At 38.0% G+C, this 115670-nt stretch overlaps 4 protein-coding genes across 6 annotated transcripts; 1 reads left to right on the top strand and 3 right to left on the bottom strand.

Moving 5' to 3' along the window:
- Window positions 1–22492: 22492 nt before the first annotated feature.
- Window positions 22493–81245, top strand: LOC134756197 (cell adhesion molecule Dscam2-like). The gene is made up of 36 exons (XM_063693026.1): window positions 22493–22667; window positions 34896–34968; window positions 40035–40236; window positions 50613–50755; window positions 51414–51596; window positions 53201–53341; window positions 53786–53903; window positions 53987–54200; window positions 54323–54545; window positions 58625–58778; window positions 59446–59597; window positions 60327–60417; window positions 63724–63899; window positions 64205–64486; window positions 64572–64691; window positions 64774–64977; window positions 65053–65200; window positions 65653–65810; window positions 66103–66423; window positions 66512–66582; window positions 66683–66800; window positions 66916–67065; window positions 67355–67504; window positions 67742–67912; window positions 68095–68218; window positions 68543–68724; window positions 69020–69187; window positions 69641–69841; window positions 70047–70253; window positions 70375–70565; window positions 72577–72685; window positions 72858–73142; window positions 73470–73655; window positions 78878–79000; window positions 79743–79872; window positions 80967–81245. The coding sequence occupies exons 1-36, from the start codon at window positions 22647–22649 to the stop codon at window positions 81031–81033; spliced, it is 5757 nt and encodes a 1918-aa protein (XP_063549096.1). The 5' UTR covers window positions 22493–22646; the 3' UTR covers window positions 81034–81245.
- Window positions 81246–90118: 8873 nt separating this feature from the next.
- Window positions 90119–94848, bottom strand: LOC134755709 (odorant receptor 94b-like). 3 transcript variants are annotated; one of them, XM_063692253.1, is made up of 9 exons: window positions 94639–94846; window positions 92606–92831; window positions 92123–92252; window positions 91722–92049; window positions 91304–91426; window positions 91107–91206; window positions 90882–90986; window positions 90492–90665; window positions 90119–90223 (listed from the first exon to the last, which is right to left on the bottom strand). In XM_063692253.1, exons 1-9 carry the CDS (start codon window positions 94641–94643, stop codon window positions 90170–90172), a joined length of 1245 nt encoding a protein of 414 aa, XP_063548323.1. In that variant the 5' UTR covers window positions 94644–94846; the 3' UTR covers window positions 90119–90169. The 3 variants fall into 3 exon arrangements, with proteins under 3 accessions (XP_063548323.1, XP_063548325.1, XP_063548324.1); XM_063692254.1 differs by having other exon boundaries at window positions 90138–90223; window positions 92651–92831; window positions 94639–94848; XM_063692255.1 differs by lacking the exon at window positions 90492–90665 and having other exon boundaries at window positions 90132–90223; window positions 94639–94847.
- An 8170-nt stretch (window positions 94849–103018) lies between these two features.
- Window positions 103019–106370, bottom strand: LOC134756264 (protein rolling stone-like). The gene is made up of 4 exons (XM_063693089.1): window positions 105777–106370; window positions 104450–104563; window positions 103863–104055; window positions 103019–103226 (listed from the first exon to the last, which is right to left on the bottom strand). The coding sequence occupies exons 1-4, from the start codon at window positions 106045–106047 to the stop codon at window positions 103031–103033; spliced, it is 774 nt and encodes a 257-aa protein (XP_063549159.1). The 5' UTR covers window positions 106048–106370; the 3' UTR covers window positions 103019–103030.
- Window positions 106371–106796: 426 nt separating this feature from the next.
- On the bottom strand, window positions 106797–113666 carry LOC134755710 (protein rolling stone-like). Its single transcript, XM_063692256.1, has 4 exons — window positions 113106–113666; window positions 109837–109947; window positions 108320–108512; window positions 106797–107892 (listed from the first exon to the last, which is right to left on the bottom strand). The coding sequence occupies exons 1-4, from the start codon at window positions 113398–113400 to the stop codon at window positions 107676–107678; spliced, it is 816 nt and encodes a 271-aa protein (XP_063548326.1). The 5' UTR covers window positions 113401–113666; the 3' UTR covers window positions 106797–107675.
- Between the last annotated feature and the right edge of the window lie 2004 nt (window positions 113667–115670).

The raw sequence follows: 115670 nt of genomic DNA on the forward strand, positions 1-115670 counted from the left end.
ATTTATGTGTCCAGCGGTGGCTGCCTTTTATTGCGCGCTATAATACCGCATACTGAGCAGCCGGCTGCACCTCACTGAATATTTAGATGCATCTGGTTCTAACCGTTACTCATTGCGACGTGCCCAATCTTGTGCAAGCTTGCCGGTGAGAAATATTTTCCTTATTATAAACGTAAGGGTGTCTTGTAATTTAAAGTAACTAGCAGATAATAGGTAAGTAATTAGGACTAAACATAAAAAAAATACGCACTTTGTTCTGTCCTTAAGGTAAATGAGTTTAGAATACTAAATCAAAGTTTTATATGTCCTAATAAAAGTATAGTGTGCCGATCCGAAGATCCGAAGTTTTATGTAGTCGGTACAAGGCTGAAGAATAGGTATTGCCTGCCAAATAAGTATCCTATACATGATATGTAAATAGATACTTTTTTACGCTACTTGTACTTGTACTATACTACACATCATTTACTTTTTACATCCGTCTAGGTAAGGTTCTTACGTAACATCGTGGCCAATTTTACGGGCGGTGACCACTGAAATAGGGGGACAGGAGGGCGGGAGGAGAGGCATAGCCCAGGATGACTTATCTTTGGCCTTAATTAATTAACGTGAGATCTTTTGTTTGCTACTAATTAATCGAGTGTCTCTAGGGGCATACCTACATTCATTACTTTGTCCTTTTTACAAACTTCTGTGAAAATTACACAAAAGATAAGAAAATTTAATGTACCACATAAGTTCGGCTCATTCTCATGACGCAGAGTATCGTGAGGGATTGTTTTAATTTGGTCTGTCATTAAATCAACACTGAATTTTAAGACAGTTTTTTTCTCGATTTTGGCCACCGTAGCCTATGGTCACTTAAAAAATGCCATTCCTCTATTTCTGTATCACTGAAAACGCACAAACAATGTTTTATTGTTTAACAATTAGATATTGAAGTCTGGAAGCTGGTTTGAAACACAATTTCTTAGTTAATGCACCTGGTAACGTAATATCATTTCCAATTTAGACGGGTTTAACGGCACCATTACCCCCGAAATGTAATTCAATACGGTTCGGGCAGTGCAATCACTGCCTTTGAACTGGCATGGCCGGCAACCATCCGTGTTTACGTTTGTACGACAATCAGGTCGTGTATGCGCATTGCACAATGAACGCGCGAACTCGGGTGAATCTAATCGTCGGATAAGCCAGTATCTCATGAGCCGTAACAACTATGTAATGGGTACAGAACTATCTAAGAGCGTGCTTATATGAGTTTGCCGTCAGGCTTCGATTCGCTGGTTCTCGGTAAGCGGTTGGAATTTTGCAAATGCATCCTCCATGATATCGAACCGAATAGCTCGGTTTTACCTGTACCTGTCCGGTTCTAATAACCTGTCCCTATTGCTCCCATTTCAACGTAGCAGTAGTGCTCGATATAAGTGCGTGCTGTGCCAGTTGTTCTCTTGAAATAACCTAGTAAGTAGGTACTTCACAGTTCAGTATAATTTTTTACACAAAAAGTCTTACCGTATTTCATTACTTTGTATTTTGTAATGTTTACTCTTTACCGTGTTTTACCTACGGCATATTCAAATCAAAAGTACGAGTGAAAAGTCTCTTTGCAAACACAATGCGATGGCCGCCTGGAGCGTACACCGCATCGTCTAATTACGAGACGCTCCCAGCGTAATGAACCAATCACATGCTGTCGTGGCCGTACAATTATTCATAACAATTATGCACATTGAATTATATCTGTCTTAACGTACTTAGGTAAACAGCGAGTAAAAAACACTATGCCTGTGAACAGAGTCTAGTAAATAAAAAATACTGACAGTCCCCACACAACGCCGCGCGAATTGTCAATGTTGTAAATGACATTTATTTTAACATTTTAGTTATTTGCGTATGAAAACTGCCACCCTACTGCTATTTATAATTTCAAAAAGTAAAAGTGGACTTGAGATGTCGATTTAATACATTTATTTTTTAGTTAAGCTTATAGTGTAACATAGTAGGCAATATTATGACTAAATAAACTTATTATAAGTCGACATCCAGGCCACGCAGCCAACTGATCGCGTCAGGTGTCGGATTGGTATATAGGTCCTCAGGGTAGCCTTGGAAACGTCTCTTTGAGCATCGTTCAACAATGTGCTGGGTACCTAGTTTGTTCTTCAAGGCCGCTGTCGCACAAGGGACTCTCGTTCCATCCCCATTTGTGTCGCATATAATTGCACCTGCCATGACCTGTTCGGATACTATTGAGGCGGCAGTAGTATTTCCTCTGCAGTGAGAAGCCCGTCGGCTTCCGAGTAGGATGTTAGGTACTTTTGTGATGACCAGTCGTCGCCTCCGCCTATTCTTCCTTCCAAGCTTGCTCCAGCCCTCAGTTTTTTCCTGCCTCGCTTGTAGGGCGGCGCCATTTGAGCCGCTGTGGCGGTGAGTTTATGAATTCTTGGTGGACAGGTAGACCGGAACGAACAAATATTTTTTCGACTTCCCTCGAGAGCGCGTGTTTCCTGTGTAAGTGAGGCAGAGCTATGTGGCTAAGCACTGATCACCAGTGAGTCGGCGTAGATTTTATTGTACCGGAAACACATCTCATTGCGTCGTTTAGTCTCGTGTCCACTTTTACAACGTGCGCACTTTCACACCATACAGGCGCGCAGTAGATACATCGTACAAGGTACACATCGGCATCCCACCCCACCCCACCCCATGAAGTGCCACTGAGTTTGTGCAATATGTTGTTGCGTGCTGTGGCTAGCTTAGGGACCTTTTTGTAAAGTGCTCCTTGTAAGTCAGAGATCTGTCCAAAGTGACACCGAGGTATTTTGGGTGAGGGTTATATTTGGGGCTTGAACTTTGAAGTTTAACAGTGGGTTGGTAGTAGGCATGTTTATTATGAAGATGGAAGCACACAACCTTCTGTTTTACCAACTTGGTATGAGCCTCCATAATATAAAGAAACTCGACATGGTTTTCAGGTCCGACGTCAGGACTTCCTCCGCTTCCTCAAATCTCCGACTTCTAGCGACCAGTGCGATATCATCAGCATATATAAACTTTCTAGCTTTCTATCGAGCAAGTCGTGATTAGTATAGATTGAAAAGAAGAGGTGCGAGTACTAATCCCTGTGGCAGGCCGTTGTTAAGTTTCCTACGCTTGCTTTTGGCATCTGCCAGATAAACCTCAAATTGTCTCTCGCTCAACAAGTCAACATACAAGCTCGCTACAAGGGCTGCTATCTCTTTGCTTGGTACAACTGAAAGGAGTTTGAAGATGAGTCCATGTTTCCACACTGTATCGTAGGCGACTTAAGGTCGATAAAAACCGCAATGGATTTAAGTTGTTTCTAGAACCCATCTTCGATGTGCATAGTAAGAGCTAGCACTTGATCGGCTCAGCCACGTCCTTGTCGAAACCCTGCCTGCTCTTGAGGAGTCGCAGCTACGATGAGTGGGGTAACTCGTGTGAGCAGTAGCCGTTCCAGTAACTTGTACGCGCAGCTCAGAAGAGCGATCGGGCAATAGTTTTAGGTATATGTTGACTGTTGGGGAAACTAGGCAAGATCATATCATCAATTATCATCATGTAATACAAGTACGCGGTTATTTAATGGTTCTAATTAAGGCACGGCGGCGTCTGGGACTATGACTGCTATCAGCTATCGGCCATCAGCGGGGTTGAGTTATGGGTGTGTGAATTATTAGCGCGTTATCCGACACCGCGGGCGACAGCGGTGCGCTGCCGGTCGCGCCGCGGGTGCCAAGCGAAGGAGATTACATTTTATCTTAGACGGGTTTTCGAAGTTTTTTAACTTGCCTTGTTTATCGCTTTTTACAGTATTTCATCAAAAGGGTAATTTAATTAAATAATTAATGTATGATTTTAAATCCCTCATTTCTTTCAGACATAGGTACTATATAAAGAAAATAAGAATTTTAAAATTGGTAACTTGACTTTTGCTGTTACGAATTACAAATTATAGACATTTTGGATTACAGTTTATCACAATTGACAAAATCCGAACCTTTGGAGTTTGTTGGGATTAAACCAAGATTATTTTAAAATAAATTCAAAATAAATTCCAAAGAAAGATAAGGGCTTAAGACACGAGATTATTTCACATGACTGATCATGTTGGCATATTTCCGACATGCCGCCGCGTCCTGCTCATTGTTCCCTGATCCCTGACGGAATTATTTACCTATTTGTGTGGAGTAAGCGAGGGAGTGACGAGTGGCGGACCGGAAACGATCCGCAGATCAACTTAAGCCGGGCTACAATGGCGGTTTGTTTATTGCGCAACTAAGGCATAAGACACACGAAGTCGTTAGAGGCCGAGCTCCGCGGCGGATCTGCAAGTAACGATTTATATGACAGTGTACCAAATGCGTACTGCTATTTGCGACAATTTATATATCGATGCACAGAGCTACGGGCACGTACCTACGCAGATTTTGTGACTTTTAAACAATCAATAATAGGCCAATTCGAACGTGCACCTGACATCTAACCGATAATTGAATAATATTGGAATGTACAGGTAATAATGCGAGCAAAACACCCGCTTGAATGTCAGCTGCACGTTCGAATTGGCCTGTAAAGGATTTACCAAAAAGTCACAGACCGCGGTGTAATGCGGCTCCGTGTTTTCTGTGGCTAATCTCGGGTCCACCGCAACAGTTCGTGTACAATTACTGTCATAAATACGTATACACTTTTCTCCTTCCCACATTGGAATAAAGTGCAAATTTGCACACTTATTTATGCCCGTGATTGTAAGCGGCAAGGCTTTGTATATTCTTACGGCCTTTCTCATTTATACAGCGTTGCGCAAGAAACCCTTACCTATACTTTACTTCCTTAACCTCGTATCTCCCTTTGCCGCCATTATAGAAACGACTTTATGCTATAGAGTTATGATAGTATATAATAAGGGAACTCGCTAGACCACGACGTTGACAACATAATTGCATGTTTAGAGCCTCAATTCACTCGAGTTTAATCATCTTAAGTTCGGCTTGAGCCATGTTATACAAGGTCTCTATTGTCTTGAGACACGATGGGATCCGTTCAGTCCGGTGGGTAGCCCTTGAATAAATCATCTTAAAGCAAATAACATATGGGCGTATAAATTATGCACGTATTACGTATTTATAATAAAAATACATTATACCAGAAACTGTAACTTTCTTTCTAATCTTTTTCTTTTTTATAAGAAAGGATCTAAAACTTGGTAAATAGTTACAAAGTTGACAAACATGAGCGTGTTTACCGTTCGAGCTGCCAAACTCATTCTTACTACTTACAACTTTATAAAACCCGCTTACCTTTTTCGTAAAGCACTTTGTCTCAGTTGCGAGCTATATCCTCGTGTATCTTTTGGTTAGGTTTCTGACAGCAGTACGTAATAAGAAAGTCTATGGCATGAGATAAAGTGTGCATCTGATACATATCTATTTAAGTATAAACTTTCAACAAAAAGGCTGAATCTAATTTAGTGAAAACCGGACGGACGGGTAGGTATCTGTTTGATTTTCATCATTGTTAATGATCTATTTATTTATTTTTTATACGAAATTTTCAAATACCGATTACTTGCCGTTGCTGTTGCCGATACATTTTATACAATAGAAAAAATTACCAAAGCCTTCAGGAGCCAGGGCTGGGATCGAACCAGCAACCAGCCTCTTCTGCATTCGTGGCAGATACTGTAACCACTAGGCCAACCGGATCACAGGGGTATTGGTAGAAATTTTTGGAGTATATGCAATCTTTGAAAAGCTAGGCGCCTTTGATCAAACTTTTAAGGGCGAGCATTGCGTGCTTGCTTCTTTTATCTTTTTTTCGTTTATTTGAGCGTCCCACTGCTGGGCAAATACCTCTCCCCTGGTTCTCCAAATCTTCTGATTTCGTGCTTCTTCTCTCGCTCTGGGATTCTTAGTACTCCTGGCTCTAGGGACACTATCCCCAGCACCGCCGAGCACTCGGGATCGAATCAGGGATTTGTTCATTCATGTAGAAGTTCAAACCATAATCCCACCACGCTGGTCTTTACGCAGGTTGGTGGAAATGGTGGGGTCGCCAGTTATGCCTCGTTCGCTGATTGGCAGGATGCACCACTGGTCAGGAGAGGTTGGCTTGGGTTCCGTGCGATGTTGTATGACCCCTTACACCCTCGTGCTTGCACCTAAAAATAAATATGTATAAAAATTTCGCTTCTTTAAAATTTGTAGCTTAAAATTATATTGGAAGCGCGTAAAATTTTGTAAAAATGGTCGTCTTAGTAGCCCGTATAATTCCGGATAATGTAAAACGACTATCTTAGGTTGGCCCCGGGGCGATGTGCTAGATAAGTTTAGTTAATAACAGCCCAGGTACAAGAAAGTCTATCCAGGGCCGGTACGGGGCGACAGTAAATAAAAAGGTCCACGTCGTAATCACAACTTTTCTCATTTCCTAGCGGGCAAAGCCTGGGGTCATTAGATAGCTCAGCTGACTGATAGCTGACTCACTCACTCCATGAATGATCGACGAAGGCTGCATATTCGACACCAGTCTAAAATGCCATTTAGTGACCCAGAAATGCTCAACTCTTAAGCCTTTTTAATTTGCTGTTCAATACCAATAGGCTACCTTGTCTACAGCAGCAGAAATATCTCAAGAAAATATATTCAAATATAATTTAACGTCGAAACAGCGACTGTAAAAAGATTTGGTGATTTATTTAAATTCAAGTCGTGCAAAGCTTTGCTTTATCGAATTAACTACCCGGGATGTTTTCTGACAAAATCAGTAATGTCGCAGGCTTGAATTTTTATCGAAATAATTTGAATGGAATATCGGTTTAAAGAGCGGATCGCTTCGTTCAGTCGCGAGGCCAATTATTCGCTGATATTACCTTTCATAGCCTTTGTTTCCGCTGTACTCGCTGTGATTCGTTTGATTGCTTCAATTGACATTTCAGTATAAATTATAAAGTAACAGTTTAAAAATCCATCATATGATATGAAAATTTCATTATTAATTTCAATTATCCTTACCTATAATTTATTGAAAGTAAGAAATAGTTTACTATTTATTTCAAATTGCTTAATCCAATCGTAACAACAGAGTATGAATTTGACCTGGATTTATTATTGATATGATCTGTTACTGTCACTACCAAACGTGACATTTCATCAGCTAGAAACGTTTCGAAACAAATCTAGATTAAATTTATAATTTGTTCATATCCATAACAAATCTAGATTAAATTTATAATTTGTTATTACAATCAGAATACGCCTCTAGGTGAATTTTCTGCCTTAATTCACGTCAGTAGTAACGGGTGCACACGACCAATACGTTTCCAATCTTAAACGTAACATTCTCATTCTCGATGTTGATCTACAGACGTTGATGTCGCCATTATTTTCAAAGCCCTGAATGTTTCTTAATTTTTGTGATATCACTGCCGCGGCACGTATACCATCTGTGACGTGATACTTTGATGATTTGATGCCTAAGTGCCATAAGGTTAATACGAAAGCGACTAAAATTATAAAATCTACTACAAACAATCGCAACTGTCGCAAGAGTACAACAGGGCTTCATTATAAGACAATATTCAAAGCCTGCTATTGTTGTCGAATGAAACGTTTGAAAGTCGAAAGAAATTGTATAAAATTCTAACATGAAAACATTTTCGGGTTAAGATTATAAAAACGATCGACATAACATTTTTAACCTCCCGCATTCCTAATAAATTGGCAAAAAATGGTACCTACCTCAAAAAATAAACAGTTATATTTTTATACAATAAACGTTTTTTTTTTCACTGCGTGATTTTTAAGTGGGTCATTATATATAGAAACTTTCATTACGACCCATGTATATATATTTTTTAATGCTAGATTACAATATGTACAAAGAAGATATATATGTATAAATAAGAGCGAGTAAACGTTTTACATACAAAACTTCTGCTCGCTCGTTTTCATTGTATTACAATTCTTAGCAAAAAAAAACGAGTACCATAGATACACGAGTAACTATGTTTTTTAAATATTCATGCCAAATTTCGTGTTAATTCAGCATGTCCTATTAAAATACGAGCGTAACTTCGATTGTATGGGAGCGGCTTTTAGGTGGGTTCGTGAGCCTCTTAATGTTGGAAGATGGAAAGTCATCGTTTTTGCTCTAAATTTTTAATTTATATTAAATTCTTCCTGAATACGGCCGTAGGCGGAATTCGCGCTGCGAATCCCTCGCATGTTTTGTTTTACATTGCATTTTGTTTTATTGCGCGTCGCGCTCCTTTTGTTTTACATTTTGCATTACACCGTTGCGCCGTATGCCGGTTACGCTTTGCACTATTATAGTGCGCTAGTAATGGACACCGCGAAACTGTTTCGCCTGGGGACATGTTCAACGGAATTCCGTGAAACGGAAACTTTGTTGCGACAACGGAGGACATTTACGTTGCATGGTGACCTGCGCTAGCGAATGTAAAAGGAAACGATTGAAGTAGTGTTTTCGAGTTATGTCATCAATGTTTCATTATCAATTATTGTTAATGAAACATTGATGACATAACTCGAAAATTCAATTAATGGATGGCTCTGGATATCTTACCTGAATTTGGCTTACTTGAAATAGTTGAAATATTATTTGTTTTCAACTTTTTAGTTTTCTGTACCGTTCGGTAATCTGTTTTGGTGTCTAGCTAATAAGTTGCACAGTTATTAGTTGCACTGTTTGTTGCCTCACTAATAAGCTAATTTCTATAAATACTCGTAATGTGTTAATCGATTCGTATTTACAGCCAGGGATACACAGACTAGGTACATTATTAATTATCTTAATAAAGAAGTAAAAAAATCCCTCGTCATGTTCAATCTCTTGTAACATTTTAATGGTTCTAGCTCATTTTCTATTTCAGCTAAGCCAAGTTAGGTCAAGAACTATTGTAGCATTGTTAATCTCTGTTTGTAACAAAAACGGTAATATGCGAGTTCTGCTTCTTGCGTTAATAGCCTTATTGCCGCATAATGAGGCCAACTCTGCTTTAACGAATTAATATAGTTTTTAATCTTTTTTTGACACGACCTTGAGTAGAAGACCTAATTTTCATATTTAACAACTTTGTACGGTTTTTTATCTTTCTTTGATACGACCTTGAATACCGCTCTGATTGATGCATGCGAAATGAAGTAAAAGTCGTGCGTGAGATGCGCGCCAATCACCAAAAAGATCGTCAGGGTTGTATCAAAACCATAAGAAGTTGTTTAATTTGAATTGGACTCCTGGAGACCAATTGTCATTTTATTATCATTCGCGCTTGCTTTTCAACCGCACTTGTTCATACATGTATATGATAACAACATGACATTATTTTGACATCAAAATATAAGTTCGAATTGGCGTCCTGACATATTCCACCAATAAGTACGAGCGAAATGCCTTATGAGACGACTCCTGATTTGAGCCGAGAGCGTGACTAACGTTAATTGATGCTCACGGTCTAGGTCGTATCAAAACAAGATAAAAAGCATATCAAGATGTACAGAACAGAACCGGCATCAAGGCCCTTAATACTCTGACGATTCGCTAATTGAGCCACGGAAAGCCGCTATTAAAAATGGCTGCAACAGATTTAAGTTGCTTTATGACTTTGGAACAGAATATTATATTATCGTAGATAGAGTTAGACCAAGATAAGTCTTCAACGATTTTGATAGCACACGCAGTTTTTTTTTAACCGTCAAACTTCTATAGATTTATGACGTATAAATAACACTTGCACGTCGTGTGCTATCAAAATCGTTACAGTCTTATCTTGGTCTAACTCTATCCTATCATACTTTAATATAATGAGCATCCGCTCAAGAAGGCGTATTTATTTCTTACCTGCTTGTGTAATGATAAAAAGTGGTTAAAATAATGCATCTTCATTCATACTCCATTATTACTTATTATTGGTACAAGCATGGTATTGGTATGGAGAATATCATAATCAATAACAGATTAATTTAAAAATATATATATAAAAAAATTTAATTCCGCTCTCGTACATTTTTCGGCTACTCATACTTTGACGATGAAACGGAATGTTTTATAGTGTCATTCCGTTTTACGAAACTACACAGCGCCATAATAGTTATTATCGCATATATTATGTTATTGTCAACTCCTTTATTCACTATGAAGTTGTAAAATCAGTGACTATATTTTAAAATCCTGAAGTTTCTCTTGGCGAGTCTGTATACATTCTAATTATAAAAAGTTGTTGTTTTTTTTAATGTGTATAAAACACATTTATTTCATTTTCTATTAAATGTCTTTAAGCCGTAGTCTTGCTAACTCATCATAGTACTTATTTTAATACCTAAAAATACCAAACTCTAAATTAGCCATATATAGAAACGGGCCCCATTTTAGTATGTATCCAAGTAGTAAACAAAATACCCAATGAGATCAAATTGGAACCGAATGACAAACTGTTTTACAAAAAATTCAAAATAAACTCATACAAAAATGCACTTACTCACTATAAGAGAAATTAACTATCAAAACATTGACATTGAATTTAACATTGTAATTATCTATACCTCATTCATATACGAAACTTGTGCTTTGTCTTTAATTATATATTAATCCAACTATTATACATAATAGCATGCATGGCCTGTGATGTAAGTTAATAATAAGCTAGATACAAGACAATTTGGGTGTTCTTTTTTTATTTTTTATGTATTCACTTTAAATATTAATACAACTTTTGCCAGCATGCCACTATTGTAAACCTCTAGGCTGGCTTTTTAAAGTCTAAATGTGTATGGCTCTATAAATAATAATGTAACACCATTGTATACCACATTTAATGGCAAATAAATATATTTCTATTTCTATTTCTATAGGGTTTATGTAATAGTTGGCGAGATCGCGCGGTCTGATCCGCGTTTGCTTAATACTATTAGGTATATAATTATTATACTATTATATATGTATATATAATTTAATCTACTGTAATAACATCTTATGTACATGACTTTACAAATAAACATCTTATTTTATCTCATCTTATCTTATATCTTACCTTCATTCACTCCTGGGTTGATCGACGAAATAAGTAAATAGTATGTTTTACACTGAAAAGAATAACGTATGCGGAAAACGTAAAATAAAATGCTAAGCATTTAGATTCCTCCGTGCTCTGTGGTAATAAGAAGTTCGTAGCAGTGTCTACGCCGTAACGGGTCTACGCCGTAGCAATTGTACGGGTAATGCACCGGGGAACAATGCTCTTTCATCCCGTAACCAAATTAGTTCATCGAAAGTTGCCTTGAATTTCGAAGATTAGCTACAGTCGTAGCATTAAAGTTTGAATATATGATTGAGGCGCTTGCGGCGTGACAGTGGCAAAGTTGTGAGCTTCTGAATAGAATTAGTTGCACCGTGCTGCGCGCTTTGAGCAAGTAAAAGGCCTGAGGTGAAAGCGGTAGCGCACTACTTTGCACAAAAAAAACATATCATCTCAGTATAAAGTGGAAAAAATTATACCCCACGAAATAGTAGGTTTAATTTGATAATACAAGCTGTTTTCAATATTAATATAAGGGAAATAATCGTACAAATATAAAAAAAAAACAAGGTTTTATAATATTGAAAACTAATATTGTACGTTTCACTTTTATTTTAAATTTTAACAGATTAATTATCGCTCTCGCTTAAGACTCAACTACTCAAGTAGTCGACTACAAGAACTCTGAACACAAGAGGCGTGTGGTAGCATCATGTCACGCTACTTCGCGAACACACTGGCCCGGTACACACAATTAAACTTTTGCTTAACTTCGAACACGTCCATTTAAAGTTGAGATCACTCGATAAGTAGTTTTAAAGCCAGATAGGTGTGACTAAATTTTCATAACCACTGCGCCTAGGAATAAGACAAGCTCGCAAAGAAAAAGTGTTAGGCTTATTAACTTTCATATTGCAGCAATCGCTCCCTCTTTTGACTCTACTACTTATTTACCCAAATTGCCTTGTATCTAGCTTATTATTAACTTACATTACAGGCCATGCATGCTATTATGTATAATATTTGGATTAATTTATAATTAATAATTGATCAGAGCACAAGTTTCTTATATGAATGAGGTATAGATAATCGCAATAGCCAAACAAGCGTTCAACACTAAAAAACATTTTACTAAATAAATAAATTCATTTATTTCAGATACGTGATCCATAATTACACAATCGACAATTAATTAAGAAAATTAGAAAAAAACATTGAAAATACATTAAAATTAAAATCAATAAAAATTAAATTAAAAATTTAAACTAATAACATAAAACCTACATATAAATCCTACATCTGGAGCATTGCATTACACGCCTGCGAAACGTGGACACTAACACAAAGAAAAAGAGAAAGATTGGAAAGCATCGAAATGTGATGTTGGCGGAGAATGGAAGTAGTTGGACAGAAAAAAATATCAAATGTTACGATTCTAGATAGGATTAAAGAGAAAAGAAATATAAAATAGAAGAGGAGTACTAATTGGACATCTGCTACGACATGACCTGCTCCTGAACATCATAGAATTAAAAATAAAGGGGAAGAGAAGCAGAGGAAGACCGAAAAAAGAATATTTCATCCAAATAAAAAAAAGGTTCAGGTCGTGTCATACCAGAATGGCCATTGACATAACTAAGAAATATAGATTGTCTTTAAATATTCCATACAATCTGCACTGGTTTACATTACCATGTATAATATTAAATAGTTTTAAAGATTTAATATACGTAGGTGCACAAAGTTAAAGTTTAATTGTGTGTGCCAGGGCATGTAGTATCTTTTTCTCGAAGGAGCGCGACAAGGTGGAGCTGCCATTTGACGGTTATATCACGAGCTCACGAGATCGTCTTCATCAGTAATCTACTATGCAAAATAAAATATTACCTAGTAATCAATTATACAATTTATTAACGGATAGGTACGAGTATTTAGGTAGAGAACACAAAGGGGAAACATAAATAATACGGTTTTCACCTCGTATAGGCTTTGACATTCAGCATTATATAAAGACGTAAGACTCAGCGCTTCAGCGGACTGCAATAATGCTTAGGCATTAAATTGAGCTTACTGTAGAGAACTATCGCAATCGTTTGGCAAGTTCAACGTTTCCACAAACCATTATATGACAGCTCTCACATCATTCACAGTTGCTAAGAACTCCAAGATTAATTTGTACTGGTTTGTCTAAGTGTTGAAGTAGGTATATGAACAGAGTCAGCCACCAAACCGACCAAACCCGCGGGCGCCGACCCCGCGCTTTATTTCGTCCATTAACATAATGGAGTACCGGCATAGAGCATAGAGCAAACAACACAGCGCCCTGAATGGGGATGGATTCAATTAGAAGAAGTGCGACTGGCTGAATGCGAGGCGCGTGAATAGTGCCACCAGTCTTTTATTCTGACATTGCTAGTACGAGTCGAGTCGTGTCGTAAGACCGTCTTTGTCCTTTAAGTGCATATTATACGATATGAGTGATTTAGAACGGTTCTTGCATGACGTTGAACTAATTAGAATCATAATAGAATTATGTCAAATTAGAAATATATATAGTTACTCATGAAATTAAACTTTATGATTTAAATAGCATAAAATTTAAAACCCTATTACGGGGTTGAATGTTTATAGTCAATCGCTGTCTGAGGTTCTCAAATTGTTTTTCTTACTTTCTAAGATTGTGTCTTGCTGCGAATGTCAAGTTCTTATTCAAATGGTTCCCGTTACAAACTTTCAACCCCTCTTTAGCCGCTTTAGGTGAAGAACTTTTAAAAACGCTAAAATAACTTTTCTTGTGTTGTAATACCCACCCTTCCCACGAAGTCAAGTCACTTCATCAGAAAAAAAATCTTTCCCGGTACAAATTTTCAACCCCATATTCAGCACTTCAGGGGATGAACTTTCAAAAACTGAAATCACATTTCTTTTATTTTAGTAAATTGTATTTTTACAAAGTTTCAAGTTCCTAGCTTAAAATAAAACTTTCACCCCATATAAACTTTCATCTCCTTTTTAACACCCTTAGAGGTTAATTCCTCAAAATCGCTTCTTATTTCTTGTACAGATTGTAGATGTAATTTGGTGTGCAAACTTCAACTTTCTAACTTTTGCAGTTTCGGCTCTGCGTTAATGGATCAGACGCATTTATAGGTATATATTTTTTATATATATATTTATTTTTATATTTTTATATAATTTATTTATATTTATATTTATTTAATGTGTTTTTGTTGGCCTGCATTTTATAAGAGTTAAAAAGGCAGTTAATAGTGCTTGAATGCAATAATCGAGGACATTTAGAACTAACTTCGGCAATATTGCAGGTGGCGACAATAGAGCCTGAGCAAGTTCCGCGAAACTGCAGAACGCATATTGCAATTGGTTGCCCAAAGGGCAAGTCATCCAATGTAACCTGACCTTTTAATCCGTGATAACTGAACGTAATCAGAAAACTGGTTATAGTGGTTCCCCTGAGTTTGTCTCGCCTTTTAAAGCCAGTGAAATAACCTATATTGCCGAATTCAGTCGCGCACGAGGGCCACTTACAGGAAAATCGAGCCATTGTACGGTCTTCGATTTGAATTAACAGCGAAAACTTTATCGAAGTCACACTATGGATGAAGCTAAATGAATATCTTTGTCTTGTTTTGTCATTCCAAACTTTGGGTACTGATTAGTTTGCTCATCAACATAAATTTACAACTACATATAACCTTCATGGTGAAGTAAACAAATTATACTAAAAAATATAATAAGAAAAGTAATTGTGTTGTAATTTCAGAGTTTTCTGAGATGTCAAACTTCAGTCAGTATGCCAGCACAATAATTTAACATTAACCAATGCATAATTTTAGGCATAACCTGCAATAAATGTAAGTACAATTCAATAGATCTCTGATCTAAGTACTTTCCCTATACCCAGTTTTAACTGTCAATATAAAATATAAATCTAATTAAAAAAAATCTTACCAGATCTACTTTAGATCTATAGACTGCAATGATCTTAGGTTGAAGCTCTGTCTGCATCTATACAGAGAGATTGAAAAAATGTTTTACGCAGCAACATTAATTTTAACAATAGACTTTACTTGAGACATCTACAAATTATTACGTCTGGAAGCTACGATGAACGGCGCCGTAGCAATTAAGTGTCTTCATAGAAATACATTTCGCTTTAATTTGTGTCTTTTCATTCATCTGTCTCAGACAGCCCACGGGGCAATCTTGTGTCTCCCGGCGTCCAACCGCAGTTTTACTCACAGCTGATTCTGAATACTTTTGCGATTTCATAAGTTTACACTTAAAACTCTTTGTTCGTAACAGAGTGTTTAGTCTCTTTTTTACACGCATGAATACCAAACGAACTTATAATACTGTGGTTTGACAGATGTTTGTGAGCATAAAGCTATAAAACTCCAATGAACATTATAACTAATGTTATAAATATAATATATAAATTATAAACTGTCTGACTATCCACCCGGTGAACTTTGTCACTTTTTCTTTGGTGTATGATATCTATTTCAGTTTATAAAAGTAGGTTTACCTAATAAATACATTCCTAGGATATAATACTTTATTTTGGTTCGCGCAAAATCAAAACTTTTAAAAATAAACCTTATACAGGTGATATTTTCTACAACAATGTAGTCCGCCGCAGTACTGCTGTGTAGCATGCAGTCGGTAGCAATTCTGCACCACAATACTGCCAAAGTAACGCTGGTAACAAGTTTTCGGGGATCGACTATAATATAAATACCCATGGGTAAGAAAATTTTACCCAGAACGGAAATAATACTCAAACATTTAGTCCTTATTTGCCAAACCCCCGATAAGAAACATAATTAAAAAAAAACTAGAAGTGCCTACGTGAATCTAATTAAGTGCGAGAATAGGGGCATCACGAAAGCTAGTTCATTAGAGAAGTGATGGCTCGACAAAACGCGTCGATGCAAGCGCATCCTGAAGCTAGCGATTAATTAGGACGGAAGATCGCCGACGGCGCACAAACGTGAAAGATATTGAGCTGTGGAATTCACAATATTTACAACACGCTGTATAGGAAGAATCTAGAAAATGAAATTATGGAATGCGGTGGATACGAAAAATAAATGGATGTGAGATTCTAGGTAATTGAAGGAGAAAAGTGTAACTGTAAGTATGATTTAATAAAAACACTCAATAAAGTTGTTTCTTTGATTTTAAGGAATGCGTCCTACTTTTAAGTATAATTCGCAGACCAAGCGCAAAGTGTGATAGCAAATGAATGATTAATTATTCATAGTTTTATTTCATGAGTAACTATCGCGGTAACCGAAGACAATATGATTAATTATTTCTTAGTATTTTCGTAATATCATCATAACGGCAACTTTTATTTAAAAAAAAAGATCCTTGATGTTTCTCCGAACGGATATCATAATAACAAATAGAATGAAAGAAATTTCAACTATAGATTTATACTCAGATGTATACACGTAAATACATTTACATATTGTTTTGCATCTACGCCCCGAAGAACAATATAATTTCAATTTTCTGTGCTATGACAGCGAATCATGATATTTTCATTAAATATTTGTTTTCTGTCGCAAGCAAATGTTTAACTAGTTACGAAAATGACGTGTATGAGTATTATGGAAATTCAAACCATAAACACTATTTTCCGAGTTTTTCGGCAACACGACAGCAACTCGCGACTGAGACTTTTCGTAAGCCTCCGCGTAATGAAGTCATGACCTGGGTATTACGTCACAGCAGACCCGTACCCAGCAGGACCACTCTTACCTTTCCCTAACCCATTTATATCCTTTATAGCTTTTATACCTTTGCTCTTGTATAAGTACGTTGACTTAATGTACCTGCCCGTGTAGTCTCAAATTTTATTTTATAGGATAATACATCTCATAGAATTGACGTATAAAATACAGGGGTTCTTTAAAATTACCGTTACAATTTACTCCGTTAAGTAGGTACATATTTTAATAATAATATTTTAATAATAATTTTACCTATATCGTTTCCAAAAGCTTTATACAGTGTGTAAATTCAATACGGGCGAATCTTTAAACGGTGGTTAGCATAGGACCTAAGAGATATTTTGCTTAGAAATACAATGAAAATATTAACCATGCAAAATAATTCAGCTCGCAATGCAAAGCAACACACAAGTTACCGAGAGAACAAGCATTGACAGTTACTATAAAAAGCTCGTATCTCTTTATATTTTCAAAAAAATATAACGGGGTCATAATTAAGTATAACTTAAAAAAAAACCTAATTAATGATTACACGGATAAATTATGTCCGGTTTAATTTAACGCCCGTATTGGATTTACTCTCTAGAACAGTTTACAATTATCTACCTTGAAGCAATGAAATAATTTATTTGTCTGGCCTCAACCTGGTGTTAAAATTATACTGAGATATTTAATTATTTATTATGCTTTAATGAAACGAATAAAACTGAATCTATCACAATATAAGTGATGCAGTCAAAAAATAATTATTAATAACCCACCCTGAAAGCTCAAAAGTCCCCATTAAACAATTGAATTGAATGAAAGTATTCATTATAAATGTAGAAACGGTTTTTTTTTTCAGCGCACTGGACGGCGGCGTCATATCATCTCGGTGCAGTTTCATTTTCTTTTCATCTGCGTCTTCGCCCCCCTCAGCCTCTGTGGGATTCGCGACTCTCTCGTCTCAATAACCAAGCGCTTCAAGTACCTACAGGTTGCATAATGAAGTGTTTAAAGTATCATCGCTACGTTCGTTGCGGGTCCTATTATTGCTATTCAATGCTTGACTAGAAGCAGCGAATATGAAATCGAAAATAGTCGAGACGGGACTGTTATCACTCGACCCATTCTGATTATGATTAGCAAAGAGCCAGTAGCTTACCCATAATTTCCAGTAACATAAAAGAAGATGGTACGTTACTGTGATTCTCAGAAATTATTGCGAAATTATAAATTCTTTTCTGTGATCAAACGAATCATCCCGTTTCGCAGGAACTCCTTTAGAAGATATATCTGTACTTTGTTAAAACAATCAAAGTAAAACAGGTTCAAACGCCCAAAATGAAACATTGTATGATTTCCCGTTGTATTCTGTCTTCTGAAAATTGATAATATCTACATTAAAAACACTTCCAGCCCAAATAATAAAGCTTCAAGTTAAGATTATACCCGTAAATTAAATTTTAAACGAAGAGTTTTTTCAAAATGAAAATCTTCCCTCGCATCGTGTTTTGCTGTCAGAGAAAAAGCGAACGAGTAAGTGAATTGAAATTGAATGTGTTTTACTGCAGCGGTAAGCGAAACAGTAGATAAAGTTACGACCTCAGTTATTGCGGAGTTTCGGCCTTGTTTTTGCCTAAGCTTTATGGCAGTGAAGTGAGTTGTCCACCTGGCTTTAACTTGTTAAAGGAACTAAATATTATCTAAGTATGCATTGTCTAAGAGACGCTGTCATCAAAAAACGTTTCTCAACTTGCGTCGATTTTAAACAAACTAACTTTAAAAAACTACCGCGGTTAGGCTTCGCAAGCAGATTTGTAATCCGTCAAATGGTGTAAACTTTAGCCGGTACCAAAGAATAAGACAAAAAAAACATCCAGCAGTAACGGGTAGAAACAAAACAACGATAAATCCACGAAATGGGACAGTTCAGACTTAAAGACTCAATTAACCATGGTTTGGATTGCTAAACTTTGTGAATACCTACCTAAGGGGGAAAATGATTCTGGATCTACCGTTCCCAACAAATGATTATATTAGACAACGAAAATTATATATGTAGTAGTACTAATATAGCCTATTCAATGCTAACGGTCGTAATGTTTTAAATTAACCGATAATAATATTATGTAATAACTTAAGTAGTTGTTTAAAGAAATAAAAATACCTATGCTATTTAATAGTAGTTTATTAAACACGGGTGGAAAGTAAACCATATAACCTGAGATATTTTAGTTCGAGGGTATAAGGAATGATATCATGCAACTCAGTTTGCATCCTGGCAAAGGCCTCTTCTAAATTCTTCTAGTGAGTCCTCACTCAAATATTAAATACGTTGTATAATTGTTTTAAATAATGCAATGAAATTGACATTTAATTTCGATAATACTTGGTCTGAAAATGCGGAAGCTAAAATGAGGGCTTTAAACTGAATAATATGGCATATATGGCTGCTAGCTTTCTACCCTAGGCAATTCAATTTTCCACCCGGCTATCAGCCTATGAAAGGTGAACTTTCCGAATAGATGAAAATACATTTTTTCACCTTCACATCTATACTCTGATTTGTAATTAGATTCCAAAAAACTAACCTCACTTTTTCTCTTTTCCGTATGTTTTAAGAAACTAAACAAAGCTAAAAGGATACATCTATATTTATTTTAAATGCTAGAGTATGCAAGAGGGAAATTTGAGTTTACTTCTTTACATATTTTCCATTATTACGAAAGAAAAAGTATCTGAGTGAGGTTAGTTTTTTGGAATCTAATTACAAATCAGAGTTTAATGATGTTATTCATAAACGCGCTACAAGCCTCAATTAACTATTAATAAGTTTTCTTAATCTGTAATTTTGACTTATGTAACTATGTGTAAGAAAGGGATAAAACATAAATTAACTAATTGAGGCTCATAAAGTTTTATGGATAAGGGGTAAGTATCTGAAATATATACATCTATGTTTGCACTCATATAGGTAGGTAGGTATAATTTATCATTGTTCGTGGTCGTAGCGAGTTCTCGACATGTCGACGACAGCAGCCGCGTGTCATCTGTCGTGTCGTCACGACTGTCACGACGAGCTCGAGCACTTTAATTACCGCCTCGAGTCGAAATCGAGATTTACCTCTTGTTGATCCATTCCGTTTGTTGTTTGTCGCTTGTGAAATTTTCGGAGATTAAAACGATCTTTACGTATTCATTAACTAAATTAAAACGTATTTTGCTTCACTTCAACGGTCCCTTTTTGCTAGGTTTTACCCTTTTTGGCAATTGCGTAACAAATTTCGAAGTAATTTAAGTTTAAGCTTAACTTTTAATTAATTTAATTATAATGTATACGTTTACGCATTGGTACGCAGTGTTTGGTAAATATCTGCGAAAAAGCACATATAGGTACCTTAATGCATGACAAAATATAGGTGGAATATGTTTGTTTATCTCCTTAAATTCTGTTGCGAGGCAATAGGATAGAATAGAATAGAATAAGATTTTATTCGTATTATTCGTGCTGTTTTTATAGGTAGATACAATGAAAGTAGACTACGGAAAAAGTTCTGAATTGAAATTTAACTAATGTTTTCGCTCACAAAGCTTCCCTTTCGGGTACCCAGTGGTGCCGCTGTCATGACCATTCCAACTTTTCGCAAACCGTTTGCAATTAGTTTCAACATTCCAAGTTTCAGCACAAATAAATGCCCCAATCTGAATTGAAATTTATAACCTACGTTTAGGTACATAGGTACCAATATGAAAAAAAAGTTCATTTTTTAAGTAGGTAACTAATGCCAATTGAATTCAGTTTTCATCGTAAAATTAAGTTGCTTTCTGCTCGTGGCTGTCCTTTTACAATTTTAGATATTATACATCTATATTCCACTCTAGGACTGTTTGCCAATCGCTCTACTTCACTCATCGTAGCATAATTTCCCATTGGAATTGCAACATCGAAACAAATACCGATAGGAAAATACACTTCTAAACGTAGACGCTGATAATCTGCAATGTTCTGTCGATCTGCTGCAGAAAGATCAACAAAGAGATGATATTCCAATCAGACCGAAGCAGGTGAACTATTATAAGTACGCTCTCCTTTTATGAGTAATTCTTACTGATCTCGAGGTCACAGTTAGACTGGTTTTAGTTGTTTGAAGTGACCAATAGAAACCGTGACAAGCGCATTAGGAATACGTGACAAGCGCACCAATCAGCAGAGACCCGGACACGGACAAAGGTTTTAATCAGAGACGAGTTTAGCGCAAGAATCTTCGCAAGTGTGCCCATGCCTAGCACTATTACAGATTGGATTAGATGCCCCTGACTTGGTGACTATTACTAAGACTCAGGTGTCCGTCTGTCTGACAGTTTGTCCGTCTGTCTGTCACCAGGCTGTATCTCATGAACTGTGATAGCTACTTAGACCGTTGAAAATTTCACAGATGATGATTTGACGAGTATTTCTTTTGCCGCTATAACAACAAATACTAAAAAGTACGAAACCCTCGGTGGGCGAGTATGACTCACACTTGTCCGCTTTTTTAAATGTTTAGCACATTCATTTATTTATAAATGTTTTTACACTAAGTTAACATTTAAGCAATAAAAAAAGTGTGTGTGTGTGTGTAATTTTTACGCGCGATTGAAGTAAAACTTCTTTGACGATGACGTTTATCGCTATGTTGGCACTTTGACGTGTGTCCTAATGTGCGTGTGTCACTACTAAACGTTACTTCCGTCAGAAAAAAAAATGAGTTACCCTCTAGTCGCGCCAAAAGAAGTTTTAATACTTATCAAAAATACGATAAAAACATATTTCTACAATTATTTTACAAATTCAGTCCAAGAAAAATAGACTTGAAGAAACTGTCATAGGAGCCACTTCGACGCGAGAGAAATAACTTGGAACTCACATTGGTGTAAGAACGAGTATTAAAATAATATAATTCAAATTTAGGTGGGTAACGAATTGAAAAACCGATTGCTAAAGTAAGGGCGCTTACCACGAATAAATTTGTACATTGAACCGCCGTTTCCATTGTTTTTCGACCTTACTTCATCGAAGGATAAAAATGCTACTTATTTTAAAACCGTTTTCAAAAATACCTATAGAAAAACCACTTTTAAAGTATCCTGCCGTAGGAAAAACTTGTCATTAATCAAACATCAATAAATAAATATTTGGAGACAAACAAATCAACCTAGCCCCAAACTAAGAAAAGCTTGTAATATGGGTACTAGGCGACGAATAATTCCGACAAATATTTCTAATATTGAATCCATCCGAATGGGACAGCCGTCGTAGTTGTAAAACTGGTAGAACACAACCGAATGCCGAATATTACAAAGACTATACTGCTACCTATACTATACCTATACTATTGACAAGTGTATAAAGTTTTCTCAATTCACTTGACATAGGGTCGGTTGCACCAAACTGTTTGTCATCGTTAAAGAGTTCGCTAAATTTTATTGTATGGAAAGTCGAGATGAAAAACCGAGGCGTCCCGGGTGACGTTGATCAGCCTGTCTAGAGCGGATGGTGCAAGGTTTACTGGCGCTAGGTTTTTCAAATTGGTGTTACTTTCTCGCCAGCAGTAGATATTTTTTGACATCGCGTAGTGTTCGAGCAAAAGATTAGGGTTCTAACTGTTGGAGATTCATAACGTCTAAGGGTCCTTCTCGTTTGCACGGGTGGTGCTCGATCCGTCCCGCAGGTGTCATTCGGCGCTGGGCGGCGCGCGCGGCCAGTCACGCGCCTCACCACAAATCGTCGCGATGAGGCCCTCGGTGCGATCGTTCTTACTTCTTACGTAGTTGTGTGATGGTTGTGCTTTCGGACTTTGTATATGGGATTTTTATCGATAAATGTAAGTATTTTGAAATAAATGATTATTTAAAACTCGTATGATTTATGCGTTAAACACCACTTTCAATTTTTGTTACATACTTGCTGAAAGTTTTCGTAATTTACTTTGAAAGATGTTTGATGATGATGAGATATTTAAGTTCCAATTTAATTTTAATTTTATTGTCCGCATGACAATTTGAAATTGCTTTTATAAAGCGGTAGATGTCGTTGTAACATTTATGTAACGATTCTACGATAGTTTTAAGTATATCTGTGTTTTAGCGATTATTACTTTAAACGAATGATTATAGTATATTATAAAATAAATTATATTGTCAGGTACGATATATGCTGGTCATTAATTTTTTTATGTAATTCTTACTTGCCTCCATTTTGTTTTTCACAATTTAAAAAAATCGAACTCAAATTATTGGCATTGAAAATATAAATAATGACCATTTTAATGGTTGGTGAAATAATAAATCATTATTTAGGAGAAACAGTGGTATTTTCTGAAGACCAAATTATTTTGACAATCATGATGGGAATTTATTATAATTGTGCCTCATGTAATGCTCATTTAATTTTTTTTACCTTTTTAGGTATCTCATTTAAAAATGATCAATTTATTATAACCTATCTTTAAAGGCGCACAGATTACCAGTCCGCCTGCATGATATCGTCCGGCGGACTGGTAATCAGTGGGCCCCTTTAATCCAATTGTCTGATATGACGCGATGCGTTTCTCGATTGTTACGTAAAGATTTTCGCTACAAGACAAATCTGAAATCATTTTTATGCTAATCAAATAATATAATTATAATTTGGGAGAAATAAATGTAGTATAAATTTTATATCTTTATGTTGTCAAAACAAGTAAAGACTGCCTGTGAGATTATCATATGTAACTACACTGCACACTTACACTTACGTATGGGTGGCGGAATATTAAATGCAGTTTTTTTTCCTATGTTTTCCTTAAAATTACATTCAGCAAAGCGTTGTTCTGTATAACTTTTCGGATCCCTTCATGTGCTTCCTGGGACCATTAGTGGTCTTAGGGGTACCGGTTAAAGAACCACTGCTTTAATATTTTATCATGATTGGATGTGTTCACAAACGTAGACCCTTCGATCCCATTCTTAAGGTGAGTATGCACTTTTGCAGCTCGCTGTACAATATCGAATATGGCCCTGGCTATTTTATATGACGTTAATTATAACTTTCGCGTTTTGAACACATATTAAATCACATTTACAACCAAATATAATTTATTCTATCGCGAATTTATTTTGTTACCTTTATTAAAATTTACCGACGTTTCGACACAGGTTTCACAGGACGTTAATTACTTTACTAACGATAATTTATAAGATAGTTTCTCAGGTCCGAGCAGCAACATAGTTGCCTCCTTATTAACAATATTTCCAACTTTTCCTCTCAGCCGCTTCGTTTCTGAGAACAATAAACCTTTGATTATCTTCATGGGAAGTTGTTCCATGTTAATGGACTTTAAAACTGGATATTTTTAAAACTATTATAAAATAAACCTTTAATAGCTTATTACCATGATGTTTCTATGGTTCCATATGTTTATGCGCAACGAATATCGTTATTTAATACAAAAATAGATGCTCATCGTAATTCGCCCTTTAAACACTATCATTGAATTGAAATAACAGAAAAATACGCTAAAATGCCTGCCCGTTAATTTAGGCCATATGTCCTTAAATGATACAAGGTGACAGTTGTACACAATAGGATCACACCTGGGGTCGTAGCACGGTACGCTTATCACCAATGCCTGTCACGTTCTAACAAGTATGTGAGTGCGAAAGTGACGGCCTTAGTGATGGGGAACCATGCTGCGCGGGCTGATTTTGGTATTTGGGCATTTCTATTTAAAGTTGTACCCCCAACTTGCATTTTAGATTTTGGAATTTTTATATTATTTCCACTCAGAATCACGAGCTCCTTCGATCCTAATACAAGAAAAAAAGTATCCCAAAAATTGCATACAAATTTTGTTGTCCGTTTTTTTACGGTTAGAAGGTTGTATTGAAAACCGTAACCAAACGGACCAAAAATTTTGGGGACAGGTTTTTTCTCAGTAAAATGGAAAAATATCGTTTAACTATTTTGACGTCTTTTTATTGCAAAACAGTTTCTAAAAATCAGTAACTGTTACTTATGAAAGCAAAAGAATATAAATGAACGTATATGATTTATAAATGTTACATATTTGCCGTGTCTTCTCTCTCAATAGTGTTTTTTAATAAAAAGACACGTCAAGATTGTCTACCTTTTTTCTAATGCTAAAAAAACGAGGTATAGAAATAATATAAAAAATTCAAATTCCCAGTAAATTATAACATATTATCTTAATCGTATTTCAGAATACTTAGAACCAAGATTTTTAGTATAGATTATGTATAGATTTGTTAAGAAACTCTTTCCATCCTCGACAAAATCATAACTATAACGAATATTAAGGCAATATTTCAATACTTAAAAATACGAAAGTACAATATAGTGGATCTAATTTACCAAGAGTAAGGTACCCTTGTCGGCGTGAGTGTGACAGGCGGAACTTGTGCGGAACCGGGTGCGGGAGGAGACACCACTACAAGTTTATAATTGTTCTCACACTGTAGTTCAAATATGGTTACGTGAAGTGGTAAAGAATGGGTCACCAAACAAATACTCAATTAAAAACAAATTTTGATTCGTTTTTATTGAAATTGAAGTGTAGTATTTGTTTGTGTAAATGATCCTGAAAGTAAGTTTGACTGTAAAAAAAACTGAATGCCATTATTATTAAATCTAAAATCGAAGCCATGGTTCCTAAGAACAGATTTCGCTTTCCCTCATAGTTTCGGACTTCTCCCTACTGACCCATTTGGATTGATCATCCTGTATATAATATACAAATACTTAAATACATAGAAAAACACCCCTGACTCAGGAACAAATATCTGTGTTTATCACACAAATAAATGCCCTTACCAGGATTCGAACCCAGGACCACTACCCATTAGGCCAGACTGGTCGTCCAAATATTTTAGGACAATCTTACTCAACTCGACACTTACTTATAACTTATAACATTAACATATAATACTCGTATCTATAACAAATCCAAATCAATTTCATAACCTGTTATAACAATCAAAATAAGCCTCCAGAATCTACTTAATAATCAGTTTAGCGCTCGCATTTTTACCTTTACCTTATAAAAGCATAAAGGGAGGTCCTACTACAATTTTGTAAACGTTAACACTTTAGTTTGTTCTCTATACATATATCCATGCAAATTTCACCGATTTAGATTAAGGAAAATTGGACATATCTTTATTTACTACGAATAGAACAAAGGAAAGCGGAACCACACTAGTGCTACGAGTTGCTACAACCCTCGTAGCTTTGTAGCGCTCAGAGTCCTAATGTTGCTACGTTGTTAGAATCGCAATTCTGTACAAAAGATGTATTGCGGTTTTAAAAATATTTTACAACCGTAAAATCAATCTCAGTCTTCGAATTATAATTTTCTTTACTTAATCATCAAGAGCGTACTTTTCGTGTAGCTAGGATTGAAACAAAATATTCTAAATATATATTTTGAACCACATTCGTTATGTTTCGTTCATTAAGAGCGTAGGTACTCACATATTAAATGCCGGAAACGCGCTTCCAACCATTCTTTTGTTGCGGGTGTCCATGGGCAACGGTAATTAGGCCATTCGTCTGATCGTTTGCCCCCTATAAAAAAACATACAAACTTTATATTTGGTACTGACTTCCTTTCCCTTAATATCCCCCCGTCAAATTCAAATTGATCACGTAACTAGTAACTGTTAACGCCAGTGATTCAGCACGAATGTTTGTGGGTACCTCCTATTAAATGATTAGGTAATCATAAATTTTGCACTCACATTTACAACAAACTTACTGAAACAATTTTGGCAGATTTCGCATTATAAGTTTGATGTAACTTTATATTACTTAGTATATCACCCTACACACGCCAGGCAATGTGTGCTGTGGGTAGTAAACTATGGTCTACCGCTTTAATTGGTTAGCAGGCAAAGTAGTTGCGCAGTTGTTTTTTAGCTAAAGGTACGCTAAGGTTATCTATCCATCTATCTATCTACCATAGTTTTGGGACAAACTAGTTTACATATTTAATTTTTATATACTCCACAAACTAAAAATCTGACGTACGCTGCCGAGGCTTCAGATTAGTTTAGATAATTATAATAACTTCTTACAAACTGCCTCAGTTGTATAAGTAATAAACCTATAATATATATCATCATTTGTAGCTATTGAGTGCGGGCTTGTACTACTATAAGCCACGACGCATATAACACAAACCAGCGACACAGAAATCTAATTTGAAAGTCACTCGCGGCGGCAACTAATGTAGGTACCTACCTATGTTCTGTCTATTTCAAATTACGAAAATACAAAACAGGTACCGTGAACCGGGGTAAATAGGGATGACTGGGGTGAATAGGGACAAAACATTAAATGTGATTTTCCTGACAATTTCGGGAAAATCACATTTAATGGCCAGCCATACCTATTCACCCCGGTTGACGGTATTGTTTATTGTTATTTTGTTGCCAATTTATTGACTCCGTACTTTGTAAACAGCTCGATCACGCTACTAGGGGTAGGTACGCTACTAGGCAAGTGATAATCGTTTATAGAATACGCCATTGAACGAAAGTGTAAATGCATGGAAATGATAACATATTTTTTCCTGGCATAACTACACTACGTTTATAACCGGTGTGAAGTTAGCAGCCGCCAATAATCCGGCCAAATTAAGGAGTTAAATTTTATTCTTAACAAATCGGCCAAGAAAGCTGTGATATTGCTTTGAATGCTTATATTTCGCTGATTAGGATCAGTCAGACGAGAGATTTTAAGATAACATAAATATAACACAAATACTGCACTACAAAAATCAGTAAACAAACAATACAACTTACAAATCGAAAAATAAAAATGTTAATATGATTTACGTGCGTTAAAACTTTCATTTGTATCCCCAACACAGTACGCTTGGTCAATAATCCCAAAGCTACAATGTTTAATTGAATTATTTTTATATACATATATACCTAAATATTTTAGGTATACATTATATACTACTCGTATTCATTGTTATTAGCCAACAATGAATACACGACACAATTAGTATTAAGGTTACCGTAGGACTGTCGATTTCTGCAAGATTGCCTCAAAATATTTGTTCATTCTTTTCTTTGCGGGGTTGTGTAATGCATCGCAACCATAATGTGATCTGTAGTGTAATATATTTTTATAATATGTATGCTAGTTTTAAGGTATTTGTTTATAGGCCATTAGTTGCCTGAAATAAAAAATTTCATTTCATTTTTCCTTTTATAACATACGTCCAATGAGTACAGGTAGTAACATCGTAAGTTTAGGCTAGTTTGAATTATTCATTCGTTCCATTCGCCTCAAATTGCGAGACGAAGGAACGTGGCACGGTACATACCATACGTCAAGGAGCTTAGTATGAGAGAAATCTAATTTGGGTGTCGCCCGCGTCAGCCACTAATGTGCGTCCTGTCTAATTCACAGCAACAATTATGTGATAAAGGATAAGCTACTATAAACTGGTGAGACATGAAAATTCCTCAATCCAATCTCAATTTAATCCTAGCTTGTAAACTCATAATAATGTAGTATCCTAGCCTTGCTTGCTACGTTATCCACATAACTGACATTAGCACTAATCCAGAGGCCTTCAAAGTTACATTGTGACATCAAAATTATATCTAACTGATAGCAGCACTGGCCCCTAGTTCAACTGAATTAAAAAGAGTAATGGAACAGATGGATTTAATCTTTACACAATTTGGACTCAAAATTAACACTAATAAAACTAAAACACTTATTGCTTCAAAATTTCACCCGGTTAAGGAACAAATTGACATCAGAGGGACACACATAGAACAAGTAAACAAATTTAGATATTTAGGCAGCTTAATTACACAAGACTCCAGATATACAGGGGAAATAGTATCAAGGATAGCAATGGCGAAAACAGCTTTCAACGCCAAAAAACATTTGCTTCAGGCTAGGATCTCTAAGAGTACAAAAAAACGCCTAATTAAGATATACATCTGGAGCATCGCTTTGTATGGGTGTGAGACGTGGACAATGCGGCAGAAAGATAGGAAGCGATTAGAGGCTTTTGAGATGTGGTTGTGGAGAAGAATGGAGAGAATAAGTTGACGGAGAAAAAAACGAACGAGGAAGTGCTTCGAATTGTGGGAGAGAAGAGAAACCTGCTGAGAACTATAAAAAATAGACGAGGTAGAATGATAGGTCACTTGATAAGACACGACACTTTCTTTAACACTACCTATATATTAGACGGCAAGATAGAAGCGAGAAGAGGCCGCGGAAAACCACGAGCAAGCTACACACAACAACTGAAAGCGAAAGCAAATGTCGTGACTTACAGGGACCTAAAGAACCTGGCCGAGGACCGAGAAAACTGGCGCATACTCCACCGACAAGAGCCATGCTCTTAAATTATGAATGAATGAATGATGTAGTGATGTCACTCGCCCCTGCGTCTCGGAAAGCACGATTTTTTTTCTTACTTTTAATACGAACTAACATGCACATAACACGTCTATAGTACATACTAGCGAACGTGGACGCAACATTTGAACCCAGTAGACAAGTACCTACGCAATACAATATATGAAAATAAAACTTATAGGTTGACTGACTACTCGATGAACTAAAATAAAATTTTAGAAAACCCGGTATAATCGTAACAAGGCCTGGTTTCCTTTTTGTGTTATGAGTCAGGTGGCGTTTCTTAAAAACTTTGGCTTTGGATTGAGAATGGAACTGTCAAAGCGCTGAGATAACTACAATCTTCATCTAAAGTTGATACCTACGTGTCACGATGCGCACCACACCTCAAGAAGCTTAAAAATACATACAGGTTGGAAAAAAATTATGGCCCCTGGAGGGAAAGTGCCTTAAAACCCTAAGTTAGCTCATTTTACTGAAAGGAAACATTGTTTTATTTTTATAAAGAAACAAAACTGCAATCAAACATATTTCTTTTTTTTAATTTCGCTTGTCTAAATATTCGATTTAATGGATATTTTGTACGACAGACGAGTGTAAGACCTGATGTTTGAATGCAGTTTTGTTTTTTTTTTTTAATAAAAGAATGTTTCCTTTAAGTAAAATGAGCTAACTTAAGGTTTTAACGCAGACCCTCCAGGACCCATATTTTTTTCCACACTGTATATGTGTGGGGCAACCCTATTGCAATGCGAGCTCTATCAAGCTAGTTTTATAGGCCCGTACATGGAGATACAGAGGATAATCTGCAATCAAGTTGTATCGCAAGTTCGTAACATAAATGAAAGTTATTTATTGAGTTGCACAGCGGGGTTTGGATGAGATTGGCTCAGGACTGGGATAAGTGGCGTACTCGAAGAGAGGCCCTATGCTCAGCAGCCGGGCTAGCACATGATTGGCGCGAGAGTATCTCGCCGCGACATAGCTAGACTACCCGTCCCCCTTTAATTCATACAGTTAGTAGAAGACGGGTAGTCTATCTCGCGGCGAGATACTGTCGCGCCAATCATGTGCTCGGCCTACTACAAGGCGTGTAAAGGCTGATATGATGATGACAGCGGGATACTGTTAGCTTTGGTTTTAGTACCATGAAGATGTAATAAACAATATTAGGTTCCCCGCGTGCCTCATTGGTATATCGTATCACGTTGGTATATGTTGAGCTCTCTGGGAATAAGGTTACAAAAAAGGGTGAAAAGATGCTTCAATTAGGTTTAGGTTAGGTTTTTCTTGTTAATAAAGTAAAATTAGATTTTACCAAGTTTTTAATAGCTGTTAAGTAACAGATTTCGCCAACTAAATAAGTACAATAATGGCAGTTGACTTATATTGACCGGGATATAGACCGTCATTACCTTTTGTATTGTTTTTGAGCTCCCGATATTTCAACGCAGTTACATGCATCTTGTAGTTGAAAGTTGAAACTAACCGTGAACCATTTAAAACTGTTAATAATGGCAGTTGTCATGGCGTTGTATGAAGCCTATTTACTAGCCTCAATAATATGGCTCTTCAATATATCGATTATAATTTTTACCTACGATACATTAAAAAAATCTATATACTTAGATTGCAAGTACGTTGTATAAATTGAATGCCCTAATGTATTTTTATTTAAAACAAACGATCATGCTTGTTCATCATTAGAAGACAATATCAACATTATTCAAACTAGCTAGATATTTTTGAAATCATAAATCAAACAATGCATATGAACAAAGTAAATTGCAGATAAACAGTAAATTGTTTGTAGCTATGTAATTTAGGAAACTAGTAAACTAGTGCAAAGCCGCAACGTTTGCGGCGGAAGATTCCTAGACAGCGGCACAGTCGTAAATTGCCCCGGTCCGGGTTCCCGGACACGTGAATACCCGGACCCGGCGGGTACGCGAGCAAAATGTAGCAACGATTCGCCTAGAACGCCTGGCTTGTAGTATAGTATAACTATAACACATTATTTCACCTAAAATAATAAATATAAACTCATAACTAAACACAAGAATATAAATTATACAATTAACACTTTTGAAATTGGATTTCGCCGAAATGTGTTTTATTGGCACCGTGCGAAGTACATGGTAGGGGTAAGGAAAACGATCGCAGCGCATAAGGTGGTAAAAATTGACAACTACGGATTAGCGTCTTTAACATTTTCATACTAGTTATATGGGTCGAAATGGAACTTTAATTTACGATTACTCCTGAGATATTCATTTAAATTGTATGGTGTAAGGGACCATTGTAATCTGTATGAAATTCTTAATACAACTAATGTATTTAATTTGATAATTATTAACACTGTATCCGTGTAAATAGCTTTGCAAATACCACATACTATGAAATCTTTTTGTAGAAGATAAGAATGGGTATAGTAAGTTATCCTTAAAAGATAGACATACACCATCGCGAACTTTTTTGTAGAGCATTGAAAGAGAAATCTTTACACCATACATTGTTTTGTTATATCTCAAACGGGTTGGGCAGCGTTTTCGATTAAAGCTCTTAGCCAGCGTGATTTTTTTCTGACTTCATTACCAAATATCGTCATATTTCAACCAATTTACACAAAACCTTAACAAATTATACGCCTTAACCTTCCTGAAGAATCACTCTATTCATAGGTAAAAACCGCATAAAAACACAAAACCAGGACTTAATCTCGTACATGTTCATTTAGTTATTTACTTAATTTTCTTCATGTTTCGAACATGACAATTTACAAGTTCTTGGTCGTAGAAAAACCGACGGCCCGATTCGAACAATATTACTTATAAGATGTCACAGCGGTACGATACCGATCTGTCAGTGTCAAAAGTGCCATTTCTTCAACCAAAAAAAACGTCACTTTTGATACTAACAGATCGGTATTGTACCGCTGTGATCGACTTCTTATAAGCATTGTTCGAATCAAGTCGTTAGTCTTTAACGTACAGTCTCTATACTGGAGATTCTGGTAAGTCAAGAAAAACCGGCCAAGTGCGAGTCGGACTCGCGCACCGAGGGTTCCGTACTTTTTAGTATTTGTTGTTATAGCGGCAACATAAATACATCATCTGTGAAAATTTCAACTGTCTAGCTATCACGGCTCCTGAGATACAGCCTGGTGAAAGACAGACGGCCAGATGGACAGACGGACAGACAGACAGACAGACACAGACAGACAGACGGACAGCGGAGTCTTAGTAATAGGGTCCCGTTTTTACCCTTTGGGTACGGAACCCTAAAAAACCACCTACTCTCAATATATGTTCTAACTATAGCAAATATCCTGCTAATAAATGTGTCGCGAGTTAATTACAATGGAAATGTTACATGAACAGTGCTGAATAGCTTGATCAAAGAGATATTTGAATTATTACCAGATAAGTGTGTGTTACCGCTTACAAATCTTACAATCCATCTCTTTGGATTACGCTTGATTACAGAATTGCACCCAGTACGGTAGCCTCGAGGCATAAACTCTCAACTAAGAGACGACAGAACCAATCAACGCTGACATGCATTGCTCCCTACATATGTAACTATATGCTAATGGTATCAAAGTTAGCCAGTAACAGATGTAACACGCGTTTTGGGGTCGACTGATGATGATGGGATCGCTTAGAGGTTCTCTCAAGTGTAATATTTCGCCCGGATCGGGTTCTATGGCACAATTAAGACCCGACCGTTGTCCATTCCGCAATTAAAAACGCGTCTAGATCTACAGAATTTCTCAATGGTCTTAATTAATGAAATTGCAAAGAAAATTTAAATGCGTAAAGAAACTACAGCAGTTTTATGGGGCGCATCGTTACGGCGCGTTTTAATTAAACGCTTTGTGCCTGGCGAGTAACCGAGTTTAATATGAGCCAGCGAGCCGTATTAGCGGTGTAATACCGACAAGTCTATCGCAGTGGGTTGGTTCATGTGCTATTTGCCGCTGAACAATGGAAAACTGCAGAATAACGTGACGGCGGCAGGAAACGTGCGCTGCACATAGAACTCTGCGCTTTGATCTATCAACTTTAGTTTTCCCATGTACAAAATTGTCCAAACTCAATCTATTGGACCCGTGAAGCCTAATAGCCGCAGCTATTAATATTTCGAGTAAAACGTCAACGGGAAGCTAAGTTGACGTGACGTTCACGCCCATTACTCTCGTGACAAATCTAATTTGCGCTCGACACTCGGAGCAGGGATTACTCAGCAATTGTGTTAAATAAAGTATACAAAACAAATACAGTGTATTGCTATCTGAGAATGTGTTTAGCCGGGGTTCTTGAGTAGAGCAGCTGAGTGTGGTGTCGCATGGCATGGAGTGCCGTTGTGAAACTTGTGTAAGACGAAGCCTAGAGCCACTCGACGTGCTCACTTAGTGTTTGTGATGCGTGAGGTGGCAAGAAGACTAGCTGATATAAACCAAAGCTTTTAGAATATTCAACCAGTAAATTACATTGTTTAAATAATTTATTGCATGCAAGTAAAATACTATTTAAGCTTTTTATAGCCAGTTCGTTAAAAATTCAAATTTTAAAAACAATATTTTTTATTCAGGCTTAAAAACTACTATCCTTTTCTAAGTTACCAATAAATAAATAATGCGGTTACAGTTTTCTCTTCACTCCAAAAGAGCTTACATAAACTACTAATAATGTACATGCATTGCCTATGTTGAAGCACTTGTAGCACGTAAAAAGAAGAAATTTGAGATTCAAACTATTCTACACGCACTCAAATCGCAATTAAGTCTAATTGTGAATGTTTTAAGTCTGTATCTAATTTAAAGTGATTAGTGGAACTCAGGGGCGTGTAAACAAGCCGTAAATTAAGACAAACCGAGGGTTCCGCGGCCTATAAAGGTGTTTGTGCGCACCTGCGCCATATTTCCCCGCTCCGTGACTTGGCAGATTGATTCATGCCACTTGTTACTCGATTGTTTTATTGCATTCGGCGATCGTTGGTTCTTGAAGGGCAGGGATTAGTTACAGTATTTTTACAAGCTTTTATTTAACTTGCCCTGTTAGTGTGTGGTAGCTAAAATTGACACACTTTCCTATTTCCGATTGAGCTGAAATTTTGCACATACCTACATGTAATTATGTAAATCGGATGACAATGCAACATTATGATGAATAGAATAGAATAGAATAGAATAGAATAGAATATTTTTTTATTGTATAACTGTGTACCTAATACAGAGATGATGATATGGAGCTAATCTGATGATGGAGACAGGACGTGGCCATGGGAACTCTGTGATAAAACAACGCAAACTAATAGTGTTTGGGGTTGTTAGAATTGTCTTGATGAGTATTAGTTGCCTATTGAAAGAAAAGTACAGTCGGCGATAAAAGCTAGTACCAAAAATGAAATTTTTAGCAAAAACTTTTTTTATAATTATAATTTGAATGTAAATAATGAATGCACCAGATGCACTTCGCACGTAGCTAATTTTATAACTATTTGATTCGTCCCATATCTATAAGTAAACTATTTCACCCATTTTGAAGTTGGTTTCTTTTTTGCTAAAACGTTTATTATTTTTGCCGTATTCACATTAAAAATGTCCAGATCTCCTTTTTTTTTTCGATGTTAATGCAAGCGATTTGTTTGTCTACAGATGACTCTCATGCGGCGCGATGCGGGCGCAACGTTGCAGCTGCTGTTCGTGGTCCTTTTGTTCACTTCATACCGTAAGTACCTAGATAATTTTCAAAGTAAGTACTACGACACCTCCTGTCTAATTTTATTTATTTATTTGTGAGAGAGAGATATTGGATTGGATGATATTGTCGTGGACGACTTGTGATTTCACAGACCTATGCTTCACTCAATAGGCGATGTTGTATATTTTATCACTTTTTATGTTAAATATGCTTTTACTGATGAAGATCTGTCTCAACACTTATAAATACTTAGTATCATTTACTAATTTAAAGGAACACGGGACTTAATCGCGTACAAACTTACGTTTATTTACGGCAAGAAGATGTTAATACAATTCCTCACCAGTCTGCCTGTGACCACACGGCAACGTGGCGTTACGTTCGAAACGTCTGGCCATAAATAAACGTAAGTTTGTACGCGATTAAGTCCCGTGTTAGTTTTAAAATTATTAGTATCATTTATTTGTATTTAGTGTTTAATGGCGTAAGAAAAAAATCCAAGAATGATAAAATTGGACACGTCTACGGTTCTACCTCGATGATTTCATTTAGCTTTAGGGATGTAATACCTATCATCATGTTATGTTGATGTGATGTTGATGTGAGACCAAAACAATACGTCCGCGCGGCTGCCCACAGCCTCCCGACCTTCGTTATTAAGATAACGCAAGATACAGCTCAACTCCCTCCTCCCCACAATGTTCTTTATTTCAATGTCGACGTTTCCCCTCATTTTGTTACAAGTACGAAGATTGTTACCTTTATTTTTTATGTTCGTGTTTTTATTTGGAACCTCGTCCTGACTTTGATTAAAGTAGGTTGGAGTGGAAAGGAAAAAACATATAAAATTGATTCGTTGCGTCTTGGAGAGCGGAGATAAATAACAGTGACGTGGGTGGGGGGAGGTGCCTGATTATTTGTGCAAAATGTATTTACTTTCTAAACGCCACGCTGTGAAATTAACTCACCAAGACTAGAGTTATTTAAGTACCTAGTAAAGTAATAATACATGTTTAGTTTTCCACATACATATATCGCATATCGGCCAATTGGACACGGATGAAAACGAAAACACTTCCCTGGTCAAACTAATGTAGACAGGAAACTCAGGATAGCTACAATAAAATATACGTACAAAGAACCAATTTCACTATTTCAAATGAAACAGTAGGTTGTAAATTTGTTTCTTCCAAAACTCCGGGTCTCTTATCCATTTTCCTTCTTGGGTCCATTAGAATAGAGTAAATTAGATAACACGTTTGGGTATAACCTAATATATTTGTCGGCATTTTCAGTCAGGCTTGTTATATGGGCTCACTAAGATTTTCGCCTTTTTTAGCTTACCTATATTTTACAAGGTCATCAAATGTAAGCAAATTTTCGCTAAAATCGATTTTAACAATCAAATAGAAAGTAAGACCAAGAAAAATACATTTCAAGAAACTCATTGGTACGACCCGGGTTTCGAGCTCGAACCTACAGCCTCCATGCGTATGCTAACGGCATGGGTACTAGTTACAGCTTAAATTTATTTTCATTGTATGTTTATTGTTTTAATGGTTTATTAATTTTTTCCGAAAATCGAAGTTCGCAAATTACAGGCATCTTTCTCTGTCATTCTAATTACGCCTTAATTGGAGTAAAAGAGATAGATGCTCGCAATTTGCGAACTACGGTGTTCGCGGCAGACCCTCTGTACCTAACTATTTACCGCTAGGCCCTTGCGACTTTTACAAACGCTCAATAATTTTGATGACGCCAAATGTCAAATTCTCCTAATATTATTTATCAGCATTAGTATATGTATATACATATAAAAAAAAGATATTAATAAAATTTAACTAAAAAAATGCCTTTTTAGCTGTTGCCATGTTTAAGCATTTTACGTCAAAAATGTGACAGTTACGGAGGAAGTGGCGCCCTCAATAATGTTCTACAATTTCTTGTCGGACTATATATATATTAATAGTGACATCTATAGGTATTGTTGGAATTTAATTTATTTAACCATAATGCACAGTCCATAATTTTAACCGTAATTGTGGTTGGTCAGTGCCTCCGAGCTGGAAAAAAGTGTGGACGAACCATTAGTGAATGACGTAGTGAGTGTTGTCTGCAACCCATCATTTGACAATAATGCCGTAAACGAGGGTAATTTCTCGACCCCCTGCTGCCACCGGCGCCCGCGCCGAGTCACCTGGCGCGGAGAGCTGCGGCCCGCAGTCTGCGTGCGCCGGTCCGTCACCGTCGACGCACGCAAGCTCCTGATGACGCACCTCGGTACGGAGTGAAACATGTCGAGCGTTTTCGACTTAAAATACGCGAGTGACCCGCTATTAATATGTTTAATACATAATGCACAGCTTACATTTTTCATAGACGGTAAATATGGTAGAAAATTTCACAAGTATCAAGACTATTTAATGCATTTTCTGTGGTGTTGTCATAATATACTGATTTGTAAAACTACTTTTTATCGAGCGCTGCAGACTTTTCTAGGTGATACTTCTAGTATTGATTGTAGAAGAGATGTAGAATCTAAGAAAAATCGTGCATACGAGTTTCAGTTGCAGTAAACGGCGCTCTACGGAGCCATATTATGTTTTTGGTAACTTTGTTAAACGTCATCTATTGATAATGTACGAAGACGTGACGCACCGTCTACATTATCTGTCAAATTAGGAGCTAGAATTTGTCTTACACTTCTCTCTACAATCGATTACTCATTGTTTTTAAGGTAACATGTTCTAGTTGCCACATTACTTTTTGTGAGCAGCCGCTGGATGGCGTTGGTGTAGAACCTACTAAAAGCATGCACGCCCCAATGGACTCATTGTAAAGTGAAACAGAAACTAATTCCCCAACAACCGCCAACAAACTAAACCGGATTACACGACGGAGGACAATTCTCCGCCCGCCCCCGCCCCGCCGCATCTAACTTTTATCAACTTTTACTCGTGCGCGTCTAGCCGGGGGCCAGTACTGGAACATAATTATTTGACATAATATCCTTGGTCTTGAGCCTTGTTTACACATTTAATACTATCAGACTATACATTTTCACTTGCAATTGCTATTTGTAGTTTTAAGATAATGAGCGCTGAGGTGTGCAGGCTTTCAAACCGGAGATCGTGATGTGCAAACACCGGTTCGTGAAATGTTTTTCTTGGAAAAGACGTAACCATTAGATATCTATTTATTTACCAGTTGCTCTTTAGAAAATGAAAATATTGTGAGGAAGTCGGATGAATTCTAACAAGCACAGTTTTCCCTTTGAGCTGAATTATCAGTTCGCACATACCTAACAACATGCTAAATAAATAAATATTTTAAAAATATGTATATATATAAAAAAAAAATTATATCACGACCAATGGTTAAATTTTGCAATTCGACATAACTGCCTTAATACTTTGTCGTCTTGTAACATGTTATTGTCTGGCCGTGTGTGACATCGCCACTAATTGCAAAATATAAAAGACACATCAACGTCTATTGCTTTAAAACTTTTATAAGTGAAATAAGCTTCCTAGGATTCAATTGAAAACTCGACAGACAGCAGGATGTAAAACAGCCGCCTAAACGAAGCTCGAAGTAGGCCGTGCTTCTTTGCGAAACGAGTCCTAATACCACTTGTGTTGTTTGAGACTTTAAGTGGCTTAAAGTTAGCGTTCTTTTGCAAAGAATCCCTCGGCCTTCCGCCCCCAGTACTACACACGACGGCTATTGTCTGCAAACACTTAAGTTTTATTTATTTTAAAAGCACCCAGCAACAAAGCAAATAAAAATAACAATGAAACAGATAGAAAAAGATACAACTCTGCTCCAGCAAGGGATACTTTACCTCATTGTGCCCCCCCCCCCCCCCCTCCCTAGCAGCCTTCAACGTGATAAAATCTCTTTGCTCGATTGTTTGTCTACATTTACAACTTCTCCGTTTGGGATTTAGCGCATATTATACTCAGGTTAAATAGTTTTTATTTCATTTTACTTGCATTTGTTTTTGCTTTGCCAACCAGGAGCGCTGTACCGAGGCCAGTTCGAACGTACACTGATATCTGAATGATGTCATTTAGTTATTGTGTGTACGAGCGAAGGGACCACATGTTTTAATTTTCCCTTTGGCAACATTCATTGAAGTGGGTTCTATAATATAAATATAATTATAAACTAACTTATTAATAGTTATTTGTTATACAAGGGTGCAAAGTTGTATTTTACCCGCGAGTGTTTCAACACACGAGAAGTAAAATACATTTGCGCCCGTGTATAACACAAAACTTTTCACCTCACTATAGCGAGGAAAATGCAACATCCACAGGCGTTAGATCATCTTCATCACTGGAATCACTCATTTCTTTACGATATTATAACAGAAAACTCTGGAAGTTGTGTATTTTTACGCGAGTCGGTGAGAAAAGTTTTTTAGTAAAAAAATTGTTGACAATGTTGACATTTCTGACGTATGAAATGTCAACGATGCGTTTTGAAATTGCATCGGCTCAACTTGTGCGTTCAGAATTATATTTAACATCATTATAAAAAAACAAACGTTTCTTATGGAATTTTAAGGTTTATGACGTAAAATCATTAAATAAAGCTAAATTTGGTATTTTTCATTAGATTCTCAAACCATTTATTGAATTGAATTGAATTGAAATAGCCTTTATTCCTGACTCAGTTTTTACTTTACAATTATATTAGTATATGTATCTATATTTTATTTATTTATGCTCTTTTTTTCTGCTTCTTTGTCAGGCTGTCTTTGACATAGGCCTCCTCCAGGCGGCGCCACTCGTCGCGGTTTTTTGAGAGTATAATTAATATCGAACGAATCATTATCATAAACGATTTACGTTTTGTTATCTGTCAAGCTACTTAAACACGCTCCATCCAAGGTCAAATTACTTTCCCCACTAGTGGATAAAACGCGTTTTTCCCCGCTTGTATTGAAGGATAAAAGACAACTTTCCGAGCTAGCGAGGGGAAAATAAATTGAAATGCTCTGTAATGCTCGAGTTATTCCAAGGCAGTTTCTACCTTTATTTGTAACCTTCGCTTTCGTCTTTATTCACACCTATATTTCTTAACAGACGGAGCAGCAGAGGAAAGAGAGGAGCAAACAGAAAGCTCAGAGCCGCGTCTAGCGCCTTGGTTCACGAGTGAGCCGCCATCGCGCGCTGTGTTCGCATCGAGCGCGGGCGCGCGGCTGATGTGCGCGGCGCGTGGCGAACCCCCGCCCGCCATTACATGGACCACTGAGGATGGCCAAGAGCTGCTCTCCGATCAGCACAGGTACCAGTTTTAACAAATGAAGCATTTCATTAAGGCCGTTCCATCGGTTTACCGCTGTCTCTGTCACATTTCGCAAGAAAGAGCGGGAAAGATCATGCGCGCAAAGTGTCAATTTTGATCGAATTTTGTCGATTTTTATTTATTTTAAAAACGTTACCCTACAATATCGAAATTCGAAAGCTATGAAATTACTATTTAAGTTAAGATTGTTTTCTTCTTTTTTTGTTTATAGTATCACATAATAAATAACCGAGTAAAGTTGGATTAAAAGTCCGAGTTAGAGGTTACTTTGGGAATTAATTGTATCGAGCGAAGTGTCATAATTCGTGTATCGGAAGCTATGATATTAAAGATAATATAGTCAAGAACTACATATATTTTTTCCACGTCTACGAATATCAACGCCTCTTAGAAAAACAGGATCATATAAGGAGATTTTTCGCCTTCTGGCTCAGGGAACCGCCTTAATGATTGCTTTCTTCCTAAAAACTGTCAGCTTTGTACTCTCCAAAGATCGCAACTTGCCTGCATTTCTGTTTTTTGGTGTATGTCGTTTTAACTAGGTAAAAGTAATAAATACACTGTTATTACCATAACGTTAGAACTACCATTTACATTTATGTGCACGCATCATTTAGGTGAAATATAATATGTGCCCAGCAGTATTGATTTATGCACTGGCAGTCGATCCTGTCCGCTATCATGAAATTCATGAATCACAACAGTAGGAGTATCATGTTTACATCCTATAACCTAATATTGCAAAATATATTTCATCAGTTACTTATATTTAAACCAACGAGTAAGAGACCGATAGCGCATACTCGTTGTTGCAAAAAGAATCTAATACCTCGCTGATTTAAACTTCCATGATTTCTAGTACATAATGACCATTTACTAAAACGGGACTTAAACGCGTATATATAGAGTTGCGGGTAGTTCGAAAAACTCTTAGGTAGTCTTTCTTCAGAAACACAAGTGTAATATCGCGCACGAAGCCTGGGGGTGATTCGCAAGACTATTTAAACGCGAACCCCCCATTTAGTAAATGTTATTTTTTTTCTCAGACTTATAAGAATGAACATGAACTAATCCAACATCTGATCTTCCAATTACTACGAGAAGGTGCCATTTAATTGTGTGAATCCAAAATATTTGAATTGAAATGAAATGAAATTTATTATTAGGTAATAACACATCGTTATAAGTCAGTATGCACAATAGTATCAGTCTTACTATACATTTAAGTGTAAGTAGAAGTACATCATTGTGCATATTGTTGCTTATTATTATATTATATAATTATAAGTAGTTGCATATTAATGTGTGTAAAAGTGTCGTGTAATATTTATTTATTTATATTATTATAGCATTAAAGGTAATTAGAAAAAAAAAATAGTCGCAAAATAGCTCTTGCAAGAGCCACTTTTTTAATCTAAACTTGAACGCCGCGATAGTAGCTGCATCTATGATATTCTCAGGCAAGCGGTTGTAAACAGTGGGTCCTGAATGATATATGTCGTTCTGACTTCACAAGCCTGTGCTTTTTGATGATTAGACTGTTGTGGTGTTTGTTGCTGCGGAGATTATAACTAATATTGGTACCCTTTCGGTTAAATGTTTCGACGCTCGTTCGTGTAAATACCGCTCCCTGGTTTATAATTATAAATAACCAAGGCAGGGGTAAGATCTAGAGGTCACGAAAAAGGGGTGGTGCCGGAGCGTCACGTTAGCACTGCCAGTTTCGTCGGAGGTGGTTAAACATAAATATTTAGTATCCGCCCTCTTTTAACGACTCATACTCGTCCCAATTCAATGTGCGACGAGCCTTAGGGTATTGGTTCAAGTTTAATAATCCCGATTTGGAGGAGGCTGAGGGCAGCCTGCTGTGAAATCTTGCAAATGCCGATCCGCATTACCAGTACCCGCGCGGAGGCGCGCCGAATCGCCGATGATCGCCTTTCAATCACCAGCAATTTAAATACCGACCGTTGTAAGGTAAAATAACTAAGGCTACTTAGCCACGTTAAACGGATGTAAATTTAGATTAAAAGAAAACTCACTTGCCACGCTCACCGCTGAATTAATCTTATTTTAAATTGATTCATTATCTCCCTGGAGCACCGTCGCTTGAATTATAACGGTATTAAATTTACCCTCGTCTCCGACACTTATCAATTAGGCTGAGGGCAGCGGGACAGTGTTATGCACAATGCCTCTAACAACCGCTAACGTGGTTGGACCAAACTGAAGGGGGGCCGTCTCCCCCTCTCGCTGTCTACTGCTACAGATTCTGGTTCGAGATAATGCTTCGTACAATGTCAAACATAGATTAGAATTCCTATATGTACTGAGATATGTTAATATTTGCTTAAAACAATGAATTATCAAAGTCGAATTTGAATTTGAATTTGAATTTGAATTTGAATTGAATTTGAATTTATTTATTTACATTTATAAGCATTACAGTTTAACCAAATCGCTTATAAACTAGCTATTACAAACTACGGTAGCATTACAAAAACAAATACACACATTGAAACACAATTAATTATTTACAAAAATAGTACATACATATAGGGTTATTAAATAAATTAAATTAATTACATTAAAATCATCATTATTATCATTAATTATTTACATATATCATCATTATAACAAAATAGTAGTCAAACATTATTTCGTCAGGTATTGACTCAGGAATACTGAGAGCTCTCTACCAAAACTACCAACACTATCCGCGAATATGTCGATCTGTGGGGCACGGATGGACAAGACATTAAGAAGCTCCAGTGCCCGAGCCGTGGGCGAATTAGCGGCGCGGCGGGTGCGCGCGGGGCACCCCGCGAAGAGGCGCGCCGGGCGCCGCGCGGGCAGCGCGCTCAGGCCCGGGGGACAGGGACGCCACACCGGGACGAACAGGCCGAGTCTCTCCAGTACACTCGGATTATTTACTGTGTTGTTTATTACACCATAGTAGTGCATTAACAACAACAGTTTCCGCCTTAGCTCCAGTGTGTGAAGCCCCACCATACCCGAGACGAAAAGCGAGGGATACAGGAGAGGGTAATATCCATACTGCCTCTTGTACAGGTGTCGGGCGAATCGTCTTTGGACTCTCTCCACCATTAACTGGTATTTTTCCTCGCTGGGGTCCCACGCTATGGCTCCAAACTCCAACTTACTGCGGACGTAAGCATTGTACAACAATATCGCCACCCTGATGTTTTTAAACTTCGCGGATACCCTCATTATGAACCCGAGCGTTTTCGTAGCGGCTTTACACATCTGTGTTATATGTGTACGAAAGTCGAGCTCCACATCCAGTTTGAGTCCCAAATCAGATATTTCACTGACTCTTCCAAGCGGAACGTCCCGGAGATGGTATGCAGCGTACACTGGTGAACGAGCCCGAGTAAAAGTGATGGTTTTACACTTAGATGCGTTAAATTGCAAGTTGTTAGCATCACTCCAATCTGCAACAGCCCCAATATCTCTCTGCAGTCTGGCACAGTCATCCCGTTCACCAATCTGCATGAAGAGCTTGAGATCATCTGCAAATAACAGGCACCTAGAGTTTCTGACGACCTTCGGTAGATCGTTGATCATCAGTAGAAACAGAGTAGGTCCCAACGTGCTGCCCTGACTAACACCTGATCGGGTGTAATATGGCTGGGACTGATATCCGGACACTGCTACGTACTGACTACGACCGCGTAGGTAATCTGCAAAAAAATGCATCAGCCTAGGCGTGAATCCGAACCCAGCCAACTTCTGTAGCAAAACGTCGTTGTCAACCAAATCGAACGCTTTTTTGAAATCAAAGTAGGCCGCGTCAACCTGGGAGCGGTGATCCATGGCTGTAGTCACATAATCTACAAAACAGATGTGATTAGTTGTGGTTGATCTACCAGTCCTAAAACCATGTTGAGCGTCATCAAGTTGAGCGGCCGTTTGATTATTGATTCTATTGTTGACAACGGTTTCGAAGACCTTGCCAAAAACTGACAGAACAGCAATGGGCCGATAGTTAGTCACATCGGAACCGACACTGCTTTTGGGTACAGGTGTTACTCTGGTGATTTTCCAGCAAGAAGGATAGGTAGAGTGCTGCAGTGCCAGATTGAATATGTAGAGAAGCGGTTGCTCCAAAACACTAATACAATCGCGGACCAAGAAGGGAGGCACACCGTCCGGGCCCGAGGCAGACCGTGCCCTAAGAGCCCTGACCGCGCGGCGCAGCTCCCGCGCGTCCACGCTGTCGACAGCCACACGCACCGCATCAGCCCCCGTCACGCCACAGCCCGCCGCCTCCTCGGCGTCTAAGCGCGGCGCCTCGCTGTGGAACACAGAGCTGAAATATTCTGCAAACGCGTCTGCCGCCTCCTTCCCGACCACGATTTTACCTTTATAAGAGTAGGTACTTTCACGTCTATCCCTCCTTTTACTCCTGACATAACTCCAGAATTTATTTGGCTCAGCAATAATATCTCGCTCAATGTTTTCGAGGTATCGTCCATATGTAACTTTGATTAACATTTTGACATGTCCCCTGTAGTATTTATAGAGTTCCCTGTTGAACACTTTTCCCGTTTGTTTGTATTTTTTTAGGTGAAAGTGTTTGCTCTGAATATACCTGATGATTTCGGGTGTATACCACGGAGGATAGATATACCGCAAGAAGTCCCTCTTTCTTGGCATTTTATGGGGAACACAGCTAGATATACATTCTTTTAATTTTGTATAGAAAACTTCGGTCGCCAATTCAACGTTACGTGCCTCTAAGACCTCGCCCCAATCGATACAAGCTAGTGACATGTACAACGACTCTAAATCGGCTTTACGAAAATCCCACACCGGCGGCACGGAGAGACCACTCAGCGAAGGCGAGGGTGTTGTTGTCAACGGTACGCCTCGCGGCAACACTAGCGCTATTTCGAGAGGCGGGTGGTAGGCGTCCGGCGGCACCAGTGGCTCTATGTCATCGGACACTGTCAGGCGATCAGAAACCAGCCCACTCAATACCAGGTCCAACAGTCCACCGCGGTGATTATGAATTGTGTTGTGTTGGTAGAATTGGCAAAAAGCTAAAAAAGTCTCGAAATGGTTTCGAACCTTACCACTACATGAGTTCAAATTGAAATCACCTATAATTATCATATCAAGGTCAGAATATTTACAGGCAGCATTTTCCAGGCATGATAGAACGGATAAGTACTGATTATCATTGTAGCTTGGTGGAAGATAAACTACACAACACAGGAACTTAACATTTTTCCATTGAACTGTAGCAATTACTAACTCCATTTCCTCTGTAATTCCGTCTATCTCATAAATTGGGCGCAAAGTGAGAGAATTTGATGCTGCGAGTAGAACCCCTCCCCACCCAACGTCGCGTGCTCGATCTTTACGTAGCACTACAAAGCCAGGGGGAAAGAGTTCCGAGTCGCTAACAGAACTGGTCAGAAATGTTTCAGTTAACGCAACAAGATCACAAGTACAAACTAGGATATTATTTAAAAAATCTTCTGTTTTGGTTCGCAACCCTCGCACATTTTGATAATAGATAGAAACAGTTTTATCATTTCTTGGTTTATTAACTTTTTGCACGAAAGTTCTGAAGCCACGGCTTAATGCAAACGTCCTTGGGCCAATTGTCACTTGCCATAACATTTTCAACAAGATTAGGTGGTACGCTAAGTTTGAAGGACGCGTAATTACCTCGCGCTTTTAGCGCAGTTACACCACAAATATCACTGTTATTAATATCACTAAGATGCTGCCGTACCTGTTCCTCAGTAGTTCCCTCCTTAACATAGTAAAGGTGCAGGTAATGCCGCCTTTCAGCTGCCTGTAGTGTGGTGCTACCTACGGCTGCAGTTCCCCGCATTACACCTGTAAGAGAGCTACGCGAACGCCCTGGGCTAGTATCCTTGGGTGCCTCTGTGTTGTTGACAACGATTGGCTCCTGAACATCTGCAACAGCTGCATCCTTAGCCTGCACGCCCTCATTCTTCTTTTCCGCCGCTCCACTAGACTTGCGCCGCTTTAACTCTTCCTTTTTACCGTTAAGCACATGCTGATTCTCCCGCTCTGAAATAACCGGTACGTTATCCACCTTTTCACTCGCGGATGCAGGTTTCGTGCTAGAACTAGCAGTTGCGTTATGAGTGGAGTGGCGCGAAGGGAGATCCTGAGATGTTACTACTTCTATCGAACTATGGTTTTGTTTAGAACTTTTCGTCCCTGAGTTGTTACCTGGGCTCTTTGCTGTCTGTTTTGCTGACTTTTCCTTTCGCTTGCCCTGCTTCTTCCCTCCCGCCACTATATCCGCAGGGAAAGTAGGAGACACACCTGGAATTTAAGGATCTCGGCCTTTTCGCCGAAAATTGTATTGCCGAATTTCACTTACCAACCAACTTTTCGCAGAAAGGCAGGATCCCCGAATTTAAACTGTTATGAGACATACTAACATTAAATAATTTCACGGTGTGTTTGCTAAAACAAGTGAGTCTAAACCGTGGAATTATTTAATAATTAAAGTTTACATTATAAGTAACGAATAAGGTTTTCATGTTTTAAGTTTGATTACTGTTAGCAGCAGAAAGCCTGAATTATTTTAATTAATAATTTTCTAAATGAACCCTATCTTAATCGAATTGTCGTTTTTATACAACCCTATAATGTAAATTTCATCCAAATCGCTGGAGCCGTTTTAGAATTTTTTTATATTATATGCAGATGTATCTAAAAAATATCATAGATTATTTGCCGCTGCTGTACTTACATTTTAAGCCCTAAATTTTGAGCTAGTTCGCCAACCACTAACTAGTATGAATTTGCGTGAAGCTTATTACATAGTAATTAAGGGTTAACCCTTAATTAAATAATAACCATTCTTGAATAACTATTCTTGTGAGAAGGAACTTTATTTCCTCTCAATATGTTTCTAATACGAGGATTTTGAAAACTAAGAGTGCCTGATGTGTTCGTTTTTACCCTATAAACGCCAAGAGAAAGAGTGTAAATAGTAGAGGTCGTTAGTTGTTATGCCCTTCTGTGTCAATTCTATGTTTTGCCATGTTCAATAAACTGCCCCATTTATCACACAAATAGGTAGGAGGAATCTCCATTTCTATTTACTTGAATGAGAGACGGTATGAAAATAAAAAAGATCTACTAACTGATTAACCTGCCACAATTTATTTTACCACTGGGCATTATTAACGCACACGCACACAGAAAAGACAATAAAACAGTAGCCCTGAGCTCGTTACACCCCCCATCCGTTTTCATAGATCCCTGAAGGAAATTGGATTCTTATGATAATTATTAACGGTGTATCGACATTGAACACAATAACAGATTCTTTCATCAAAGGAATTCAATTTGATGTCGAGCGTAGTATTGAAATTACCTGCTGTATAATATATTTGTATTCGCTCCAAGGAACACTTTGAGGCGGTGTCCACGTTTATCCGAACTTCAAATATTAAACGGGATTTTTCTTTCTGATGATGTTGACCTATATTTTTTTCACCTCAGCAGCTCAAACAAGCCTACTTTCGTCACTCCCTGGAGTGAGGAAAGTGCGACTTTCCTCACTCCAGGGAGTGAAACAATGTAGCTTTTCAATTTAGTGAAGGCCATGAACTTCATACTTTTATTACATTTTTTTTATGGTACGGTACGGTACGGTACGGTACGGTACGGTACGGTACGGTACGGTACGGTACGGTACGGTACGGTACGGTACGGTACGGTACGGTACGGTACGGTACGGTACGGTACGGTACGGTACGATACGGTACGGCACGGTACGGTACGGTACGGTACGGTACGGTACGGTTGTACGGTACCGCACCGTACCATACCGTACCGTCCCGTCTCGTCTCGACTCGTATCGTATCGTATCGTATCTTATCGTATCGTACATATTATAATACTTTTTTTTCTGTTTATTCTGTGTAATTCGAAATACATTCCTTTAATATGTTCTCACTACTGAGGTGAAAAATTATGTGTGCAACACGAGAGCAAAGTTATTTTACATCTCGTGTTTTTGAGTCCCTCGCTACGCTCAAGATTCTACCTTAGAATCACTCGCTTCGCTCGTGATTCAATTATAGTATCTTTCGCTTTCTCGGGACTCAAAATAAACACTCGCAAGAAAAACCAACTTTCCTCTCTTGTTGCACAAATAACTATTATACATATACTTATTTTATGAAGTACCTACATAAATATGTATTCATCACTAGGTTTAAATAACATCATGCATTTTAGAATAAAATCGATCAGTAGGTCAATCAATCGATAAGGTCACCTAAAACCATCTTCCAAGAGTTTATATTATGATAGTAATAAAGAAATTGTGTTTTTAAATATTTTTTATCTCTTATTAATATATTAATTTCCCTCAATCTCATTTAACGCAAGATCTTATCATTGTTTTTTATTTTTTATTATTCTTCCTGGTAAGATTGATTTGACTAATTGGCTGACAAAACCAGCTTCGCAGCTATATCTAACGATATCATTCCAACCATTACAAAGCGTAATGGATTGAAATGCTCTGGAAAGCTAGTTTAAGAGATTTCTCAACTTACGGCGTAGTTGATGCAGGCCTCGAACTCATATTTACACTGGTTTTAGAAGCCGCTGACTCGCATGCGTTTGGTTAGCAATCGAAATATACGGCCATGAACATAACCCGCTCGTGCCGTTCGGTACAGTGTCGGACGACAAATGGTGCTAATGAAGGCAATTTTTCGCAACCGGAGGAGTTATAATTAAACGTAATGAGGGAAATCATAATTTGTCCGTGTAATTACCCGCACTGACGAGCATCTGTACCCCCAGGGGTAGCTATTGCTGGGCGGTGGGCGGTACGCTCATAAGGTCAATTTCTGAATGGGCACTTGCCGTTTTGGAAATATAACTAACTAGCGACCCGCCCCGGCTTCGTACGGGTAGTTCAACTAATTTACACAAAACTTTTACAAATTTCACTATCTATTTAAAAAAACCGCATCAAAATCCGTTGCGTAGTTTAAAAGATCTAGGGCATACATAGGAACAGACGGACAGACAGCGGAAAGCGACTTTGTTTTATACTATGTAGTGATAGCGCTAAATCAAATAAAAAGGCCTATTCGAATCGAATTTAAAAAAATGAGAATCTGTGACGTGCACGCAATGCTTCTCGCTGACACTTATATTTTGGTAGTTACGCGTTACGCACGGGCAAGATGCGTAAACAAATAAACATCTAAACATCATAATTCAGATTAAGATGCGATTTTTAAATTTTAAATTTTAAGATACGTTGATAATCAGAATAAATTGGAATCAAATTAGTATGCCCGGCTAGCGGCACATTTTAAAGTGTAGCAGTAGCCGCGAGAGAAAAGTTCTTTTATGTCCATCAATGAAAGGAAACACGAACATGTAGGCATTAATTAGGGACGGATATTTTTCGTTTGTTACTTCATTCTCGGGAAGATGTTTTGATCGCTAATTGGATTGTATGTAGAAAACGAATGAATATTAGATACCTCATATAATTTCACTTGGGTCGTTATGTTTGCTTATGTTATTTTTTAATGACCCAATTACAGAAATATTGCTATTTGGGTTTGATTACATTGGCAATATGTTTGATATTATTGTATAGCCATACTACGTAGGTATTATATGATTGTTTGTGTGACTCAGAGACTAAAGTTATAGTCCGATCCGAATTTAGATAGTAGGGATGAAATTCGTTTTGTAAATTTGTCTATCTGAAACTAATAGAAGGGTAACCAATTTCTAGTTTATTACCTCTATACTGTGGGTATGTAAAGTAGGTAGCATTTTAGTTGAGAAGTCGGATGGAGCCCAGAGCTGGCTTAAATGGTTGTTCATTTATTCTTTGTCATCAATGTGGTCACACTCTCGCGCTTATATCACTCTTGTACATACATACTTGTACAAACGATAAAAGAGCGGTTAATATAGGCAGTATGGATATGTTAGTTGCACTTTTACCATAATATGTATGTGATGGGTGTGTCATCACCAGGCATCGTAAACTGCGAGCGAAATCCATTGAAGTACTAGGGTTGTAACTGGTTGTCATACGTCATTTCAATGGATTTCGCTCGCAGTTTACGATGCCTGGTCATCACCACCAAATTGCAACCATCATTGCCATACTGCCAATTGCAATTATGTTCGTTTTTGTATAAAATGAGCTAAGTAGGTACAACATCTAAAGACTTTGATTGTTGTATGCTCTTTTGCTGTTGATCACAGCTGTATGAGTGATAGGTATATAAAAATACACAAGTAGAAAAAGAATAATAACCTTTTTTTCCGTATTCTATCAATAGGCGAGTGTACAACAACGGCAGCCTTGAGATAGCCCCGACGCCGACGGGCACCAGCGTCGGCGGTAATGGAGTCAGCGTGGTTCGCTGTCGCGCCAGTAACACGCACGGCGTGGCTCTTTCCGCGCCTGTCACACTTCTACCCGGTTAGTCTCAACTTATGAATACTAGCCACTACTAGATGGAGTACCTATAAATATATGTAAGACGACTAGCCGTTACCATACATTAGCTCTGGCATACTAAGTTTAGTACGTGACCGCTACCGCTCATTTCAATTGCGTTTGCTATGCGTGGGTTAACGTGGATGTAGACATCATATCAAATTTTACCTTGTTTCCTAACTGTTGGAAAGTGGACTATGTTGTCGGCAGTCGGCACTAGTGTCTTCTTCGTTGTCACGCTATTACTTAGGTCAGATTGCTCTTTGCGTCTGTCACTCTCCCGTCCGATCAGCCTTATCTCACACACTTACTTAACTATTTTTTTACTTATTTTTGGCGCAAGTACTAAATAAAGATTGGCACTTTCCACGCCTAGCATGGTCTTGGCTATACGGCCAGTCAAAACAAATGAGTATATTTTTATTATATTTTACATTTCTGAATAATAAAATAGAACATCTAATCTAATAAGAAATTAGAAAATGAAATATCATAAATAGGTATTATTTCCTTAGTTTCCAATGTCACCTTGTTCTACTACGAAATGTATTTAATCTGTTAACGTTTAACGTAGGTATTTAATGTTATTTCTAGCTTGCCCTTAAATAAATGTTATTTATCATATTTGGCTATCGTTCAGTGGCCGATGACAGCTGGGAGGCGGCGGTGACGGTATGGCCGGCGGCCGTGGGTGGTGTAGCCATGTTAACTTGTGGCGTAGCTGGCCTAAGCAGTACGGGGGACGAAGACGAGGGCGATGAGCTGGAGGTCGCTCTCTGGTACCATGGAGAACGCGTCATCGACGTGCCGCCACCTACACCAGGTTTGCATAATAAAGCTCTGTTCATTTGGGCACTTATTACTGCCAACATGATGTAGTGGTCAGTGATGGCGACCGTGTAGCCTTTCTACCATGTAGCGTGGTCAATCCTAGAAATAAGGGGATGAAAATAGGCCAAAAGCTGGAGGTTGTATTATGGTACCATAGATAAGGTGTCATCGACATTCCGCTGTCTACACCAGTATCCTCACCATGAGTTTCACGCGGCCTTAAACGCTAGCGACTGCGTCAACTAAAACGCAATGCATCTCGCTTTCATCAATGCCAGTACGAGGGAGATGCATTGTAAGTTAGTTTACGCAGTCGCTAGCGAATGTGTCAGTGTCAAACTCATAGTAATGATAGGTAAAGGTTTGTACTACTTATACAGTATATTCAAATTACTCTTAATATGACATATTATGTGTACGTAACTGACAATTCGAAAGTGCTTCTTACTAGGCCTTCCTGAATAATATATTTTTATATCTTTATGTCATAGACTCGGTTCAGGATTTGTCAGTGTACAGTGGAACTTTTATTCTTTGTGGTGCTCTGACCTGATAACTATACGCTGAAATAGATGTAACCTTTAAATTCAAACTATTCTGCAACCAAAGCTGTCTAGAGTTATTTGGACAGTTCAGTGCAATTCAATACATAGATTAATGGATACATAAATTGCACGATGGACACTGAAATTGGATAGGTATTTCCATCATGGTACACCTCGTATATCCCACATTATGTTAGCACAATATGCGAACAAAGAGGACAAAAATTCACATAAAAATGAAACAGTTAACTATGTAGGAAATACAAAAAATGTATTTGCTTCATTCATTATAAAGTACAAGCGTTGGGATTACAGAGAGCAAAGCCTTGGCAGCTGTGTTACATTTAATTAGGCTGGCTCGTTAGAAGTATAACAACGAGTCTGCTGAACTAGCAAAGCCAAAAAAACGTCTTAATTAAAAGCTCATGTTCGTGCTAACTATAGTTAGGTAGTTCTTGTGGTTATCTGCGGACAAGTAGTATTAATTAAGGCGATATCTCACAGAGGCGTATATATTATCTGAGAGGGTAGCAAGTTGTGTACCTATTCATGTTCCTTACCGAGCTATATTAGAACCAGTTTAACTGATTAGTCAGGGTCCGTATATAAGCGTGATCATAGATCACGTTATACTGATTTGATTGAGGTAAATGCTCGCTACCGGTCGAGAAAGAAAATATTAGGCCAGGGCAAGCGCGTATATCACGCCACGTGAATGATGGCGTTGTACATCTCTTGATTGATTAAAGCGCTTATTGGTACTGTCTTCTACCATTTGATAAGTTGCAGATGCATGCTGAATAATTTGGAGCTCGCGTAGGTCCACCTCAATTATTTTTAATCATAGTTTATTTTTTGTTATTTATATATCCTGTCAAAGTAGCAAATCTAAATTTAGAATATTACTAATATTTGGTAGAGTGGTTGTAATATAGTTGTTCATTATTAACTTCAAGCCACTTACGAGTAGACAATAAAGTGATTACTACTACTACTACTACAACAAGATGTGTGAGAGTCTGATGCTATAAGGTGTAAATATGATGTGCAGAAACGCGATACCTGTCAGCGGGAAACACGCTCCTAATACGTAGCGTAACAGAACGAGACGCTGGTACCTATGGTTGTCTAGCGCGCCACCGTGCCACGCGCCGCTCGCGCCGCGCGCGCTCTGCTGAGCTACGAGTGTCACGTTAGTATTAGTACCCACAACTGCCGGCCTAGCCAAGGTGACAATCGCTTGCGCTACGACAACGAAACGCTTTGTGTCTCTCTATCACTCTTCCATATTAGTGCAACAGTGACAGTTGCGTTTCGTTCGCTACGGAGCGTAAGCGATTGGCATGTTGGCTACTCGGCCCGCTTATTAATTGCTATGACAAGGGACGCGATATCTGTCAGCGGGTTTTACGCTACTGATCTATTTATTTAATACGCTACTGATAGTGACTGAAGACGCCGGCACCTATGGGCATCACACGAAAGACACCCTGATTCAAATAACCTAGTTACATTTTATCAGTTCTTTACCCCTAGTCGATGACGCTTAAATCTAGTAGTCGAGCTGATCGCAGCTGAGGCATATCAACGTTGGTTCCAACTACCAATGTTAGCTGTTACGGTATGTTGTCGACAGGAGGTGCAACAGGCGCTGTGCCGGCCCCAGCGGCGGCGGCTCGGACTATACGCGCGGCTGCTGGAGCAGCTGCCTGCCTTCCGTGCGCCACTTCACTTCATCCTGGTCCTCACTACACGTAATATTTAAATCTAACCATTAAATCTATTGTGATCGTAATGTTTTTAGATGACATATTTTTAACTTTGTTTAAATATCTAGGTGGTACCGAGAGCGAGAGGGTCGCCTTCAACCGGTAGCAGGAGAAGGCGACACCTGGACTTGGGCTGGAGGTGCAGCGCTGTGCCTACGCGCCGCTCGCATGGCGGCTGGCGCTTGGTTGTGCAAGGCTTATAGTGCACTTGGAGACGCCACGGCGCGGTTGCGTCTTCTCGTCGATGTCCCTTTGACAATGTCATTACATCCCCAGCTTGTGGTACGTTTTCAAGTTCCAGTATCCCTAAGTTAAAAAGCTAGTGTAAATGTTTGTTTAATAACTTGTAAATAGGAGAACTTTACTGTGAACAGATTTTTTAATAAATAAGTATACATGGACAGGTGGCTGCCAGCGGAAGCACAGTGAGATTGAACTGCTCAGCGTCAGATGAAGAAGCGACGCTGAGTTGGAGGCACGACGGCGCGCCAGTGGCAGGCGCGGGTGGTGCGGGAACAGCGTCGCTTCTGTTGCGCGGTGTGACGCGCGCCGCGCGCGGCGTGTACCAGTGCGAGGCGCGTCGAGGCACTCGCGCGGCGCAGGCCAGCGCTGAACTCCGACTTGGAGGTTAGTACCCTAATTATCCTCCTAATTTTATTCGATTACATAATAATGTTTAAGATTCAAACGCAGTTCATCAAAATAGAAGGACGAACTCTCATGCCTTCAAAAGCACGGAAGCGCATAGTTAGTAAACACATAAAGCGTTCATCCAGCCAGAAATTTACCATGGTCAGCTTTTGCTCGTTCCCAATTTGATAATGTACCTACGAGTAAAGCTTCTAAGAGCCCTTCAGAGCACAGTACGATAAAAAATGAAGCCACTTATCAACTTGTTGCAGTGTAAAAAGCACTCGACAATCAAGCGCCCGAACGGCTTATGAACGCAATCTCCGTAATGATATCAGCTAGATGAGACCCTACGGGAGGGAAAGGGCAATCAGTTACGCAATAAAACGGTTTTTTATTTGGAAAAAGAAACCTCATAACTTTTATAAAAGGAAATAACGTATCGGGGATTTGTAACACAATTTACATCACTTTATTAGATGGAAACGGACCGAAAAAAGTGATTTTGGTGATGTGGGAGGGGGTGGTCGGGTGTGAACTCGATCAATCTCAATGTAGTTGAGGAATCAATCAGGGATCGGCAGGCGGCGAGCGACGGGCAGGACCGTAGCGGGCGCCACAAATATTGAACCCGCCGTGTCTTTTGTCAAGTTGACAATGCCTTCCTTTGTGCTATTTAAATTGAACTGGATTCTGCAGATTCTTGCGACTGCTTTGGTCAATGCCGGCTTACCAACTTCAAAAGTAATTTTCAAACAAATCTGGATTTGTTAGGTCACGCCACAGTGTATTTTTTAAATGTTTAACTAGTAGTTCGCCCCGCCTTTCCCCGTTCCCCAGAACTCGCATTCGCCGAAAACTGCCGCGCACCCTCAGGTTTTGATTTCCAACTCAATCAGACCAGTGATACCTACTGATATTTTATATGCGTCCTAAACGCCCGGTTTTCCATGTACCCACCACAATTGACCAGACAACAGTCCACACCTATGTACCTACACTATGGCCACGCTTACTTTCTTGCAAAGGAGTTGACCAGTATAGCAAGACCTTTCACAATTAGCTTTTAGGCCTTCTAGGGTCTTCTAGCTCCATAATCCCTTGATCGAGCCTGCTCATAATTTAATGACTATAAATTTATACCCTCAACTACACGTTTGCCTAATTTCATTTAAATTTGAACAAATTTACTTAATTTATTGCGTAATAAACAATCCACTGATGGTTCAGGTTAAAAACATCGAAATGCTGGGACGTGCCCCTAGCCAGCCGTGTAAAGTCAAATGTAAAAACTTAGCTTCGCTTCGCTTCGCTTGCTCGTTAGATTAGTATATAGTATTTCGAAACCCGTGTTATATTGTATTTGAAGCTATTATCTCACGATTATGACCTTAGCGGCCTTAGTTCCGAGTAGGCATGAATAATGGATTACTCCTAATCCAATTGACGCTAAGAGAGTGATGATGGCTCAGGAGAGCTGAGATGTCACTAAGCGACGATCCATCCTTCGCATACATACTGCTGTACTTATGCGTAGGTAACATGTATATATATCCCAGGGTACTGAAATGCTAGCTAATTGCAATCATTTTGTACTTAGTTGTTAGTGTAGCAGGTCCCTCGTCTTAATTTTTTAAGCGCCATACGTTTTGTCATTGTGGTTTCACTGGTTCAATAACTGATTGAATTGTTAAACTTGGGTCAATTTTGCACTAGTTACTTTTCCCGTTTTATTTATGGTTATCAGTAATGTGCATTATTGTTGCATTACTTATGTAACATTCAGCAGTCTAGTTGTAAGTAGTTACAAAACTAGCAAGCAAGTGACATAGTTAGGAAACTGCGATTTGAATTTAGTTGTAAAGTGTTCACTTGAGAATCCTTGTGTTAAAGTTAAAACTATCTCTGCCAAGTTAGCTAGTTCAGAGTCAAAAGTTAAAACTATGATAATAAAATGAACATACACAAAGAGAATAGCTTTAGTCAAAGTACGAGTAGGTTCGCCCACAAATAAATAAACGTATGAATTCATGACGAAGATTTATCACTGTGAGTGGCTCGAGCTAGCTTTAGCGTTACCGAGATAGGATGTGAATAAAGGAGACAAGAAGTGCACATACAATATGTAGATTTGTGTTTCTTTCTTGTTTTTTTGTTCTAGTTTTGTGATAAGTAATGTTATTGGGTATAAATACATTTTCATTTCTCATGCTCTGAAAGCGGGTCATTGTTGTTCTAAAAGGTGTGCAGAAAATGATACGTGTCTGCACTAGAGCATTTTACGTTCGAAGTACGTTTTTTTTTTTTTAAGATAAGCAATTGAAATTTGAGTTTAAATGGGTTTGTTATACAATTTCCATTCTGATATTTGACTCTCCATTCCATAAATAACGATACTTTTGCCTGAATTGTTAATTGAAAGTACCCTCCAGAAATACTATAAAAATGTATACTTAGTCATGTTTAAAAAAAAACATGCATTTTACTTTCCTCGTATTCGAAATGAAAAGTAGAGTGTTTAACTCGGGTGAAAGGCATCATTTCTTCCTCGGACTATTGGCGCTCTCACTGCGTTCGAGCCCCAAAATACCTCGGCAGAAATGAGTGCCTTTCATCCCTTGGTTAACAATCTACTATTTATGGTTATACCAGAGCACTTTAGAAGGACTTTGCTGTGAAGGTGATGAAGACATTCTAAGTTATTGGTTATCGACCTATTTAATAGGTTACATCTGGAAAAGTATAAAATGTTATATGTACCTATTTAAAATATTTGGCAATACTTATTAATTTAGGTATTACTGATACTGATACCGCATGTATACCTTGTACATTTCTTTCCACAGGCAACTAATACTATCGAGACAATTCTAAAAACCCTAAACAAAATTAGGCATTGTCATCCGATTTACATAATATATGTACGATACACATAGACGTGTCGTTCACAAGTGAGTGATTTAAATGAACTATATTTTGATTGAACTCACTCACTTCAACTCACTGATGATTTAACTCGCACAGTAACTCATTTGTCTCAGTGTTCCTTGCTCGCTCTTTCCCGCTCATGATTCGAATGAGCCGGTCGAGCGTGACGAGGGAGTGAGCGAGTGAGACGATGCGAATAGGTTTCGGAGCGGTTCGGAAAAATTCGGAGGCTGTCGGGAAAACATGGCGGGATCGTATCGCGTGATTCGCCATTTTGGTCGCGCTTATGGCTGTGTGAATCTGATTGATTGACATCTCTCTCTACTAACTCATGAACAATATAGTCTACAGATCCACTGAGTGAAATGAGCGAAATGAGTGATATAATATCACCGCGAGCGAAAGATATGAATCAATTTTTTCAACTCTGTGAAGCGTTTTGCGCATCTCCGCTATGAAAATTTTCAGCTCAATCGGAAATCGCGAAGTATCGCGAAGTAGCTAATTTTCAGCTCAATCGGAAATTTACCTTCCAAGATTCGATCCACACTAACTAAATTACCTACCTACATACTAACAGGGAAAGTTAAAATGTAAGCTTGTAAAATAGGATTGTCTGCAAATTTTACTGTATGACGAATTTTCTTTGTTCACTGCTACTCGTAAGTGTCGTTGTTCAGTATCAGGCCACTAATTGTGGTTGGTACAAATTTTCCATCCATACTAATATTATAAATGCGAAAGTCTGTCTGTCTGTGTGTTACTTGACATTTGGTATACAGATAGTTTGAGTCCCGGGGAGGGACATAGGATACTTTTTATCCCAGAACTCACCCCTCAAGGGGGTGAAAAGGGGGGTGGAAATTTGTATGGGGAATCAATAACCGCTGAACCGATTTAGATGAAACTTGGTATGGGGATAGTTTGAGCTGTGGGAAATGATATAGAATAACTTTTATCCCCGAAATCATCCCTTAAGGGTGTAAAAAATGGGGTGGAAATGTATAGTGTGGACCAATTTGGGGGTGAAAAAGGATGGATTAAAAAGCAGATTTGTTTAAGAATTAAGGTACCCAAATTACTAATTCCACGCAGACGAAGTCGCGGGCAAAAGCTAGTAGTCTAGAACAGGTCGATCTCTCTAACAGAATCAGCACCGGAGCTCCAGTACACATTCATCGAGCAAGCGCTGCGCGCTGGTGGCGACGTGGCGTTACGCTGCGCGGCCGCCGCTGCGCCGCCTCCGCGGATAGCCTGGTTGCTGGACGCTCAACCACTTGCGCACTATCGCGCTCCTCATAGGTATGAAACGATATTTATTACTAGAATAGAACTAGTTTCTACTCTGGACAAAAAATACGTAAGTATAAATATTTATACATATGTATTAGAACACAAATCCGGCGCAAAAAGACTTACAGATTAAATTGGTTAGGAAGTACTTGTTTTATTTAACCTTTTGGACACCAATGACCGATATATCGGCACCGTAGGTTCAACGCCAAAGACCGATTAATCGGTCATAGACCACATAATAGACAGCAACATAGACCTACATGCATAGTCAAAGTCAAAATATTTTTTATTCAAATAGGCAACAAGCACTTTTAAATTGTCAAGTTTTACAAATATTACCTTAATCTAAATATCAGAGCAATTTATTGATTCAGTTATTATTATTCTTAAAAACATTGAATTATTATAGATATGTCAAACTTAATAATAAGAATTTCACAAAAGGATCGTCAAACACCAAAATTGTATAAAAAAATAGGTACTAGTCTAGAAATGCATATGCATAAAGTTAAATTTCAGTTTTGACACTTCGGTGACGTGGCGTCTGGATGACTGCTTTTGTATTTGACACGGCGTCGAAAAGGTTAACTAGGTACAATAATGTATTTACTTATATAAATTCGAATTATTTGCTAACTTTGAATTTTCAAGTTTAAGTGCCTGTTTTTCGCAGATACACAGTCACAGAGGAGACAGGTGCGGGTGGTGAAATAGTTTCGGTGCTGAGACTACGCGCGTTGTCTGCCGCGGACGGCGGCCGCTATACTTGCCATGCTCACAACTCCCGAGGTGCAGCAGAGCACTCAGCACGCCTCAATGTTTATGGTGAGAGCTGAGTTATTCCTATAGAATCACAGATAAGTTAGCAGTCATTAAGCAATGTTAAATTAAATGTCATGTGTGCAACTCTAACAAGACGGAGATCATAATTCACTGTTCTATTTACTGGAAAGCGCCGAATCAATTTCTCACTTTATAAAGGAGACAAGATAATGGAGGAGGCGTTTTGAAGTTAAGACTACATGCGCTGTCTGCTGCGATTGGCGGGTGCTTTATATACTGTGGGCATAACTGTAAAGGCGGGATTCCACCAGTGTGCGGCACTGTGCGGCACAAGCAAATTCAGTACAAAAATGCTTGTGCCGCACAGTGCCGCACACTGGTGGAATCCCGCCTTAAGACACTACACTGCAGAGCACTCATCACTCATGAATAATGCGGAAGCAATGCCAGCAACTACACTTGCGTCAATTACATTTACATATTTAACTAGAGAAGAGATGGAAACAACAGAACGGCATGGTGTAGTTGGTGTAGAGCTATCAATGATTTTTGTTAGTATGTACTTAATATTATTATGCGCGTATAAGCCTTGATGTACTACAGAACACAATAAACATGTTACACATTCTACAGAGTATGCTAACTAACTTTGTCAGTTTCTAACTGCTGATTCTAATTTACTCTGTTCTTATTGCCTCATTGTTTACAATTTTACATTAACGTTTCATTCAAATAACGTAGAATCTATTTTTGATAACATTCGTATTGCAGGCCCGCCATCCATCCGAGCCGCGGGCCCCGTGCGAGTGGTAGCGGGCGCCAACGCCACCATCTACTGCCCCTACGCTGGATATCCGATCAGGTCCATAGAGGTGCATTCTATAGGATGATTCCTTTTACACATCAGTATACAAATACACAATCACTAGTTAATTTGACTAACTAAAGTTCACGTTTGAATAATAAATAACTCTACTCAAGGAATATCAAACATGTCGATAGTGCATACCTACCTATAAAACACTGCTCACGTATGATAGTTGCTCCTGTACTATAATAGTTTAGGTAATTTGGTAATTCTGTGCTTATAAACTGAAATAGATATCATACACTAAAGAAAAAGTGACCAAGTCCACCCCACCGGTAAGTGGTAGTAGTCAGGACGTTAGCCGCGTAAGCTGAAGACGTCGGTTCGATTCCGGCCTCGGCCACCGGTGGACTCGGTATTTTTTTCTTTAGTGTATGACATCTATTTCAGTTTATTAATTATTTATACTGGGTGTGGCTTGTAACACGAGGAAAAAATTAAACTGTGGTCCTCAAACTGCCCAACATTTGTTCAGCGACTTTTAAAAATAACTTGTATTTAGAGTTTTAGCACACTAAAGTTTTTCTACTCGTCGACTGTAATGGTGGAATTAAGATTTCGTATACCAAACTGTCATTGGTTACTTTTCATGTATGCCAACTCAACTATAATATTCATTTCGAAACGGTTTAGTCAACTATAATCAATTTAACCAATCACGTGACGCCGCGGTCCAGTGGAAAAGACACCAACGCGCGACTATTTCATGAGTAATACCTATTACCTATTCATATATTATGCAAGCGTTGATGTAATAGTAGTAGTAGTAGTAGTAGTAGTAAAACTCTTTATTGTACAAAAGAAACATAAAACAAGAAAAAAACATCATTTGTACAAAGGTAAACTTATCTCTTTCAGGGATCTCTTCCAGTTAACCTTTGCCTGATGTCTTTTTGTACTACTGAGATACTTACCTAATTTTCTTTAATTTTTAGGTTTTATAGTAGAAAAAGTATAATTTTAGATGACTCGTAGAAAAAGTATTGTAAACAATAGTGATATAATCAAGTTTTTCAACCTTCATTAGGCCACGAAGCTACGGTACTCGACTGAAAAGCTCTCTATTATATCACGATTGTATACAATACTACTATTCTAAGACGCAATGTATTGCGAATTTCGTTATGTTTCAGGCGTCACAAGCAACTTCAGTTACAATGTTAATGGTGTACATTGAAGATAATATTTAATTTGTATAAAAAATAGGAAGTCTAATGACTTCATAGTTTTTAAAAGTGATTGAACAAGTGTCATTGTTTGAGGAGAATAATCTATGTTTAAATTATTTGCTCGTGTTCAAGCAACACCCGGTATATAGTAGGTTGACTAATTAATAACAAATCAAAAATATTTAATAAAATAATTTGATGTTTTTCCTAGTTAAATTCTCTGCTTAATATAATTATGTATTTTATTTACACCTTTCTAGTAGATATTGTAATTGGCTGATGGTTACTACACATTAGTAATCAAAATTTGATTATCTACTTTGTTATAATTACCTTACCTTTTGTATGCCGTATACGTCCCCATCAATTTGAACTGTAATTTACAATTTTAAGGTAATAACCAATTCAGTAGCAAATTTTTGACAAAGGCATACGTCTATGTATTTAACATGACATGATAATTATCTGTCAATTACAAAGTACCTATAAGTAAATGTAAAGGGCCTTATTTTAGTTATTTCTGTTCTGTTCTGTTCTGTTTTGTTCTATTCTGTTCTGTTCCGTTTTGTTCTTCTTTGAATTTTTTAAAGTGGATTTGGTCTAAACGGCTTTAGCAAATTCTAGCCTACTATGGACATAACTGTTAAATAATACTTTACTAAAAGGCTTTCCTACTCGTAATATAAATTCCAATTGCTTAAAATATTTAGCTAATATGTTATCTATGTGTGGTACGAAAGTAAGTTTTGAGTCCATAATTGTAGTCCGACAAGAAATATATAGGTAATATAATAAAAAAGAGTTCCATTTAATTTAATATCTACTATTTTGTGTTGCACTATACGCCGAGGTCACGGATCTGGTTAAAACGAGTCAGCTCTTTATCGCAAAAATGTACCTAAAGTTTATAGATGTTCGCTTCCTACTAAAACTGATAATAAATTATTTACCTGGATTTAAAAATAAGTTATTTGAGGTACAAAAAGCCTGAAAATTATTTAGGTCATTCTGCAGTACAATCGTTCGTATTTTTGATCTCTGCATATTTTTGTGTCATCTGTGTATGATAGCATGTTTGAATTTTGTATGCAATCTGTGATATCATTGATATAGAGCACAAATAACAAAGGTCCTAAATGTGACCCCTGCGGTACACCGGAAGTTATAGGTCTGTAATAAGAAGTGTGTCCCTGCACGGCAACTGCTTGTGAATGATTCTTAAAATACGAATCGCCGTGTATACCGAAATGCCAGAGCTTCAAAACTAAGCACTCATGACAAAACTTGTCAAATGCCTTGACAAAATCAGTATACACTGCGTCCATTTGATAGTTGTTATACTTGTTGTTTCTGTATAAGATAAGGCTATCGAGTCAACACTACGACCGCTCAGAAAACCATGTTGCTTTGGAATGATATCGCGAAGCAATGCAGAAGTAAATAGTTGATCAGTGACTATTTTCTCAAGGATCTTACCGAGTTGACACAATTTTGAAATCGGGCGATACTTTTCTATATCGGCGGTACGCTCTCCTTTTGGTATCGGCGTAACTAGTGCACGTTTCCATACAGATGGTACGCACCCCTCCCTTATGGACTTTTTGAAAAGTAAATTGATAGGTACTGCTAAGCTAGAAGAGCAATTTTTAATTAAAATAGGAGGAATACCATCAGGACCAGAACCTTTATTAATATCAATGCGCTTAAGATATTTGGAGACAAGATTTTTAGGTATTAAAATTGTGTCCATGTCCAAAACAGTGTCATTTAAAGGAGCAGCATTATTTAGGTATATAGAACTGTCGCTGGGTATTTCAAACACGGAGTGGAAATGGTCATTAAATAAATCACATATCTGTGCACCATTAGAGGCTGTTATTCCCTTACGAGTATAATGCATATTTTTATGGCATCTTTCCAAATTTTACGATAATGTATTTGTTTTTTCTTATGATATACGTATAAATATGAACACTATTATGTAACTGGTAATAACTGTTTTACAACCATACATGTAATTTTTAGTTAATTATTACACTGGCAATTTTTTTTTTATGTTGCATTTGTCTCGCGCCTTTACTCTGCAAAAATTCATTCTTTATGGAGTTTGAATTGGCTTTTCCCTTTACAGCGAGGTATGGTGGTGGCGCGACGGCGAACGCATCGGAGGCGTTGGGCGCGTATCAGCGCGCAGCGCGGCGTTACGCCTACGGCCCGCGCTTCCCGCCGACCAGGCGGCGTACGCGTGCAGTGTGACCACGCCCGATGGACAGGTCGCAAAGCGGGAAATCGAGATACAAGTCCGAAGTGAGTAGTTAGGTATGCAGCCAGGTGGCTCCTACGGCTCGCGCTGTCCTACGACCACAGCGCAGTGGAACCCCATCGGGAAGTGGTGTGACAACAATTAATATCAAATTAGATTATTTGAAAAAATTAATGTGTCTAGAAGAGCATAAACTCTTTTATTGATTCCGTGGAACAAAAGGTTTTGTGGCACTAGAAGTTTTCCTGGATAAATATTAAGTAGTTACTACGTTATGGTAACTAGCCCTATTTAAACCATAAATGAAGTGAGAATAATGAGTTGAAGTAATAGTCCTTTTTCTTCACAGATCCGCCAAAGATTTCCCCATTTATATTTTCGGCGGAGCTGACAGAGGGCAGCAGTGCGCAAGCGCTCTGCGGCGTATCATCTGGGGACAAACCTTTATATTTCTCGTGGCTAAAAGATGGTGTCCCACTGCCGGCAGCCCTGCAGGTTCAGGAGAAGAGTCTCGGCGAGTTTTCTCTGCTTGTGTTCCCCGCGTTGGCTGCGAGGCATTCCGGCGTTTACACCTGCCGTGTCGCCAATCATGCCGCGAGTGCCAACTACAGCGCTACTCTCAGCGTTAAAGGTGTTTAATATTTAACTAAAATATTATACATAACGTTTGTTTTTTTCTTGACGGCCCCTTTATCAAAAGGCTTTTTTTATCACAGTGGCTCCTTCATGGACATCAGAACCATCAGATGCTGCAGTCTTGCTGGGCGCCCCTTTGCTACTAGAATGTGCTGCTAGAGGTCATCCAACACCAGTGGTAACGTGGTTTAGAAAAGTTGGTAAGACGAATAGTACCAAATACCGCTCTTCTGGTCCTCAAAACTCCTGGGTATAAGTAAAAATATCAGCTTTCTGTTTTAGGTGAGTCTGCAAATGGTCTAGAAAATGAGGAGCAATGGGAAGAGGTCAGCGGTGGACAGTGGGGTGACCCTGGAGGAGCGGCGGCGCGAGGTGGTGCACTTTCAGCTGCAGCTGCGGCTAGACGCCACCAGGGCCGGTATCGCTGTAAAGTCGATAACGGAGTCGGCGCTCCTCTGCTCAAGCACGTCAATGTTACCGTCCATGGTCAGTATTCTTATTATTTGTCCACTAACCCTTCATCTAATCTAATGACTCTCTAATAAATCCTATTATCTGTAGAACCTGCTCACTTCGAAGCTACCGAGCCACGAAACGTATCAGCAGTGCGCGGCCGCGAGGCTGTTCTCTGGTGCCGCGCACGGGGCGATGCGCCACTTAGTCTCACATGGACGAGACTTGGCCGCCGTTTAGACCTTGACTCTTTTCGGTACGTTCGATTCTATCAACTAATTTTCCATACATATGGCTTAAGGCGTTAAGTCTGCCATTTGTACTCTTGTTAGGGTTCCGTACCCAATGGCTAAAAACGGGACCCTATTACTAAGACTGTCCGTCTGTCTGTCACTAGGCTGTATCTCATAGGCTGTAACTAGACAGTTGAAATTTTCACAGATGATGCATTTCTGTTGCCGCATAACAACAAATATTAAAAAGTTCGGAACCCTCGGTGGGCGAGTCCGACTCGCACTTGTCCGGTTTTTTAAAATTGTGCAGTAAAGTTTAAATAAATAAATAATAAATAACGCATCACATAGTACATCATTTAAGTCCCTGTAGATACTAAATATCACGTAAATTTTATCTGGGTAGAGCTTCCTAATAATAGCCCTTAATGCTGAGTAGTAAAAGCTAACGTGCCCAACTCCTGTCATCGTACAGATGGTCAATATCAGAAAGCGGAGCGGGCGGCGCTGGAGAAGCACTTCGTTCGGAGCTTCGATTACGAGCCGCCGAGGGTGCTGATGCAGGAGAATATCGTTGCCTTGCTGCGAACCATTACGGTCGCGCTGAAATGATTGTATTCCTGCATGTTGAAGGTAACTAAACTATTTATTAGTAGATTAATTGTTAGCGGACTTTCTCTGATCAAATCAGGGAAATCCTGAAGAAAGGCCAGGAGCACCCTAAACCGGCGAGCGTGTATGGGGAATGTTATTAAAGTGAAGGAAGCGAAAGAGGTGTCAGGATCGTAAATAGCAAGTGGAAATCCGTGGTCTCTGCCGACTCCTCCGGGAAATAGGCGTAACTATATGTATATTGTATGTATACCATGTATTTTTAGCTACATTTTTGGTCATTAAAATATTGATGATTGTTCTTGTCAAACAGAACCTCCCGAGGCACCAGCTGGACTGCGGCTAGGTGGTGTAGGCGCGCGCTGGATCAGATTAGTGTGGGATGCAAGCTCCACTGACGCTCGCTATTCAGTTATATATACACCTTTGCACGCGCCTCCTGGTTCAGCAGTTTTGACAGTCAATCTGACTATTGTAACAGCGCCGCTTGAAGCGGAAATCCCTTCGGGCGCATTGTCTGCAATACTGTCTGGACTGCGTCCAGCAGCGGCTTATTCTTTGCGTGCTGTTGCCGCCAATCATGTGGGCGCTTCACCACCGTCCGCACCCCTGCTTTTTACTACTCTTGAGGAAGGTGAGTTTAAGATGCACAATTACTATTTAGTGCTAACTTAAATAACGGAATCGTTTTTCACCCTGCTTTAACGAAATTTTTTTTGCAGCTCCCTCAAGCTCTCCCCAAGACGCAAGAGTCCGAGCAGTTGCACCGGGAGAACTCCTAGTCTCCTGGACGGTGAGTTTTATATCTGTTTACCATCATGATCATGACGTATTATGCTACTGTGTCTGGGTCAATTCGGAGTTTTTGTTCTAATTGTTTGTATAATCCCCAGGCTCCATCGCGAGACTCCTGGAACGGCGAGTTGCTAGGGTACGTAGTGACGTGGCGAGCGCTATCCGGAGCAGATGATGACGAAGAAAGCGAGGGCGAAGAAGGAGCGGCGCGTGCAGGTGCAATACTAATAGTTACATACCTACCTGAATAAAAGCATTATAATACATAATGTTGAACATTATTTAGAGATCGTTCTAATCTACTAATTGAGAAAACATTGAATGCCAACAGGTAGTGCAGCGATAGCGGGATGGGCGCGCGCCGAGTTAACACTGCGTGGGTTGCATAGATACGCGCGCTACGCAGTATCTTTACGGGCTTACAATCGCGCCGGGGCCGGTCCACCTGCTCCACCTGTATACGCCTCAACTGCAGATGGAGGTTAGTGGAATATTTGCTACTCTTTATACGTCTTACGTCTATCAGTATTACATTTCAGCTGCAACTTGGTGAAAACTGCAAGACGCAAGCGCAGTCGGTGCCCAATTGGGGGGGCTTGGCATTGGCTATGGAACGTGAGGGACAAAGGGGGTTTCTTTCAATACGGTCGCATTTCGTTCTGTGGGATTTCTTGCATGACCTGTAAATTGTAGGTAAAAGTATTTTTTTACTATATCCGAATGTCAGTCACTCTCTCTTCTAATTGTAGCCGTGTCATGTTGTTTGACAGTGCCTCTCGAGGCTGTAGGCGGTGTACGATGCGCCGCAGAGGCGGGAGCGTTGCGCGTATGGTGGTCACCGCCGGCGCCGCCTGCTCCACCGCCAGCACCGGCTCTCACTGGCTACGATGTCCACTATGCTCCTCAATACGATTCGCCAGGTATGTGATAGACAGATAGTGAAAGGCAATATGTCAGTGTCCACTAAATAATCTTTCAAATTGGCTAAATAGAAGCTAACTGTTCAGGTCTAACGTTGTGTAAATGAATTAATTCGCCAGCTATATTTCTCTTCTTAATCCTAAACCTATTGTACGAGCGTTCGATTTTGTAATTCACAAGTACATTTTGTGTAGCATTATCAAGTATTTCGTAAACAAAAGTTGTCGGTTATGTAGCATGGACTGGTCCTGCTGGCGGCGGCGTGGCAGCAGCGGCGTCAGGCGCGTCCGGTGCAACTTTACGTCAGCTGCGACCTGCGACGAACTACTCCGTCTGGGTACGAGCCCGCACTGGATCTGGGCCCGGACCTCCTTCTACGACTGTCACTTGTTCTACACTTGATGATGGTAAATGCCCAATATTCCTCGTCTCTTTTTACCTTAAGCTTTTTCCGCACTTTATTATTTAATTCTTAATATTTTAATATGTTTTACTAAGCACCAAGCTATACAAGTCCCATCTACTCACAATAGGTACTTTATGTCATATATCTACGATTATACCGAAGTTTATGGAATATTTTCCACAGTTCCGGGGGCAATACGCTCAGTACGCGCGTTGGCATCAAGCACGAGCACTGTGCGCGTGTCATGGCGCGCGCCTCCGCGGACTCGGATCAGCCACTTTACGTTATATACTAAGGAACGTGACAAGTAAGTGTCTGTTAAATCTTTCATTAGCTTTAATTAGTCATAATATCGCGGTGAAAGAAGACCATGCACACCATAGTTCGTCGTTTTAATTTAGAATTTTATTTACCTTTCTTCGTACAGTTCGTGTGTGCAGTTCGGAGGGCGTGACATTTTATTCGCAAAAGCAAAGAAGACCCTTAAGCATGAAGAATTTCATTTCATCCTTACTTTAATCATGCTTCGTCATTTCTAATGCGAGAAATGCTTTCTTTACATTACCCAAGTATGAAAAAATGTATAAGTATCATTATTTTGATAACTTTATTGTATTGTTTCTGACGCAAGAGTGGGTGGGGAATGGTCTCAGCGGGTGGAGCCTGACGAGGATCTCGAGGAAGAGGGTGAGGCGTGGCACGAAGTGCGGGGGCTGCGCGAGCGCGTGCTGTACGAGTTCTGGGTGCGCGCGCACAACGCCGCTGGCTCGGGTGAGCCGGGGCGGGTCGCTACTGCGGCGCCGGCCAGTAATGGTAAATCAGACATCTAATTCTAATGCTCTTTTATAGGGTATTTTGGACTCCGTGCTTTCCAGATAGAACTTTAAATTTTTAAAATGAAATTTATATGTATATAACATTATTTTTAAGATAATAAGAAAGCTTATATTGCATATTTGCCCTCTTAACACATTCACTGCCTAAGGTCTAAAGCCTACGAACAGAGAACCTGCCTCGCGGGTCGCTTGCAGTGAATGTGTTCTGCTGCAGACTATACAAAAGCTAGCTCACTTCACAAAGTGACTAATAAGCGATGTTTGTACCATAGCGCCAGTGCGCGTGCTGTCATGGCCGCGAACAATACGCGAGATACGTGGAACCCGCGTGCGATTACGCTGCGTTGTGGCGGGCGGAGGTTCCGGACCCATCCGACGGCGCTGGGCGCCTCTACCACGGCGGCACACTGTCACTGCAGCAGGGGATTTGCTTATACATGGTAAGCCACCACCAATCAAACCTACAAAAATGTCGCCTGGTCAGGTCACCAAATACCAAAACGTTGCGTAGCTCGATAATTCGAAATTCAACCTACAACATTTTTTCCCCTTCACTTCCTTGCGACTAGTCCTTAGGCTTTGATAGCTAGTGTGGCCAACAAGGCGTCTGTTGCGGCCACCTGGCGGTGATGTCTTTTTTATACCTACCAGTCTTTCACAATCCGTGGTAAAAAGCCATGGAATATGAACCATATAACCTTATCTCTTATTTGTAACCGTTGAATCAAATACCTACCTACCTATATAATTACCTATACCTATATAATTAAAAAAAACATACGAGATATGTAAATCTGGTTAATCGTCTTGGTTTTCATGTAAAATAAATAATAATGAAATTCGCCTTTGCTTGTACCTCAAGTCATCGCTTTAACTCAGTTTTATTCCTATAGAGTTAGAAGCAGAATCATCAGGCAACTACACTTGCCTCGTATCCGGCGCGGACGGATCCAGCGACATAGCCACGTGGAGAGTGGATCTTCGAACGCCGCCGGCCGCACCGCTCGCGCCGCGCTTGCTGCGCGCTGATCACCATGTCATGCTGGTCGCCTGGGACGCGGCGCCGGCACATGTTGAAACGGAGCCTATATTAGGTATCAAATTTGTCAAAATTTGCTGTAGGTGTAAGTATTTATGATACTTTTGAGATACATAATTATTTCATGATATAAATGGCTCAATAAGTGCAACATGCCCACTGTCTACCTACTCTCATATACAACCAACACTTTATTGTCTTAAAAATCTTGGCACTCATACAATAATGTTTACCTTGCTATAAAATATATTGAAATTCAGGTTACACGGTATGGTGGACGCGTGAAGTTGCAACAGGTGGCAAGTCGCGTTCAGCCCGAGTCCCAGCGGGGGCGAGCGCTGCGGGATACTCCCGCGCGCTAAGGGGGCTTGCATGCGGGGCGCGGCACAAAGTGTGGCTGCGCGCTCACTCGCTAGCGGGTGTGAGCGGACCTTCAACACCATTACTAGCCGCTACTACTGGTCGCCGTAAGTAGACACCTAGGTTTCCCTACTAAGGTCATGCATTTATTATCGTGTAGTGGAAAGGCATGAAAGTTCCAGTAAAATTTCCACTAAAATTTGAAACAAATTGCGAATTTGTGCGTAGAAGCCGGAGCACCGCCGGGCGCGGCGTTCATCTGGGCCAACAGCACATCGCTGCGGCTCAACCTACTGATCTGGCGGGCGGGGGGCGCGGGCGGCGAACTGCCATGCCCTGTCGCACGCTGGAGCGTGGCGCTACGGCCTGCTGCTGGAGGCGGCTGGTCCGCGCTGCCGGAAGACGGCGAGACAGCTGAGGTAACTCATACTAGTACTTTTTCAGTTTTGTTTAATATATTAACTTTTCGTACGCAAGTGCGTGGCAGTACCTAAAGCCTGCTGGTAGTGGCTGCTGCTCTAGATTGTAGTAGTAGTAGTAGTATTAAAACTCTTTATTGTACAAAAATAAACATAAAACACGAGAAAAACGCATCATTTGTACAAAGGCGAACTTATCCCTTAAGGGATCTCTTCCAGTTAACCTTTGAGCAATTGAGGGAGAGTTGGAGAACGGTAGACATCAAAGCTGTACTAAACGGCATAAAAGAAAATATTTAGTTTCCTAAAAGACAGGTAAACCTATAACCTACAGTATATAGCATGGGCATGGGATTTATGTAAAATAAAACAAATATATTAACAATCATGTATAGTTATAATATATAATACATATAATACGTTCTATATGATATAATATATATGATAAACTACCTAACCGCACACATCTTTTAGTTCCGAAGTTCCGAAGTTGAGTCATGGCAAGATACCCTGGCTATGGTGTAGAGCCTGATAGTTTCAAATTTTTTCATCTAAAATAGCCGCTATAAGTGGCCATAATAATCATATTTTCACCTAACTAAAGACTGCATGTAAACGATAATACCCGGGCACGCACGATATGGTAAATTTTGGCTTACACATAAAACCTTAATTATATGTGTAAGCCAAATTATACTTTATTACATTATATTTTCCCAATGGTATAGCTCTGAGGTGTTTTAACTGTGGTGAATTTTACTTTTTGACAAAAAAATGCCTCCCATATAAAAACGACTTTCTGTGCTTGGAGTAGGATGTCTCCCTGACTACCTCAAGTAGAAAAGAGTTTTAAACCGTATTTTTTGGTAAGACTATATTCTAATGAGCATACAACTGCTTATAAAAATATAAATGCAATTGTGGCATTGTAGCAAAAAGCGAGTGACGATTATCGGAAAACGCTGCACAAAAAATTAAAGATATTATGATGAAATATAAATAAATATCAGGGGATATCTTACACAGATCAACCTAGCCCCAAACCAAAGATAGATATAACTCCGTAATAGATGGATACAGTCTAAGGAAAAAACGTGCCTCGAAAGTCAAGAAAATTTGATTCTCGATCAGAGGGCGCTACTAGCTTTGGCCTACTGTCGTATAGATGGCGTTGACGGTTTCGTTTGTTATTTAACAATTTTAACGCATATCAGTGAAAGAACATGGGTCAAAATCATAAAAATAATTAATGAAAATAAAAAAAACATTTATCCATATTTAAATACATTTTATCGTATTTTTATAAATCTTCATTTTTAGTTTTAAAGTGTGTCGACAGATGGCAGTGAATTTACTGTGGTTACAAAATTTACTATGACAGTACCGCTCTAGTATAAGTTACTCTATGCCCAAACTAAGCAAAGCTTGTACTATTTATGGCTGCTGGGCGACGATATACATACTTACAGAAAACAACCACGACTCAGGAACAAATATTTGTGTTCATCACACAAAAAATGCCCTTACCGGGATTCGAACCCGGGACCATCACAGGCAGGGTCACTACCCAGACCAGACACTACTAGGCCAGACAGGTCGTCCGTCATAATATGTTTAGCGAAAACTCACAGAAGCCAATTTATTGTAATATGATTGTATTTTTATTATACATATAGTACTATAGTTACAGATTATTAAAATAAAATAACTGCTTGAATATGTGCATTCGGTAAAAAGATATACCTGATCATTAATGTCCGGATTTTATCGTGTACATTCTTTAATACACAAACTTGCTTTTTTGGCGGCCAAGCCTATTCACTATTAAACTTCTTAGTCGGACAACCTAATCTGGGCTTTTTTTACTGCCTTATTGCCATCAAAGAATATAGAATTTGATGTTTGATTTACCTTAATACCTATAATAAGTCTATTCCGCATACTGTCTACGTCAAACGTATGCCGCAACATAAATTGTTAAATCTCAACTAAACCAAGCCAACTTTCCCAGGCGGGTGGTTTAGCGCCAGGCGCATGGTATGAGGTGCGCGTGGCAGCGCACGGTGCAGCGGCAGTTACGCGCGCAAGATACCGTGCAGCCACCCGAGCGCGGTCTGGTGGTAAGAGAATTTGTCATTGAACCAATTCTAAGTTAAGCTAAATCATCTTATTTGCCTTACACCTGGTAATACCTTGTACTCCCCAGTACAAAAGTAAACCTGGTTAGGGAATCTTAAACTGATAAAAAAAGAACAGAGGAACGTAACAGAGCTTCACGCATTTTTTCATTAGAAAGAATCGGTGACCCTGTTGAGCTGGCAGTAGAAGAAGGCGCGTCACCAGCGGGCGTCGAAGGTGTTCCGAGTGGCGACACAGAAGCGCGCACATGGCGTGGCGGCCTGGCGCCAGCACTAGCGGCAGGGGCGCTAGCAGCGCTGTTGGGTGCTGGCGCAGCGGCGTTGCTGCGTGCTCGTCGGGCCTCGACCCCGCCGCCCGTGCGGCCTGCACATCCTCATCCACAACTTTACACAACAGAGCCAGGAAAGAGGAACGGGAAGACTCTAACGCCACCAAATGGTAAGTAAACGATTAAAAAAACGTGACGACTGCAGATTTAATGCGTTCTCGCAACTGCACAACACTCTTGTCATATTTAACACTGCCAGGGGCTGCAACTGTCTGAATAACCTATGCGCTCTTTGTAAGAGTATTCTAAAATAAATATATAACTGTCTGTGTTATAAAGTTAAATTCCAATATGTAAAGGAAATTAATTCCAACGTTTATCTAATACTGGAGACACGTCTTTTTAATCATCTTTACAACCACCAATTTCTAAAACAAACACAACTTAATATTTAGACCATGGCAGGAAGTATCCTTACACCAGCTTCATGTCTAAAGGGGAATTAGAAGAGATCAGCCCGTACGCGACGTTCAGCATGGGCGGCGGCGCGACAAACACGGGCACGACCGGCACGACAGGCGCGCGTGGCGGCTGCGCGCTGCACTTACACACTTTTGGACGCGCGTCGCCCCTGGCGATGGCGGCGCCGCCATCACGTCCTAACTTACTACATCACGCGCCAGGTAAATCTTTTATTACTACTGGGGATGTGGGGACCGTAGGGCTGGCAGCTTCCTCGCACAGCGCATTAATATTGCAATTCAGCGGGGTACCTAATGCTGCCAGCATCTACGGCACCTTGCCGTGGGGCGAATTTTCAATTTAGTTTAGGTTTAGGGTTATTCTTATTATCATTATTAATTTATGTTATTAATTATTATAATTGAGTTACGTTTAGTTTATAAGTTTTGATACAATATTTATATTAATTTGTTATTACTAGTGGTTCTGCGAGTTGTTGTCGTCCGCACGAGCATAACTTAAAACTGAATAAATCTATGGGCGGTGGCACGACAAAAAATGGACACGACCAATACTTGCACGACAGGCATTACTAGCGTGTGTTACTTAATTTGCCCATACTTGTACACTTGCGCGTTAGCTGCTAAACGCGCCGCCATATCGTCCTAATCCTAATTTACTTCATCATGCTTAAAGGTAACTCTTATTGTGTGATATTCCGCACGGAAAGTGGGACAATGACAATCATTTTCTGACGGAATCGCCAAGTCTGCAATATTGTGGTGCCTATTGTCGAAGAATTTAATTTCCGACCCATTTCGTACATTGTCACAGTGACAATCAATATGAAAGTCGCTAGATTGTCACTGTGACAAAGTACAAAATGGGTACCTAGGAAATTAAATTATTTTACTGTAAGTACTTTATGCCAGATAGACACTTGATTTTATTTAGGTCACGTTTTCGATTCAACGGTTGTTCAAGGAAAAATAATAAAACTGCACGTGGTATAAGACATTGCTCAGTTAATAAGAAATTTCCGTAAAGATGAGATTCTGAATGACCTATTTCACGCTTTATAATAATAATATAAATTTTATTTCAGAATTGCATTCCATATACACTTAAAACTTAAAATCTATATACACATTTTATACACACAATCATGTGTATTTTATCGAAATACCGGGCAAGCTCTTTTCTTTTTAATGAAAATGTAAGCCGCAGTTACCGAGCTGTAAAATCTATATATGGGGTCTCGTCTTCCAAGCTTATAGCTCAGTACATTCACACTAGAGGTAGGTAACAAGTATAATATGTGAGCTCAACGCAGCTGTTGAAATCAATTTACTTACTATTAAAATAAATTTCTTAGTTCAAACTTGAATAAACGGTGTTTACTTCTTTATTCGTTTCCAATCACGTTAAAAGCTAAATGCAAACCTGACCCAGTAGTGCATGCTTGTTTATTCAGTTTCTGCAGGCATCTGCCGTAAACAGAGACGCGCAGGCGGTCGCCGATTTCAATCTCGAGTACTTAAATAAAATTTCGATTCCCGGCCATTACTTTTGTGAGGAAATAAAAACCGCGAGCCATAAAATTTCTTCAGGGGCCTTTAGGGCATTATCTTCCGCGCCTTTTATGCAAAACCCAGCGTTGATTGCCTCCAATAAAATACGTCCTGCAGATTTTCGCAATAAAGCGCCACGCCACCAGGCACCGTCGTGGGAGGGGGAAGCAATATCCGCTCGATCCTTGACTTTATAATTGTGTGCTGGTCTTACAACAGGCAGAGCTGTCCGGCGCAGCGCTAGGGTTATCTTACCTCATCGCTCGCTCGCAGTTTTAAAAATTTCGACGTAAATACTTCCGTTATCTTATAGCTTTTGATTTTTCAATCTTTTGAATAAAATATTATCTTGCGTATTTTAAGCTTTCATCTTTTCTTTTATACACAACAAAAGGAGTCAGATAACTTCAATTGGAAGACGCTTTAATCTGATAATGGTAAAATTGTCCTTAATTAAAATAATAATGAATTTAGTATACATACCTAAAGTCGAGTTCAATAGAAATTGCATATAATGTATACAAACTAATTTACCTTCATTACTTAATAACCTCGCACTTTTTAGGACAACCAAGATCTTATCAACCGTTAATATACTGATTTAAAACATTTATAAACAATGGATAACAAACAATAGATAGATGTCATATATTAAAGAAAAAGTGACGAAGCCCTCCAGTGGTGAAGGGCGGATTCGAACCGGCGTCTTTAGCTATCGCCATTAACAAACATAAACATTTATTTATATCAATTTTATAACATATAACATATAATTTATAAACAAATTACGGATAGTTCCGTCGAAAAAGTTTAATGTCTTGCTCGCCCGCAGCCAACGGTTCCCGCGCAACTTAAATATTTTAAGCGAAATCATAAAACAAGAAAATAACAAATGCTTAACTATTAAAACTCATTACCGGAGCCGCGGCCACGAGGGCGACAGGATATTAAAAAACGCCGTAAAATAATAATAGTTCATTCCCGAGGCATTATCTCTGGTTCCATTGAGCGAGTTTGCAATTTCCGCAAGGAGCCTCCCCGGCCTTCCACTTTACCGGCTACAGGCTCAGATGCACAGATATATATATACTTATCTAAATATATGTCCTAGTACCGTTTCTTCTATGAACGTAACTACGTTAACATCACTGAAGTATCGTTAAAACGATAGTCAAAATACATGAACTCGACTGGACTTTTTATTTTCTTTATTTATTTCTTCATAAGTTACGTATTTTGTTATATCCATACTCGTATAAGTAATGTTTAATAAATATACATAGGTATTTTGATAAGTAAAAATGTATTTACAAGATGATGAGTATGACTTTAATTTTAATGTTAATATCGACTCCACGGCTCACTATAATCTTACCGTGCGGTGAAAACTCCGATGTCTACCGGTGACCATTCTAAACTTTCATTAAAATCTATCAAACCGTATACTAGTCGGGCAAAATCAAAACACACATATAAATGTGATTTTGTGTTCTGAACTATATCTCCGAAAATAGAAAGTGTGCAATGAATAACATGGAGCCAGATTCTGATTTCTTGCTCTGAAACTAGTATGAATGTTATCTGTCTAGAATTGTTACTGTTGTCAACTGACAGATCATATCAGAAAATCAGAAAAGGGTGAGGCGTATTTTTAACCAGAAACGTCACTTGAGACTGACAAATCATATCCATAACAAATCTAGATCAAACTCGTAACCTGTAATTACAATTAGAATACGCCTCCTGTGCTCTACAGACCATAAATAGTCATTTACCTACACAAAGAATTAACGTGACCATAAAGTGATAAAAAAATCTGTGCTCTATGTCTCACACATAACAACTTTATAGGTCTATAAATATTCGGGAGTTTGATCACTACACTATTCTTACCAATTTACAAACAAATAATATATGGATGGCAAGCATATTTTCGTTTAACATATTTGGCAACATTCACTACGAGAGTGACCCAGATACCTATTTGTTTTATAGTCGATTTGCAAACAAAATAAATCCTAGAGCACAATTATTTATTAACGTAATAAATTGTTTAAAATCACCAAGATATTACGTTTTCCTACGTGTAAAATAGAAACCCGAGAGGCGTTTTTATTGGCCACTTCCACCCATCTCGCGCGCCCTTCAGCGCCGTAATTAAACTACTTCATTTCGGTGAGAAAATTTCATTAAGTCTGTGCGAAGTGTGTTTCGAGCAGACATGCTTGTAAAATTTCAACATTTGAAAATACTATAGCGCAATGCCAATAAATGCAAGAGGAAGCTGCAACAAAACATACATTATTCTAGATATTTATTGGTTTCTCCGAATGCGGGAATATTTGCCAAGAATCGGTTTTGCGCTCGATGACTACCCCCGCAGTCGATGCAATTCACGACTCAATTCCCGATCTCGTAACATATATATCGCTGTGCGAATACTGAACCTACATACATGAGTTCGCGACTTTATTGGAACACTGGCATTTATATATTTTGTGATTATAACGCGAATTACTTGGCGCATTATTCGTATTTCGTAAATTGTTTCACAGGAGGTTACCTAATGAATTTTCTTAGATTTTGTTTGTTTGTTTTTGTATATTTATTTGTATTAAGATTTTTTATCGTAATAAGATAGTAGTAGTATTTTAGTAAGGTCAACCAGGGCAAATTCGTTACTGATTTTTAATATTTTTATCTCATATTCTGAAATATTTAATGTGTATCGAATTTTTTTTTTTTTGCTGGGTGCTTTTCTCTACAACTCTCTCAAGATAATTCGTGAAGTAACTTTTTCGTTGCACTATAATTTAAGGAATGTTTAAAAAAAACGGAAGTTTAAAAGCAAATTGCGTCTTTTTAAAATAATTTATAAAGAATTACGATAGGAATTTTCAAACCTCATGAAACGTGTTCATAATACCTACAGTATTTTAGATGGTATAATCAATACATGGGGCCAAAAACGTAAATGCGTCCCGTCGTTTGTAGACGCATTTATACGAACCTAATTTCCAGATGTTGTAAACCTTTTTAGTCGATTAAAAAACTAACATAAAAAAATTCAACAAGTTTTATTTAAGTGCCAGTGTTTCTGGTAAAAAAAAACTGGAAAATATATTATTTGTATTGGAAAGCTTGGCAAGTAAGAAGCAAGTTCCGTTCCGTAGAAAAGCTAGCATTAGAAAATGTTGTATGGTCGAAGGGCTGAAATTTTAACTTCGCCCGCTTTTCTACTGACGGAACTTTCTCGAATAGCTGCTAAAACTACGTGTCAAATATCTGGTAAAACTACGTATCTAGTAAAAAGGTTATTGACCACTGACATTGGGGCAAATGCGTTACATAGACGCAATTACCTCAACATTATTGACGCATTTTGCCGAATTAAAAAAATATCCTCCAAGAATTTGACATGGATTTTTTCCAAAACAGAAGTACAAATACAAACTGTGGTTCCCATGTCACAGTTAATTAATATTGAGCACATTTATTACTAAATATTACCAAATATCTGAAGAAAAACAAGGATGCAAACGGATTTTGTTCTCTTACCTCATCCACCGTGTAGGTCTGGGGTGAAACTAATCCTCAAAATAGCCAACTATTTGAATACGATTTAATAAAGCGCCCTCTATGTTACGTGTTGTCCTCCACGTAGTTCTGGCCTAGATGAAGGGAGTTGCAGTAACAAATGTTGTTTAAAAATTAACTCGAATAGACGCAATAAACCCATAGTGGCAATTATCCCGCTTGACGTTATAGTATTTTTGCCAAGGCACAATCATCATTTTTAATCAATGATATTTCCACTCTTTTTTGGAACGATTGCAATACAATTGTTTAATCCTTACGCATTATGTGCGCAGAATTTGGTGTATGTTCGAGCGACTCCGAGTCAAGCGGGTCGCCGTGCGCTGCGTGTGCGGAAACGTATCGCGTGCCCGCCGGCGCGCGGCACACGCCGCACGCTCATACGCGCTCGCATTCAGGTACTGAAGTGAAGTGCAACGTGCAACCACAATTGTTCATTTCGATGCATATGCGGAGATTATATTACTCTCTCTCTCTCTCTCTCTCTCTCTCTCTCTCTCTTATAGGAGCTGTCAGAGCGAATCAAAGAACCAGGAGGCGTATTCTGACTGTAATAAAAGGTTATGAATTTGATCTGGATTTATTATGAATTTTGATCTGCCAGTGCTATTTCAGAAACCAAAATCATCACCTTTGAAACTGACAGACCGTATCCATAACATATCTAGATCCAATCCATAATCTGATATAGTTACAATAAGAATAAGCATCCAGGCCATGTAAGTTGAAACATTGGCAGTGTATCAAATGGCGTTCCTAATAATTTATTTTGACCAATTCCTATAAAACGATATTCAGGCCTATTTAAACGTACACTGACATCAGAATGATATCTGAATGATGAGTTAGTTATCGTGTATTTTGCTCGTACTTGTCCGTACATGTATTAGCGCGAGCGAGACGTACGATAAGTAAATGATATCAGTTTGATGTCAGTGTAGGTACGTTCAAAATGGCCTGATTGGTTTCGAAAGATATACTGCTATGATATTTTTCCTTGAACTTACTTCATAATTGTGCACATTGCACAATAGTCAAGAACAACTCGTTTTCTGTAACAAATACTTCGGCCTGTCAAAGATTGTACTGTAGTTAGGTATAGCGTGTTAACATTTTACTGATAAAATTACATTTTGATAGAGTCGGTATGCGGCGTGGAGTCGAGCGCAGATGACACGTCGTACAGCGCTAGTGGCCGCGGAGAGCGCGCGGTGCGGGGCGAGCGTGGAGCGCGCGGGCGGCGGCGCCGAGATCACGCGCCTGCAGTCAGGTAGTATTATTATATGGGCGGAGGAAATCTTTGAATATGGTTTTTTATTGAGATGGTTGCTCCTTGGCGATAGGATTAATAAGTAATATAAATCCGCACATTTCGCAAATTACAGCGAGCTGCAAAATTACATGGACGCATTATGAATGATTTGGCTTTGATTTTGAATTGGCCATGCAATTTTGTAGATGTTTGGATGGATTAAAGGTTTACCTTCGTTTTTTAATATGTATAATTTATTTTTACAATTTTTTGAAACTAAATTAGGAGTAGTATATCATTTACTAAATTATAAATGATTATCGTGTATGAGTTACATAATGAATCTTCGTAGATAAGGTACGCCTGTTAATTTTTATTAGGACCATTAAAATATCACTAATAAGAAGATTATTGCTATAGATAGATCGGATACAAGTTGTAGGTAATCAATTTTAATATTAAATAATTAAATAATTTAAATATTTCATATTTATTACCAATTAATAAATTTTATTACATAGCGAGCTGAAGTATTACTAGGATAAATTATTGACAAAACTGCCAAAAGATTTAAAATTTTTGTAGATTCTGATAGACTGGTCTAAATATAATATTTCTACCAAATAAACACTTTTTTAATATGAAAAAGGGATTAAAATTAAATCTTATTTGTCTCCGGTCTGATTAGACCTATTTTGCCAGTCGAATGTAAACAATCTTCTGACTTTGATGTTTGTCATGGTACACTTCTAGTGCTACAAATAAATTTGTTTTCTTTTTCTTTCATAAAAGCCACCGTTTCTAAAGGAGCGGTAGGGTATAGGACACGGATCCCGGTTCGGTAATAAGTAGCTCGACCCGGAACTAGACCCCCTCTTCCAGCATGGCTTCACGCTTTTCGTCTGGCGCGAGCCACGCGCGCTGCAGATTGGACCCGATTGATTGATTGATTGAATCTAAATTCAGCGAATTCCTATTGTTCCAAATGGATATGCATTGGCTCAGTCGACATTGTAGGAATGCCTGCCCGCTCCGCATGCCGCCGATGATAGTTGCCTGGTGTAGGATGTATGTTCGGATTGGTGGATTCATGGACTCGTCTGTGTGTACAGGTCTGGAGAGGGCATGCGCGGCCGAGGTGGCGACAGCAGTGCGTACGCGCGACGCGACGCGCTTTAAGCGCGCTGCAAATGCGCAGGAGGAAAGCTGTGATCGTTACGAGTGAGCTGTAAGCGCGTTGCGAGCGCATGGTGATTTCTAGTCTTATTTGTAAATAAAATTGTGTTAAAACTTTGTAAACAGTCCCAATGTTGTGCGGCAAGGTGGCCACCGTTTTATTAAATAACTCAGTTTTCTACAAAGGTTTTATTTATTCCCCTGATTTAGGTAGCACATTTTATCATCACAGTCAGTCAGCACATCATTGTCTGTTCATTTTTTCAGTAATTCATTTTTAGGGTTCCGTACCCAACGGGTAAAAGCGGGACCCTATTACTAAGACTCCACTATCCGTCTATCTGACATCAGGCTGTATCTCATGAACCGTGATAGCTTAAGCTAGACAGTTGAAATTTTCACAGATGGTGTATTTCTGTTGCCGCTATAACAACAAATACTAAAAAGCACGGAATCCTCGTTGGGCGAGTCCGACTCGCACTTGTCCGGTTTTTTAAATCTAAACAGCAGCTAAAAAGCAGCAGCAGCTTGTTTTTATGTATATACGTATGTATATCGTCGCCTAGCAGCCATAGTACAAGCTTTGCATAGTTTGGGGCTAGGTTGATCTGTGTAAGATGTCCTCTGATATTTATTTAGCTATAAAAACGAAGATATTTACTAGAAGATACCAAAGAAATAAAACAATTGTAAAAGTAGTTTTCAGCAGTTCAAGCAGTACATGCAAGTGCCTTTATGTTCTAATAGTTACTATCTACTGTTATTAAGAGCTTTCGGAAAAAAGTATTTATTTACCTATTTTGAGCCCGGGAGAGTTTGTTGCAAAAGTATGCGTCATGGCGTGTAATTGAACCAAAATCTCATTAAGTACTGAACTTTTTGCTAATGGATTAATGTCGTAGAACTATATTGGCGAGATAAATTCGAGCACAGAGAACTTCAAGACTCTCTTATCATGCAGAGGGCTCCCCCTCTCTTACCTCTGTTTACCTCCGTAAAGTGTAAACGCATTAACTGATGTTACAATAGTAGCAACATATTGTGCAGTCGGCCCATGTTAAACCCATTACTAAAGAACCTTGCTACTTTTAATTTAAAACTGCTTTGAACTTGCTATGTAAAAATATTTTCATTTGTGTAATGTACCATTTATTCACTGACAGGTCGGACATAAGGGTCACAATGGTCAGCTAACAAGCTGAATTAGATAGGTACCTATATATCGGTTGGGGCCGATAAATAAATAATTATATTGAAGAGTTTTGCGTGTATTTTTAAGTGACTAGAGCTGTTCAATGGACAAAAGGTTGACGACAGATCGCGTACATTTTTAAATAGACGCATTTTACCGAGGGTGGCTATTCTGATGATCCGCCATCAAATATTCACACAACCCGAAAAATCTCGGTCTGGTTATGTGAGTTATTTTCGCTTGAGGAACCTACATTTATTAGCTATATTTATTTTCCTTGTAGAGTTATGAGACTGTGTCCCATGGGTCACTTGGTTAGCCATCATTAGTCGCCATCTCCGCCTAGGCCTAACCCGCGGTATGGCGAGGCGACTTAACATCTTCCTTGACAACTGGCCGGAAGAAGCATATATGTATAGAACCAATTTTATTTTTTTATACTACGTCGGTGGCAAACAAGCATACGGCCCGCCTGATGTTAAGCAGTCTCCATAGCCTATGTACGCCTGCAACTCCATAGGAGTTACATGCGCGTTGCCGACCCTAACACTCCTCTCCCTCGAGCTCTGGCAACCTTACTCACCGGCAGGAACACAACACTATTAGTAGGGTCTAGTGTTATTTAGCTGCGGTTTTCTGTAAGGTGGAGGTACCTCCCCAGTTGGGCTCAGATCTGGAATGACATCCGCTGTCCTGTGCCCTACCATACAAAGCGAGATGTCATTCACAGTGCCCATACCTCTCTTTTGGACGTAGTTTAAGGACATACCCGGGTCCATGGAAATCTAGGGGAGAGTCCTCTGCCCAGCAGTTAGTATTACTCACGCTCCGATGTCGAAAAATACATAACAGATAAAGTGTAACCAGTCTGGGTGCGGGTCTACGGGATGGCATATCAAAAAAGCAGTTTTGTAACAGTTTGATAACGCTACTAAACTAACGTCACCTTTTGTATTAAACTGCCCGCCCCCCCTGGATTCCAGGGCAGATGAAAGTAAATAAATAAAAGTGAAATTATATATCGTTTGTAATGAACTACATTTCTGCGAAAGAAAGATATTATTCTCAATGCCTATCAAGACGAGAACTAGAACGCAGAACTTTCGACTCAGCAGGTTATCCAATCTAGCGTTTGCCTTTACCACCCGTAACAATTATCTAGAATTCAGATTCAACTTACATTGGTTCATTTTAACACGACGGTAAAACAACTTTGTATTATATTTCCGTAAAACTATTTCAATAAACACTGGCAGTGCATCCTCATACTGGAAAATCGAGGGCAACGGGCAACGAAACAATGCAGTCGTTTTAATGAAAAACGTTTAATCTATCGCAGTCAAGCACAGCTTTAGTAAACTCATTCATTTACGTAGTACACCAATGTTTTTAATTTACCTGGAAATTCGTGAAATAAATTTAGTGAGAACTAGTTTAATATTGAATAGGCTTTAAAAGACAAATTCAATTTATTGGGTTAAAGCAGAGATGGGCAAAATGTAATCGACTAACGATTAACGATTAAGATTACAAGAATTAATTGCGACTGACGATTGAAAACGACGATTGATCAATCTTAGTTGTATAGAGTGCAACTACTTTAGTTGCAACTAAATTAGTTGCCGATTGATTTCGGACAACTAAATTTTGTAATCGACTAATTAGTTAGACTATTTTCTCGCGACTAATGTTAGAAGCAAATTGAACAGGATACCTCGGTATGGCTATGTTGACAGACTGATTAGGACATCTTAACGGATGTTTAAAAATAAAATAGTCATGTATTACTTACGATATTTTGACCGTTTCTAAGGAGTGAGATCTGTTCTCACTATTATTTTATTATTATTATTATTATTTGTAATGCAGGCAGGCAGTTTAAACAACTGATAATGCCTGTATCCAGAGTCATAAACCAAGTTCTCAGTGTTGAGTAGAATTTGCTTTGTGCTTATCTAATTTATTCTTAAACTCATTGACACTTTGGGCCGCTACTACATCCCCTGGGAGTTTGTTCCAAGCGTTGACCACTCTGTTGCTAAAGAAGTGTCTATGAGGATTATTGTAGGACCTGTGAGACACCAGCTTATACTGATGACCTCTCAGACGGTTGTTACTATTGCGTTCTAGCATCTTATGGAAATCTTTAAGGTCGTAGTGTTGGGTTAGTATTTTGTATGTCTCAATCAGATCTAGATTTTGCTACTAAAGTAAGTAAGTTTAATGACCACACGTTGAAAACAAAATAGACCGCGTAGATAATAAACAACATGCAGATGTGTCATTCAACAGAACGTGTTATTTTTAGAAGATGCGTCGGCACTTACACCAAAATGCAACAAACAACTTCCAGTTCCAGGTAAGTAGGATTATCCCATTGTTTTGTCACCGCGTGACACTAAAAAGAGTTTTACTATTGTCAGAGACAGCAAAATATTGATAGTTTCTATGTCTAAGATTTACTCTGTATCGTATAATTCAAAGTATTAATAATGCACCAACCTACTTTATTGTTTGCGATTTGTAAACAATGCAGTTTTTCGCTATTTGTCGTTATTACCATTATATCGTTATAATAATATTATGGCATTATTTGCATTGTCATTCAAGCATTTCAAATTAAACGTGTATACATAATTTTAGCTCAATCGGATGAAGATATCTGCTTCAAAATAAGTCGCAAAATTCTACCCAAACTAACATAGTTACAACATACGAGTACCTCCGTATGTTACATACATACGTACTTGTAGTTACATATTGCAAGATAAAAAATGCAAAAACGGACGACTACGTAGTTTTAATATAGATTTAATCGTGAAATTTAGTCGATTGAAACTAAAACTAATTTAGTTGTTAGTCGAACATTCTCACAACTAATTTAATCGCAACTAAATTAATCGCGATTAAAAAATGACGATTGATATTTTTAATCGATTGATTAGTTAACTAAAAGATTAATCGATTAATGCCCATCTCTGGGTTAAAGGTTATCAGATTGAATAAAAGGGTTTAGAGTAGAGTCTGTGCGTAAAGACAAGAGTCGTGGAATATAAGGAAACACATTCCATGACTCTTCTCTTTCCGCACATACCCTACCATTTTATGACATAAAAATAATATTGCAAATAGTTATAGACCGCGAGCCAGGCGCAAATTTCATCAGTCATCGCCTCCCAAGCGAAAACTCGTATAGCGGTTAACGGCTATGTATGATGAACCCACGTGAACGTCAGCTGCCGCTCCGTTGGTGGGTTGAGAAATGGCAGCCACCGAAACGTGTAACACGGTCTTTCCACATATAACCAAGTATTTGCACTTTGCAAAAAAAATGGTAGGTACAATTACAGTAAAAATCTGTACTGTTGCTTTTTAAAAGCTAAATTTAATGGAAGTTTTATAACCCCCATTTTGTTAGCTTCAGGTGACCGCTGTCACTCCTCGTCAACCTGCCACCCGAGTCCTGACACTGTGTCGCCGCGGCTGTGACTAATGGCGCCTGTAGCGGCAGATAACGAGGAACAAGTGTCGAGTTTAATGTTATCTTTTATAATTACTAGGTTTTTGACGTGAAAAATGAAAATGAAAATAATCGCATAAATAAAAATATTCACCTATGTGATTATTACTGATTAGTTATTTAGGTCTTCAGGTGGCATCATTTTAGAGTTGTAGGATTTTCTGTCAATCGATTAAATTATTTGAAAACGACATTCCCGCTGCGGGAGTTTGAATGTAAGACGATTTATGATTAATTGATGGCCAAGGTATTCAAAAATATTGGAAAAAGCTTGTATTGCTTGTATGGGCGATGGTAATCGAGTGATTCGTCTACTTGTTTGCGTCCTATATCATAAAAAAATATCAAGAAGAAAGTGCATGTTCAGATGTTTTGAGCACCTTGGCCGCTACGATATAATATATCTGATGGCGACTATAAAAAGTTTGTTTCGTTGACATTACATAATTATGTGAATTATGTGGCGTATATAGGTCGCTCAGCGATCTTTGCTGCCAAAGACTGAAAAGAATATTATGTAACAACAACCCTTTTTGCACAAATAAACTATTCTATTCTACTAGTATTCTAAAGCTTGTTTAAAATAATGGTGGGCGATTGTCCCTGTTGCTGCTTTATTGACGATCTTCTAAAGAAGATTAAAATCGTAGCCAATAAATATATACAGGTACCTATATGTTATGTATACGTCACTTTGGTGGATAGATTATTAATAAAATTCAACAATTTATTTTTAGATGTTAATATAATTTTATCAAAGAACAGATATTAGGAACTTAATTTTGTTCTAATACTGATTCTTCTCTTTCACGAAAGCAATTAAGTAATACATCGCTGAATCTTTTTTATAACGAAGGTTATGTAAAAATATACCGATATTTACAACGTAGGTAATAGATACAATTGCCGATATATCTTGCGTTATTGAATTGATATTGCTTTATTTATAGAGAGAAACCGATATCGTCGGCCTAAATCGCATACCTCGTAACTCCATTTTTTTTGAAAATCATGTTTTGACACTTTTAGATAGTACTATTCTGAACGCATCTAACGGCAAAACTCTTAAATACCAAAAATAAACCGTTTACGTTTAAAAAGCAAAATAGAAAACCTTGCAACTCCCAACCGCCATTTTTGTAAAAGAAATACCTCGTATCTCCCCCCGCCGCCACTCCCATCAGTACAGTTTGCGATGGCGTTGTGACTGCTCGTCAGTTTTGCGTAAATATTTAGGAGGAAAACGGGTGCTGAATAACAGGTATGTGTATAAGGTTCTACGATTTTACTGATTGTTTATTCTTGATAGATATTTATCATATTTAAACACATTAGACTATTGAAAATGTCCTTTGGTTGCGTGCCATGGACATACGAGGTTTGCTTCGCCTGGATCTTTACTCATGAAGATTTGTTACGTGGTTTTCTGCCGGTAACTAGATTCAAGAGCTTGCCTCTGGAGGCACCTTGTGGACACAAAAAAATCGCTTTTCAAGCCACGAAATCGGCTCATCGTGATGAGAACCGCTCGTCATAAACCAGAAGCTTTGCCGCATAAAATGTGTGTGGATCAATGTGGCTCTAGAATCCTCATTTCGGGATCTGACTGAGATGCGTGCAAAGCATAGGCTATAGAAGGATTTAATTTCAGAGAGAATCCCCGACCGGAAGGATACAACAGCCCCATCAGTTGTGGTCAGCTTCGTCAGGTGGCTTCTTCCAAGGGACTGGACAAAAACTTTTGACCCCCGATTGCTTGCTCAATTAAGCGTGTATTGGAGCACCGGAAGTCACGTCGTACTAGTTTGCCGATCTTCTTGTTTAGAGCCCGGCGCTGTGAATACTTCTTCCACCTTCCCTCCCTTCCTTCTTCTTCTGCAACTTGGTAGGTGGGTCTTTCCCATCGTTCCATTATGAGCCTGAGGGTTTCCTCTGAAAGCTTCGACCTCCCGGCTTTACGCTGTACTTCGCAAGATCTCATACCTTCTTTCCTGAGCATTCCAACCACATTTTTGAGGGTCTGGTTTATGTCAACGGCATTTGTGCTTTCCACGGCAGCGAATCGGTTGTCCAGGTTCGACTGAAATGCTTTAGATCCTACCATGGTTTGGAGCAGCCTAGGTCGGATGTCGGAGCCTGGACTTATCAAACGGACACGTTCGAGCTTATGGTTGTATTCAGAGAGCCTCTAACAAGTCGGTGATCACTACCGGTGATGAACCTGTTGATCACTGAGACGTCTCTGAATATATAATAATATGCTTTTAGTGATCTCATTTTTTGTCATAGTCTCTGGATCTCATGGATCACGTCCACTTCCATGTTCCTTTGGGGCTATTTCTTGAATAAATAAATAAATATTATAGGACAATCTTACACAGATTGACAAAGTCCCACGGTAAGCCCAAGGAGGCTTGTGTTATGGGTTCTCAGACAACGATATATATAATATATAATATATAAATACTTAAATACATAGAAAACACCCATGACTTAGGAACAAATTTAGTATCTATTCTGTGCTCATCACACAAATAAACGCCCTAGAATGGTTGAAGAACGAATTCATCAAGAAAAGCCCCGCTCTCGAGGAAGTTGACAAGCATTTGGCCCCTATGATTCTGGCTACCCAAACCATGGGATCCTACTACCGACTCGCTGCAATTCTGTACTCCCACTTTAACGTGGGAAGCCAGAGGAGGCTTTTCTGTTTTTAAGTTTAATAAATATTTTTTAATTTGCAAGTTATTTTTTTTAATCCACAATTACCTTGTTGAGATCAAAAGATTATCCTCTATTTTTACGGATTTTAATAGCAAAACTCTTAACTCCCGATTAGCTTTCTAGAAATTTTGAAGAAAAACTAGTAACTCCAAATTTTCCAGGTTCAGGTGATTTAAAAAAAATAGGTTTTAACAATCTGATGGCTAAATTTAATTTAACATTATCTAAAAAAAATACTAAGTAAGTCTTCATGCAAAATTTTTGGTAATGAAGTTTTTTGTGCCTCCTGTAAAATTTGGTCAAATTGAGTTACGAGGTTTGCGATTTAGGCCGACGATATGAATATTCATTACAGATCTCTTTGGCAATACCTACAGCCTGATTCGAACTTTAAGATCGGTAAAAAAATTGCTAGATACGACATGGATCGGATATGTCAGTGTCAAACGTGACGTTACTTCAAACAAAAACGTTTCTTTTACATATCCGATCCATATCATATCATTAGCAAAAGTTTGACGTATCTTAAAGTTCGAATCAGGCCGATATTGTTAGATAATTTACAGTAGGTACCTACTAGGACGTTTCACTTTTGTATGGAGAAACAAAAGTTGTGATATTTTTCCTGACTGCTCACCAATCGGGGCTCCCTAAACTAAAAACTATCTATACATATTACTAGCAATTAGTAACCAACGAACAGATATATAGATAGTTACAATGATAGTTACAACGATAGATAGTTACAATGTTAACTCGATCGGAATATCATACACTAACTTTTGCCCGCGACTTCGTCGGCGTGGAATTCGTTCTAGCAGTTAGAGTAAGTATAGCGCCTGGATAAAATCTAATGGCAATAATTTCGAGCATAGTATATATGCTTAATTGCTTACACCAATTAACAGGCAATTCATTTATTTTCCCATTTCCACCCCCTTTTCACCCTTTAGGGATGACTTCCGACATCCTATGTCCTGCCCCGGGACTCAAACTATCTCTATGCCAAAGGTAACACACAGACAGAAAGACACAAATTCGCATTAATATTAGTATGGATTACCGCACAATTGCGGTAGTATGATAAAAAATAATATTTCGGATTATGAGCCTAGAAGCAGTAAAGTTCAATAAGTTCCACGTTACGAGCAAGTGTGTTGAAAAACGCTGTACAACGCCGCACTCCCTTCGGCCGTGTTTTAATTTATCGTAACTTGTTACGAATTTCCTATTTTTTCGCACTGTACACATACATATTAACATCTAGAAAATTTTGAAGATTCTCGTATGTAAAATGGACAAGGCAGGAGGCACGATTAGATGTCGCGCGCGCCAGAGGTGAGTTAGAGTTCGGCGGGAGAGTCGCGGGGAGAGAGGCCCGGCGTCGCTTAATTAAGCGGATGTCGAGATGTCGCGTTCAAAAGCGTTTGATTACAAAGCCGGTCTTCATAAATTCCTTTTATTGCGATTCGACCTCCCGCTACAGGTAATACGACCCCCTCGTTCACTTTTATCGTTTCTAATATCTTTTCAACGGCCGTATTTTAACTAGATACCTAACAGAAATTCGAGGAAATTATTATTAAATTGAATATAAACAGATATTTTTAATGAGACATTCATAATGTTTATTCTATATCTCTTTTATTATAAGCTGACTAAAAAAGTGATCTTTATTGACGGCTTTTCCATACACAGTGATATCAATGCTGAGTCTGTCGCAGCATCGCGTAGAATGTGTACGACGACTTGATGATCTGCACATAAAACATACAACTACATATCTGATTATATTTAAGTCGACTTACGTTATCTAGTTATTTCAAGAAGCAGCATAATTTCCCATTAAAAACTTAGTGATTAGTAAGAATTAACTATCTCTAGAGCCACTGACATTTTAGAAAAGTAAGTAACAAATAACGTAAAAATAATTTAGTTGTAGAGGCGTGCTGCTTGAAAAAAGAAGCCTTCATAGAACTTCGCCATCGAGTGGGTTGTAAATTTTATCATTTTTTTTTTATTTACCGTGACGAAGGTCTCAAGCGAAAGCGGGATGAACACCGCAGCGGGACGCAGAGGGCGACGAGCGGCGCCGGCGCTGCAACATATGACAAAGGGCAAGGCGCGCCGTACTTCTTTACCGACTCCATCTGGCCCCATCCATTCCATACCGTATACCGCATCGCTCACTTGTGCACTCTGTAACAGTATTAGTTGCCTACTCAATTAACATTACTTTAAATGAGTTTTGGGTAGTTAACAACAATAAGTATTTAATTTGAATTCCGGACACTCACAGGTTGTGCAGCAGCGGTGTTACAAAATATGAACAGAGTAGGTACCTAAAATTAAACATTGGGACTCTAGTGGTACCTAATAACTTAATATGATGAATGCTTTGCAGTGTAGGCTTACCTCTACAGCAACCTCGTTGCCATAATAGCAGTAAAGAAAGAGCTCGGTAAGAATGCACATTAGGAACATCACCATAGACACAAATTCCAGAGAGGCCACACTAAGCTGTAAAAAGAGCAGACGTTAAAGCAAACAGTAGTGTTTCAGTAGACCGGAGATACAATAGCTCCTCATTATATTAATCAGTAAAATGTAAAAGTTCTGTATCTACTGAGAAAAACTTACGCTAACAATTTTATAAGCTGCCATACAGAGAATCCAACCGCCAATACCAAACTGTAGCAACACAGCTCCGCCAAAAATCGCTTGTACCTCCCGCGACGTGCTGTAAGCGTTAAAACAAAATAACTCAAATTCTGAGTTACGCTTTGGACTGATTCCTGAGACACGTTAATCATAATATATGATAAGAAGGTGCTCACTCGCAAATCTTATGATGGTGCTTAATGCAGCGGACGAGGAGTGCTGCCGCTGCCGCGCCTACTTGCTCTCCAGTTTCACGTGCCCGTTCATTTGCCCTCTCTGCCAACGACTCAAAGTCCATTCTGAAACGCTTTCACTTCAACATGCGTTGTAAAACATAAATAACTAGCGACCCGCCCCGGTTTGGCACGGGTTACATAAAAACCTAAATAAATGATATACCTAAACCTTCCTCAATAATCACTCTATTGATAGGTGAAAACCGCATGAAATTCCATTCAATAGTTTTTAAGTTTATCGCGAAAATACATACACACAGACAAACGCGGCGGGGGACTTTGATTTATAAAGTGTAGTGATCAGTAATAAAATATTATACGAATGATGTATGTATATACTTCGAATGAAATATTATACTTCAGTATGGTAAGCTGCGTCTTGCACTGTCCGAGTATGGTGGCGATGAAGGCATCCATAGTGGTATTGGCAATTGCAACCAACGAGGTGGCGTAATGGGTGTACAGGAGAACAATAAGGAACTCAGGCCAGGAGTAATAGGCAAAGGGTACCCATAGAGCGAACATCACGCGCGTACCACCCAAGCGCGCTAGGAATGGAAAAATAGTCCATAAGGCACAGGTTAGCGCTGCAGTTCCTGCGTACGCCGCTCCAAGCCGAGACGCTCCTTGCGCTCTTTTTATCAGCAGATCTTTTCTTGTTGTTTCTTCCGGATTGTATGCCATATCTACAACATTCACATCTGCAGGGTAGAATTAATCCACGCCCAATAGAAGACCTACTATTTTGAATGGTCTTACCATCAAAGTTTTGTACGAGCTTGGCGATGCGAGAAGCACGCGCCATGAAGACGATCTGCTTGGCAATAGATGTCACATGACAGAGTAGGAGGAACATCACACGCGCCAGCGTATCCATATCGCCGCGCTCCTACAAAATAAGTAACTCATGTCAACTCGCTTTGAACCGTTTAATTAGCTACAATTACCTAAGTACTAAGTACCTGTTGATGTGCAAGTTGCTGAAAATTTCCTAAAAGTTAGACTGTTTTCAGAAATTCCTGGAAAATTTCATGGAAAATTTACATTTTGAAAACGGATTGATTTGAATGTTCATACAAAAAGTAAATGAGATTTTTGTGATGTTTCTCGTATAACGATTTCTCAATTTTGAAAACTTTCCAGCGGAACATCACCTACAAGTATGCACGTTTAATTCTTAGTAGCTATGAGATTCTTCGTGCAAAGCATATACAGGGTGTATTATAACTTAGTGTACTATACCAGATAAGCGTAGATGGTCTGTTGGACTAGATACGTCGAGGTTACCGCAAGCGCGAAGCCACAGTAGACGTCGTGTGTTGCGCGTGCGATGCGGTTGAGGAGGGAGCGCGGGGGGTCGTTCGCTGCCGTGGGGGGCAGCCCGCAGAATCCGCAGCATCGCAGTGTGCGCAGGAGTGAAACCACACAGGCGCCGGCAAGCGTCGCGCTTTTACGGCGCGCCCACAATCTGTTTCGCCACAGATCGAAAGCTAATAGTTTTGCTAAGCTCAAAAAGTTACTATCCCGTCATATATTTGAGAAAGTAAAATTAGATGGCGCCACTTCGCGCCAATAAACAAGAGGCTATGCTGCCCCCTACAATTCATACTGAAAACTTAACATTACAGTGATTACTTATTGTGTCATTTTACGTTAGGTACCTGTTTCTGTGGCACATTTCATAAACAGAATAAGTACATGATAATATTAATAACGTACAAATATACGAGTATAAAGGAGCAATCAGTCTATAGGCAACGTTAATGATTTATTAATAACCGTAGTTTTTAGTGATGGAACATAAATCACAAAGTTATTCTGCTTTGGAAATTACTATTAATCTGAACTGAAACCATTTTCTTAATATAAACTACTTATGTAGAATGGGTACACTACATAATTCCGAAAAAATTTATGCCGAATTTTAGAATGTCGAATTTTATCATTCCGATTTTTAAATGCTCGACCCATCAAAATTCCGACTGTCGTAATTACGAATGATGAAAATCACGAAGATTTATATTTCGAAGATATAATTTCGATTATAACAAATCCGATGGTGACAAACACCGAATTTAACAATTACGATTTTTGAAATCACGAAATCCGAAATTTCCGAAGTGCCATTATTCCGAAACTTTTAATTCCGATTTGTCGTGATTCCTATTTTAAATATCCCAATTTTCTGGCAACAGCTCGTTTTCTTGAGGGTCACAGTTCTAACCTAACCCACTTCTGGCAACAGTTCGTGTTCTTGGGGGTCGCAGTTCTAACCTAACCTAACTCACTTCTGGCAAGAGTTCGTTTACTTCTTTCATTTTTCCGACCTTACAAAAGACTGAATTTCTGAATACCGAATTATTTTTATTCCGATCGGACAATAAGTTTTCGGAATTTAAGAATTCGGAAAAAAATATTGTCGTAAAAGTGTAAAATCGGAATCTTTCGGTCAAATGACAGTCGGATTTTAAGTTTTCGGAAATAGCACATTCGTAATTTTCTTTCATCGTATTTTAAAAACCGTTATTTTGATATTTCGGACGTATAAAAAATCGGGATTATGAAAATCGTGGTTATAAAAATCGGAAAAACATATTTCGTAATATTTGGGTGGGTAAGTTTCTAAGAATAATAAGATTTCTGCCAATTAAAATTCTGTCAATTTTTTTTTCTTGAAATAAAAGAATCTGAATTTCATTATTAAAATCGTAAATGAAGACCGTAGTAACTCTTAGTTAGTTGAATGAAATAAGTACAAAGATACTAACTTTGGTACACCCATTAATCTATTCTAGAAAGGCTACCTGCTCGGAATGTTGAAGTAAATACAAAAGGAAAACCGCCTGGACAAAGGCAATAATCATAAAAATTGTAGAGTACTTAGTATACAGGTATCAGTAGAGTACCCCAGGCCATAAATTCTGAAAACTTAATGAGTCTAGTAAATAATCGCAGTCTAGTAAACAATTTATGTTGGAAATTCAAAAAGTAATTAACACTTTTATTGTTACCTTATTCAGGGTCTCGTAGCCGTTGTTTTTTTTTAATATGCAATTCGTAGGTATGTTTATGGATTTTCACCCAGTTTACCTTTTATATATAACTTTAATAACAGATTATTCAGTGAAATAAAAAAATTGCTGTAATTTAAATTACTGGGAATAATAAGAATTTATATTATTCATGTAAAAAATCATTTGTTTTGTGCAATAAAGAAATGGTTGAAATAATTATTCAATTGTTTTAACTTCTAAAATTGTTACACTATAAATTACCTCATTACGGGCGGGCAAGGAGCAAGGCGGTTATTAAATGAAGTAAGACATCGGGCAGTGATTCAGAATGCGAAGTAGCTATATTATTTACTAATGAGGTAATTACTGGCCGCAATATAATTACTCGTCCCGCCGAGAGACAGGTTCCGCCCATCCGCCCCAGTTCATTATTAAATAACTTATTAGTTGTTCTTTGTCTCTATTCGACATGTCGTTTAAGCATAATAATATGAAGTAATTGTCGATACCGATTCCTATTAAGATGAGTGGAGGACCTGCGCGAAATCGCCTTTTCATACAAACGTAGTCCTCATGTTCCTCTCTAGATAATAACAATATTGAAAATATCTTGTTACAATTTTTCAACCCTATGCCCCTACTAAATAGAATAGAGTGTATAGAGGTTTATTATCGTAGTAAATTTTGCAGTCACAGTCATTAGTCAATTTACTGCCATTTTTCGACACAGGACTAAAACTAAAAATTATAATGAGTAAAAATACATATATAAAAAATATGTGGATAAATTTTTTTTTTAGAACGCCATATGATTTTGACCTATGTTCTTTCACTGATATGTGTTAAACTTGTTAAATATCAAATGATGTCGCCAAAGGTATGGCGCCATCTATTTGAGCAAACTTTTTTCTTGATTTTCCGAGGCCTCTACGTTAGATTTATTCGAAGCGAAGAGTTAGGAGCATTTTAAAAATTTTATGAAAACTGTTTTGTGCTAGTTATTTTTGCAATAATCAAAAAATCGAAAAAAGGCAAACGTAGGGAATAACTTAAAATAATGTAAAAATATTTTCCATAATGTCAATATGCAGAGAGGAAAATTGGGACTACATTTGTATGGAGAAACGGCCGTCCCCTTTCCTTTTAAGCATTTGAGGATTGTATTTTCAGAGCTAATTTTTGTACTGATTTTGATAAAGAAATTAGCCCTTTCGAAAGGTCTTCCGACGACCTACACCTTAAGACGTCCAAAGGTCGCAGGCAAATTAATCAATGTAAATTCATGCCATTGAGTATGTAATTTAGTTTAGATGGAGTAAAACTATGTACTTTAATCATTTCACGGTACTAAATTGAAATACTCCCAGAATAACCAACTACGTTCAAGTTCTAAACTTTGTGAAAGTAAATAGTTGTTCGCGATGTTGACAGCAAATACCATCATGCAATGGTCGCGTGCCTGACAAATGTGGTCTAGATCCGATATGTTGGGTCAACTATATTAATGTCAGAGTTAAATCCGACTTGAGCCTTTCACAGTGGCTACAGATGTGCAAACTTTGGAAAAGATCTCGGAAATTTCTGAAAATTTTCACAGTAAACAAGGGAAACTTTCCTTTCGGAAATGGAACATTTCGATTCCTATACAAAAATATGATAATTTTCCGAAATAATTCCAAGTGGAAATTTCGCTATTTAAGACATTTTCCGAAGGCACATCAGTAGCGGCTATGTAAAATGTCTCGATTAAATTTTTAAGTCTTGTAGTTACATAACTAGTCCGAAGTAGTGGAGGCAGAAGAGACAGCCGCCCACGTCATCCTCGAATGTCCAGGGGTGGCAGAATACCGGGCACAATACCTCGGTTCGCCGGAGTCTCTCCCAGAAGTCGTCGGCAACATCAAGGGTCTGCTAGGCTTCTAGGAAGAGTTGGGTTGGCAAGATTAGAGTAGTGCCGGCAACCCATCACACAAAATAGGCGCAAATGGCGCAATTTTGCAATATATGACGTCGAGTAGCGGAAACCAAGCCCGCGAAAACCTATAACCTATAACCTAGTCCTGAAGTAGACCGTTGATATAGAACCATAAGTCTACAAGAATTTAAAAAGGCAAAGAGGTTGTGAAGGTTGACTGGTAGAGAATGCCTCATAGCTCATAGCATTAATTTAGTTTTTTGTACGGTTGTATTCTCTTTTATGCAATAAAGAGCATTAAAAAGTTAGAACAGACCGATTCCTTTCGGACTACACATTTCAAGAGTAATTTACATACATTTATACGATACATATTATGTCTCATCTATCGTCAAGATCACGGCCGCGGTAGGCCTAAGAAGCGCTAACTGGACGTCGTGATAGCGGACATGGAAGAGAACAATCGACCGTAGTTATGCAAAAAGTGACCAATAATAAAAAATCAGTTTCGAGTTATGGAAGTTTTCAGTTTTATGGAGATTCAGTAGGAAAGCGCAAGGCCGGCAAAACGCTAGGTTGAAGAAGATATGTCTCCTATATGAGCGGATGCCTATGTCCAGCATTGAAATGTTGTACTATAATATAGTTGATAGACGTTTTAACAGTTAAAGGATACATGTACAAAGCGTTAGCATTAATGTAACTACTTTACAAAAAAATATAAATAAACTTTACCTAATGCCATTATCCATTTTGTATCAAATTGAAAATTGTCTCTATTTGTTGCCAACCAAAATACTAAAAAACCAGATTATTTTTTTTCACAACACCCAGTGACCAGTGAGTACCATCACTATCAAATCTGCACTGCACTCTACAGTGCTGTGTTGGACATAAATAGGCCACCCTAAAAGTATGCCTTGCTTATGTTCATTTTTTTTATTAATTAAAAAAATCATATATAGGTATGTTTTACCTTTACACTACGCCGCGTGTCTCATGTAGAGGGGAAATTTCTCGCTCGGTAACATTCCCCATACAAAATGAGGAATGTTACCGGGAACGGCACAACTAACTCTCATGGTTGTGTTACAGTAATAGCATATACTAACCTATGATTGTAAGTATGCAAACTGTCACCTTACTGCTATTTATAACTTCGAAACGTGAAAATGCATTGCCTGAATACTGTCACAGGCACCAAATTACAATCGCGTAGTACATACATGGAAGCCAGTGTATTTACAATGTAAAGACCCATATTAGGGTCCCTTTGTTTGACATAATGATTGAAAGCAGGGACCGGCCCGCTATCCCTTATCGGGGTTTTATAAGGGTATTGCATAAGGCTTAACTCACCATACCCTTTGCCAGACGAAACCCTTTGTTTTGGTTTTAAAAACCCTTATATAAAGCTACCACATTTGAGTAATCGGTAGCCCAAATACCCTTACAAAACCCTTATCATCCGCTCATCAACACCTTGCATATTGCTTATAAGGGTTAGCCTTATAAAGGGCTTCCCTTTTAGCATATAAGCGTGCTAATTTAAGTCGTCTACCTTGTTCATAAAGCACACATTAATTCGAATCCGAGCGATAGTCGGCGGCGACGGCGGCGTTCTTTGACTAGACACGTATTTTCTTTCCTTTTCATACACTACCGTAGATATATACTAATCCTGTCTCTTTCACGCAAAGGGAAACCTTTCTAAAAAGCGCTTAAAGATAAGGGTAACCCTTATTAAGAGCTAGTCTTATTTTTGGTTAGCTTTTCGGTAAGGGTTAGTCAAAGGTAAGGGTAAGAATGGGCTTGCAGTTCAATAGGGAAAGTCTTTCAATGTGTTAGCCGTGTTTAAGTGTCGCCCATTGAAAGGGTTTTATCGCGGAAAGGGTTGTCCGGTCCCTGATTGAAAGTCATAATGTAATGATTGTCATATATTATCATTAGTCATAATTCTGAAACCGTTAACTTTTCAGGATTTTCCTCGGGTTATCCTATAGATAGGTTAGGTTAGGTATGTTTTATGGAAATTGCCTCTAATTAGAGTTTAAAAGGTAATCACGGTCTATATCCCGGTATCTATCTTTGATATAAGTCTATGTTTTATGGCAATCCTGAAAAGTTACGCGTTTCTGAGAAAAACCAAATTAAGACTAATCATAATATGACAATCATTACATTATGACAAAGAGGATATAATATTATAGAGCGGTACTGTCATAGTAAATTTTGTAACCACAGAAAATTCACTGCCATCTATCGACACACTTTAAAACTAAAAATTTAGATTTATAAAAATACGATAAAATGTATTTAAATATGGATAAATGATTTTTTTTATTTGCATTAATTATTTTTATTATTTTGACCGATGTCCTTTCACTGATATGCGTTAAAATTGTTAAATAACAAACGAAACCGTCAACGCCCTCTATACGAGAGTAGCGACATCTGATCGAGAAACAAATTTTCGTGATTTTCGAGGCACGTTTTTTCCTTAGACTGTATCCATCTATTACGGAGTTATATCTATCTTTGCATTATGACTTTCAATAATTATGTCAAACAATAGAGACCCATCCATATTTCCTACCCAAAAAGAGATGGGAGTTAAGTCAGTATTTTAACGCCATCTATACAAAATCTTTGTTTTAAAGCAACTAAGGCGATTCGGCGATAGATGGCAGTAAAAATAATAATGCAACTACTCAACAACAGATGGCGTACAAATGGCAAACTAAGTGGTAATAGTGTTAATTAACATAATAACACTTTTACCGGGCATAATTGTATCATCAAATAATTAAAAAAAAAACAACACTTCGTTGATTCCTTAAGGTGGTTCGATTTTCATACAAAATTCAATCTGCTTTAATTAAGACACTACACACTATTACTACAGAAATATTTGCTCATTTATCTACTTTCGAATATTCGTTTGCGCTAAATTAATAGAAAAACTTTGTTTCATACAAAAATCATACATAAATCAACGTAATTTTTTCATCAATTTTACGTATGTGTGTGTCACAAATGTCGTGTACAAATACGTTGCGTGCGGCGTTGCCACTCTATGACGTTGGCGACGTTGCCTGGCCGACCTGGCAGGATTTGCAGTGCCGTCATGTTTAGTGCATTTTTATTTGACAGTGTTGACACTGACACATAGGGTCATGTTTATTATGACATCAATTTGTTTGTATAAAGTGAAAATGATAGCAACGTCTAAATCAAGTTACAAAAATCATCGGTGTTCTGGTCCGCGAAAATCCAGAAAAATTCAGACTCAATTGAAGCGGAATTCATGATGGTGAAGTTTCGTCAGGTAGGTACAGTTTCATTCCTTCATTGTACATTGTAATTTTCTCGTGCCGATCTTTTTAGAAAATAATTCTCACTTCTTCCGTAATGGTAGATATAAGCAGTGAACAATACCTATATAATGTAATTATTACTGTTTTGGTTGCCGAATAGTCAATGTGTCACTAACTCTAGGTTTTTTTAGGTATTGTGCAAAATGAAGAGGCATTCTTGGAAATAAAATGTTTTCCTTCATTAGCCAGAAAAAATCAGGACATACTGCAATAAAGTAAAACATTTCCTGGGGATGAAAATTATGGAATTTTGTCTATGAATGAAAAACACAATTATTACTAGGTAAGTAAATGATAACTTTATTAGAATCCATATTGTTGCATCATCTTTCTTCCTATAACATTAGAGATTTTGTGCTATCATGATATTATTTTTCTTTCAGGTACAGGGACAACTACGGATAACAAATATGAAAAAATGTTATTTCATTTGTTGTGTGAATCCATCTACACCAACAAGACATCCACTGCTGGACATAGGCCTCCCCAGGGATCTCCACAACGACTGGTCTTGCAAGACCGGCCAAAATATCGAGAAATAAATAATATAAATAAACATGATAAATATCCCGTTTTCTATAATAGTTATAATTAGAAGGCCATGCAATGTTGTTACTCACTGTACCTACTTGAATCCAAAAAAAAATATATAAAAAAAGTTTTAATTTTATTTTACAATTACTACTTTATTATTAGTACATTACGATACAAGTGCGAAAAGTAGGAAATTGGCAACGAGTGGCGATAAATTGAAACACGACCGAAGGAAGTGTTTTAATCGACACGAGTTGCGAATTACCTTTCCGCACGTGTATTGTACAACGTTTTACAGTACATCATTATGGCCCTTTACATTTTCGACATATGCACGTATTGTACTAATTATCGCACTAGGGCGGTAACGTATATGTAGCACCATATGTACTAAAAAGTATTTTACAGTACATATGGTGCAACTTTCTCGCCCTAGTGCGTAAAGAGCACTTTTCATGCATATGTCGAAAGTTTAAAGGGCCATATGTACTGTAAAACGTTGTATGATACACGTGCGAATAGGTAATTCGCCACTCGTGTCGATTTAAAACACTCTCTGCGGTCGTGTTTTAATCTGTCGCCACTCTTTTCGAATTTTCTCTTTTCCGCACTTGTATCGTAAATAACTATTTCAAACTGCAAGGGTACGATGATAGATCTCAATTCAATATAATTTTGCAACATTTGGCATTATTAGGTTATAAATTGTATGGAGATGAAATCTATCATCGTACCCTTCCAGTTTGAAAAATACTATAGAGGCTGGGCAGTAGGGGATTGCTTTACTTGTAGAACTATATTTAGCGCTTTAAAAAAATACTGATACCTGACACTTACAAACCTGGACTTCCTTGGGCTAGTGCTACTAAGAATCGTCAGTATTCTCCATCCTTTCTGAGTTGGAAGAACCCAAAAAGGTGAGATTTGTGAAAGTCAGGTTTTCAATATATGTGGCGTTTTCAACCAAACGGGTACCTACACCTACTTATTGTTGTCATATTTCCATAAAGCTTCAAAATGAAATCAACCTAATCGACAACCGACAATGTGGTACCTTTTAGTTCAAAACGTCACATATTTTTATAAAACGTTATAAACTAATTTATTAATAATACTGAATATCTGGGAGAAAAAGAAAACATAAGTAAAAACTCAAAAATGCTCGTTTTCCCAGAGATAAGACCTAGCTAGATCGAACCCCTTACAGCAAATTTCATCGAAATCGTTAGAGCCGTTTCCGATATCACTGAAATATATTTCGGTTATATCGGAATCGGACAAGAATTCGAAGACTAAAAGGTATAAGAAACATAACACAAAAAGGACAAAAAAAAGTACCCCTGACGTACCAGTCTCGAACCCGAATCCTCTTGCACGTATTTCCACGAACATACCGCAACGCCATTGCAGCATACTTACACTGCATGAAATTGTCTACTACAAGCATCACGGAAAAACTGTTTGCATGTGTGAGTAATAGTAGGAAATAGCATGACAGAAACACTCTGTCGACTTTAAAAGTGTTTTTTGCACTAATGAAGTATTCAATGTTTATTATAATAGTTCAATATTTATGTAAAGAGTGCGCTAAACATACTTTTAAGTATACAGATACCAACACTATTCCACAAAAAAATAAAACCTGAAAATTTGCGAAAGTGACGCCATCTAGCGGGGTTTAAGCTTTGGGTAACCTAGTCGAACCACCTTAAATGTATTATAGTCCTTTTTCTACTTGCACACTGAGTCGGAATAAAAACTGAGTTGATAACGGGGAAGTCCTAAGTAAAATTGATTGTGGATGGTAAGATAAATGGTAGCTTAAAAAAATAATTTAGTTGGAACCCTTTTTCTTGAGAGGCGTAGAGGTAGATATGATGTGATGGATTTCAGGCTTCAGACAGTTTAGTGACCTAAGATTCCTCTTTGGGTGAGGCACATAGTAGATATATAGGTACATATATGTATATAATATCAAAGATAGATATAACTCCGTAATAGATGGATAAAGTCTAAGGAAAACACGTGCCTCGAAAATCATGAAAATTTGATTCTCGATCAGAGGGCGCCACTACCGTTGGCCTACTCTCGTATAGAGGGCGTTGACGGTTTCGTTTGTTATTGAACAATTTTAACGCATATCAGTAAAAGAACATGGATCAAAACCATATAAAATAATTAATGCAAATAAAAAAATACATTTATCCATATTTAAATCCATTTTATCGTATTTTTATAAATCTTCATTTTTAGTTTTAAAGTGTGTCGATAGATGGCAGTGAATTTACTGTGGTTACAAAATTTACTATGACAGTACCGCTATATCCTATTATATCCTCTTTGATAATATCTACGTACCTATGTACATACCTACCTAACAAGAAATTGGGTGTGTCCCTACCAGCGACTTTTTTATCAATCACTTGGTGGAAAAGGTATTATAATAAATTATTAATGAAACTGTTTTTGAAAAAAAAACAATAATGTTAAGTATTATATTTAGAATATTTTTACTAACATTCCTTAGATACCTATATATTCAAATAAACTTTAGGTACAATAATTAAGATATTAATAAATCATTTTCAGTAAAGTTTTCATGGCGATGGATGTAGAGGCAAAAGACTAACCCGTAAAATATTAAATACCATGATAACCGAAACATTTCAATGACGAGAGCGATAGTTATCAAAAATTAATTACTTTTAAGCAATATTTCATCTAAAAATAAGAATACATTTTTTTCAAAACAGTTGTTTATTTTGAGTATCCGATGAATAACTAAGATCATTTAACTTGTTTTAACTTAGTTTTTGTTGGGTGATAGTTAAATAGGTACGCTGTGTTCGACTGTCCGGTGTCTAGTAGAGCAGCAAACATGACTCAGCAAGTCCCGGGCAAAAGCGAATGCCCACAGAATCACGTATAAAAAGATTGTTATTATTGCAGTCCCAATTGTCATCATGAACGAGCTCCGCGGCTCGCTCCAGTCCAGGAACTTGTAGATATAGGGCTCACTATATCTGTAAAGGATTTATGTTGAAAGGCAAATGGCAAACAAATCAGTAAAACTAGAGTGTTTTTGTAACTAGAGACTGAAGGTCCCACAGACAAACACAGATGAGTTTTGACGGACTGACGGACGTTATAATTATAATTATAGAGGGTGGCTAAAAAATAAGTGCATTCCCGTTGCCAGGGAGGTTTTGAGATTATACTGAGAAACTTTTACTATGCGACCAACCACGAAATCGCGAAAAAATGTTTACCCTTCCATAGAAAATGGACCAGACAAAATGTATGAAACAACCAAATTTTTTTTCGCGATTTCGGGGTTGATCCCATAGTAAAAGTTGCTCAGTATAATTCCAAAACATCCCTGGCGACGGGAATGCACTTATTTTTTAGCCACCGTGTATATGTAAACAAGTATATGCGCTTATGTAACACCCCAATAACATAACACATAGATTTTAATTATTTTTAAGCATACGACATACGAGTAGACAGGTTCGCGCGCGTGGTTCAAGGTGTTTGAGCTCAATTCAACTTGCCCTCTATGCCACACGCATTACAGACAAAGTGTACACCCCACCCTTTTACTATAACAACTCGAGATTCTAAAAATTCTGTACTATAATAAAATAAAAATAACTTACGCGCCAGTGCCCCCAGCCTCCTGATATATTTTGGAAAATATAGCGTACACGACACCCAGAAGGAGAGGCTGGTATATGTGTGCTAAACGCACTGGAGTCCGAGATGCAAATAACTCGATCAGAACTATCACTGCATTAAACCCGTGCAATGAAGTTTCCAACCAGAAATACCGTTCATGAATGCTGTATTTACCTAAAACATCAACGATATTGCAAAAGATTTTTTTATTAACCTAATTTAGTGTCTCACTGCTGGGCAACCCCCCCCCCTCCTCCCTCCCTCGTTTTCTGCAGAATGAGTCCAAGTCGTCCCGCCATCTCCTTTTCGATCTACCTGCACCCCGGCCTGCACCGTCTATGGTGTTCCGTGGGTCCCATCCGGGCCCACTCGGTAACCATATTGCAAAAGATCTCAGAAAATTTCAATTTAAGTGTAGGCTTCATAATGACAAAATTTAACGTCTGGACTGTGGACCTCTATACCAAACCATCGGAGGATTTCGTTGGAAATTGAAAATTAACCTCAATTGATTAAGAGTACCCGTGAAATCCCTTAATACAAAATAGTTACCTAATTTGCAACTTACTAGCATTTTTGGATAGCAACCTCCAATAGAGCATCGTTACAAGGATAGCCAAAGTGACGGATATGTTAAAAAGTACCCAGTACATCATCACATACCACGGTGGCTTGCCTACCTCTGAAATCAAACAAAACGATTTTCATAATGATGAGACTACCTCATGTACAGTCAGCTGCAATAATATGTTACTCTTTGAAGACTGAAAAAATATGTGACACGCTCTTATGGGTCTACAAATAAGATAGCGTTAGATATTTTTGCAGCTTTCATTTTGTAACATATTATTGCAGCTGACTGTACAACATACAATACTTAAACTAACGAGAAGTTCATCAAATTATTCACAAATTTCTCGATGGGGTGAAAAATGCCAATTGGTTACAGAAGGTGCATAAAATATTGCATAGGGTGAAAGTGGCATGAATGTGCCAGGTTTTGGAACGAAAGTTGTTTGTCATATATTTGGTGTTCTCATTATCAGTGGCGTCATCTCGTCCACATCTTATCATTAAAAAAATTTAAGATTAAGTAATAGGTACCTATTATACTAATATGTCTCAGTTTCTTCTAAGTTCTCGAATACTTTTCAAATACATGTAAATTATCTTCGGTTACCGCGATAGTTACTCATGAAATAAAACTATGAAAACGGATTATATCGCGTATATTGAATTTATAATACATCCCGACGTTTCGAACTCTTTACAGCGTTCGTGGTCAACGGGTGACGGGTGGTCGGGATGTATTATAAATTCAATATACGCGATATAATCCGTTTTCATAGTTTTATTACATGTAAATTAGTTTACAATCCGTTCTAACGAAAATTATGAAGGCAACAGACAGACGTGTGTAGTGCATGTTTAATTTTAATCCAGCTAATTAAAAAAACTGTAATTCTGTGGTTATACAAATCCTATTTAATCAAGGCCGTAAATTCAAAATCCATTAGTAACTAATTAACTTTGGATTGAACAATGATTGATATTCAAGACGTTAACCCTTGATAGGATTGCATTGATACAGCCGGTGGAATAAACTTTTTAATATTGTAGATCTAATATTTAGAATGTCGACAAGGTTGAAAGGTGGAATAAAAACATACGACCCGCCTGATGGTAAGCGGTTACCAAAGCCTACGCCGGCCCTTTATAAATCTGTATCTTTGAGAAATACCAGCAACAGTAGACGTTTACCTACAATCCGGTAAACCATAATGACAAATCTTCATGTTTAATAATTTCAAACTACATACAGAATTGATTACAACCGTATGATGCCGTTTTGAAAGACCATCAAAAAACACAAAAAGGTCATATTTATAACTCACCCGGGAGCTTCTTTTTCAATGCACATATTGATACGATGAGGCCGCTGGCCCCCATGGCAAAAACCAGTATTATACCCCAAGTAGTGAGATAGACGATCCATTGAGGCACCGCAGCTTCAATCAAAGACCACAATAATATCCCCAGGGCCAAAGTAGACTCCAAGGCCCGCAACACTAGCAATGCTAACGGCGAATCACTCTGTTGCCAAGACGATGTGTAAAATCTCCTCAGGTGCTCATCTTCACAAGACGCTTTAGTAAAATGTACCATTTTTCACAGAACACCACTTAACTTTTTTATTTTATCAGTCACCCTTAAAACCCAATATGTATTTAAGTAATAAAATTTGCAAAAAAATCCAATGGACAGTTTTGAGAGCGTTAGGTCGTTAGATACGTGCAGAATCGAATACCTAGGAAGGAGCTCGCAAACTCGGTGCGCTGGTGCAAACGCGGACTGTAGTTTGCGTCGTCTGGCAAATTAACTCGAAAGCAGTGGACTTCTTACTGAGCGATTTCATCACATTCATCTTAACCCTATAAAAGCCTGACGTCAATAATTATCATTCTTACAGAATTTACATACCGATACATCACACAGGTTTTCACTTATAGGCCATCACATCCACATACTACTTACCATGCTTCTGAATAAAGTTAATTAGTTATTACTTATAACTTTATATGCTTTTGTTTATCACGAATATCTAGTTGTAAAAGTGGATAAATTTGTAAAGTACTTACAGAATCTTTAAATTTTATGAAAATCCAGCTCAACTCTCTTATTTGACCGTATTTGCGCCCCCTTAGTGTAAAAAAATAATCTCGTTAAAATATGCAACACTATTTACCATAATTGAGCAAGTAAGTACCGTCTCAATAAGTTGGTGGCCTTTTGAGGTTCCTAAATAAGAGTAGAATAACACTTGATTATGTTTAGGTACCTATTTAAGTCCTACAAAAATTATTGTTTATTAACAATATTGAATGCCTAAAAGGCAAGCGAAACAAACATTTACAACATAATATATTAAAAATACATTTACTATTAGTATATTTACAGTAACCTAGTAATAAACTTAAATAAAATATTTACAAAAAAATATATTAAGTACAATTTATAAACATTACAGTATAATTTAAATATACGGAATGCTTATTTATTTGTAAAGTTAATCTAATCCAAACGCAACAAGCTGCGATAAAGTTGTTTTAAATATTTGCAACTATGCGGTATAGAAGAAAAAAGCTTTAAAAATGCTCCTCGTAACTTACATTATCTGGAATTCACCAGTTTTAAGCAATTAAAGGATATAACTGATGATGATGACTATCTAACAATGAAACAATAATACAGATCATACTACCAACGTCGCGAAAAGGACTTAAGAAGGCAATTTTAAAGCTTTTTTCGCTTGGGATTAGTTTTAAGAATCTCTTTGCAGGTTCCCAATATTTCGCAGAACCCAACATGAGATAGAATATACAATTAGATACCTGCAAGGCAAACCTGATCTTAACACCCTGCTAAAATAGTAGTCAGTAGAACGTACCTTGTTCGGTAATATCATTACCCATAATACAAATAATAATATTTTATGTTATGTAGACTTAGGAAAATGTTACACATGACCATCCTCAGGTTTCACCACCGCCGTGCTGACGTGAAACACCGGTAATATCATCTACTCATTTTGTCCTTACATATTGCGACATAAATATGGATACAACATATCCATTGTATCTGTAAGCTCACATGGCACGCAAAAGGCAAGGTGATAAAATGGTATAAAAAATATATGCTGCTTTTCCACTGTCTATCAACGCGAGCAGTAGAGAAGCTATTTGGTTTAAATGAGGCATTAGTCTGTCCGATGACAAACATTTTGGATTAAAAGTTTAGGCATATCCAGATACGCTGAAGTCGGGTGGTGTAAATGGAAGGTTATGGCTGGTAGTCCGGATGAGCACTCCAGTTAGCTTGTCTCGAGCTATGGTGACGCCCCACAGCGCTGAGTACACGATGATCAGGCCTAGTGTAGCAGCCACTACCAGCACAGTTGTGGGGCCTGGTCGGCTCCAGTCCAGAATCTCGTAAATAAACGGGTTTCCTAGCCTGAAAAAGAGTTGAAACCGGAAAAGAATAAAATAGAACAACGCATCGGCACGCTTACGAGATGAAATGGCAATTAAAATAAAATGTATAACATTATTCTTCAATTCTTTATAATAGTTGTATTTATATCTGTAGATATTTACATGCATACTACATATAGAATATTTTAAAGCTACTTATTATGGAGCGGAACATGTATTGTCAAGAGTCACGTGAATGACTAGTGTTAATAATAATATATGTAATTTAAATTGTCTTTAGCGACACTAATTACTAAGGTTAATCGTTGATACACGTGATAGCACTAAACTTGATTTTGTATTTTAACTACTTTTGTAATTTAACACCATGTATCTTGATGCATCACTGGTACTGTACATGTATGCAATAAATACAATATACTTCATACAAATAAACAATAACTTACCCATCAGTGCCCCCGGCGACATAGTATATCACAGAAAACACGGCGTACCACACGCCCACGCCGAGGGGCTGGTAGATGTGGGCGAAGCGAAGCGGCGTGCGAGAGGCAAATAACTCTACCAGAACCAGGATCGTGTTGAACCCATGCGTTACCGTTTCCAACCAGAACATGCGGTCTTTAACCACAGCGGAGCCTGTAATTATAAGGACTTCGTTTACTAAATAATAATAAAAGAACTTAAATAATATTATAGAACATCATTACACATATTGACTAATCTCCACAGAAATATCAAAAAGGCTTGTGTTATGGGTACAATAATAAATAATAATAATAAAATACTTAAATATATAGAAAACCCCCATGACTCAGAAACAAATATCTGTGTTCATCGCACGAATATATTATGTGTCGCTTAACTTCAACATCGGGTAAATCCATTCCTCTCAGCATATATCTTCTCTCAGCATTTACATCTTACTGAGAAATAAAATACGAAACAAAATTATCAGTAGATATGGTTTCGCCAAAATTGCTCGTGCAAAACCTAAAGGCGCTTTCTTATTTCTCGGCTTAGTCAGACCGGGGTCGATCAGCAAGTAGCTAGGTACTTCGCTTTATCGCCACTGATAATAAAACTGCCTAAACCCTAATACTTACAGAAAGTTTCAAACGCATCTTTGCAACTGTTTTCAAGAGCTCATTATCTTCAAGAGTTTATTATAGAGCGGTATAAGTGGATTTACTGTGGTTACAAAATTTACTATGACAGTTACTGTCATAGTAAATTTTGTAACCACAGTAAATCCACTGCCATCTATCGACACACTTTAAAACTAAAAATGAAGATTTATAAAAATACTATAAAATGTATTTAAATATGGATAAATGTTTTTTTTTAATTTGCATTAATTATTTTTATGATTTTGACCCATGTTCTTTCACTGATATGCGTTAAAATTGTTAAATAACAACCGAAACCGTCAACGCTCTCTATACGAGAGTAGGCCAAAGGTACTGGCGCCATCTGATCGAGAGTCAAATTTTCTTGATTTTCGAGGAACGTTTTTTCCTTAGACTGTATCCATCTATTACGGAGTTATATCTATCTTTGCTAGTATTACCCGAGCCTTTTGGGTAAAGTCCGAAATTTTTTAAACAACATTAGTCTGTATTCGGCGTTTACCCGTACACAACTAGGTCTACCCCAACACTGGCTGGGTAATGTTAAGTGTTGCATCATCACTTCTGACATTACCCTCCCAGTGCTGGGTAGACCTAGACGTATACGAGTACATGCCGAATACAAATTAAAGTTATTTAATTTTCTGGCATTACCAAAAGGTAATACTAATCAGGTATACCCAGGTAAAGTAAACTTTAGTTTAATTAATCTTCTAACATTACCCGTAACATATATATTTGAGAATGAGATATTGAAAACAGTTGCAATGACTTCTTACAGAATTTGGGTGCTGCAGTTCTTCTTAAAAACTATAAAGGCAATTATTACTCACTTGAATCAAACAGAAGTATCCAATACAGCAGAGTGATCACTATAGCTATAGTGCCAGATATGTTGTAAAACAACCAGTACATAGACACATACCACGGTGGTACGCCTTCATCTGAAATGAGAGCAAATGCAAACTTAATTATTTACAGTCATATAAGGTGAAGTGAGGACCAGATACTATATTACCACTAAGATACATAAATAATGTCATTTCGTCGTTTTCACTACATCACTACACTGTCCATAGTAAGTCCGTGAAGACGGTCCTCGTAAATTGGACCGAAACATGTCGAGCTATTCGACTTAATAATACGTGAGTGACCCGGTTTAAAATAATCTTATATAGTAAGTGAATTAAATATTCTTTAAATTGAAAAACATATTTCACTCCACCACAAATAAAAAAGATATTCAGAAACCGATTTACAATGTAAGTATAGATAGCAACAGACGGTCTTATCGCTATAAGCTCTTTGAGACAACTTTAGGGTAGCAATAGATAAAAGCCAAAAGTTTTCATCAGTATATAAAAGCTTTAAATTAGGGTTATAGGGGACAGTGAAAAGTCACCGACAGAAAAGTTTCCATTTAAATTCAATCAATCAATAATATCAATCAATCAATAATAATTTATTTCGAACAAATTACCTGACCATATTCTTTCAAGATGCCGACAATCGTCACGAATAGCGGACACGCATGCTAGTATTATATACTGGCGCAATCTATCGTCACGTTGCATAGTAAAACATGGTGTACATGTTGCATATCGTCGACAGTACCTACAAACTGCCCATTTGTTAACATTTTACGTAGTTTTAAGTCTTGCGGATAGTTTTGGACAACAAAAGTGAGTTTTTTCTTGGATATAGAACATTTTGGATATAGAAGTTTCGTTTTTCGTTTCATATTTTCCACGTGTAGAATTTTAAAAGACACATGTTGACATAATGATATACATGATATAAATAAAGTAAATCAAATTAGGAAAATCGAAGCAAGCTTACTCTGAATGGCAAAGTGTGAAAATTAATATTTAAAGTTGTACCCTCAAATTTTGTGTTAGAATTGGGTATTTTCATATTATTTCTACTCATGTTCACGAGCTCTTTCCAAGTTCACGTAGAAAAAATGTCCCCAATTTTATTGGTCCATTTGGTTACGTTTTCAATACAACCTTCTACGACCGTAACCAAACGGACAACCAAATAATGAAAAATAAAAATATGACATTCAAAGTTATAGCGACACACTTTGTTATCAGTCAATACAGTGCAGAGTTAGCTTAGACGGACTGTACTTAGTTATGTGTGTACGTCTTGTTAGTGTTTATGACGTACGTCGCCATTTATATAATTATCACACATTTCACGGTGTTTAGTAGTAATCTTATGAATGTGGGCCAGAAAAAAGAGAGTGAAGACAGCGACTCGGCCAAGGTCGGCCCGGCGAAGCCTGTCCGGCGACCGACGACTTTCGTAACAAAGTTAGATAACTTCGCATTGCGATCGTGGGTAAACACTGCGAGCGTCACTGCATACTAATTAAATCAAACTCAGCCTATATCTCAGAAAGATTTATTACTTTATTGGATTTATTACTAGTTTGACTCATTTCTTTATACACTCGATATACAGAATGGATTTTTAATGGGGCACTGAGTGAAGCTACTAGATCCCGTGCTGCTACCTCAAAATGGGCTTAGGAGACCTTCTCTAATTTTTAATTAACGACGATTGGCATTTACAGATTGTGGAAAAAATTTAAATCAGCGTCAAAATCTTTAAATCTCCAATTTTGAACTTATTTATGCCCTTGACTTAGTGACCTTCGTAGATAGATCATTTAGTATAATATTCACAAAAGAAAAAATCTATTTATTCAGTTATTTATACCTATTTTATCCAATCTCGAACACTTAAAACAACGTTGATAGTTTCGCGATATGACTCTGGTTTCATTTAAAGTAAGTATGTTGGTACCTAATTAAAAATGCATAAACTACTTGCCTATTTGATAAACTTTTACTGACGCATTACTGTTGTTAAATTAAATATAACAAACACGGTCTAGCTCTATTATAATTTACAAAGGAAAAATAACGTATATCTACGTAAGGATAATAATGACAATGATTAGCGCTGATTTCTTTGAAGCAATGATGTATACAATAATAATAGGTGTTTAGATTAATTGCTAGATGATTATCAACAGCCAGTAACGATTAACCTTCGATCTGTAAAAACATGAGAGTCGAGTTGTGAGGAAGTTGATAATTTGAAAAGTGTAGCGCTGTGAGCATGACAAACAATTAAGCTACTGTCCGCCTTTGTTGGTGTATAATTTGATCTTGCATGAAAACGTTACGTCGCTGTAAATACCTTGTGTCATTGTAGTGATACAGGTTTTGTCTTTTTATAAACTACTATACCTATACTAGGTACTTTATTTCGTTTGTTCGTGATTACCAAACCTGAGTTACCCGTTACCCTGGAATGCATTATTGCATACAAAATACTGAAACATACATGGGGAGTAAGTAAATTATGCATTGTGTGTTGAGGAAAGGGGAATTTTATTATATATATTATATTATATATAACTTTATTATATTTTTATCCCTACTAATATCATGAATGCGAGAGTAACTGTCTGTCTGTTACCTCTTCAGGATTAAACCACTAATCCAATTTAGATGAAATTTTGTATGGAGACAGTTTGAGATCCGGGAAAGGACATAGGATAAGTATTTTCATTAATCATGATGATCATTCCACGCGGACGATGTCGCGAGCAATAGCTGGTATTTGCATGGAGATTCGTTTGTAACATTAACAGTCATACACAAATCGTACAGTACTTCTTTTTTATTATTATGATTATGTTTATTTCCAATCTGACATTGTGAATTTCTAAGCTATACTGTTAAAACAATTTGTGCATTATAAATCCAACTTCTGTAAATGTCTTTTACGTAAAATCCAAAGTAACTGATTTGTAATACGCTTTTGTGAAATACTAACCATTTTATCAGTGTGGCCACAAGGGAAACCGGTCGATTCCATCGCGAGATTTATCAGTGGACGTTAAGGCTTCGATTTCACAGCTGTTACCGAAATACTAGTATCCTTACACACAAGCAAATGGGACTTCGTCCGTATCATAATGATGAATGAGAATGAGGAATTTCCTGTAATTTGATTTATAATGTCGCTTCATTTTAGAGGCAATTTCATTTGGCAGAATATTATCACTCATATAGATACGAACCTGGTAGCGCCTTCTTCGCGGCACTCAAAGACACAAGTAGGCCACTGACAGCCATCGCGGAAACCAGCACTAAACCCCAATTGGTCAGGTAGATCACCCAGTGCGGCACCGGGGCTTCGTACACCGACCAAGCGAGGATCGCCAGCGCCACAATCGCCACAAGCATCCGTATCACCAACAGCGGCACCGGTGAATCTCCGCGTTGCCATGACGATGCGTAGAAATCACTCAGGCGCTCGTGAGACGACAACCAGAAGTCCGACAGGCATATATTCTTCCTAAAATATTTAACCATTTTCACTTTGTCACAACACCATGTTTGAATCAATATTTTGCTGCTCTGTCAGTAAATTATTGCCCGATGAGAGTCCAAGAGTCTCAGATAAGTTATCCGAGATAACAATTTCGCAACTGAAATATATTCGACGGTGAAGCTATAGGTACCGGTACTAAGCCCTTATCGGGATGATATCATCATCAATCGTGAGCCTGGGAATATGTTTAGTTCAGACGTATTGGGTAATGCTCGAGTTTAACTTATAGCATAGATTTTTAGCTATGTGTATGTGATACAGAATGTGAGGTCTGCGCGTATAGTGCCGGAGCGCTCGCGGCGCGGCGGCGGCAGTGCGCGGGCGCGTTTGCGGACTGACGCGAGACGCGGCTGCCGCGAATCTTGTACAAGAACCCTCAAACCTGACTTTTATGTAATCATTTCTGCACTGAACCTAACTGGGTTTATAAAACGACATTTATTGTGGCCGTCTATAAAAACGTCTAAGCTTTCCAGCAGTTATATTTTTGATAATATTGATCAATTTTATAATTTTATTAATAAAATAGTAAGAACCAAAACCTTACCCCTTACCTTTAAATCTTATGAAAGAAACAAAACTATAATCGTATGCGCTATAAATAAAAGGCTGTAAATATTTCACTTTGTTCTTATTTCCTGAACAAATAGAATTATCATTTCCTGAAGGAACGGAATTTTCGCAAATATTATTCTAATTAATATTTATTATTCATTCAGTACAAAACCTTGATAATTACTAGGCACTGCACGCCTAAGCATTTTATTGGGATGCATGTGCGTATATAGGTGCACGCGAGCTCTCATTTTAAATTTATCGTAAATATATTGATACAGTCAAGGTATTAAATATCGACCTGACAAAGTGCCAAAAATGTGTATGTATACAGGACTTAATTGCCCATACGTTTGTGGTGCGTACCTATATATTTTGGCACTTTGTTCGTGTCAATATTTTAATACCTTGACTGTACCTAAATTACTTAAAAACATAACTCATATATATGTTCAAATGCTAACTCCCTGTAAATAAATAATAAATCAACAAATATTTAAGGAAAATCGACACATAATATTTACTAAGTGCCAAATTACTAATACTAATGTATATAACAGATAAAGAAACAGAAAGCAAAATCCACGAATATATTCATGCTTATCACAAAAATATATGAGGGCATATACTACACGTCAGTGAAATAGTTCTCGGAGAAAGTTGGTTATGTTCTTATGACGAGTGTCTTAAATGTTAGTTGAATAATTCAACTAAACTGGGTTCGCATTTGAATATTATATATAATTGGTTTATTCGTGTTTTATATGGCCCTGAATTCGTTCGTTATATTTGTCTACATTTGCATTTAAGATGTTTCCTGGGTTTATCTAGGGCGCTTATAACCAATACGAATACCTTGTTATACTAAACGGTCATCCAAGACTCAATATAACTAACATACAAGGAACTTTAGAGTTTATTCGTCTCGAGTATAAATTCCGTGTACCTATTTACTAGTGAAGTACTCTACTTGAAATATAGTTGATGAATGGTACCCTTTCAGAATGCTAGCATACGGGTTTTGTTTTTAATGTTGTCATATTTATTAACCAAGCCATGAATATACCGGCGCGCCTAATTTGAAAAAAATACATAAATTTATATGCGAATTCCTTATGGTATCATAAAATATAGCCGGACCGGTGCATAAACAACAGGAAGGCCGGTTAAATATTAGGTAGATATTTTCATTCATACTTACATCTTGTTCGACTCAGCGCTAAAAATAAGATTATAATTACACTTATTTTCTAGAAGCTACAATACAATAAGGAGTAGAAAATAAATGAGGGCGCCAATTTCTTCGTAACTGTCACATTTTTGACGTGACATGTTTAAACATGGCAACAATATTATATGGAAATTATTTTATATCTCATTTATTTTAGACTCTTTTATGTCACACTGTAAGAGACGGAACTTCATATTTGTTTATATGTATGGTCCATGTATGGTCAAACCAAATTGGCAGTAAATAAGAACAAAAAAAAAACTATACTCGCCCTTTTCTTTTGGGTGCTAGTACTAGTGTAAGACAAAGATAGTATGATTCTCTCTGTCTATGTTTGGAATGAGAGGGTCCTTTGACTAACTATAGGTAACACTAAATGCATAGAGTAAGTAAGTAAGTAAGTAAGCTCTTTATTTGCGTTAAATGCGGTTAACAAAAAGGTCTTAAACATTATAAATCAAAAAA

Source organism: Cydia strobilella, chromosome 3 (assembly GCF_947568885.1).
Source record: "Cydia strobilella chromosome 3, ilCydStro3.1, whole genome shotgun sequence".
Lineage (NCBI taxonomy): Eukaryota > Metazoa > Arthropoda > Insecta > Lepidoptera > Tortricidae > Cydia > Cydia strobilella.

What these genes read in the sequence shown, in the direction of transcription:
- LOC134755710 (XM_063692256.1), bottom strand. Translation starts at nt 113,400, where the DNA reads ATGGTTAAATATTTTAGGAAGAATATATGCCTGTCGGACTTCTGGTTG. An exon ending in CGCGAAGAAGGCGCTACCAG is followed by an intron (nt 109,948 to 113,105) that starts GTTCGTATCTAT and finishes CTCTCATTTCAG; the next exon opens with ATGAAGGCGTACCACCGTGG. An exon ending in GATACTTCTGTTTGATTCAA is followed by an intron (nt 108,513 to 109,836) that starts GTGAGTAATAAT and finishes TTATAATTACAG; the next exon opens with GCTCCGCTGTGGTTAAAGAC.
- LOC134756197 (XM_063693026.1), top strand. Translation starts at nt 22,647, where the DNA reads ATGGGATTTTTATCGATAAAT. An exon ending in AACGTGGTTTAGAAAAGTTG is followed by an intron (nt 64,692 to 64,773) that starts GTAAGACGAATA and finishes TTTCTGTTTTAG; the next exon opens with GTGAGTCTGCAAATGGTCTA. An exon ending in CTTACTACATCACGCGCCAG is followed by an intron (nt 73,656 to 78,877) that starts GTAAATCTTTTA and finishes TTATGTGCGCAG; the next exon opens with AATTTGGTGTATGTTCGAGC.
- LOC134756264 (XM_063693089.1), bottom strand. Translation starts at nt 106,047, where the DNA reads ATGGTACATTTTACTAAAGCGTCTTGTGAAGATGAGCACCTGAGGAGA. An exon ending in ATTGAAAAAGAAGCTCCCGG is followed by an intron (nt 104,564 to 105,776) that starts GTGAGTTATAAA and finishes GTTTGATTTCAG; the next exon opens with AGGTAGGCAAGCCACCGTGG. An exon ending in GAGGCTGGGGGCACTGGCGC is followed by an intron (nt 103,227 to 103,862) that starts GTAAGTTATTTT and finishes AATCCTTTACAG; the next exon opens with ATATAGTGAGCCCTATATCT.
- LOC134755709 (XM_063692253.1), bottom strand. An exon ending in GCAACGAGGTTGCTGTAGAG is followed by an intron (nt 90,666 to 90,881) that starts GTAAGCCTACAC and finishes ATACTGTTACAG; the next exon opens with AGTGCACAAGTGAGCGATGC. An exon ending in CGCTTGAGACCTTCGTCACG is followed by an intron (nt 90,224 to 90,491) that starts GTAAATAAAAAA and finishes TTTTATGTGCAG; the next exon opens with ATCATCAAGTCGTCGTACAC.